At 41.7% G+C, this 140,728-nt stretch overlaps 1 protein-coding gene across 1 annotated transcript; it reads left to right on the top strand.

Moving 5' to 3' along the window:
- Nucleotides 1-36,484: 36,484 nt before the first annotated feature.
- Mbd2 (methyl-CpG binding domain protein 2) lies at nt 36,485-101,316 on the top strand. Its single transcript, XM_075968338.1, has 7 exons — nt 36,485-37,130; nt 46,809-46,968; nt 66,755-66,892; nt 88,863-88,953; nt 90,219-90,396; nt 94,996-95,134; nt 98,021-101,316. Exons 1-6 carry the CDS (start codon nt 36,586-36,588, stop codon nt 95,120-95,122), a joined length of 1,239 nt encoding a protein of 412 aa, XP_075824453.1. The 5' UTR covers nt 36,485-36,585; the 3' UTR covers nt 95,123-95,134; nt 98,021-101,316.
- The last annotated feature ends 39,412 nt before the right edge of the window (nt 101,317-140,728 follow it).

Here is a 140,728-nt window from a genome sequence, read left to right as displayed (position 1 = left end):
CACTTTTCCCCAGGGTATTTAAGTGATCTCCCAAAAGAGGAACACGAGGTCCCTTTTCCTTCCTGCCGGTTTCCTCTTCCGGGCCATCCGAAAGTGCAGAACTCCATTAAACCTGGATATTTCTTAATTTGGCTTGATTGGGAATTTTTGCGTCGGCAGGGAGCTCGCGTTAGGAAATATTCCTAACAGTAACCAGGTAAAGGACATGATTAACAAGGATGGATGTGAATGTTTGTTGAGGGTTTTTTTGTTTGTTTGTTTTATTTAAAGAGGCTCTGATGCATTGAACCCTTGAATGGTTTATGTATGAACAGGGTATGAACAGGTATGACTAGGGTTTTGACACACTTGCTTTGGGTTAAAGTCACCATTCCAGAGTCTGATTTTGCTGGCAGTGTAACAGTATATCGTGTAACTGCTTAGAAACTGCACTGTAAAACAAAACGGGTAAACACACTCTCGATTCCACAAATGGAGATAAAGCAACACAGTTTAATGCTCTGATGTCTCTAAAGCTCCTGGCACATTGGGAGCTCAGTGGTGCCTTCTCATGGGGCGCATATGTGCCTGTATGTTGATATTTGTGTATGTGTGCATCTTCCAATACATTTCTCCCTATTCTGGTCCAGTAGAACCTACTGGTTGTAGAGAGGAAATGCCACAGTTTGCTTCCTATTACATTGATAAACACCATGACCAAAAGCTACACAGGGAGGAAAGGGTTCATCTGACTTACACTCTGCCTGCTTTCTCAAACCACCCAGAACCACCTCCTCAGGGAGCACTGCCTCCACGCCTCCCCCCACGGGTCCTCCCACATCAATCATTAATCAAGGGAATGACACACAGACTTGCCTACTGGCAGGTCTGATGGAAGTTCCTTCTTCCCAGTTTGTGAAAACCTACTCAGCACCATCAAAAGACAAAAGAACCTCAGGCTGTTTGGGGATCCTAAATAGCCATTTGCCTTTAGTCTTTGTGTCTTAGCTTGAATACATATTAAATTTAGCAAACCATTAAACCTCTATCAAGGCTGTAAAATCTGAAAACTCCTGGAAAGATTTGCTGGACTCACTATCCTGGTCACCTGATACTAACATGAATGTGTTTTGTTAACTGTCTTGGTTATAACTGTCCCTTTCCTTCGGCTAAAAAAAGTTCAAACAACCACTTTTATTTTGCAATGGGTCATTTGGGCTAATTTAAAATCCATGTTCTTAGTGTTGTGTAATAGTTCCTGGGGAGACGGGGACACAAGGCTACTCACCCTGGACAGGAAACTGACCGAACAAAGCCGCTACACCGTCAAAGTTCACCTTGGTGAGCTAATGAGTTTATTGAGTTTTTCTTTCAGAACTGTGGGTGAGGAGTTACCTACAGGAGCACGGAAAGCTCAAAAACAACTACATCATCCGTATTCCACCCCAACAGGAGTGATGACTCAAGAGAGTTGTCAAGCTGCCTCAGGGATAGAATGTTCTAACTTGAAGGAAATTTCAACACAATGTGTGGTCACTTACATTTGGCTCAGAATAAGTTATTTTGTCTCTTTTACAGCAAAGTTGTTATGTGAATAATTAGTATATATGTGTAAACATGTATTTTTATATGATTCTTGTTCCTTCTACTCTCCTCCCACCTCTCTTCTCTATTACCTAGCTCAGATTGGCCTTGAACTCTCAATCCTCTTTCCTTCACCTGAGAACTTCTGAGATTACAGGCATGGGTCACCTTGCTCATCTGTGATTCTGTTTCTCATCAAATATGAAGTGAGGGTCGTGAAAAAAAAAAACCCATTTAAAAAGTGCTGATGTATCCATACAGGGTAGCAAACAACACTGTGTGTGTGTGTGTTTCTTCCAATATATTTCTTTCCAAATCACCTTTGCATATTTCTTAGACCTCTGGAGCAATTCTCAAAAAATCTACATACGATCAAAATCCCTTCTTAAGAAGCATAATGTTCCATGAAAGTTTCCAAGTGGAGGAACTATACAATAGTATTACCCAGCTCTACTGCCTTCAAAATAAAACAATACCCAAGCATTTATGATATCCCTAAGGGTATGGTAGCACACATACCAGAGCTATAACCAACAGCTCTCTAATTGGACTTAAGACCCACTCAACAAAATAGAAATTACACCTGGTATTGGAAACCTAGTCAACTACCCAAGAAGTCATGGATCTTGGAGGAAAACCTACAACTGACACTTTACTAAATCAGCATAATTCCTAACTATATTTACCCTTATATCCACAGATAAACATAGGTCTCATCCCTCATCAGAGACACATCTGATGCAAAAGATGTAAACCTTTACAGAAAACCACAACCGGTCCAAATGCTGAGAACACATGACCATGTGGTACCCAGCCTCAACTGATACATCCGCAATTAACTATTGCACCTAAGATTCAGGCTCAGAGATCATAGCAGAAATGAAGTTAGGAAGGTTGTAAGAACAAAAGAAACAGGAAGTTTGATGTGAGATACCATCTAGAAATGTCAGAGAATCAATACCCATGAAGTGTGATCAACTTGGCTGCCTAAGCAAGACCTGAAAAATGATGACACCAATAGACATACTAAGGTGGAACGGGGAAAGCCCATGGGACCTCAACTCCACACAAAGAACTACAGGCAGAAAAGGAATGCTGAGAGTAGAAGTACTCTTGCCAAGAAAGTAGTCAGCCCTGAAATCATACACATATGACTAACATACAGACTGGGAAGGTTGTATTTATATATTTAGGATACATAACCATGTAGACATGAGATGTGCGTGTGTGTGTGTGTGTGTGTGTGTGTGTGTGTGTGTGTGTAAAACAAAAGCAGAGGTATAAGCAGACAAATTTAAACATGAAAGTTTCCTGTCCCAACTCCTTGTTCTCAAATAACCGACTCAGAAGCTGAATATGAATTATAAATGCTCAGTTGATTGCTCAGGCTTGTTACTGGCTAACTCTTACACTTAAATTAATCCATTTCTATCCATCTATGTGTTGCCGCGTGACTCATGGCTTCATCTGTCATCTAGCATGTCTTGCTTCCTGGGCAGCTGGCTGACATCTCTCCTGACTCCGCCCTTCTTCCCATCATTTTCAGTTTGACTTTCCTGTCTCACTTCCTGCCCAGCTACTGACCTGTCAGCTTTTATTAACCAATGAGAGTAATACATATTCACAGCGTACATAGGATTATTCCACAGCCCAAAGGTCATGAATGTGAGAGAGAACATGGCAGGAATGTATGGGAAGAGTTGGAGGAAGGAAAGGGAAAGGAGGAAATGCTGTAATTAGATTTTAATTTCAAAAAGACAATAAAAAAAAACATGCTGCTTCTTCAGTGAATTCTATTTGGCAGATCTTAAAACAGAACCTTGGAATTAAGCTCCTCTTTGGCCATGAGTGTCTCTTGGACTAAAACTCAAGGCTCTAATTACTTGTAAACAACTAGTTTTTTTTTCCTTCCAATTATTCTAGATTGAGAATGATGCAAAGCCCTGAAATAGCCTGGCAGATGAACACGGCTTTTTCAAAGGAGTCCTAGGCTCACTACCATTCAACACGTTGCTTGAGTTAAATGAGCCAGCATTGAAAATCAGCACACACAGGTTATTAGTAAGCTGCATCCATTTCCCTGTCCATGGTCAGACTTGCTGAGTGGCTTTTAATTTAGTGGGAAGATGGACAAGTGGATCCTTGGAAATGCTAATAAGCAAGCATAACGAGCCCCATGAATCACATAGGGGCCCCATATAGTTAATGAATTTTTAAACAAGAATGCATATTCATTCTGTAACTGAACTCCACATATTAGTTAACCAGCGCTTGTGTGTGAGGGGGGATAGAAGTGGTATCTACAAAATGATATCGGTAACTCTCTTGAAGGTGAGAAGTAGCTGACAACTTAAAACAGGTTATTCCACAGCATAATATTATTAGCTCTTTAAAAAAATATTTTATGTGCATTGGTGTGAGGGTATTGGATCCCTTTGAATTGGAGTTACTGACAGTTGTGAGCTGGCGTGTGGGTGCTGGGGATTAAACCTGTGTCCTCTGTAAGAGCAGCTAGTGATCTTAACCACTAAAGCCATCTCTTCAGCTCAATATTAATAGCTCTTGAAAGTAAATACTATCATTCTCATTTTATCAAATATGAAAGAGGGGAGGAGAGGCCGTGTGTGATGTAGTCCCAGCATTTGGGAGGTGGAAGCAAGAGAATCCAGAGTTCAAGGTCGTCCTCAGCAGTAGAAGAGTTTTAAGTCAGACCGGGCTACATGAAATCCTCTCTATGCAAACAAGGGGGTGAGGGATGGGGAGGGGGAAGGGTCTTTGCTTGAGGATATAAATCTAGCAATGGAAGATCCACTTTTCAGAGTTCTCCCCAAGGAAAAAAAATAAGTTATTCTTCTTCATAGAAGACATCAATGTCCCCTGGCTATTTTCCATGGTGCATCACACAGCAAATTCTCTGGAGTGGGAAGAATAAATGTCCCTCAAACATATTAGCAAGCTGTGATGGATAGTTTAAAGCATCTTGACACAAGCTAGGGTCATTTGGGTAATTTCAAATGAGAAAATGGCCACACCACATTGGCCTGTGGGGCAAGCTTGGGGTGCGTTTCCTTGACTGATGATTGATATGAGAAATGCCCAGCATTGGACTTTTCTGTCTAGGCCACCGACCAGCTCTGTCCTGCCGCTCACTCACCAAGTAACCACACAGAGACTTAATATTAATTACACATGCTCTGACAATAGCTTAAGGTTGGTTTTAACTAGCTCTTACAACTTAAATTAACCCATTTCTATTCATCTGTGTGCTGCCCGAGGCTCATTTTACCTAATGTACATACCTTCCATCCTGCTCTCTCTGAGTCTCATGGCATCGCCTCTGCCTCTGCCCTTCTTCTTCCCAGCATTCTCTTAGTCCAATTCTTTTGCCTAACCTTATCCTGCCTAATCATTGGCCAATCAATTTTTTTCTTAACAATGAGAGTAATACATATTCAAAGATTGGCCCACAGCAGCTCAGCCCAGTGGAACTATCTCTTGGCTGAGGATCTCTCTAGGTGCTGTAAGAAAAGAAGTGGAACAAGCTAGAAGGAAAAAGTCAGCAGCATTCCTCCATTGCCCTACATCAGTTCCTGCCTCCAGGTTTCTGACTTGAGCTCCTTCCCTGACTTCCCCGAAGTGATGGGCTGTCACTAGGAAAGGTAAGCTGAAATAAACACCTTCCTCCACAGGCTGCTCCAGGCCATGTTTCTATGACAGCAACAAAAAGGTAACAAAGTAAAATAACATATGTTGCTTTGTTGAGAACTATTTTAGAGAAGAAACATTTTTATTCTGTAAGTCACTTAGTTTTAATTAATAGATTATTGTCTAGGATAATATTAAGGAATAAATACCTTGGGATTGGATTGTATGTATATTTGAGTATCAAGTGGGAAAACTGATGGGGGAGTGTCATATATCAATCTGTTGATTTCATTGGTTAAGCAATAAAGAAACTGCTAGGCCCATTTGATAGGCCCACCCTTAGGTGGGTGGAGTAAACAGAACGGAAGGCTGGGAGAAAGAAGCTGAGTCAGGGAGTCGCCATGATTTTCCCACTCCAGAGAGATGCAGGTTAAAATCATTCCTGGTAAGCCAGCTAGTGGGCTACAGCAGATTATTAGAAATGGGCTAGTCCAGGTGTGAGAGCTAGCCTAGAAGAGGCTAGATAAAAATGGGCCAAGCGGTGTTTAAAAGAATACAGTTTCCGTGTAATTATTTCGAGTAAAGCTAGCCGTGGGGTGCTGGGGACGCAGCCCGCCGCCCTTGTTTCAACAGAAAACAAAATTGTGATTGAAACAATATTCATGGAGGCTTGTGAGGTTAGAGGGCATTTCTAGTGGATCAGAAAAGAGAGCAGACAGCTGTGAGGACTTGCACCTGAGAGAACCAGCTGTTCCTGAGGCTGAGGCAAGAGGATCCCTCCACTTAGGACAACATAATAAGACCACATCTGTTCTTAAAAAAAAAAAATAGTGCTTAGGACATTTCTAAGCACCAAGAGTCAATGCTATAAATTTATCATTATTAAAAGCAATAAACATGTAAACATGAACATTTATTTTACCGAAGTATCGGGCATTTTACCTGTCAGTGACCGATTCACTCCTTGCTTATCAAGCTGGCCCCTCAGGACTGAGGAGGAAACCTAGACGACACTCAACGGCTTTGACACGGAGAACGGAAGAACATCTCTGTGTGTCCCTGCTTTATGCTGCTTGCTGGCTGAGTTGGTTAGAACAACACATTACGACGGGCTGCTCTGGTTTGCTTTTTATGGCTGTGATAAAATGCTGACCAAGAGCAACTTGGGGAGGAAAGGGTTTATCTGGCTTGTACTTCCACATCACCATGCATTCTCTGGGGAAACCAGGGCAGGAGTTCAAAGAAGAAACTGAAGAAGAAACCATGGAGGAGTGTTGATTTCTATCTTGCTTCCCATGGTGTCCTTAGCTTGCTTTCTTACACAACCAGGACCACCTGCCCCACAGCCATGGCCAGAGGCCAATCTGATGGAGTCAATTTCTAAATTAGGATTCCTCCTCCCAACAAGGCTCTACAGTCTGTGTCGAGTTGACACGAACTAACCAGCACGTTGACCACAGGGCCACATGATCAGTGTGAATTGGCACAGGCCCAAAGAACTTGATCTTGTAAGGTTTTTGCCAAGCACAGCGCTTATCAGATGAAAGTGATTCTATTTTCTATAGCTTATTTGATGTTGACGATGCAATTCTGGAATTCTGCCATGCCACTGGCATCTAATGGGTGCAAGTCATATCTTAGGGCTGAACTCCCTGAAACCCATTGCAGGCTGTACCACATAGAATTAATCCTTCCAAAGAGTCCACTGGGCTGAGACAAGGATTTTAGTAGTATCCACGCCACATTGCTTCCAGCCATCCACTTCAGATTAGCGTCCCTCTAGCTACATACATTTCAGTCCTGTGCTTTTAATTATAAACTGGATATATTTTCTATATTTACTCAATAGTTGTACATAGGACATTTTTAGAGACAAGGGGATATAAAGAGGGAACAAGTATTGCTTGTTTTTTCCTGTGGGAATTAATACACTTTAGCTAAAATAATTTTTCCCAGCTAAGAAAGACATTTAAGAAAAATAAACACTCATTCGCAGAGCTTGTTAGTTGCCCTGGGGGTGAAAGAATAACAAGTCTGGAACAATTGAAATCACAGAGAAGCCCAAAACACAAATCATAGAAGACTGAGTGACTGGAAGCAGGCTGTAATTGTGCTAAGGTAACTGCTGTACAATAGGCATTCCCTGCATTCTTCCTGGGCAGCTGCTATCCCAGGCTCTCCACCTGATGCAAGTTTGAGCTGTCCTAGAGAAAACCCCACCCGTGTCCCACTGCACTCTGCCTCTGTGGTTGGCAGTCTCGGGCTTTCAGTGGAATCTGAAAGCGTTCACTGAGGACCATGGGCTCCAGGCCAAGAAACAGCCTGAGACACTGGGTTCTTGCTTTTTGGTTTTGGTTTCCGCCTAGTCAAATGTTGCTCTGACCTTTCTCTGAGGTTCTGTCAGGATCTGGTGAAAAGCCTGCAGAATCATTTTGATGAGTTAGATGGTGCTCAGAAGGGTACGCGCTGGGCGGAGCTCGTGCTGGGAGGACCTGGTTTTGTCGTTTTGGTTGAGGAGGGAAGAAGTAGGATCATCACAGTACAGCTCCTTTGGTATTCGTTTTAAACAGTCTTCGAGGTTTAGTCCTTGAGGAAAGAGCTGGTGTGCTATCAAGTTGTCACAGGCCAGATACACGTTCTTATATGTTACATTTTATGTAACCTAACAGGTCTCTTCAAATGTCAGGCATAGTTACTTATTTGTATTGATTTATTTATTTTAGGCATGATTATTTTATAGGGACTAGAAAATATAAAGAAGCGCTAAGAAGAAAATGGAAATTATTTTAGGGTTTTGTTGCTGTGAAGAGACACTGTAACCATGACAACTCTTAAAAAGAAAAACATTTAATTGGGTGGCTTACAGTTCAGAGGTTTAGTCCATTATCATCATGGTGGGAGATGGTGGCTGCAGGCACACATGATGCTGGAGAAGGGGCTCAGAGTTCTACAGCTTGATCTACAGGCAGGAAAAGGAAACTGTGTGCCACACTGCACATAGCTTGGGCATATGAGACCTCAGGCCTGCCCCCACAGTGACACACTTTCTCCAACAAGGTCATACCTCCTAATAGTGCCACTCCGTATGGGCCAAGTATTCAAACACATGAGTCTTTGGGGGCCATTCCTATTCAATCCATCACAGAAATTATTTCTAATAGTCTATAGCTTGATGCCCAAAGATAATCATTATTTGATACTCTTTCCATAAAGCACAATTTTAAAGGAAAATTTTATTTCACAAAGCATATACATGCACACATTATATATGTACATGCACACACACATGTATGTATGTGTATATATGTGTGTGTGTGTATGTATAAATGTGTGTATATATGTATGTATGTATCCCAGTTGGGCCCTAAATTTATGATTTTTTATTTCCCATTTTCCCAAGTGTCATTGTGCCTGACACAGATTTTTATTAGCACTAATTTTTGTATTTGTAAAGTATATTTCCTAAAGTTTACTCAAACTGTTCTTGAGGGACTGAGGAGATGGCTGAGCGGGCAAAGTCCCTGCTGTGGGAGCCTCAGTTAGGATCCCCAGCATAAAATTTCTTACATTTTCTTAAAACTCCATAAAGTTATGATCTGTTTTTTAATTAGTAAAACCCACATATAAGCACACCAAGGTACATGAAGCCTGTCAGTTCTAACTCCATGATCTCTCAAATTTTCCTGCTTTGCTGCCTATGTGCTGAAATGTTCTGCACCAAAGCCACACTCATGCACTGGTTACCCTTCCAACGCCTGGTCTACTCCCAGAGCAACCACAGTGATATTTCAGTAATATCATTCATAATTATTAGTTTCCTGCTAAGGGGGCTTTAAGGGCTTTTTACAGCCTTTGGAATAGAAGTCAAATCCCTTCGTGGCACGGTCCTCAAACCTTGAAAGCCCTCCCCCCCACGCCACCCTGCTTCTTGTAATACTGATCTTCAGGATCATCTTCCTCTCTCTCTTGGCCACAGCAGCCCGGTATCTTTCCATTTGCTATCGCTATAACGAAATACACGATATAGGCTGCCTGAAGAGAAACAGACATTCCTGTAGATCACAGTTTGGGAACATGAACCTTAGAACCTATCCTGGTGGGCATTCCCTTGGCTGTACCACCTCATAGCAGATGGTGGGAAGCCAGAAGCCCTAGAGGAGCCAGGCTTTAACTTTTTGAAGAACCCATTCATTCACAAAGGCTAACCAGGCTCCAAAGACAAATACCTCAGTGTCTTCCAAGGCCAACTCCCCCAGAGTTATCATAATCTCTCACGTATTGCCGTTTGGTCTTTCTACTCATACGGATATGTAATTATCTTGACTATTTATTGTTGGCCTGTTTTAAACCTCTTTCTCCTACTAGAAAAGTAGGCACCTACTATGTGGGTGCCTCATATGTTCTGTACATTATCAGAACCCACCAAAAACATGTGCGGTAGAAAGTCCACACAAGGGCCCAATACTGCTACCCTAGGGACCAAGCCTCCGACACAGGCACATGGTTGAAAAGTAACCAGAGCGAACTCCCTTTGTGTTCTGAGCCCATGCATGCATACTAAGCGGACTATGGAAATAACAGAGCCTGTCGTGGTGATAATTTGTTTATGCTTTAACAAATAAAGTTTACCTGAAGATCAGAGAAGAAGAGCAGTCAGCCACTAGTTCTTACCTCTACAAAATCCTCAGACTGAATAAGGTATCCTCTACAAGTCCTCAGACTGAATCCTCCACTCCTGTCTCTCCCCACTTTATATTCCCCTCTCTGCCTTGTCATAACCCATCTTGTCTCCACCTCCCTAAGTGCTGGGACTAAAGGGGTGAGCCACCATCACTTGACTCTGTTTCTCTTTTAGACTGATTCAATCTCATGTAGCCCAGGGTGGCCTTGAACTCACAGAGATCCATCTGCCTCTGTTTGCTAAGTGCTGGGACTAAAGGTGTGTGCCACCATTGCCTGGCCTCTATGGCTAACTAGTATCTTAGTTCTGCACTCTGTTCTCCAAGCTTTATTTGTTAAAACAGAATATCACCACAGCCTGTATCTTTGTACTACTCTGAACCAGAAAGCCTGCAAACCAGGAGAGCTGGTGACGTAATGCGCATCCTCATCCGCAAAGGTAGAAGACCAATGCGCAGTTCAGAGGGACAGCAAGGTAGCAAACGGTCCACGCTCAGCCTTCTGGTTGCATGGAGGTCTTCAGTAGATTACCTTGTGTCCCTTGCTGGAGTGTGAACCCACAGGCTTGCATGTTTAAATCAATGGTTTTCAAGTGGTGACACTGTTCCAACAGTCGGGGAACCGTTAGGGAGTGGGGCCTGACTGGAGGAAGCGGGTGCCCGGTGAGGCGGACACTATGGGTTGTAGTTAGGACCTGGTTCTAGCTGGCGTCCTTCAGCCTCATTATTGTCCCTCAGGATATAGTCAGGGGCTGCACATCCTTATCACTATGTCTTCCCCTTCTCAATGGCCTAGCTCTCCTCAAGCGATGAAACAAAGTAAGTCACTTTAATAAGCAACTTCTAAAGTTACTTCTTGTCAGGTGTTCATGCCCAGTAAGGAGAATATAACCAAATCACCCATCGTCCCGGGAGGTAATCAGTGATTGCTTGGTCTACTGATTCTAACGTTAATCTCATCTAGAAATAAACCTAAGAATATGCCCAGAACAATGTTTAACCAAATATCTGGGTTCTGCATGGCCCTGTGGAGTTGACACCTCAAATAACCACATCAGGACCATTTCCTGCCTCTAGACCACCCTAGAGTTTCACACAGTCAGCTTGTTGTTTTTTTCTAAATTCTTTTAGAAATCAGCATCTCAGACTCACCTTGTGAAATTGGGATCTCTCAGATCTCCCCCAGAGTTATCATAATCTCTCATACACTGCAGTTTGATTTACTGTATTTATACTGACATATATATATATATATATATATATATATATATATATATATACCTTGACTTTTATTGTTGCCTTGTTTTTAACCTCTTTCTCCTACTAGAAAAGAAACTATTTTATGTGATGCCTCATACGTTTTGTACAATATCAGAACTCACCAAAAACATGTGCAATGGGTAGTTTTGTTTTTACAATAATGAAGGAATTAGACACCTGGATAATGTCATATCATCATTCATTCATAGGTTTGGGTTTTTTTGTTTCTTGGGTTTTTTTTTTTTGAGACAATGTCTCTCTATGTAGACCTGGATGTTCTGGAACTAACCTTTAAAAGGTCTCCTGAGACAAATCTTTCTTCCATAAGAATTCTAAGCAATAGATGTAGCTAAGTCCTGCTTCAGGAACTGACTCCTATCTGCCCTCTTTTGCTGACTATTTGTAGTGACTGTATGCCAGAAAATAAAGGCTAGGAAGAAAGGACAGTGAACCACCACATGGGAAAGCCCATGGGCACCATCATCACCAAATAACCATGTGGTCACCACACCATGAAAGGGAGCCCACAGACACCATCTTCAACGAGTGATCATGTGAACTCCTTACCATGAAAGGGGTACTCAGGAGAGCATAGCTCAGCATTGCTTCTGTGGAATTCTGAACAAAAATCCTAACTTCAATCAAATCATAAGAAGAGATCAAAGAAATTACCTAACATTCATTCCAAGGAGAATATTAAAAACAAATACATTCTAGGTTAGATTCTGGAGCAGACAGGGGGCATTAATGGAAAAATCCAAAAAAAATCTTAGGTTTATAGTTTTAAAAATGTTGTGTTTATGATGGCTTTTTAGTTTTAAGTATAGACTACAGTGCTATAAGATGCTAACAAACTGAAAAAGGATGATCAAGTTTTATGATAATTCTAGCATCTAGATAATTATAGCTCTTCTCTAAGCATACCCTAAAATAAAAGTTTTCTTTTGCTAGGTGTGGTAGTGCATATTTCTATCCCTAAGAGTTAGGATGCCACGACAGGGGGATAAGAGGTTTGGGGTTCCAAGTCAGACTGAGTTACAAAGCAAGACACTACAACAAAGCACTACCATAACCACCACCAAAAGCAGAGGGTGTTTGCTTTAACAGACGGTAATCACAAGACTCGGAACCTAAATAAACTACACTCTTTAACCTTTACAAAAACAACAACAACAAAAAAAACCCCAGAGGAACACACATATGCTGCTGGCAGTATTCAAAAGTACATAAAAATTTTTGCCTTTTTTTCTGTTAGTAAACATATACATAGAATGATGACCACACCATTTAAAAACAGTTAAGTTTCCCAGGTCTCAACACTTTATTCTCCCTGTCTCCCCACCCCCCTATATAGTGTGTGTGTGTGTGTGTGTGTGTGTGTGTGTGTGTGCAGGTGTGCTCACCCATGCATGCACATGCTGAGGCCCAAGGTAGACACGGCTGTCTTCCTCTACTGCTCTGGACCTTGTTTTCTGAAGGTCTCTCACTGAGCCTAAAGGGATTCCCACTCCCTCACACAGACACACATGTAGACAAAACACCAAGACACATACAAATTAAATAAATAAACAAATAATAAAAGGAGGAGCCAGGTGTAGTGGAGCACACCTTTGGTCCCAGCACTCAAAAGACAGATGCAGTCAGATCTCAAAGTTTCAGGTTCAAGACCAGCATTCTAGGACAGCCAAGGTGACATAGTGAGACTCTGTCTCAAAAAAAAAAAATTAATGTCATATGACCACTGTTATCCAACAGAGAGACAAACATACAGGGATTTTGCCAAATACCACATAACTTTCCTATTAGTTTCCTCTTAATATAACACTTAAACCATCTGTGGAAGATGAACAATGCTTGAGGTTGTCCTCTGACCTCTGCCTGAATGCTGTGGTTCATGTGTGCCTACATTCAAGATTTTATTTTTTAAATGATATATATGAGTGTGTATGTATGTGTGTATGTGTGTGTATATATGTGCATGTGTGTGTATGTGTATGTGTGTGTATATATGTGCATATGTGTGTATGTGTGTATGTATGTGTGTATATATGTGCATGTGTGTGTATGTATGTGTGTGTATATATGTGCATGTGTGTATATGTATGTGTGTATATATGTGCATATGTGTGTATGTGTGTGTATATATGTGTGTGTGTGTGCGTATATATGTGCATATGTGTGTATATATGTGCATGTGTTTGTATGTATGGGTGTATATATGTGCATATGTGTGTATATATGTGCATATGTGTGTATGTGTGTGTATATATGTGCATATGTGTGTATGTATGTGTGTATATATGTGGATGTGTGTGTGTATATGTGCATGTGTGTGTATGTATGTGTGTGTATATATGTGCATATGTGTGTGTGTAGGTATATGATGCAAATGCAAGTGTCCATGGAGGCCAGAGACTTCAGAAAGCTCCGGAACAGAGTGACAGTCACCGAAAGCACTCAGGCCTTTGTCAGAACAGTACACACTGGTACCCTCTGTGTTGTCTCTCCTAACTAGGCTGGTTTCTCTAAGCGTCTGTGTAGTTAGATTCTTTGTAGATTGACCTGGCTATAACAGGTCCCACCCTTTGTGAATTGTGTCATAGTGAGATCTCAGCATATATTTTTTTACAATACTTAACAACTTAATTTAAGTTATATATACAAATATATATATAAGTACAGATGAAAATCTGAGGCCTTTTAAACGTCAATTGAATTGTTGGGTTCTATTAATAAATGACAAAATATATTCAACCAGTTAATTAGTGATTTTACCAGAATTAAATATACTGATGTCCCAGAGACGTGTTTAACAGTGTATACTATTTCAGAACACCAAGTGTGCTTCTTCAAAGCCAGAAAAGACTTGGTGATCTAAAAGAAGTCACTCTTAACCGTGCCGGGCGGTGGTGGCACACCCTTCAATCCCAGCACTCGGGAGGCAGAGGTAGGTGGATCTCTGGGAGTTCGAGGCCAGCCTGGTCTACAATAGCTAGTTCCAGGACAGGCACCAAAGCTACAGAGAAACCCTGTCTCGAAAAAAAAAAAAAGTCACTCTTATTATTTTCTGGAAAATATCTGCTCCCATGGGCCTTTATTTACCACTCAAAACTACAGTGAGGAATTCACGGGTATACTCCTTGACTGGAAGGGGGAAAAAAAAGTAGGTAATTACCTTTACTGCAATCTCATGATGCATTCCTGTTAAAAAGTTTATTGACTTCAGATATGGGAAATATTTTGCCATTGAGCTCTCATTTTTTGTATGGATGCTGTATAATTGGATTCATGGATAAAGACCATTACCTGGTAAAAAGTGTGTTCGTGTGTGTGTGTATGTGTGTGTGTGTATGTGCGTGTGTTCGTGTGTGTGTGTTCGTGTTTGTGCGTGTGTGTGTTCGTGTGTGTGTGTGTGTTCGTGTGTGTGTGTTCGTGTGTGTGTGTATGTGCGTGTGTGTGTGTTCGTGTGTGTGTGTGTTCGTGTGTGTGTGTGTATGCGCGCGCGCGTGTGTGTTCGTGTGTGTGTGTGTATGTGTGTGTGTGTGTTCGTGTGTGTGTGTTCGTGTGTGTGTATGTGCGTGTGTGTGTGTTCGTGTATGTGCGTGTGTGTGTGCGTGTGTGTGCGTGTGTGTGTTCGTGTGTGTGTGTGTTCGTGTGTGTGTGTGTGTGTTCGTGTGTGTGTGTGTTTGTGTGTGTGTGTTCGTGTATGTGCGTGTGTGTGTGTGTGTGTGTGTGTATGCGCGCGCGCGTGTGTGGCGGGGGATACGGTGTTGTTGCTTTCCCCTCCCAGTTGAAAGTGCCGTAATTAGACACTGCAGCTCGGCACCCTGCTGTAAGCTGCAGGTTTAAACCTATCCCTGGCATTGAGAAACCAGAGCATTTCATCCCATGCGGCTCCAGCAACTCCACTTAGCGCGGCCGAACTGCATTAAAGGGTTCTAAGATCCTCTTTGCCTGAGAGGACAAACCTCTTTGATAAAACCACAAAACACATTGCCTACTTGAGTAGGCAAAACTACAGAATGATCCAAGCGGTTACTTTTTGAAAACGCTCAACCAATTACCAGTCAAAAATCCCATTTTGTAGGCACCTCAGCGAGAAATTCGTGCTTAGCTAAGAGGGGGAGACTGAGGAAAGTGAACTTTATAACATTTCTTTGCTTATTATTTATTTAGTAATAATTATTGCCGGGCTGGGAACCAATGCCAGCAGGTTGTATGCTTTCCATCTCCGAGATCCACACCCAGGCTGAGAATCTGAAGCTTAGATAGCCACGGAAGCGTACCTGACTCACCGGAGTCTTTGTGTGTGTCTGCGTGTCTGCGTGCGTATGTGTGGGAGTACAGGCACAAGTATGCTACAGTGTGCGGGTGAGGTCAGAGAACAACTTCCTGTGTCAGTGTTTGAGGCAGTTTCTTGTTGCTGGTGCTAACCCAGCAAGCCTAGGAGCCTCTGGGGATTCTCCGGTCTCCTCCCTCCATCTTGCTTTGCAAGCTTTGGGGCTACATACAAGTTTCCGTGTCCTGCTTATGTGGGTTCTGGGGGAGGGGTTCAAACTCAGATTCTTGCGCTTGCAATGGCACGTGCTTTTCCCCCTAAGCCACCTCCCTGACCTTGATCTCAAAGTTCAAAAATCAAATTAAAATGAAGTCTCTTCTGCGAGATGTTATTTGGGAATTGGGAAGAATATGAACTTTGCTGTTAGAAAATCTTCCCATTTCTCCACTGGACAATTATCTAGCCTCTCCGCTTTCTGTGTTTCGAAAGATGTTAACAGCAAACTTTCTGATTCCCTGCCACGATTACGTACGAAGCCTCTGGCTCCTGCCTCACAACATGTGACAGGAAGATCAAAAGACGGCACGCTCTGAAACACGGTAAAAACGCAGAGTCTCAGAACTCCTCCCAGACCCCATGAATTGGACTTTGTTCAGACCATTGCGCCCCCACCCCCACCCCAGATGAATCATTCTGAGGCGACTAAGGCCTTCCACGCAGCCGTCTGTCAGTACGTGCTCAGGAAATGCTAGGTTCTTTCCTCCTCGTCCTGATCACTCTGCTGGAATTCTAAGTCAGCTGGGCTCAGTGACTGTCGTAGCCACTAGTGGACTTAATTCCCGTGGGTGTACTGTGAGTGCTCACTCTGGGGATGGCGTTCACAATAAACAAACGCCTAGGTTAGTAACAGCAAAAGCCAAGGTGAAGACGTCGCTCTCAGATTGTCTCCTGTACACTGCTATAGGCGGGAAGCACACAACAAGCCGTTTTCCGTTTTCCCAGGCGGTTTTGAACCTCCTCTGACAGTTTCTCTTCTGAGAAGGTGTCCATTTATCATTTAGGAATTGTGATGAAGAAGGTCGACCTACGGCTAATAATTAAACAGGTCACTGCTTGAAAAAAACGGCAGGGGAGGTTTCTAAAAGTGGCCCTGAGTTTTTTCTTTCTTTTAATCTCCAGAGTTTATCCATGAGCCCCGAGGTGTCAGAAGCGAATTGGGTAGAACCTGTCTCACCGCATCAAAGAGACGTTCAGTACCTGGCCCCATTAACATGCACAGTGCAAGCTGGCACAAGACAAACGAAGATTGCATTTTAAACTCTGGGGGTGTATTTAGTGACAATGGAAAAAGCTTGCTACTACAATTAAAGTTTTGGCTACAATGTCTTTATTAAAATAGGAAATAAATCTAGTTTTTCATTTGTAAACCAGCAAATAGGACAATTCTTGGATGTATTAATAGGCTCACTTAAGAAGGGAGAATTCGACCAGGCCTGTGGTTCTTCATGCTCCCATCAGAACGGACTGAGACCCAGCACTGGTAAGTCTTCTATCGTAGATGCTTTCCTTACAGGAATATTCTCTAGGGGCTGAGGCAGGAGCTCTCAATTGGCAATGCACATACAATGTGAGCACAGAAACCTGAACAGGATCCCCAGAACCCATATTTTAAAAAGCTGTGTGCCGCAGCACCTGCTTATAGATTCAACGCTGGAGACACAGAAGCAGGCAGATCAAAGACTTAAACATAAAACCTAAAACGCTCAAAAAGAAGAAAACATAGGCAAAACTTCACAGAGTACAGGTGTAGGAAAGAACTTCCCTAATAGGCGTGCCAGTCAATCGTCCTTGGGCTCACACAGGCAAGCACGCGCACACACGCGTGCATCTGCACGATACTCATACACACAGACTCACATAGGTGCACCTGCACACTCATGAACACACACACACGACTGCACAAAACAGTAAAAAAAAACTAAAGAATATTATTTTTCCCTTTACTACTACTTAAAGAGGGATAAACATTCATCTTCAGAATCTCCTGCTTACACGGTACTCTGGAAGCTGGGTGGGGTGTGATGACACACACCTAAAATACCAGGCTTGGAAGGCAGAGGCAGGAGGAGAAAAGAAGAAAAAACAAGGGATGTTGGGATGTTGGGATGTAGTTCAGTGGGAGATGCAAATGGTTCAAAACCCAGCACCAGAAAGTTAACGTGTGTGTGTGTGTGTGTGTGTGTGTGTGTGTGTGTGTGTGTGTTGAAAGTAGAGTCTGCAGAACTCAGGGAGTGTATAGAATATGCTATGACGTCTTTCTCGGCTCTGCTGAGAACTGGAGGTACTGTCTACCTGGCCAATGACTCTGCTCCTATCCCAACAATTTTTTTTAAATTTTACATTCAACTTTCAAATAATTCAGATCTCTGGACAAGTTGTAAGACTCGCAAAAGAATCTATCTAATATTCTTCTCTCTCTCTCTCTCTCTCTCTCTCTCTCTCTCTCTCTCTCTCTCTCTCTCTCTCTTCACAGTTCTTTTCTGGAGTACTTAGGAATTGAGTTCATGCATTATATCTTTACCTGTCGGCATTTCCTATACCATGTCACTGTTTGGAGCATGCAGTTCTTTTATCGTGCTCCAGATACGGACAGGCTAGCCTTTCCTAGTCATATATTTTATAATATAATTTACAGTCATTTGCTTGCTGTGTGCTATTTCTCTAATGTTTTTAGCCCCTGCCTTTTCCCTTTTAGCCCCTACTCTTTGTGTCATCTCTTTTCCTCAGAGCTTTGCTCTTCCAGTTTTCCTGCACCTATCTCCACATTTCTGATTAAAAAAACCTCAAAAAACAAACAAACAAAAAACCTGTGGAGGTTTGAATGCGAATGACCCCAATTGGTGCACATGTTTCAATGCTTGGTCCCCAGGTGGTGGAACTATTTGGGAAAGATTAGGATGTATGGTCTTGTTGCAGGAGGTCTGTCACTGGGGGTAAGCTTTGATGTTCAAAAGCCCATGCCATTCCCAGGTAAAAGGCCAGGACATGGCTAATTATAACCCACCTCCTACCCCCCTCCCCGCCTTGTTGTTGTTGTCTCAACACGTAAGCTTTCGGCTTCTGTCCAGCACCATGCCTGCCTGCCTGCCTGCCTATATGCTCCTTCCCAGAGTGGTCATGGACTCACCCTCTGAAACTGGAAACCCAATAAAAATAAACGCTTCTATAAGTTGCAGTGACCATGGTGTCTTTTTACAGTAATAAAACAAACAAAAAAATACTAAAGTCAGGACCCATAACTGAATGACAGATTTTTGGCACAGTATGTCTTCAAACATACCCACAAGGGGTCGCGTGTTATTTTCAGTCCTGCTTGGTTACTCTCTTGCCAGAATTTAGCAGAAGACCTGAGGTCACTTTCCACTTCTGCTATAATGTTTGCCAATCACCTAACCTCCTCTGAGTCACCACATCAGAATGAAATACCCCAATTATCTCTCAGGCCGCTCAAGTCCTACCTTGTCTCCACGGGGGACTCTTGTGAAGCTAAAATGATATCTGTGTAAGGCTTTGTAAGAAACGTCAAAGTATTTCAAAACAGTAGAAGCCTGTTTCCACGGTGTATCCACGGTGAGGAAGGGATCATGGGATTATCCGGTCCTACTGGGTAATTCTACTGACAAGGTAACTAAAAACCAGGAAAGCTAAGTAACTTGCTCATGGTGGCTGAACCGTTTGGTTGGACAAAGTTTCCTGGTTCTTAGACCAGGGCTTTCTTAACCTCAGCAAACTGTCTTCCTAGACAGAGTGCGTAGCTCAGGTTACTCAAGGTTTCCTTCCCATATCATGGTTCACTGTTGTGAAAACACAGCCACAGAGCCAACCGTGCAGGCTTCAAGTAAATATGAAGCTTTAGAGAGAGGAGACAGTTCAAAGGACATGCACACAAATAAGAAAGCAGAGGACCGTAGTTGGTGCTATTTGAAAGGTACCAAGAAATCCCACTTATCTAATGAGATGCTTGAACTTTCAAACACTTTACCCTCCAGGATCTAAGGGTCTAAAGAGAAGCCCCTATTTTAAGTTCAAGAAATGGCCCACAAACTGCCAATAATTGTCTCATTTTTCAGCTGATTTAATTAAAAAATGTTTTTAAAGTGCAGCAAGTTATTAATGGAATTCTCCAACCTACAATCCAACTGAATGTTGATTTGAATCTGACTTGTAATTACCGGAAAGTGAGGTTTTCTGAGGAAATAGCACAGACGAACCTGTGAGCAGGAGGAGGCATTGGTCGTTGGGTTAAACCCACTCATTCAAACGCATCTCAGTAACAGGCTGTAAAAGGACCTGAAGTTTAATAAATTTCAAATTAAAAGAGGGAAAAATGTACCAAGGGGATTCATTATTGGTTAGGATCATTTTGTAGAAAAAAAAAAAAAAAGGACCAAAGGGTTTGTGAGTCTCAGAACCAACAAATGCAAACAGGGTTTTGAATTGTTCTGATATTCAGATCTCCACCGCGTACCTGTTGAATTAAAAGCTGTTATTCACGTGAATTATCTGAGGGTGAATTACTGAGTTTTCAGAAGAAAAGGCTATGATCAAAAAAAGGTAAGAGCAATCATCTTAGGACTCAAGAACTGAAGAGACCTCCCGAATCCCAGCTCAAACCTTCATAACCCAGTACCCCAGGGGTTATTCTGATGTCTTTTATAAATGTTGGGGGGGGGTTCCTCATTATCTCCCTTGGAATGGGAGATAATGAATTCTTCTCTGTGATTGTGATTTTTTTTTTTTTTTTTAGTTTTTTGAGACAGGGTTTCTCTGTAGCTTTGGAGCCTGTTCTGAAGCTAGCTCTTGTAGACCAGACTGGCCTCGAACTCACAGAGATCCGCCTGCCTCTGCCTCCCGAGTGCTGGGATTAAAGGCGTGCGCCATCACCGCCTGGCTGATTGTGAATGTTTGAACAGGAAGAGAATGTCTGTGTTAGTTTATAATGGAGCTTTTGATAGACACATGATGATAATGTAGGATAATGAATATGATGTGAAGGCATATTATTTTAAATGAGAATATTTAAATATTTTCATCTTGGTTAATGACATTTTCTCTCGATGTGAATGTAATATGAGAATCTTTCATTGAGTATGGCTGTTATATTTCCGGACAGTACTGTGGTTAGCAGGTCTACATAGTTAAGATTATATATCAGAGGAAAAATCCAAACTTGGGTGGAAAACCCATGTCAATGAACTACTGTATATTTTTAAAGATTCCCTCTTTTTATTTGTTTGTTTGTTTTTGGAATTTATGTGTTTGAATACCATGGATGCAGGTCCCCTTGGAAGCTGGAAGAAGTCAGATCCCCTTGTAACGGCAGTTACTGATAGCTGTGCTCCACTGACAAGGGTACTGGGGACTGGACTGGGTTCCTCTGCAAGAGCAACAATTGCTCTTAACCTTTGAGTCGTCTGTCCCACCCATGTTCCATTTTTTTATTTTTTAACTTCAAAATGAAAGTAGAGGCGTCTGCTCTTCCAACAATCCAGATCCATTCGTTTTGAACGCGTGCTGCGGTAAGTCCTCCTTGTCCTGAGCCTCTTTCATTAATCATTCAGAGAATATTTCTGAGGGAGCGATCCCGGTATTATCAGACTGTAACTCTCCTCGAAGCCTTCGAATCAGCGCTTTTTATCTTGAAATCCACTGTCCCGTTGACTTAACTTTCTCCTGCTTCTTGCAGGTCTCAGGTAAGGCTTGGAAAATGAAGCGTTTTACAAGGCCTCACAATACTCAAGCTTTGGAGAGGAGAGGGCGGAGTTCTGAACTGAAGCTATCTCTGGAGAGGGAAGGACAAAGCTCTGCCCTGCTTAGAGGGAGCAGAAACCAGCTATGTGGCCACGTGAGCCAGTCACTTTTTTTTCTTTTCCTTTCCAAGCTCAAAGTTCAAATCCTCCTCCAAATTCTACTAAGTCAGAAATAAGAAGAGGTTTCTGGACACAACTTTACAGGCATACAAAATCAGTTTGGAGGAAAGAGAAAATTTCTCCTAAGACTTCTTTTCCTTAACGTTCCTCACGGTTTTACCCTCTGTGATTGAGGAGAAAAAGTTCGGACTTTTCCACCCAAGAGCAAGCAAGAAGCTGGTTCTGAGAATATAGGGGCCTGTTGGGACCTGTGGGAGAGAGAGCACACCTGCCTTCAGTTCACTGATTAGAACCTGGAAGCACAGTCTCCCACTCTGCCCGTGAGGCAGTTCAGCACAGCCTGCTAAAAGCAATGCCCAATGCCATTAACCACATATAGTCTTTGATTGCAGGCTCTCCTCTTCTCACAATTTAAAAAAAAAAAAATGAGCGAAATGGAGAGACGGAAAAAGTGAATGCCTTGCCTTTGGAGTAGAACAGAATTCCTTTTAATTATTAAAATGCTAAGGAGCATGTCTGCAAAGTGCCTCGTCTCCTCTTGCAGCAGCTTGAAATGGAAATAACCATAATGCATTGGATGTGACTCCAATTTTCGTTTATTTTATCAAATAATGTTAAGTTTTAATAATCAATTATACTTATATCTCATTGAAAACCTAAAGTGAGGGGCTCTCCATCATCAAGACCAAAAACATACCCTGAAAATGACTGAGCCAAGAGTTTGATTGTTTTAAATTACCCTCTATTGCTTTTAAATCAAATATTCTAGACAGATTTTCATTGGATTTCCACTAGATATACCTTCACTTGTTGATACATTTAGAGAGATGTATTGCCGTTAAATAGGCAAAATAAGACACACAATAGCCCATTTTTCCTTTGCAGCAAGGCCTTCAGTAACTCCTGGTCCAGGTCTAGCACTCACAGACCCGCCTCAGGTATTAAACATAGGAACCATTCAACCTGGCATCAAATTGCAACTGAACCTTTTAACAACCAACACATGTCCTAAGAGGAAAGACACAAATGCAGAGGTGACATCTGTCATTTGGATCTAAAATGACCCCTGAAGGCTCATGTGCTGAAGACTTGGGTTCCATGTTTCCAGTGGCCCCTGATGCTCTCCGGAGGTAGAGGTAGGAGATGGGACCTTGTAGGAGGAAGTTGGTTCACTGGGAGCTGGCTATGAAGGAGACACTGGTGCTTAGACCAGCTGCCCCAGCTAGGTGAATTGTCTCCTCCAGCCTCTTGCCGTGCTGCATTGTGTTGTCACGGGTCCTGTGACCACAGACTGAACCCACACACCACCATAAATATTCCAATGGTAGATGTAGACAAACATTTTGCCACAGCCACAGAAGTTGGCTGGCTCAGAACATTTAACAAAAGAGGTGATGGGATCAAACTGCATGGAACGATTTCTTTTGGTGGCCTTGATTTGTTAGAGACCGAAGTCATTGGCTAGCTCCTTAGCCAAATTTTTAACAGGAGGAAATAGGTTTTCTGAGGACCAAGTCTTTCCAGATATTGATTTGAAATGAACTCTTCAACTTGGCAGGAACGTGGGTAAAATTTTAACAGATATTTAAATTAAAAAAATGGATATCTGGTGAGGTCCTGGGATCTCCTGTCTCTGTTTCCTTGATCCTGGGATTGCAGATGTGTGTTAACACATCTGGCTTTAAAAAGCCAGATGTGGGTGCTGGGAATCTGACCTCAAGTCCTCATGTTCATCTGACATTTTATGGAGTGAGCCATCTTCCCCCAGTTCCTTTTAGGTTACCTTTCACTAGTGAGATATGACAAAGTCAGTAGGTTGTCACTGTGATGATTGATTATACAAGCTAAAACAGTTCTATGCATTTTCACAGCTAGAGTTAAAGTCTACAGTTGGCTTTACAGTCATTAGAAGGTAGATTATTCTTAGGGTTCCTGACTTTATTATTTCTTTATGTTTGTATGTTTAAAAATGTTGATTCTTTTTCCTGTGCTGCAGACTGAAGCTAGGGCCATGTGTGTGCTAGGCAAGTGCTATTCCACAGATACATATCCCAGCCTTCTTTCTATCTCTGTCTGTGAGACGGACTTACTAAATGGCGCAGACTGTACTTGAGCTTGCCGCCTCCTCCTTCCGCTTCCTGAGTAGTTAGGTTCCCAGACTTGTGATGCCAGTCCCATCTTTTTATTTATCTTTTTGAAACCATGACTTACCTTATTCTTATTGTTATTTGATAGCCAAAAGTATATTCAAGGCAGGCAATGCGGAGGTGGGGGGGGCGCATGCTTTTAATCCTAGCACTCGGGAAGCAAAGGCAGGCTGCTCTCTGTGAGTTCGAGGCCAGCCTGGTTTACAGAGTAAATTCCAAAACAGCTAGGGCTACACAGAGAAACCCTTCTTCAGGAAAAAAAATATATTTTTTATACAGGTACTTTCCATAGAAAACTGCACGTTTAGATGTATTTTGGAAACACTTCTGCATATATGTGTCTGCAGAAGTATTTCCCATAAAAATGTGTGGTCATTAATCTTTTCACCTATTGTTATCCTCATGGTTTTCCCCTGTTGACATAGTTACTCCCAGGTGAGCTATGAAAAGGTGGCTTCAGGGAGGATGAGGGTCTGAATAAGCAAGCTTTGCCCCTTTAACTGTGATGGTTTTAATACCATTTCTTTTAACATGGAGCCTACAAGCATTGCTTTTTCTCCCCTAATCATCGTGCTATCCAACTTGCCCAACACCAGCAAAGAGCCAGTACTAAGAAAACAAACAAATGAACAACAACAACAACAAAGTCTGCAGTTCAGAGTTATGGCTGACCATTCTGAAACTACAATCCTTCAAAATGACACACCGGGGACTTTAAGGATGCTCTAAAGCCAAAAAACGCTGAAACCTAACAAGTTCATAAAACCCATACAGGGAATAAACTGTTAACGTGTGCAAAACATGAAATTACATAGCAACAAAGGAAGGCTGTATTTCGTGGGGATGTGTAATGCAAAGGGCTCAGGTTTCCAAACCAGATGGACCCATGCGGCTTCTCTCCAGCTTTGTCATTAGCAGTTGTGCGGTCTCTCAGCGGTGATTTAACATCTGGTTACCTTCGTGTCTTTATCTGTAACCTGAGAAAAATGACGTCTTCTATACAGTGAGGTGAGAATTAAAAACAATGCATGAAAAGCGTCCAGTCCAAGGACGGTCATATAATAGGCACTTGGGGAAAATGGCAATTATCTTTATGTCGTGAGGTTGTAAATAAGAGTACTCCAAGATAAGTCACATTATCCACCCCCTTCTCTTTCTCTCTCTCTTTTTGAGACAGATCATGTGTCTTTGTCCTCTTGGTCCTCCTGCCTTCCCTGCCTGTCTGCATTCTGGGATATTAGGCAGGTGTCTCCACACACACCACCCAATTATTGTACTTTTAGTAAAAATACTAGATGCTCAACTTTTAGCAAGTTACATCTTCACTAAGTCTAAGGAAAATATATGCTTCCTGGCCCAACCTTGTGCCCTCTCTCTAGGGGCAGCAACGACTGCTTCTTCAGCTGGGGTTTCTGTTGTTAAGTTTGCCTTCCTACTTTTTGGTTAAAACATTCAAATATTACCATGTATTGTAGAATACTCTAAAATTATAAGCATAATTATAGTTATTTTCCTTTCGCCTGAAGTTAATGATGCCCTTTATTTTGTTTCCTAGTGTTCTTTGTAATTATCACTGATTCCCCCCTCCAAAACCTCTAAGAGCTTTTTTATATCATTTCCTGCCGCATCATTGAAATAGACAGTCAAATTTCCTTACTTAACTAAGTCTTCCTAGAAGCAAATGTGCCATTTATCCTCTTTTTTCTTCCTCCAAATGTGGTCCATGATTTTCTAGTCCCGCTTCCCAGCTAAACACTAGTCTGATCGAAGGATTTAATATCATATAATCTAATTCAAATGTCTTCTTTTGTTACATTTGATTGGTATGCATGTCTCTCTGTGTGTATTGAGTGTGGTGTGTGTGTGTGTGTGTGTGTGTGTGTGTGTAGATCAGAAGACAACTTTTGGAAGTTGGTTCTGTTCTTCCACCATGTGGGACCTGGGGCTTGAACTCAGGTCATCAGACTTGTCTGCAGGCACCTTTATGTGCTAAACTATCTCACCAGCCCTAAAATATTGTTTGTTTATTTATTTATTTTGACAATGAACAATTTCACATTGTCATGATTTTGTTGTTGGACTTTTTGTTGTTGTCTTTTTGTTTTTTGACACAGGGTTCCTGTGTAGCCCTGACTGTCCTAGAGCTCTCTCTGTAGACCAAGCTGGCCTTGAACTCAGAGATCTGCCTTCCTTTACCTCCACCTAATTTGTCATGATGATCATAAGAGGTTCATGTTTCAAATTATATTTGGTTATTTTCAGTCTTACCCCATCTGAATATTTTCCAGACTTCTCACGCAAACATCCTTTAATACCAGATTTTGAAATGTAACTTCAAAGGGACACTTTTCAGCTCCCATAGGTGGCATGACTATCGTCGAAATGCCTTTCCACTCTTGCTCCGTGCTCTTTCTCTTCTTCATGCTCCTAGTGACTAGGAGCAATGAAGAGAGAGGGAATGGCGAATTCAGAAAAGAAAGTATCTTCGTACTTCGTTCCCTTCTTATCTTTCTTTCTGATGTGCTTCCCTAGCCCATTTTCTCTTTGATTATTCTAGACACTGTAACCACAGTTAAGAGGGAGAAAGAGATTTTACACAGTGTAGCCCTAATCAAGTAAATTATTCCATTAAGCTTTGCAATTCAGTGGCTACCCTGTAGCACAAATAATAAAATCCCAGAGTCAGATATTGGGGTTCAACCAGAAAACCAGAAGAGCAAAGCAGCCAAGGCACTAGAGAAGTCTAACCTCTTCCAAGTCTGAGCGACTGCACACTAAGCACACAGCCTCTCTCTCCTCTCATTTTATATTCCCACCAGTGCTGGGGTTAAGGGCGTATGACTCCCTAGGACTGGGATTAAAGGTGTAGGTCACCACCATCTAGATTTATTTCAGCATTGATCTATGGTGGCCTTAAACTCACAGAGATCCAGCTGATTCTGTCTTTGAAATCCTGGGATTAAAGGTGTGTGTGTGTGTCACCACTGCCTGACCTCTAGTGGCTTTAGCTTTGCCTCTGGTATTCAGGCAAGATTTATTTATCAAAATACAAAGAATATACCACTAACCCACCCTGTGGAATTCTCACACTGTGTCATGTTCTAACCTTCTGACTTAGTCTAAGAAAAGGAACATATTTTGGGTGTCATTTTCATCATTCTAAACATATTTCTGATTTGGGAGGGAGAGATGGGTGCTTGGAGTCCTAGCATCCTTGGAGACTTGGATGGTATTCATTGAGTGGGGGTGGGACCCGGCTATGGGGAACCTAGAACTGGACCATCTAATCAGTGCTGCCTAATCCTTGAGTTTATCAGAAGGCTCGAGTCAGTTCCTGCCAGGTTCAGTGAGGCGTTCTTTAGTTACGTTCCTATTGCTCTGCTAAAACACCATGACCAAAGGCCACTTACGGAAGAGTTTATTTGGGGCTTATGGTTTTAGCGATTAGTATCCATGATGGAGGAGTGGATGTAGGAGGCAGCTGGTGGCTGGAGCAGCACCTGAGAGCTCATATCTTGAACTGCAAGTGGGAGTAAAGGTTGATACGCTGGGACTAGAATGGTCTTTTAAAGGCCCCAGACCCACCCATTGTGGCATATCTCCAACAAGGCCATGCCTTATAATCCTTCCCAGGAAATTCTTCCGATTGGGCACCAAGCATTCAAACATGTGAGTTCACTGGAGTCCTGTCCATGCAAACCACCACAGAGTGACATGACCGAGGAAAATGTGTGGGATGGGCAGAGGCAGCTCCAGCATGACCCGAGCTTAGGAGTGAAAATACGGGCATACCTGGCACCTGTATTATGGAGACATGACAACAGTGAGGATGAGGAGAAGGCTGAGGTGGGTGGCCTACTCGCCACCCAGGGCGATGGTGCTGTTTAGGCCTGAGCTGCTGCCAAGGGCCACGTCTGCACCTGTGACCCTGTTGTAGTCATGGTCTGTGTTGATGTCCTTGGCTCCTGTTACTACTGAAGGCCAAGAGGATAGGGCTGCACAGAGGTGGATCTCTTCCTCACTGGCTCCAACCCAGGGAACTGGTCCCACCCCTCGCGGGCTGCATCACTGGAGAGAGTGAGCGGGTCCTGCACCTCACCTGGGCAGCACGGCAAAGCTGACCCAGTTGGCAGGGGCACAGGCCAATAGGCCCTGAGGGCATGAGAGTGGGAGGGCTCAAACCAGGCCAAGGGCTCTGTGCAAGGAACACTTGCAAGTAACAATATAAGGATGAAAGGACTGTGTGACTTATGGTGTTTTTCTACAGTTTCCACAATGAGATTTTTTCTTTTCTTTTAAATTTTATTATTTTATACCGGGGAAGGGGTATTGCAAGGGTAGAGGGTGGATGGAAAGGGATTGGGAGATGAGAATGCAATTGAGATGCATGATGTGAAATTACAAAGAATCAATAGAAAGTTAAATTTGAAAAAAAAAAAAGAATAAAAGGTCATGAACTTGAGAGAGAGCAAGGACCATATGGGAGGGAGGAAAGGGAAAGGGGAAATAATTTTATATTCTAATCTCAAAAGAAAAAAAGAAAAAAGAAAAAAATCAAAATATAGGGATCACAAGAGACAATTTCTTAGAACTCATTGAATGTGAAGGATTTGTAATTGTCTTTTTTCTCAAGTTTGAAAAAAAACATTACTTTTATAAGGAAAAATAACAAATTATTGAGGACCCCTTTCCTTAATTCTGTCAGATGATTATTCTCATGTTGTTTAAGTATGTGACATTATTTTTTAATTGTTTATGGCTCTTATTACTTATGTAAAATCTGAAAAAAAGTTATATAAAGTACAAGACAAATCACATAAATGTTAATCAAATTAAGGCAGTTTTCTGTTATGGAGGATTCCTCTCAGCAGAAGCCAAATCACTTACATGTCGATAACAGTTATCACCAGCATAGGTACTGTCTTACAGATGGCAGGGAGTTCCGGCTACCTGTGTCTGGGGGGAAAATAGCAGAGCTTATGTTCTGTGTACTCTGGCAAATCTTTATCATTGACATTTTATGTGGCATCTGTTCCTTCTGTCAACATCACTCAGAGTATCCTGGCTTCTTGACAATTAGATTAAACTTGGGCAGTGATGGTGTGGAGGTCCTTCTATACATGTGTTGCTTTTATTGGTTAATGAATAAAGAAGCTGCTTTTGGCCAATGGCTTAACAGAATATAGCCAGACTGGAAAAGCTATAGAGAAAGAATAGGCAAAGTCAGTGAGAAGCCATGTAACTGCCCACAGGAGGCAAATGCACCAGAACCTTGTTGGTAAGCCACAGCCACGTGGCAATACACAGGTTAATTGAAATGGGTTAATTAAGATATGAGTTAGCCAGAAATACACTTAAGCTATTGGTCAAACAATATTACAATTAATACAGATTTCTGTGTGATTATTTTGGGAGTCTGGGTGGCCAGGAAATGAACAAGTAGGCTTCCTCGACACAGTGAAACAGGGTGGTTACTGCTAAATAGGTCTATTGTGATTGTATATTATGGCTTTAAAAGGTGACATTATTATTGAAAAGAAAAATTCATGTTGAAAATATTTTCAGGGGCTGAAGAGATGGCTCAGCAAGTAGTTAAGAGCACTGATTGTTCTACCAGAGGACCTGGGTTCAGTTCCCAGCACCCACATTATGACTCATAGCTATCTGTAGCTCAGTCCCAGGGGACTCAACACCCTCACCCAGACATACATGCAGACCAGTGTGTGTGTGTGTGTATACTTAAAAATTTTTTTTTAAATGTTTTGATAGAGAGTTGGAAAACCAAGTCTACTGTGTATTTCATTTGTAAAAACAATGATCATGGAGCTGTCCTGGTAGGCAGAGAAGAGGACAGTTGCTGTGATGTAATCAAGTTCAAAGATCATTTTTAGTACCATAGTCTCTGAAGCTTGAGCTTTTTTAATGTACCAAACTGGAGATTAGAACCCAGACATAAATGGTCTATTGGAACAGTTTTTTGCTTCCACCAGGGGGTGACAGAAAATCCCTCCTGTAGACAGCGACTGCATGTTGGTTTCCCAGCCACTCAGACCCAAATAATCACACAGAAGCTATATTAATTACAACACTGTTTAATTTATTAGCTCAGGCTTCTTATTAACTCTTACATTTTTTAAATTAACCCACTTGAATTATTTTATATTTTAGCACAAGGCTCATGGCTTGCTACTTCTTGCTTCTTGGGCATCTGCCTAATTCCACCTTCTTTCTCTCTGCATTCAGTTTTGTTTTCCTGCTTAGCTCTATTCTGCCCTGTCATAGGCCAAAGCAGCTTCTTTATTAATTAGTGGTAATAAAGCATTCACAGCATTCGGAGGGGAATCCCACATCACCTTCCGGTTCTGCTAACACCTCTTAACCACCCTTCCCTCTCCTCCACCCACTCTTCCCTGGCTGTCTCCTCTAATCTAGTAGTTCTGAACCCAGGGGCTCACACTATGTTTGAGCACTGCCTCAATCATAGCATAGCTTGCATGTTAGCAAATAAGGTGTTTGGTTTCTTGTGCCCATGATCTTGGCTCCCAGGTAACAAGAAGTCTGGAGATAACAGTTGCCAGACGTCGTTCAGTAGCTTTATAATGTCACTGACTCTTCATCTTTGGTTCTGTTATTCTTCTATCACGGGTCTTTTATCTTTGTGTTCTTTGCTTCATAGTTGCAAAATGGCTGTCACACTTGTCAGAAATCATATCTATTACTTTAGTAACATACGGAAGAGGGCAATGCCATCGTGTCTTCTCTTATTTTAAACAAAGAGGGAAATGCTTCCCACTTCTCTTCTGAGGACCTCATCTGAGCTACAGTGAGAAAGCAATTCACATTTTCTAGTTATCCCAGTGGGGGTGGGCAAGGGAGCTAGAGTGTGATACTGAGTGCTCGGTGTTGCTCATTAATGTGTCTGCCACAGATAGGAACAGAAAAGGTGTTCTCTTCTTCCACCCTGGGGGTGCACAAGAAGATGCGACAACAAATGATGCCTGGAGGCAAGCAACTGTGACCAACAAGTCTCCCACCAAAGAAGCTCTTCCAATTAAGAAACCAGTAACTTCCCCTGGGGCTAGAAGAAGAGTCTAGAGTTACTGACAGTAAAGTTGCCCAATACCTAAAATACATTTACTGTTTTGTATTTAGAATATTTGGAAGCCAATGCACTTTTCATATTCCTAGGGAAATGCCTTCTACATCACTTATCAAAGAAGTCTATCACCATTGTGAGGCTGTGACCAAATTTTGAGATTTTTGCTTTTCTTTCAATGTCAAAGATCTTGCTGGTTTATATTGGGGGGAAAAACATAGACCCAAGATTATGTATGAATTTGGCCCATTCGTCAAACAATAGAGTTTTAACGACCTCTGCTTTCCACTCCCCAGGTGGACAGGCAAGAACTAAAACACCAGCTGTCACCCTGAAAGACTATCTGCTCTTTCAAAAATGTTCTCTTTGTTTACCAAGAGGAGGTTAAGCCAATAGCAAAAAAAACTAATTAAAAAATACGCTGTTGTTATATTTTATTATGAAAAAAATAGAGCGAATTCAGGGATCAAAACCTCACTGTTAGGAAGGGAGGCCTGGTTTGAGATCTGTGCTCTTCAGCGACTAGCAGACACTCTCGATGGGGTCTTCCAGAGTAATAAAATAACCAAAGAAGAACTAGAATATCGAAAGCAATCTTACTTTTGCCAACGAGTGTCTGTGTCAGTTGAGAACATCACCGCCCCTTTCCCCCTGCTGCCTCCTGAGCTCAGAGGCTAAGGACTAGAATCTGTAAGACATTGCATAAGAGGGGGAGAGCGACCAAAGAGACAGCCTCCAGCTCTAATTAGCAGCCTATGATTCATTGAGTTGGCACAACTACTGTTCACCTAATTTCCAACGAAAACAAAATGCTGCCGGCGAGGCCTGTCAAAGGCCTGATGACACTTTCAAGTACCCATGGCATAAATAAAGTTATCTTTTTTAAAAACACCCATCCACTTGGAATGACTACAGAGCAATTTCTCGCTGAACAATTCCAACTAACAAGAGTTAATTATCTGAGAAGCGAGTGAGAACAAGAAGGAGTGAATTTTGAACCGCAGAAAAATCATTTACGAAATGACTTAGATATCTAAAATTTCTGCTGCCTGTAACATTATCTGTAAGTGAGTGCTCGTGGCTAATGCACAAAAGTATAAAAGTACACACTGCCAGGAGACGAAAGTGGATCTTTAGGTGTAAGGACCACGAGGCAACACTTGATATACCAAACTGTGGTTTTGAACCATTATCTGGCCTGCAAAACACCAGAATGTTCTGACACATGATCCACCTGAAATCAGGTCTGGCAGAGACAAATGCTGAACACCTGTTGTCAATGCAAGATCTCTGAGGGCAGAAGCGCTTGAGCCCAGGGGTCCCAGTCAGTATAGTAAAAGTCTGTCTCAAACAACTAAAAAAGGAAACAGGGACTGAAGAGGGAACATTGGGTAGAGTGGTAACATTGCATCAGCGATTACATCTCAGCAAGACAGAGTTCCTGCCTGTAACTGGCTCTCCCAGGGTCTCAGCGTCTCCCACGAGAAAGCGCAGAAGCTGTTGCCGGATCCCTAGCTCAGAGCCTGGTTTGCTAGACTGTCTAAACCCTCCCTGCTTTCCCTGGTTTCCTCACCTGCACACCTCTGCCACTCAAAAGATGCACTTTTCATCTAGCAGAACTGGTCTGTGACACCCCCATCCCATTTCTCTATAACCCCCACTTTGTTTACAGAAACCGTCCTTACCACGCCAGGTCTCCACATCCGCATAAACTCCCCACTTTTATTCCTGGGGCCGCAACTGGGCCATAAGGTGCGGCCCTCAGCAACGTGCTGGGCTTTACTGGGATCATTTAACTTTTTCTCTCATCGGCTCACACATTTCAGCACCCTAGAGCTTGGTGCTGGGCCTTCCTGACACCTGCCAAGGGCTCGTCGGGTACCTGTTGCGTGCACTGGACGAATGCGCCTCGTTTTAAAGAGTATACTCTCAAGAGTGGGTAGCACGCCTGCCATGCCATGGACTAGGAATAATAAAAATAGTTAATTGCCCTGGGAAACATGCAACACATATTTTATTTCATTAAAAACAGACCTCAAATTCAGTTTATAAACATTTCGGTGTATGACAGTTACTTTTTTTAAAAAAAAATTTTTTTATGTAGTCCCTTCTCCAACAGCTTTGACTCAAACTGTCCATCTTTCCCTATAAATGGTACAGGATGAATGCCATAAAATAGGCTCGCAAAACTAGACTCTACTCCACAACTGTCCCTGGATTTAAATATCTGTATCTGTGTGTCTGCTCGTTTGACTTCTCCTAACAGTCTCTAAAATTATATGCACACACACTTTTATTTTTATTTGGAATCAGGTATAGATTTCTTCTTGGAGTACTTTGCTTTCTATTTGGCTAATTTATAATTTACGCCTAAACTGTGGCATTTTTTTTTTAGCATATCTTCTAAAAGCACCAGCCTGTGATTTGGACTGATGACCGTAGTACGGGAGCTAGCTCTCTGTATTGGGTGGTAAATGACAGTAGTAATGATGTTGGTGACACATGATAATGTCCTGTCATGAAAACTGCAGGTTCCTCACACTTGTTCTATGGAGAGCAGAGGCTGGGTTTAGAAGGAAGATTAAAGATTAACCTGGCGAAGGCTGAAACCCTGAGGAAGAAGTCTTAGAGTTGGATGTGAAACAACTAAACTAGACAGATAAGGGGGACAAGGGGCTCTAGGCCAGGGAAGGCCGACCAGCTGTCCCCTCCCACTTGGACCTGTCCTGCTAGTTTCTTGTCAACTTGATACAAGTTTGAGTCATTTGAGCAGAGGGAACCGCTACTGAGAAAATGTCGCCAACAGACTTTTCTGTATGTAAGCCCGTGGGCCGTTTTATTGATTAATAATTGATCAGGGAGGGCACAGTCCACTGGGGGGGGTAATGCCACCCCTGGGCAGGTGGTCCTAGGTGTTCTAAGAAAGCAGGCTGAGCAAGCCGTAAGAAGTAAGGCAGTAAACAGCTTCTTCCAAGGCCTTTGTTTCACTTCCTGCCTTAAGGTTCACACCTTGGGTTCCTGTCTCGGCTTCTGTCAATATTGTAACTCGGAATATGTGAGCCAAATAAACCTTTTTTCCTCCCCAACTTGCGTTTGGTCATGATCTTCTATCAGAGCACTAGAAACAGATTAAGACATCTCTCACACCCTCGAGAGGCATATGTATGCCACCATTGGTTTTTCTTATGTCCTGGCTTGTTATGCAGCTAACTGTAATAGACTACATTTTAAGGATTGCTTCTAACAAAAGACTTCCACCTCAGAAACTGCAGACTACCCTGTAGAGAAGGAACTGAACATGACACAGCCAAGAAAGACTGAAGCTACATCTTGGTGGCTGTGATAGAGCTAGCTCTCTGCCACAAGTAAACTATAGGCTGGCCATGTAGTTGTGGGGATAGAGGAAGCTTAGTTTAATTAACAGCACTGGCGAGACACCTGCAAGGTCAGGCGATAGTAACACTGTCCAAGTGACTAAGAGTTATCAGTCAGTAACTAACAAAGTTGGAGTAAGAAATGGACAGAGGAGAAGGTCAGCCACCTCTAACTGGGTAAGCACCACGTGAACAGCTCATGACCATCTTCCTGGCTGGGCAGGGGCGGCATGCATACAGCTTGTGATTCTTACATTTTCTCAGCCCATGATAGCACAGATTAACCAATTTCGGTAGAGATTCTCTCAGTCTTTGTCCAGATTCTGCCAATGCCCTATGAAAACCTCCCGACAAAGGAGTTCCATGGCTTTTTTCTTCTCTTGGAAGCTCCTCCTTCTCATGGAGATTTCTCTCACTTAATTGACCACTTTTCTATCAACCTTCTCCATAAAGTTGAAACTGCTTTGCACAGTCTTATGAGAGCCCACGTCTTTAAGTTTTATTCCTCCGAGATAAGGAAGTCTATTCAGTGTTTCAGAAAACTCTTGCCTTTGGTCACTACGTAAGTGAATGGCCAACATCTCGGGCTCTTGGTTCATACCAACTGGATTGTAAAAGGTTTCATAGCTCCCAACCCTGCATTAATCCAATTCTGAAACATTCCTAGATCTTATGTACCTTTATAGTTCTTCCAACTAGCTCAAGACCCCTCCCCCGAAAGTCTTAAGGGGACCTTTAAGACTTGATGGGATTATAGTAGATAAAGTCACATGTGACAATAAAGCTTCTGAAATTCCTAAATGCATTTTTCTTACTAGAGGAACATTAAATGGTATTTGCAGGAATTGAGTAAATTGATAATAGTAGTTAAAATAATGACCTTAAATTCATGTGACTTACTCCATTAAAATGCATTTATAGGCATGATATAGGCACAAAATGGAAATGTAAGTTTCCAGAAGTATATATTTTCCCATTTATGGTCTCACTACTGCTTCCAAAGAGATTTTGCTCATTTCTTTGTAGTGCTGGGGGTAAACCCAGGGCCTGATGTACACTTATTTAACACAGCGCTGAGCCATATTCCTAGCTTGGCTGTCTCCTTCAGTTTCTACCCTGACGAATGACTTCAAAAGCACATAGTTCCAGGACTGACCTCTCTGTGACAACCCAACTCTTTCCTGGCCATTTTTCTAGATAGTTTACCTACAAGGAGTTATTATTTAGTTTTTCTTTAATCAACTACATTAGAAGTTCATGATTGGGCTCAAAGTGAGGTTTGTGTGTATGAGTTACTGTTTGCATGCTAGACAAACCAGTTTTAATTTTCTATTACATTACATTAAACACTTGTTTCTATATGTTAAAATTGGTCTTCAGTATTAGGTTCTCTATGTTCAGAAACCCAACTTTATCCAGTCTGACATGGTATATTTCAGTCTTCCAAGTATTTCATAGCGTATCATCCTGGATTTCAATAGCACATCTCTGGAAAGAGTAGACAGTTATAAAAATCTAAAATTCTTTAAGCCTGGCTTGGAGTGGCATATGCCACTGCAGTTCTAACTACGTGGGAGGCTGAGGCTGGAGGATCATTTGATTCCAAGAATTTAAGGCCAGTCTGGACAACACAGCAAGATCCACCTCTCAAATATGAGTAAAACATAACTTTCTAAAACTTAAATCATTCTTTAAATAAAGTTCCATTATCCTTTAAAATTACTCCAGAATAATGAGTTGGCTGACTTAGATGAATTACACCCAGATTCCTGAAGGTGTAGTTTTGTGGGTTAAATTGGGCTTTCCACATAAAGATATATTTACCAAGTGAGAGGCCACTGATACTTTTATGTGAGACAAAGGGTTTAAACCAAGAAAAGACCCCCGCCATGAGATCAATTCTAGATGAACTCAGGGATTTTAGGCATTCTACTGAGAATCTAGAAGCCAAACCCTTACCACTGAACAGAGTATTCCAAATTTTTCCCCCTTCCTATACCCTGAAAACGTCCTAGGAGAAGTAGTGGTCCTGACCCCAAGCGCTGGAGGCACTGACAACCGTTTCGTGGGGGGAACGGCTTCATTCGTTCAATCTGAAGTCCTTGGGGAAACCACGGTGGACAGGAGGCTATGGCATTCTCAGAACAGCTGAGTTTGAAAATACAAAATGAGATGTTTTGTTTGTTTACGCCTTACTTGAGGGAGCAAACCCAGGTAAGCGCACACGACGGCTACAGTTTAACCCTACTTGAAACAAAGTACCCAGGTCACCCAGGACACTGGCCAGCGCGATTCCACCGGTCGAAGCTCCAGCACCCCGCGCGCGCGTCCAGTGGGGGTTGGGCCGGAAGGGCGCGGCGGGGGCGGAGCCGGTGGGCGCGGGAGGCGTGGCTCCGAGGAGGCGGAGACGACAACATGACCGGGCCTAGAGCTTGGAGGACCTAAGAGGCGCGGCCGGGGCCACGCCCCGGGCGGGAGGGCCGCTCTGTGCGCGCCCGCTCTATGATGCTTGCGCGCGTCCCCCGCGCGCCGCGCTGCGGGCGGGGCGGGTCTCCGGGATTCCAAGGGCTCGGTTACGGAAGAAGCGCAGAGCCGGCTGGGGAGGGGGCTGGATGCGCGCGCACCCGGGGGGAGGCCGCTGCTGCCCGGAGCAGGAGGAGGGGGAGAGCGCGGCGGGCGGCAGCGGCGCTGGCGGCGACTCCGCCATAGAGCAGGGGGGCCAGGGCAGCGCGCTCGCTCCGTCCCCGGTGAGCGGCGTGCGCAGGGAAGGCGCTCGGGGCGGCGGCCGTGGCCGGGGGCGGTGGAAGCAGGCGGCCCGGGGCGGCGGCGTCTGTGGCCGTGGCCGTGGCCGTGGCCGGGGTCGGGGCCGTGGCCGGGGCCGGGGCCGGGGCCGCGGCCGTCCCCAGAGTGGCGGCAGCGGCCTTGGCGGCGACGGCGGCGCGGGCGGCTGCGGCGTCGGCAGCGGTGGCGGCGTCGCCCCCCGGCGGGAACCTGTCCCTTTCCCGTCGGGGAGCGCCGGGCCGGGGCCCAGGGGACCCCGGGCCACGGAAAGCGGGAAGAGGATGGACTGCCCGGCCCTCCCCCCCGGATGGAAGAAGGAGGAAGTGATCCGAAAATCAGGGCTCAGTGCTGGCAAGAGCGATGTCTACTACTTCAGGTATCTCTCTGAGGGTGCGGGGGTGGGGTGGGGGTGCAGGGTCAGGTAGGGGTCAGGGGTCACGAGCTGGCCTGGGCAGGGGTTGCAGGATTAGAGCAGAGTCCTGAAGGTATATGACAAGGACCGGGTGAGCTGGTATGGGGAGGGGGTGCTGAGGCCCTTGGCAGAGGTTAGACCTCAGTGGAGTGAGGGGCACAAGTGTCTGAAAGGTGAGGAAGGCACGTTCTGCAGAAGACTTCCGGGAAAAATGGTTTGCGAACGAAGGGTTAATGGAAAGGATGGTTAGCTAGGCCACGAAAGGGTTAAAAGAAGGTGTAATTCATCGAAACTCTAAAACCCAGTCACTGTTGGCGCCTGTCCCAGCATGTCCCAGATTCATCATCAGAAGTGCGTTTAATCGTGCCCGTGTGGAAGAATTAGCCATCTACAGGAAGAAAGTTTCAGTTAACTTTGTAGGATCCAGGGAGGTCTCACGTAGAAGTCGGCATTTGTGACTCCAGGAGCCCTGTGGAATGCTTTGGCGTGGCAGTCCGACCTAGTCCTTTGACAACGGAAGTTGTCAGACTCCCAGACCAACATTTGTTCCCCCAGTGAACATGGGGCAGTGTCTGGAGACTTTTCTGGATCTCACCTGGGGAGAGGGTGCTGTTGGCATTGTGAGGGAAGGCCGGAGGTGCTGCGGTGCTGCAGTAATGAGCTTCCCCCAAGTGCGAGCCAGGAGTACAGCTGAGAAATAGAGCTGAAGTGCTTCAGGGTTTTTCACTTGAATGTCATTTTGCAGTACTATGGTTACACTGCTGACGCCCTTCATTTGTGATGGGTGGCAAGCTCAGGAAAGGGTCAGTGGCCACTGATACCAGTGGGATTATGAACAAACTAAATGTTCCTCCACACCTTCCCATTTATCATTTGAGTACAAACATGTTATATTCAGTAGCTTGGAGGACCCTGGGTGGAACGGTTTTCAGGCAGTGTAATATTTGAGTGTTTGGGAACTAGTTCTTAGTAGTTCAGAAGCTGGAATAACGTGAAAATTTTCCTACTGGTCATTCAACTGGCGCGGAGGAAATATGCTTGGGTATAGTAGTTCCAATTCATATATGTGAACAGCATTTAAGGGGTTAAAAAGTTGTGTACAAGCATGCATCAAAATACACGAGTGTAGTTACTGCTGATGTACACATAGATATGAGCATATTGTTTTCCCTTTCTCCTTGGTGGTGTTGGTCAAACCCAGGGCCTGGTCCATCGACAGACAAGTGTTCTGCCACCTCAGAGCATTGCCAGACCCTGAACACGTTCTTGCCGGATGCTCAGACGCAGGAATGATTTGCTTACTCTTTTCAGCACTAAAAAAAAAGTGTTGCGTTCCAATTCATTCACTTTGTTTGAGACAACTTATTTTTAGTGCTGGGGATTGAATCTATTCCTTGCACTCGCTGGGCGAATACTATAAACTGAGTTACATCCTGTTCCCCTGCCCCCTCTGAAAATTTTGTGGCAAGCGCCTCACTGAGTTTCCCAGCTGGACTTGAATTTGCCTGGAGCTGGTGATGCTCTTGCACAGCCCCCGGGGTCACTGGGATCACAGTTCTGTACCAGCAGCCCTGGCGTTTAGAAAGCTTCAAGTATGAAGGTGATTGTGTGGCTTTCAGTTTGTCCATCACTGCTCAGTGCAGTGCTATGATGTTGCTAAAAATAAAACAGTAGCTGCTAGCTGGATGTAGTGGCCCACGCCTTTCATTTCAGAACTCAGGAGGTGAGGCAGGCAGAGTTGCTAACCTGGTCTACAGAGCAAGTTCCCTGCCTAACAGCCAGGCTTACACAGAGAAACCCTGTCTTGAAAAACAAAACAAGAAATTAAAAGGCTGCTGCTGTTAGATACATTTGTTTCATTTAATGCTGCTTCCAGTTCTTCTTTGCTTAGGGTTTGTTTTACTGTTACCTTTTCTAGTAGGCAGGCTGCACAGGCTTTGTGAACTGCTGCTGATGTCTGAGAGACAGTTATATTTGACAGGAGTCTTTTATATCTGAGATTGAATCCATTCTCAGTTGAGCATTGTAGAATTTGTATTTCATCACTTATGGAGCTTGTCTTGCGATATGGTTTGTTTGGTTTTGGAATGATGTATTTATTCAAATGAACTTTGCATTATAGAAAAGCTTGTGTTTTCTTTTCTTTCTTTTTTTTTTTTTTGGATACATAGCTGGAAAAGAAATTCAAAAGTCAAACTGGGTGTGGTTGCGCATGCCTGTAGTGTCAGCTACTCAGGAAGTTGAGGGGACAGGATCACTTGAGCCCAGGAGATTTGATCCAGCTGGTTAATGTAATGAGACTCTTGTTTCTAGAAGCACAACATTAGAAGCTGGTGAGATGGTTTGGCAGGTACAGGTTCTTGCTGTCAAGCCTGATGACTGAGTTTGATCCCTGGAACCCACCTGGTGGAAGGAGACTGATCTTAGAGGGTGTCCTCTAGCCGCCGCCCCTCCTTGCCACCACTACACCCTGGCCACCACACATACACACACACGTTGCCTGCTGTGACACTCTTCAGAGGCTGTACTATGGACGCATGAAGTACAGCGTGAAGCTTGTACCGCATTAGTTTCTTTAGTTGTGTGACGGATCAGTGAAACTCAGTTCACACTACTTTTAGGCCTTAGTTTTACACATTGGTGTCCACGTGGTACCTGCCTTAAACCAGGAGCTCAGAATGTCTGCTAATGGTAGGTTGAGCGGGAACCCTCCTGCTGGTAATGTGAACACCGTCACCCAGCTGTTCACACAGACTCTAACATTACTGACCCCCGAATTAGCCTGCTCCTGGGGAGATTAATTTGAGCTAAGCCATGCCTATTTACTGAGGGTGTGCCCCACACTTATTAATGCACAGGGAAAGCCTCAGGTTTTGGTGGAATATGTTTTGGCTGCGTCTTGAAACTGTGTAATAGAAGCACCTCTGGTTGCCAGTTAAGCACTGTAATTACGCCTTCTGTCAGGATTACTGAGATAGTGCTGTGGCGGTTCATATATTATCATCCAAAGCATGTTTTCAAAAAGGGTGTGGTTTGTTAAACTACTGGGTCCCACTGGTACAGTTTCTGAAAAAAATTCATTGCCACATTTGAACCCATAAAGCAGTAATTTTCTTATTGGCCTTGTGATCCTTCATTTCTAGGATTTGGCTTTTTGTGCAACACATACTGGTTTGTGTTTCTGAAATCCTTTCCTCTTCATAGGGTTTCTTAGGACCTTGTTCTCTCTCGCCCTCTCCTTTCTCTCTGTGCAGCACTTGTTGGTCCTGGTACTAGGCGTATAATCCCAGGCTGGCTTTGAAGTCGTGGCAGTCCTATTTCCGTGCCTCCCAAATGCTAGAATTGCAGGCACACACTATCGTTCTTGGCTGGCTTCACTTTGTTGAACTAAAAAGAGCAGGACTCAGGTGTTGCTGAGGTCCATAAAAATCACAAATGATCTGAATAGAAGTCTCCAGAGGAGGCAGCTGGGTGTAAGATTAGATCTAGGCATGGTTCTCCACATCCTGGGCCCAACAGTGGTGCACTGGGAACAAGCCACAGTTTTCCCCATGCTCTTGTTTGTCCACTTATCAGTGGGTCTGCTTGTCACACGAACCTCAGAATATTTGACACAAGGATTAATACTGTCCTTGCTCAGGTAACCAAATAGGCAACACATTCAGTAAGGAGAGACCATGAAGTTTCTTTTTGCTCACAGTTGCAGAGGCTACAGTTCACTGTGGCTGGGAAGGCCCTATTCCTGGTTATTACCCCTGACCCAACTTTCAGTATTTGAAGCAAATTTAATGCAGTATAATTTCATTCATAAAGAACTTCTTCGGTGAGTTGCTTGTGGCCGTAGACTGAAACATGGAAATTTTATAACCACACATAGTTCAGTGTTGCAAAACGAGAAGAAAAGTCAGCAGTCACATCACGATTATTCCTGCTACAGTGGTGCTCTCTCCATGGGTTCAGAGGAGGGAAACACATTTACTGTGAGGGCTGTGGGGTCTTCATGGAAGACAGAGGATGTTAGGTTCATAAAAATAGGAGTCTTCAGAGGAGATCTTGGAGTTGGGAGTGTTGCATTATAGACCAGGTAAAAGATGGGTCATTCAGCTCAATCTTGACAAAATGAATTAACCAACATGGCTGGAGCAAAGGTCATGGGGTAAGAGAAGTGGAAAGTAGGGTTGAAAGGTTGAAGGAGCCAGGTTACAGAGCCTCAGATGCAGGGCTAATGGGGAAAATCCACTGAACACTATTAGTTTTATATTTTAAATTTATTTTAAACTTACATAAAATATAAAATTATGTACTTATGTATTCTAAAAACTAAGTTTACGTTGAAGGCTCTTAGAGAGTAGCTGTGGTTCAAGTGCCCTGCTTTAGGATGGACATTGGGATACTTTAGAATGCAGAAGCTAGCAAATAGTCTGCATGGTGACCTGAGGTGGTTAAGACCATGTTGACTGTAGCCATGTGCAGGATGGGTTCAAAGGTGATTAGTAACCGATCAGACATGGAGAATAATATGAAAGTCGATAGCAGTCTACTGGGGCATGTTGTGCAGGGGCTTCTGAGTGTTCATTTTAGGGACGAGTGCGTGTGCAGGGGTGCGGAGGAGCTGTGAGGAATAGCTGAGTCAGTCTTCCTGTCACTGCACACTGTTTTTGGAAGCGGGAGTATGCATTTAAAAAAAATTATTTGGCAATTTTCTGACAATTAGGGTTTATACTTAAGTACAAAAGATAATTCGAGGTTTACATTTTAGCTTCCGATAAAATTTGGTTTCTTGGGGAGTTGTTTTTAATGTTACAGAAATCTTTTGCTTTGAATGTTTACTCAAGTTTGAACAAATTAAAGGGGTGGGGTAAAGAAACAACTTAGAAAGTTTAAGGGTTGGAGAGATGCTCAGTGGTTAAGAGCACTGGCTGCTCCTCTAGAGCCCAGCGTTTCCTTCCCAGCTCCCACATGGTGACGCCCAGCTGTCTGTAGCTACAGTAACAGGAGCGACAAGGGCTGCAGACATGTGGTACTCGTCTGCAGTACATGCAGGCAAAATGCCATACATTTAAAAACATGAAAGTATTCTTTTAAAAGCTTGAGGTTTCGGTTAATCTTTTCCAGTGTTCAAGTATATAAAAGTTTCGTGTGTGTGAGGGTTTTCCTTAATTCCTTAGAAAGTTCTTGATCGTGGTGGGTAGTCCTGTGGTTCTGAGCGTGTTCTTCATCAGTATACTAGCCCTCTGCCTTCGGAGAGGCCCTGTCCCTTACAGACTGCTGTGTGTCATTCCACTGGAGTGACTCCATGCCCGCAGCTCATCTGTCAGAAACGGCCTTGAAGATAGGGTTGTGTGGTCTTTGTAACAGCTACTAACGCCGTAGCTCACTTGTCATCAGCATGTGTCCTGCAGTTAGCAGAGGGGCTTCGGAGGATGGGTTCAGTTGCACACTGCAGGTCTGTGGAGACAGGGTGGCACAGGAGAATGCCGTTGTCTGCTCAGGAGATGGCGGTTCCAGATGGGTTCACAATGTGACAGAAATGTAGATGGCACTAAGCATTCCGGTATCTCAGGCACAGTTTCTAGATTTTCTTTTACATAAAATTTCTTCTGGGTAGTTATATTTAAGAATCTCTAACATGGAGTTATGTTTAACAGTCACTTTAAGCAGTTTGACAGAAATTAAAGAAGGCTGGGTTCAAGTGATGGAATGTCTTCATATGAACTGAGATTTGACTCATAGTTTGATTTTTAATTAAATAGTGGATAACATAAATTAAGTGCATGATTGCAAGTTAGTTCAGGAATGGGGTAGGTTAACAGGGAAATTTTCTCTGTGGTTGAAACTGAGATAGTATTCATTACTTTGGTCAGAGCAAACTGAAAATGACTAATCTATTCACCAATCTACTAGTGTTAAAAAATACTGTAAACTTAAGTTATGAATTGATATTTCTAGAATAAGTAATTGACAGCTTAGAATAAAAGCTTAGTCACTTTGCAAGTCCTAGTATTTCTGTGATGCGGACGGGGAGCAGTCATCTTAGAGGGTGATGGGAATGTAGTCCCTGTCTGTGCTCAGCCGGGCACTCAGGCTCAGTGCTGCTGTGCAGCTGGTGTGAATCTCATGAACACATTTCCTACTTAACTGTTCTCTTGGGCCTTGTCCTCCTATTGTGTGTCCCTGTCTCCTACAGCAAGGTCCCTGGTGTTCAAATTCCCTGGGGCAGGCAGGTTTACTTTCTTGAAGCTTGTTACTGAAAGGACAGTGGCTTGTCCGGAGTTTCTGCATCGCACAATCTGCCAGATGCCTTGCAGAGTCCTGTCTGTATGACAGGAGTGAAGCAGAACTTGGGAGGCACCACTTGATATTGCTAATCTTGGAAATTTCTGCATTTTTACCCTTCTTGGATTATAAGTATGTGAGAGTTTCATCCTGGGCCTTGTGCTTGCTGGGCCAGCTCTGTACCCCTGAACTGTGTTTGCAACCCAGAATAGTCTTGATAGTAAGTCCCGTCCTTGGGTATTTACATCTCGAGCCTTAGGAGAAGTGTCCAGAGTAACCTCCTTAGTGAGTTTTGCTCTGTGGAAGCCTTGACACTGAGGTTTACTGGCATATTTTTAGAGTGACTTTTAACACACAAGGAAACACCTCTTGCAGATTCAACTTTGAAATTCATTGGTTCTTCCCAAAATGACTTTCTGTTTGTCTCAGCCACATGCTAAGCAGTGTGGTGCTTATCTTTTTGGTAAAAGTTATACTGCCTGAATATTTTCAAGTTCTGAAAATAAGTCAGCTGAAAGAAGATCCACACTGGAGCTCAAGTTTTTATTGCATTAAGAGGATCTTTAGGCGGATATTCGATTAAGGATTGTCATTTTATTTTGTGGAAAGATATTTTCTTGTTCTTTTTTATATACTGGAGATACTGAACCTAGGGCCTTGTAGATGCTAGGTGAGCATCCTGTTACTGAGCTATATCCCTCTTTCCTTCTTAAAGCCACCAGGCTGGGCTTGGACTCTCTCTTGCTTCAGCCTCTAGGTAGCTGAGATCACAGCGTGCATTACTGGCTTAGCTTCCTTCTCTCTCTCCCCGCTTCATTCTCTTATTCACTATGTGTTAAAGGTAGTTTATCAGGATGTTCTTTATCAGTCACATGACTATTTGATAACAAGGGCTTCATGGGTATTCAAGCTTAATTAAAACCATAATCATATAAATGGCTGATAAATACAATAATTGTAATTTTTTCAGATTAATTTGAGTGATTTAGTAAGATTTATGTAGTAAAACTGACTAAAGGTGAGATTTTTATTTTTAATTTTAAGTATATGATTCATCCCAGCATGCCTGCAAAAGAAAACTACATTCTTTGTTACTCAATTGATAGGTTTCTTGCTCTGAGTTACTTTGTTCAATGGTTGCCTTTGTATAATGACTTTTGAGAGTTTATCAAAAGGGGTTTATAATATTTGATTGTTGGAAATATAATGGAATCAAGGAAACATACAGGAATTGTAATGAAATAAAATTTCAGAGGACTGCAATTGTTTTTCGTTTGAACTGGAGAATAACAAGGCACATGACGATTTAGGTGGGCTTGAAGGACATAATATCTCATTGACAGGTTCAATCCATCTGGAAAGATAGATTATACCTTTGGAATCAAAGGTACATGGCATACTTCAGTGACATTAGGATACCAATGTCGACAGGATAAAGTCTGCAAACAGTAAATTTGATTGAGTTCTTTTGATGATGTACTAAGGAGGGGAAGGCATTTTGTCACTGCTGGGGAATCTGAGAATTTGAATTTGGTGCTGGATGGGTGGCGGAGGAATATGGGAGATGAGGGTTGTTAGTGTTCATCCAGCTTGGAGGAGTAGATGCTACATGGGCAGTGAGCCACTGGCAAAGATTGGAAGCATGTGGTTGATAGTGATGATCGAGCTTGAGGCAGTGTTGAAAGTACCCTGATGGCTTTGCTTGTGGTGCTATGCCTGTTTTCCAGTGTAAAATGCATTTGGATTTGAGATAGTCTGTGTGTGATCATATCTTCTTTCCCAGACTGGATTTTGGTTTTGGCTACTTTACTTACTCTTATGGTCTGGTTGGTGTTGGTTGTAATCTTCATCTTTAGTTGAATTTTGTAAACTTTGAATTGTGTTTCAAGAATACTTAAGTCATGGGATTGTGAACAACAAAGGTTAATAGGTCTTCCAGCCATCCGGAGTCTGTGTTGACAGAATACCATGCAATGTGACAGATGACATGCTTTTTTTCTTAGACCTGAGCCTGAAGTAAGTTCAGTCTAGCGTAATGTTGTATTGTTTTGTTCCCCAGTGTTTTAAAGTTCTTTGTTTGTTGAATTATGTTTTACTTATTTTGACTAGTTAGTGCAAGGTTAAATTCTAGGTGTGGCATGCCAGCCTCTGTGAAATGCTTTCTGAAGTTCTAAGGGGTTTCTTTTGCAGAAACAGTCACAGTTTGTTCTAGCGATTTGGTTTATAAAAGTTTTTAGATAAGACTTTAGGGATATTGTCCCTAAAAAGCAATTTCTTACAGATTAATGACACAGAACTCCTTTTTAGGGAGTCTGTTCTCTGCAGTTCTGGCACTTTTACAGTTTTCCATCTTTGGCGGTTCTTGTTTATAAGAAGTAAATTACTTATTTATTGGTTTTTTTGAGGCAGGGTCTCATAGCCCTGGCTAGACTAGAAGTACCCTTGTAGTTGAAGCTGACATTTTGCCTCCATCTTAAGTGCTGGGATTACAGGCCAGACCTGTGCCATCATACCTGGCTAAAAAGAAATAATTTTTATAGGCTTATTTTACTTAATTTTTTTTCTCTTTAGATCTCTGTGCTTTTTAAAGTTTTACTTTTGAGATTATATTATAACTGCAACATATCTCCCCTTTCCTCCTTCCAAATCCCATATATTCTTCTCAGCTCTCCTTCAAATCCATGGCCTCTTTTTTCTTTAGTTATTATTGCATGCATATATACATTTATATCCCTAAATATAACCTGCTCACTTGATGTGCTTATTTTAGACAGTTTGTTAAACAAAAGTCATGTCAGAATTGTATACATAGGTTCACAGATGTTCTTGTTTTTCTTTTTAGTTGTAGTTTTAGTAGAAGCATTTACACATCATAATTTCTTTTTTTCTATTATAGATACTATAAGTTTATGCCAGATTATGTGGAGTCCAAATTCATGTTTTAAACTAGCTACTGACTTTAACAGTTTCTGAGCTCTTGACATTGTGCATAAACCAGTGTTTTCAAAAGACAGTTTGGAAAGAAGTTGGTGGGAATGCAGACTCTTGTAGGGAGTGTGCTGCATGGACTGTGCTCAGCTCTCAGGCAGTTAGCTGTGTAATCTGTAGCAGCATGTGCAGTGTGCTCCAGTGTGCACCAGAGAGAACTGTATTGAATGATACGCTTTCTCTTTCTGCAGAAAGTTAAGAAGTTTCTTCAAGACTTGTAGTAATTCCAAAATGAAACCCAACACATGTACTTGTAATTTGTAACAATCAGGAACAGAAATTACTGTTAAAAAAGATTATGTAGGAATGCATTTTAAAAGGGCTATATAGAGGCTATTAATATTTCCTTTTGTACAAATAAACTTTTTTTTCTTCTAGTCCGAGTGGTAAGAAGTTCAGAAGTAAACCTCAGCTGGCAAGGTATCTGGGAAATGCCGTTGACCTCAGCAGTTTTGACTTCAGAACTGGCAAGATGATGCCTAGTAAATTACAGAAGAACAAGCAGAGACTACGGAATGATCCTCTGAATCAGAACAAGGTTGGTGACTACTCTAGCATAGACGTGCACTTCCCAAGCTCTCCAGACGCGTTTCCTGTGCCATGGAGATCTCCGTTGTCTGAGTTTCTCTCCCCACTACAGAGTATTTTAAAACTTACAAGTGGGATGTATTTTTCTGTATTTGGAAGTGCTTGAACAGAGAAAGTGTGATTGTACACAGTAGAAAACAATGTTTCAGTGTGTCTATAGACTACCAGCCTGTACTATATACATTGTGGTTTTTTAAAAGCATATTTCTTCTGTTTCCTGAAAAGAGGCAACATTACTGCATCATGTGTAACTGCATAGTAATTTGGAAGTTCAGAGTCTCAGGAGGGCAGTGTGACTCGGACTTTGATGTTGACGATGTCGACTCAGACATTACTGTTTTCATCCTCAGAGATTGTTTCCCTAGCCCTTAATTCTCTGGAACTGCTTGGTTGATTATTATATAGCAGTATAAACAAGTCATATTTGGATATATTAATTTAATTTGATTAAAACTTTAGTGTCTTAAAAAAAAAGGTTCTATTCTTCCAAGAACAACTGGCTGTGTATGACCCACAGGCAACTCATTACATGGTTCCTCTAAGTAGTGACCACCCTTAGTGCTGAGTCGGGAGTTGAGGAGGACATCACCACTACCGATGCCTAAACCAGTGGTTTTAATGACTTTGTTATCAGTAGTTAAAGGTGTTCATTCTATGTATTTTAGGAGCCTGTGTCTGTGCGTCACCATCTCCACTTTCTCAGGACAGTCTTATAAAACAGAGTGAAAGCAGAGTCATTTCATTCATAGGATTTGACTGACTTCACCCTGCCGGACCCCCAGGAGTGCAGCATTCAGACAGGAACCAGACATTGCACTCTGGCAGGCATGGGCTTGGTGAGCTGATACAATCTATCATAGTGTAGTATCTGATACAGATAAACAACTTTCTGAGGTTGAAGCCTCTGAAGGCCTGAGACCTTTTGGAGAGGGTAATGAAACTTCTCCCATAGCGTTATTGTGAAAATGAAGTGGGGTTTACATAAAAACATTTAGCAAAATATTGACCTCTGCTATTTCCTTTTTCCCCCCTCCTAAATTGTCCTTTCCTTCCCTAAACTGCAGCCAGCTTTCTGAGCAGCACGCTACCCTGCTTAGCATAGTGTTCAGTTTAGGAAGCTTTCTGACGCAAGCCCTTTTCCTTTTCTCAAGCATATACACACACTAGTGTACGTGTGTATACATGACAGTTAAGATTTTCTTAAAACTACCCCTTTAAACTCTAGCACAGTATTTAAACTCTAGCTTGTGTACCTACAGAAGGACCTAACTGTTTATGAAATGACGAGAATGCTTATAAATTTTCCTCTTGTTCCCAGAGTCACATTTTAGCCTCATTTAATTCAGTTTAAAGCTTTACCCTCTGACAGTTGTGGTTCATTAAAAACCAAATGCTAATTCGTCTCTAGTTTGTGTGCATCTCTCTGCTCTAGTTGCTCTGGACGCTCATCACCGCAGCATGGCATGCGCTTTCAGGACCTGCTTGCTTCTGTGCAGCTCCCTCTGCTTGGAATGTGCTTCCCCTCCCCCTCCATCTGGCGAACTCCTCAGCTGAGGCTCTGCTCCATTGCCTGCATCTCTGGGAATCCTGTCCCTTCCTCCCTGGTGACTGCTGTGCTTGGCCCTTGCATTTGTGCCTGTGCTTCAGCTAGACTGTGAGCTCTTTGGGAGCAGGGACTCTGGTTGGTTTTGTTTGTACAGTAGCCCCAAACCTTGCACATAATAGCCTGTTAAATAAACACTTGATGTTTGATTCGCTAGCCACCTGATTCTAGAAGTTTATAGTGGTAATAAATGTTATTTAATAAATTCATGTAACACAAGTTTGAGGTGCCTTTCATTTTCATTGTTTTCTGACATTCTGTGTGAAGTTTGTGGTGCCTGGTCTTGCCTTGATCTGAGTTTTAGGTAACTACAGTGGGAGTTGTTACAATTTGAAAAGCAGACTCCCTTTGGGAGTAGCACTATTATTATAGTCAGAAAACATATTTGTGGTGTAGTTAGCTGAATGCTGTTGTTTTTAGTGATAGTACCGTATAAAGAAAGCTACTGGGAAATGTAGCTAACAGGAGTCTCTATATGAGATTTAGCTTCGCTAAAGTATATTTAAAAAAATTAAAACTGGGGATATAGTCAGTGAAGTAAGGTTTTAAACAGGATTGACCAACCATAAACTGTGATCTTGACATATGTCTTCTATATTAAAGAGCTTGTTGCTAATGGGTATTTTCAAGTGTGATTGGAAAGACTGCTTGGAGGACTTTTGCAGAGTGGGTTTAATTACGTTCCAGCGGGCAAGTAGGATGGAATGGGCATTGACTCTGGGTTCACACGCACTGCAGCTCTTGTACTTGTCTCTGCTTTTCTCAAATTTTTTTCCTTAACCAACACCCCCCACCCCCAAATTGATTGCATTCTTGGTTTCTTGTTCTTTATTGATTTTTCTTGCCACTGCTATAACTATTTGTAGGCATCCCCATCTCTCAAGGTGATAAAATAATTGAAATACCAAGTAGATTACTGAAGATGTCTCTGGAGCTAATGGGGGCAGGTAGCTCACAGTGTGAAAGTGACCAACTGGCGTGTGGTGAAATGATGGCAGTGTTTTCACAGTGGAGCATGCTGGGGTGTAATTGTTAGCTATAGCCACACAAGTGTGCTTCGTGCTTACCCTGTTGGACAACAGTGTAGAATGAAAAGACGAAATCTTAGCTTTACATGTAAAATATTTTGTGCGCGTGCGAGCGCGCACACACACATACACACACTTTCAAAGATACCTCAAGGTTTCAGAGTTGGCTTTGAACATTTTAAGGAGACAATGGTGACAAGGTGGTAATTTTGGGTGAGTGAGATGGCTGAGCAGGTAAAAACCCTGCTACCAAGTCTGACGTTCTGAGTTCCATTTCCAGGACCCACATAGAGGTGGGAGAAGAGGGTGTGTGTGTGTGTGTGTGTGTGTGTGTGTGTGTGTGTGCACGCACATGCTCAGCAAGGAGAGGGAAGATAGAGAAAATAAATATTAAAAATTTAAGACAAGATTATTTCTAAAATTTAGTTGGATTTATCCTGGGATGCGCTATATTAGGTTGTGAATGCAAAGCATATTGAGGGAACTTAGGGAGCTTGCTTCTGTTCAGTTCTACATTAGATTAAATTCTTTATGTTTCATTGTTTAATGCTGTAATATAAATGTTTTAGAAATGAAGTGCAAATGACCCGGTGTTAATATGACCTATGATAAATTTTGCATATTCCTTACAATAATTACTGTCTGGGACAAGTCCATTTACGAGTTTAACTTAACAGCATGGCACTACCTTGGAAAGACACAGTTCTTTCACTGCCTTCTTCTGCTTTCTCAGACTTGGTACTTTGAAAAATAGAAATAGAAGCTTCCTATTTATTTACTTATTTATTTATTTATTTTTGGAGCAGTCAATTCTGTGTCAGATCCACCGTCTTGAATTCCTCATAAATTATCTTGGGTAGTAAGAGTAGTTAGTAAGTTATTGTGATTTATAGGCATAGGCTTGGGACTGTATGACCGTACCCTAGATCCCCAGACACACAGAGAAGACACTTGCTTCAGTTATTCTCACAAAGTTATTAGACATATAGTTTATAGCTCAGTAGTGTAGCTCAGTGTTGCGGGAGGTCCTCCCACTCCTCCAGCCTATCGCCGCTGAGATACCAGCCCCTTGGGGCGTGGTCTCTCTCCCTTTAAAAAAGCGGCCACTTCCCTCTCCTCTCTCTCTTCACTTCCTGCTCCGCCGGTGACTTGACTTCCTTCCTGGTTACGCAGAGGGCTGAAAGTGATCTGTAAGTTTTTCCCCTTTAAATAAATATCACCCTATTAATCATAATCCCAAATTGGCATTGTTTGTGACTTACGCCATCATTTGGCGCCCAACGTTTGGTTTTAGAACCTCTCCCGGCTCGCAGCCGCGAGTTCGGCTTGGCGGCCGGAAGTTCGGCTTGGCGACCGCAAGTTCGGCTTGGCGGGCGCTTGTTCAGCTTGGCGGGAGCAGTTGCTTCCTCAGCCGCCGCCTGTGGATTTAAACTCCACAGGCCCGCGAAGTCTCTGCCCGCGTGATTTGCTCTTTTCTGAGTCGTTTTCAGATCTCCCTTGCAAGCACAGCTCTTAAGTGGCGCAAACCAGAGCACGTGGTTGCTGAAAGCTGCAACCCCTCAGGGTGACTCTGTCACGTGGAGGCATAAGCGGCTTCCAGGTTGCTCTTCCCTACCCCTGGATTCTGGTTTCTGGTTCCATCTCTGGAATTGATTTAATTACATTTACTTTGTTGAGCAACTTACATTTTCCAGTTTTTAACAAATACTAGGCGGACTCTGAAACAGGACCGTGTTTTCGTCGAGACTTGGCAACAGCGCCACCTGCTGGATAATAGGTAATATGGCAGTTCTCGTTTCCAACGCGAATTTTACTGTTCTGGTTACCAATACAATGGGTTATATCATGCAAGGTTTATATGACTATGGGGATAACTTAATTTACTGGTTACTAGGTTTCAGTATTTTTTTGCATATTCTATCATTTAGGAAGATCATGGCACTCCTAAGAACCATACAATCTTTACTAGAAACTCATGCAGGTCAGGAGATTAAGGATTCAAAAGAGACAATAATAAAAAGACTTGAAATGATTGAAGAAATGATTGGAGCTGGTGAACAGAGTAATAAGGCACAAGGACAGAATACAATGCCAATACCAGCTATTAGAACTGGCTTACCAAAGGTTTTAGCAGCATACCCTATACTTAATTCTGACAAAGCGTCAACTTCTAAAGGCTCAAAGGGAATCAGAGAAGCTAGATGGACGCCAATAGCAATGAATGATCTAAAAGAAATTAAGCAAGCTATTGTTAATTTTGGCTTGCACTCTGCATACGTAAAGGAAATGATAAGGACTTGGGCTTCTAATGCTAGAGCTACCCCCCATGATTTCCATCAGTTAGTGTCTGCAGTTTTAGATAATGGACCTTCCTTGATGTTTGGAATTTATTTCAGAGAAGAATCCAAACATATGGAACAGCAAGGAAGAGCAAAAGGTATTGAGGTTTCCCAAGATCAAATTCTTGGTGCAGGAGAATATGCTGATCCACAGGTCCAAGCTCTTTATGATGATGAAGTACTGTGTCTATGTCACCAAGCAGCTTTAAATGCTTGGAATAGGATACAAGATCCAGCAAAAAGGGTTGAATCATATACCAGAATTAGGCAGGGACAGAGAGAACCCTTTATTGACTTTTTGCAAAGATTAATTAAGGCTCTGGACATAGGGGTAACAGACCCAGAAGCTAGACGAATACTTCTTGAATCTCTAGCTTTTGAGAATGCAAACATAGAATGCAAAAAGATAATTGGGCCTTTAAAGTCTAGATCAGCACCTATGGATGAATGGATTCAGCATACGATGAATGTTGAGACGTTTAGCTATAACGATGAATCTTGGGTAGGAGAAGCGATTTCCACAGCAATGAGGAGACATCAAACTGCCAGGTGTTTTAATTGTGGTAAATTAGGACATCTGAAAAGGGATTGCAGGCACAGAATTTCTAGGAATATTATCTCCTCTGGGAATGACAAAGATAGGAGACCTAGGCCTTCAGGTATATGTAGGAGATGCGGTAAAGGCCGACATTGGTCCAATGAATGCAGGTCAACAACAGACAAACAAGGCAACCCGATACCGTCGGGAAACTCCTTGAGGGGCCTCTCGCAGGCCCCCAAGCCAACAGTGGCCCAGTCATTCCCAGTCACAGTGGAGAACGTGCCTCACCAAGAAAATTAAAAGCTCCAATTTCTGCTGTAAAAAGTAATACTGGTCTAAATGATGAAATCCATGTGGAGGATGAGTCAAAAAACCCAGTTGGACAGAGTAAACGTATATTTTGGCAGACTTCTATTAATGATCAAAGACCAAAGCTAAGAGTCTGTATAAATGGCACTTTTATTGAAGGCTTATTAGACACAGGTGCGGATGTAAGTATCATTACCCCAGAATCTTGGCATCCGAATTGGCCTCTTCAAGAGGTAGATGTTCAGTTCCTGGGAATTGGAACCCTATCTCGTGTAAAACAAAGCACAAGATGGGTTGAATGCATAGGGCCCGAAGGGCAAATAGGAAGACTAAGGCCATATATAGCCAATATTGCCATAAATTTATGGGGCCGTGACCTGCTACAGCAATGGAATACCCAGATTAACATTCCTGTAGTTCCAGGAACTCATAATTCTGGGAAGTATATGATGAGGTATTATGGAAAAAGGTCACTAGCCATTCAGGCTGTACAAGAACATACAGCAAATACCAAACCTTTAGAGGTACCAACAGCCCTACCTTTAAAATGGCTAACTGAGAAGCCAATATGGATCAAACAGTGGCCTCTAGCTGAAGATAAACTACAGGCATTGGAACAGCTGGTGCAGGAGCAACTAGATGCTCACCACATTGAAGAATCAACCAGCCCTTGGAATTCTCCTGTGTTTGTTGTAAAAAAGAAATCTGGTAAATGGAGAATGGTGACAGATCTAAGAGCTGTCAACAAAGTAATTCAACCTATGGGCTCACTACAATCTGGAATTCCTTTGCCTTCTCTGTTACCAAAAGGATGGCCTCTTATAGTTATTGATTTGAAAGATTGTTTTTTCACTATACCGTTACAAGAAAAGGATAGAGAAAAATTTGCCTTTACAGTGCCTACTTATAATAATTCTCAGCCCAATAGGAGATATCAATGGACTGTCCTCCCACAGGGTATGCTCAATAGTCCTACACTGTGCCAATATTTTGTAAGTAAGCCATTGGAAATAATTCGTAAACAATTCCCCAAGTCCATTATTTATCATTACATGGATGACATCTTGTTATCTGATTCAAATAAAGATACTTTAGAAAGGATGTTTGAAGAAGTAAAGAAAGTCTTGCCTAGGTGGGGATTACAAATTGCCCCTGAAAAGATTCAAAGAGGAAACTCTATTAATTACCTAGGTTACAGAATAGGGTTAGAGAAAATTAAAACGCAAAAGGCACAAATTAGGAGAGACCGCTTAAAGACTCTTAATGACTTCCAAAGATTGTTAGGAGACATTTCCAGTCTACGACCAGCTGTTGGGATAACACCTGATCTAATAGTTCATTTAAACAAAACCTTAGATGGTGATAAAGATTTGAATAGTCCAAGAGAACTGACAGCTGAAGCAGAAAAGGAACTGACAATGATTGAGGAAAAATTACAGGAGGCACATGTGGATAGGGTGAACCCAAATCTTAGCTGCATCCTAGTCATATTGCCTTCCAGAATTTCTCCTACAGGGATTCTAATGCAGAGGGAAGATATTATTTTAGAGTGGATATTTATACCTAATAAACCAAGTAAAAAATTAAAAACTTATGTGGAAAAAGTCTCTGAATTAATTATAAAAGGTAAGCTGAGACTTCGTCAACTAGCAGGTATAGACCCAGCAGAAATTATAGTGCCTTTTACTACTGAAGAAATAAAAAAGTTATGGGAAGACAATGAACCGTGGCAAAGAGCTTGTGCTAATTTTTTGGGAGAAATTAATAGCAACTATCCCAAAAGTGGTAGACTTAACCTCATAAAAAGAACTTCTTGGATTCTTCCTAGAATTGTACGTGATGCTCCAATAACTGGAGCCCGTACGTTCTATACTGATGCAAATAAATCAGGGAAAGCAGGTTACAAGTCAGATGAATTGAGTAAGGTGGAACAAAGCCCTTATAATTCTGTCCAGAAGGCAGAATTATATGCCATTCTTATGGTGCTAAGGGATTTTAAAGAACCTCTTAATATAGTTACAGATTCACAATATGCAGAAAGAGTTATCTTGCATATTGAAACCGCTGAATTTATACCAGATGGCACAGAGTTGACTTCATTGTTTATCCAGGTACAAGACATAATCAGGAACAGGCTTTGTCCGATGTACATAACACACATCCGTTCCCATACAGGTCTGCCTGGTCCTCTAGCCCAAGGCAATGCTGAGATTGATCAATTATTGATTGGAAGTGTGTTGCAGGCCTCAGAATTTCATAAGAAGCATCATGTCAATAGTAAAGGCCTAAAGAAAGAATTTTCCATTACTTGGCAACAAGCTAAGGACATTATAAAGAGATGTCCTACTTGTTCTTTCTATAATCAAACACCGTTGCCTGCAGGGAGTAACCCAAAGGGCACTAAGAGAAATGAAATCTGGCAGATGGATGTGTTCCACTTTATGGAATTTGGTAAATTAAAATATGTACACCACACCATAGACACGTATTCAGGTTTTCAATGGGCTACTGCCCTGAGCTCAGAAAAGGCTGATTCAGTAATCACACATTTATTGGAAGTTATGGCCATCATGGGTATACCTGCACAAATAAAGACAGACAATGGTCCAGCATATGTATCTAAGAAAATGAAACGCTTTTTTGATTATTATAATATAAAACACATTACAGGTATACCAAATAATCCTACAGGTCAGGCAGTTATAGAAAGATCAAATCGTACTATAAAGGATATGCTGAACAAACAGAAAGGGACCGAAAATACCCCCAGAAATAGATTACATAATGCTTTATTAACCTTGAATTTTCTTAACGCTAATGAGAAAGGAACGACAGCAGCAGAAAGACATTGGATAATGGAAAAGTCTGCTGAACTAAATCAACCGATTTATTTCAAAGATGTGCTGACCTCTCAGTGGAAGCCAGGAGATGTGCTACGTTGGGGAAGGGGTTTTGCTCTTGTTTCCACAGGAGAAGAAAAATTGTGGATACCATCAAAATTAATAAAGTTTCGATTTGAAGAGGAGAAACCTCTTGGAAAGGAGAAATGACAACTTATCCACAATGATGATATTCATACAGGTGGTAAGAAAAACATATAGAATGGGGGCAGGGTTCTGTTCTTATCTCCACAGGAAAACACTCATCTTTGAGAAATTCAAGGGACCCTGGATGTTTGGATACTGACAGATGGAAAAATACCTGCCCGATAGGAAATATCAAGAAAACTGAATGGGTTGTGTAAGTAATATTAAACCATATTTCTAAATTTATAAAGCTGGTTTTGAAGTTGGACTCTGGCTCAGTCCCTCTCCAATTCCAAGCCTGTTAGTAAGAGAAAAACCCAGAGTTTCTGGAGTTTCTGTCTCATGTCAAGAGCCATGATGTGGGACAGAAAGAAATATGAGTTTAGAAAACATCTTTGCTTTTCTTCATATCTATCATACTTTTCATTGAATATATCTATCATGTCTTTCATTGAATATATATATATATATATATATGTCTATATGATTAATGCTTAAGTTTTTCATAATGAACAATGAGTTTTTCCTGAAGTGACATTTGAAGTTTCCAGGAAGAAGATGGGGCCCCATAACAACAACTCCACCTGGTTGATATGACGTCAGATACTGATAGCGCTACAACAAGACCTGCTTTGGGTACCAGCTGCACAAGACAGTTCCAACTTGGTTAGCTGAAATGGTGCACATCTTGTACAACATTCTGGCCAGACCTCCACAAAATACTCAGAGACTATTTGCAATTTTAAAAGACATTGATCTTGAAATTTAACCATCATTTTACTTTCACAGGATCCCCCAGAAAGAACGTCGCCCCTATGACAGCTGGAAGTAATTTTAGAGGACGACGTCCCCTCTCCCAGTAAAGTTTGCCCTTGGGTTTAGGGACATCATTTAGGGGTTGATTATAATTAGTATACGATTGAGGGTTGGGGGAGGAATTTTATAAGCTCAGGGATCATTTTGAAAAAAAAAAAAAGAGGGATGATGGGATAATAGATTTGTAATTGTGAGTTACTGTTGTTAGACAAATATATTGATATAGATTCTTGTATATTGATACAAAGTTAAATTGTATTTATTTATGTATGCATAAATACATAAATATTATGTATGCATAATATTTCTATTATTATTGTATGCATTCATGTTTCTACCTCTGTTTAAAACATTTTTTATGTATTGACATATATATATTGTATATATTTACCATATTGCAGTGTACATTTCTACCTCTGATTAAGATACTTATATAATGTTCGTGTATTGGTATATGTTTACCCACTGCAATGTATATTTGTACATTGTTTATATTTGGAGGTCATTGTCCTCATTTGTTTCACAGTCGTTTATTGTCTTAGTCTTTAAGTTAGATAGATATTGAGAATTATATAGACTAATAGTCATCTAAGTTTGTCATTTATAATTAGACTAATCAGGTTCTTTAGATATATAGAGATTATACTCAGTATAGATAGATAATCTTCAACTTCTTCAAAGAGCTGTAGAAAATGGCCTTTAATCTAACTCAGAGTTTTGTGGTAGTGAGACACAATTGCTCCTGGCAACACCACTCTATTCCCGAGAGAATGTTGAGCACCAAAGACACTCCACCTGGAGCATTTCTTTTTGGCAGAACTGGCCTTGGGGCAAAGAAATGCCCATACCTCAACCACTGACAAAGATACAGAGCGTGCATCAATGGATAAAACAGGGCTGTCTTATCCTGCCAAGACAGGGTAAGATAGTTTTGAAAGTTGCTTGCCTTTGAAAATGGTGTGTCAGTTATGTTAGGCCTTAGCCAAAGTTGGTTGCTTCAACGCTGCTAATGTGACTTTGGGTGATTGCCTAGGTAGCTAGTTGTCTCTGTGATTTGTTGCATGTTTTGGAAGTTGTTTTACTGAACTTCCTAATTACCCAGGTAACATTATTTCCCTTCTCAGATCTTTGATGGGGTTGAAGACTATATAAATGTAGTTACTTTCTCTCATGACTTGGCCAAGTTATTTATTATACAAGACCTAAGCTAGTTAGAATAGCATATTTGTACTTATTGTATATAATTTCATAGTAGGTTTAGAACTCTCTTATTTAAACAGAAGGGGGAGGTGTTGCGGGAGGTCCTCCCACTCCTCCAGCCTATCGCCGCTGAGATACCAGCCCCTTGGGGCGTGGTCTCTCTCCCTTTAAAAAAGCGGCCACTTCCCTCTCCTCTCTCTCTTCACTTCCTGCTCCGCCGGTGACTTGACTTCCTTCCTGGTTACGCAGAGGGCTGAAAGTGATCTGTAAGTTTTTCCCCTTTAAATAAATATCACCCTATTAATCATAATCCCAAATTGGCATTGTTTGTGACTTACGCCATCAGCTCAGGGCAACATCTGTAAGGTTTAAAAAAGCTTATAAGTTAGTGGGTAGTTGCACTGCAGTTTAGACTTGTGTGCAGTCTGGAGGATCGATTGGAAAGGCCTGAAGCTGGACTTAGGCAAGCTAATTGGGCCGTTTTAGTCCAAAAAATTAATGGACCTAAGTTAATGCCTTGACCTCAGGTATAGAAAGAGGAGAATCAAGAAATCAGTAGGTTGAGGTGCCTGCTGGTCACAGGGAGAGAGAATCAACACTTTCTAAAGTTGTGGCTTTGGTCACTGCTGTATTCTGATCATAGTTTGTCTCCTAGAGGTTCTTGTCTGGAGACTTGGCCTTTGGTACTGTGATTCTGAGGGTGGAAAGTTTAAGTAATAGGGTTCCACTTTTATAATGGATTAATGCCAGGGTTCTGGAACATTGTAGATTTTGTAGGCATTCGTATTGCAGTGGGTTGTTCCCAAGCCTAGCCCTTCCCTGTCCGCTTGCTTCTGTTTGTACAAGCTCCTTATGCTTGTGGACCGCTACTTTGACCTGTTGTGATGGCCAGAGGCCCACACCGGGGTGCTGGCACCGTGCTTCAGGTTCTCCAGTAAATAAGACTGTGAGCTAAATTAACCCTTTTTAAGTTGCCTTAGCCCAGGGTATGAGAAGTTATCCATGGGATGGTTGGTGACAGGGGAGAACCTGTGGGTTGGGATGAAGCTGATGGAGTTACAGTAGCTGTGTTTCTTGGGCTCTCATAAATTCATCATGTGAAGATTCCTACCCTAGTTTGTCATTTATTGTGCCCAGTGTTTAGACAAATAGGAAAGGTATTTTTCATATTGCAGAATGCAAATGAGATGAATAAAAATCCTGTGGAAAAGTGACAAGAACTTTCCCAAAGGTAAGAACAAAGTCAGGAAAGTGTAGTATTACAGAAGCATGGAGAAATCAAGGAGGGTAGAGACTGCATCAGAATTGGAATGGACCTGGTGACCTTTATAGAGCTAATTTCCAGGGACTGGAAGGGTTAGAAAGCAGGTTTTATGCCAGGTCTTTGAAAGTTTTATACTTTGGATTTATTGTTAGCTGAAATAGCGTGGGTAAATAGTGAAAGGCCAGTGCAGAGTGTTGCCCTCCTGCTAATGTGTTTCAGCTCCTGGCTCTAGTTTGTTTTTGTTGTTCTTCCTTTTTGTGTGTTCTTTTAGGTCATATGCAAATATAAGCATACTATATTTGTATGTTATTATATGTGCATGTTTTAACATCCCTATAAAATGGTTAGAATGGCTTTTTCTAAATATTGAAAGACAGCTTGGAAGGAAGCAGAAGAGGATGGAGGATTGTAGCTTGAGGATGCATGCCTTAGAAACTTCCAGGATCCTTTGGATTGAATGCCATAACTTTTTGGGGGGAGGGGAGTGTTTCTCCTACAGAAATTTTATCTCCATCAGAATTTCAAAAGGATCTGTACCTGAAAAACTTATCCATTGGTTTGTTTGTGTTAAAGAAGGAAGGAGAGCAAGGTGTTAAGGGGAAAAGAGGGGCCAGGCCTTTTGATGTGGTTCAGAATAACCATTTGCTTGATGACTTCTCAGTTATTGAGTAAATCTCTGAGGGTTCTATGGTCAATTCATCATCATAACCGTACTTTGTATCACCATACAAATATTGTGGTAAGAACTACCCTTTAGCTTCAATATTCCTAGGATTTCCACTCTAGTTGAATACAAAGAGAATATGTCTCCTGACCTGTAAAACTCCACCAGTTCTGTTCCGCGCTCTACTCGTTATGCGCTATGGGAACTAGGCTGAAAATTTAAAAACATACACAGACAGACGGGGACACGGGTCATCCTTGATATAAGAATGCCCAATTTATTGTACTCGGGGGCAGCTTATATAGGGCACACTGCTAGAACAAAGATAAGCTGGAAAGTCACTGGCACATGTAATATTCCCAGTAATGAGACTGGTGAGTCCCAGACACAGGCAGGGATCCAGCCCTGAGAAGCTCTGGAGTTTGGCTAAGGTTGATGGAATCAGCATAAATGGGTTGTGAAAAAGATTACTAGTTAGTAAGGTGGGGCAAGAGAAAGTAGGGAGAGCAGAAACCTGCTTCCTGGTCCTTAACACACTGTTTGGAGGGACCCGGGAAGGCTAGAGATGGCTCAGAGGGTGAGTACTTGCTATCTCTGTAAGCCCAATGACCTGAGCTAGATCTCTGTAACTTATATAAGCATGAAAGCAGAGAACTGGTTCTCTTCTGACCTCCACTCATGTAACTTGGCACAAGCACCCCCCCACAATAATAATGCAAATGATTTAAAAAATTAATAAGAGGTTAACATGTTGCTCAGTGATAGAGTGAGTCTAGGGATTGTTTCTTTTATATTTTAAATTGGAACAGACAGTGCTCCTTTTCATAACAATTTTGCAGCAGATCTTATAGGTTACATTTAATTATCATATTTTCCTTTAGTACTTCCAGGTTCAAGACAGAAAACGACTACTTAGACTGGAGCTGTGCAGTAAGACCAAACGTGTGGTGGCATTTTGCCTCTAATTAGCTTATTGTATGCAATTTTCAAAGTCTGGGCAAGCATGAGTCTCAGTTTGGAAATACTGTAGAGGAAGTCTCAGGTGGTTATATTTGAGTGGGATGGTAAGTCACTCGTAAAATACTAACTCGATGCAGTGAGCTAAGTAATGCAAAGGTGACTGGGTGATATTTTAGGTTGAATGATGAGAACAGGTTTCTCTGCTGGTAATTTTCAGACTGAGCGCTGGGTGACAAGTGACCATTCTTCGGAAGTTGAGAGGAAAGTATTCTGTACAGAGGAAAGAGCCAGTGCTAAATTGTTAAGAAAAGATGCCCCAGTATGTAAGGGCAGAAAGAAGGTCAAAATGCTGGAGTTGAGTGAGTGGAGAGGTACCCAGCTGAGGGTGTGAACCAGACGAGTCTGGGGCTTTATGCCGGCACAGGAATGGCGCAGAGTGCCGGGCGGAGGTCCTGGTGGAAGCCGATGGTGTTAGAGACTGCATTGGTGACATCACATACCGTTCTATTTGATCTGTATATGAATCTTTTGTAATAATTATCCTCATTAACCGATAAGGAAATTGCCCTTAGTGGTACTGAATCTTTGTTTCCCAACTGGGATATAAATATCTCTCTGGAACGTGTATTAACAGCTACAGGATTAAAATGGTACGTGAATGATACTTTGCAATGTCAGTTGTATATGTGTATTGGGTAAGCAGAGCAAAAGTTTTCACCCTACAATAAGGTGAATTTTTAAAAGTGAAAAATTAACAATTGGAAAGTAAAATCTCAATGCTTTGGTTATAGAATCTGCAGTGTCTTTTATATAGCTTTTCTCAAAAAACGGACAAGGCTGGAGTTGGCGCCAGGTTTACGAGAACCTCTTGCTCTTGCAGTGGACCAGGGTTCAGTTCCCAGCACCAACAAGGAGACCTTATCTCTCTTTAGGCCTTTTTGGACACTATACCGATGCAATGCATGTATATACATTCAGGCAAATACACTCACACACACGAAACAAATCTTTAATAATAATAAATCTAGCCAAGAAAGGTGATATTTAGAGTTCAGTCACTGTGCTATATGATATATAAGTTTTACATGATATCTGTCTGAAGACGTGGTGTTGGAGGTCAAACCCAGGGCAGCTCCCTTGTTTGCGGTGTTACAGTGGCTCTAAATGGTGCACTTTCCACAGAGGGGCAGTTGGAAATACTGAGTTGAGAAATGAATATTTGAAATGGATATTGAGAAGTGAATGTCTTGATAGCTTCTTCCACAAATAAAATCCTGTTCTTTTAATAAAATGCAGGAAACTTTGTGTATCTGTCTACTGATTATTAAAGGTTTTTTTTTTTTTTTGTTCACTGATATTGTAGCACAAAGTCTTTTAAAAGTAGTTTCAGGAAGGTCTGAGTCAATAAGATGACTTTTCCCTTCCACCTCATCTATTGAAAAGGGAATAAGAATAGAAGTGATGCTCGCAGTTAGTAAGACTTACCGAAGAGCATGAAGCTATTTTGTAATACGTATAGTCAGGCATGGTTGTGTGCGCCTATAATCCAGTCGCTGGGGAAGGTGGGGCAGGAGTTGGGAGGCCAGCTTAGGCAATATAGCAAGAATCTATTTCCATAGCAGGAGGAACAGAAGAACCCCCGCCCCTTTCTTTTGAGCTGTATTTCATACTGAAGTTATCATTTATGTTTAGTAATTATGTTAAAATTAATAAGACACCATCTTTGGTAAACCAGAGAGTTTATTTTTTAAACATCATTGAGAACTTTATGTGATAATGGGAAGTGGAAAAAACCCACTAAATATCTGTATTAATATGGATAAAACACTGATTGTTTATTAATATTAATACTGATAAAATAGCAGTAAAGTTCAAGTATGAAATTGGAAATAACTTTAAAATGGAAGATTTGATTGAAAAGGAGTATATGAAATGTAGGCGGCTGAAGTGTTGGCTCATGTATGGGTTGCTAGCAGTCGATCAGTTACAATGTAACTAAGGATAACTTCTGATAGTTGCATTTGTAATTATCTACATTAGGTAAAATAGAAACTGATGTCATCCTCACAGTGCAGTGAGCTGTGTGTATTCTTACAGTCCTAAGGGGGTCAGGATGCAAACAGTAGGAGATACTGGTTTATGAAGTCCTCTTCCATCACTCATGCTCTGTAACCAGGGTGGCTCACTAAAGTGTTCCATGGTATTGAGACCCCATTGTTCCATCCCCTCCACAGTCACCTTTATTGTATACTTCTCTTTTTGTTGTTTTTGTTTTCAAGACTGTTTCTCTGTGTAACAACACTGGTTGTCCTGAAACTCTCTTTGTAGACCAGGCTGGCCTCCAACTGACAGAGAACCACCTGCCTCTGCCTCCTAAGTGCTGGGATTAAAGGCGTGCACCACCACTGCCTAGCTATTGCCTAAGTCTTGCATTACAGGCTTTTGTGGAAGGTCATTGAATGTAAAAGAAAAAAGAAATCTGCTTGTAGATTGTGTTATTTAGTACCACAGTTACTTCTAGATTGAAATGGGACATCTTTTTAGAATTTTAAAGTTTGTGAGCTAGGCTGCTTACAATGTTGCAGTGAATTTGCTGGTTTAGTTTGTAATGTAAACGAATTTCACTTTTTTATATTTAAAGAAATGATTTTGATTTTGTGAACAGCTATAATCATGCTTCAAGCCAAGGTGATTGTTCTTAATGCCGAAGTTTATGGCAGAGTGTCAGTGGTTTAGGGCAACTTGGGTAACAGGTGGTCATGAATGAAGTGACTGGCAGTCCTTAGGGGAGACTGGTAATGCAGTTTACTGGGAAGCTGGTCAGTCTACTTTGCAGATTTCTCAAGAGAATGTTTTAAATACAAAATTGTCAAAAATGTTAGCCAGTCAAAAGTAAAAGAAGTGCTTAAAAATGTTTGAGAAGTCAAGAGAAGAATGATGACGTACATTCTTAGTGCCTTACTCTATGCAGTTGTCTTCCTTAGGAGTTAGGCTAGGGTTCTTTAAGATAGAACAGAGTGAACCATCTCAATTAGACAGTAGAACCTAACAATGTATCTTATATTTTTTAGCAGGTTCTTCTAATTTTTCTTTATTGGTCCAATAGCATACACACACACACACACTCACTTACTCACTTACTCACCAACCTTAGCGTTTGTTTCGTTTGTTTGGTTGTTAGGTTTTTTTTTTTAATTTATTTTATTTATTTATTTTGGTAACGGTGTCCTGGAACTCACTCTGTAGATCAGGCTGGTCTCATACTCAGAGAGATCCGACTGCCCCTGCCTCTTGAGTGCTTGGTTTAAATGTGTGTGCCACCTCTATCCTGCCAACTTTAGCATTTTTAACACTGCTAATTTCAAATGTTCCATACTTTCAGTCTTTGTGGATTTAAGACTCATAGTTCGTTATAGTGAAGAGTAGGCCCACTTTATCCTTTCTAGAATGAGTCTCGACTTGGATACGCTTGTGTATACAAACAGTCGCAGTTACTTCTGTATCTGCTCATGCCGTATTTGATCTAGTACCAGCATTAGTACATATTAAAGAACATGTTAACCAAACATGATACTGTTTAGTGATGTATTTGATAATCTTAATGACAGCAGGTTGTCATCCTTAAGAATTAGGTTAGGATTCATGAAGACTGAACATTGGCCTTAGGTTGGATGACTTTGTTGTTTAGGACCTTGGTGTTCTAAATGTTGTTGGCTAGAAATGCTTGAATCCCTGTATGTACCCCAGAATTAACTTCAGAAGTTTTAAAAAACGCACACCCCTAGACCCCACAAAAGTGCACCAAGCCTGTTCCCCACCTGTAACTCCAGTGCTAGAGAGGCAGGCAGGAGGATCCCTGGCTCTTTCTGGCCAGTCGGTCTAGTCAAATTGGTAAGCGTCAGGTTCAGTGAGACATCTTGTCTATAAAAGTAAGGTAAAAAGAGGATGACTCTTGACATCAACTTTTTACATCTTTTGTCAGTATCAAAATAGCAATAATTTTTGTCCCGTCCTTTTTGTTATCATTCCATTGGGTTTTGCAAATAAAGTTAAGAGCAGTTCTGTTTTACAGTTTGACCTTACGAAAACATGTCTGACATTTTATTTACTGGATGATCCAAATTTGAATAACCTGTCATATAGCTTTCCAAAGCTTTGATTTTAAGTCTTCCCAAAAGCAAGAAGTCTGGCTGTCAGGCTGGCTGCGTGCTTGTCACAGGCAGCCTGAACTCCCTAATGAGTTTCTGTTCAAGCCTGGGATACGTAGTGAGAGATTGCTTCAATAAACTAAACAGGAATACAGGACAATTATTCCTTATGCAGAATACTTCCGCCAGACTTTTTTTAGACTTTGGGATATTTCCACATATGTAAGTGGGTAGGCCTCACATTATGGTCAGACCCAAGTTGGTAATGCAGTCTGTTGGTTTTCAAATACATGCACCAATTGTGTGTACAGAGGGCAAGCTAATGCACTTTCTGGGAACCTTTGCTTGTTTGCACCCAGTTGTATGAGATCACATGTGAAATTTCCATTTTTATTAGCAGTGCTCAAATTTTGATATTTTAATTTGGCCATGTCTTATTTTATCAACATTTTCTAGAATGAATTCTGTTTACCAGAATCAGTAATTTAATGTTATTTATTTTTTTTTTTTTTGGTTTTTTCGAGACAAGGTTTCTCTGTGGTTTTGGAGCCTGTCCTGGAACTAGCTCTTGTAGACCAGGCTGGTCTCGAACTCACAGAGATCCGCCTGCCTCTGCCTCCCGAGTGCTGGGATTACAGGCGTGCGCCACCACCACCCGGCCTTAATGTTATTTTTTTATGTTAAGTCTGGGTCTCATTGCTAGTCAATCAAGTTAGGTTTTAATGCTTAAATATTTAAGGCTAGGATTTGTCCTCGTCTTAGACTATAGAAATAACCGTTATCCTGAGTGCTACTTTAAAGTTCTTATTCTTTCTCAGATATATTAATGTCCTTAGTATTCTGCTAATTAGATAATTAATATTATACAAAGAATTGAAAGTATACCTTAGTTATGAAAAAATACATAATAAAGTGCTTAAAACGAACTTTTAGAGGAACTGGAGGGATGACTCAGCAGTTAAGAACCCATATTGCTCTTTCAGAGGACCCGAGTTGAGTTCTCAGCACCCACACAGGGTCTCATAACTGTTTGTGACTCCAATTCCAGAGCATTTTAACATTGTTTCTGACCTTTTCATGCTCTTGCATGCACATGGTTCACATACATACACACAGGCTCATACACATACACAATTGTTGGCGGAGGCTGCTTGTTTGTTTCCTGGCCATCCAGACCCAAAATAACCACACAGAAACTGTATTAGTTAAAACACTGCTTGGCCTGTTATCTTAGGCATATTTCTGGCTAACTCTTATATCTTGAATTAACCCATTTCTATTAATCTGTATATCACCACATGGTGGTGGAAGGTAAGTTTCCATCCGGCGTCTGGCATCTGTCTTCTGCAGCGGCTACATGGCCTCTCTCTGACTCCGCCTACTCTCTCCTCTATCTGGTTGGAATTCTACTTTGCCTTATTCTGTGCTGCAATAGGCCCAAAGCAGCATCTTTATTAACCAGTGGTATTCACAGCATTTAAAGGGGAATCTACATCATAAAATAAGTATTTTTCTTTTAAATGTACCTTTAAAATATTCAAAGTGCTGCCAGGCAGTAGTGGTGCATGCCTTTAATCCCAGCACTCCGGAGATAGAGGCAGGTGGATCTCTGTGAGTTCAAGGCCAGCCTGGTCTACAAGATCTAGTTCCAGAACAGGCTCCAAAGCTATAGAGAAACCCTGTCTCGAAAATTAATCAATCAAACAAAAAAGTACTGACACAGACCAAGAGTTGGAATAATGGTTATATATTCTTTTAAAATTATGGATGTTGAGTTTAAAAAGGTATTGATCCAATTTTCTTTACATATTGTATTAATGAAAACATTTCTATTACAGGGTAAACCAGACTTGAACACAACATTGCCAATTAGACAAACTGCATCAATTTTCAAGCAACCAGTCACCAAAGTCACAAACCACCCCAACAATAAAGTGAAGTCAGACCCACAACGGATGAATGAACAACCACGTCAGGTAAGGGGCTAATTTGTCCTCTAATCATATTTTCCAGAAAATTCTGGTATTTTTATCAAGCATAATTCAAATAAATTCTGATTATATTAGAATACATTTGAAAAAGCTTTATGTCTATAGAGAATAGCCATAATAATACAAGATTTAATAAAATACGCTAGAAGTTAATTAAAGTGAATCTAACCAATATTATTGGCAACAGTTTTAATGCTCTCTGTGTTATAATATTCCTGAGATTTGGTTGTACTAATCTTAGCTTTTTAAAGATGATTTTTCTAGGAATAGTGTTTCCTAGAAAGATGAATCATGCAGCTCGTGTTGTGTTTGGCTTGAAAACATTTTCTGTTATTTGGAAATTGCTTCTTTTCCCCTTTGTTTCTGGTTTCTAATTTCAAGGAATCTGTCCCAAATCTTTTGAAAAACAGAATCAGATATAATTTGCCGGTATGGGTATATCACCGTGATTTTCGTTTTTATATAAGTTCAGTGCATTTTTCTCTTTCATTATTTCTTCAACTTATATCCACCAGAAACTTTTCTTAGACAAGGGTATTATCTGAAAGGCCTCCCTGCTGCTTAACAAGGTCACACAGCCAGGGATGAGACTGGACCAAGTGCTCAGCCTCCCTCATGTGGTCAGAAGTTAGGTGCTCCATGAATTTCAGTCACAACTGGGGGAGGAGGTGGAGGAGAAACACTGCATTTTCTCTTTTTTCTATTTCCTCCCACTTAGTGGGTTAGAAACACTGATTGGCCTACAATGAATAGCTTTTGCTCAAATATTCTCGACGCCATCTTTTCATTTGAAATTATTTTTCACTAGTCCTTCAAGTGTTTCATCTCCAGACTTCACAAAGAACAGGGCCAAATCTCTCAGACAGTTGCTCTAGAAGAAACTACAGAAAGAAATTCAGTTCCCACATCCTCTGTAGTGTTTTTTCCTCTTCAGGTGAGCCAGGAAAACAGAAGATGTTTGGAGCCACATTGGATCAGCATCTTGCTGTAGATGTCTCAAGATTTGAAGTTCTAAACTTGCTTTACTGTTGGTCCCCAAGAGATTCAGCAGGGGCCATGTAAGTGTATCACATCAAGTATAAAAGATGCGTACCTGCATGTGCCATTAGGTTCTTGTCAACACATAGGTTTTCTTTGGGCCATTCAGCTTTTTGTGTGAGGCTTTCCCCTCTGTTTTACTACCATGTGCAGGATAAAAACAAAATGGATGGTGGTTTTAGTGTTTTCAGTTCAGTTCAACAAGAAAGGGATTCTGCCATCTTGAACTCTGCCTGTCTTATCAAGCTATTCTCTGGTTGTATTCTTTTGTAGATAAGGTATGCAGTCTTGAATATCTGTCCTTTGGCTTTTTTGGTAACTTAAAATTGTTTCCTTACTAAATTTTTATTATTTGAAAGTTTTGATGTTTATAACTGTTCGAAATGCTTCCCAAATCCCAAAAGACAGAGGTAGAATGTAACCTTTAATGATATAGTGGAAATTTGAGTTGTCCTATGAGAACAGGTATTATTTAATAGATTTTTATCCCTTTGTTCTTTCTTTCTCTCTCTCTCTCTTTTCTCTTTTTGGTTTTTCAAGACTGGAGTTTCTTTGTAGCTTTTGAGCCTGTCCTGGCACTAGTTCCCGTAGACCAGGCTCGCCTTGAACTCACAGAGATCTACCAGCCTCTGTCTCCCAAGTGCTGGGATTAAAGGTGTGTGCCACCACTGCCTGGCTTATCCTTATTTTTTCTTTGCCAGACCTCACACTATAAACCTGTGTGCTTTATTTAAAGATCAGTTGATTGACAAATTCTGGTCATTTTAGCAGTGATTTGACTGGACCTGAGCCCAGCTTTACACTGTAAAAGTTGTGGTGCCTGTGTTGTGTGGGATGGTTAGCTGTCTATGGAGATCAGTAATGGAGAAACTTAAAGCTGAAATGAACAGAATGGTATCTCTCCTTCTTTGCTTTGTTGAATAGCTTTGAGTTTTCTCTTTTTTATTATGGTTTATAGAATTACTCTCATGACAAGTGTGTGTTTCTTTCCCCCCATCTCTTGTCAGAGAATTTTAGCATCGTTCTAACAGAGATCTTTTGAAGGTTCTTTCTTTGAGCCAGTGTAGGCAGATGGTATTGTAATAATTTAGCAGGTTACTTCTGTATACCTGGATGTTTTGCTTGGTTATTCTCATGTAACTTGAGAATAACCTAATCTTTAGGATTTTTTGGTTACACCAAGACAGTTATCTTTTCTTCTTCATTTCTTCAATGTAGTAGTTGAAGTGACATTTGAGTGTAGTGTCACCAATGTGAAGATAGTAAAGAGGGAATTTTAAAGTTGTGTCATCTTAAAAGTCTAGTTTAGAAACAGGTTTGTTAATAAAACAATGCTGGTTTTAATTATATTTTGGTATCTGTATGACTACTTCACCATTGTTGGGTAGATAGTTGACAAAAATGTATGAAGATAAAAGTAATTCTATTTTTTTTAATAATTCTAATTTTGCTGCTCATTTGGATCCAGCAAAATAGGTCAGCAGTATAAATTACCCATTACTCAACTTGACAAAGTTATTTTTATTAGACAGTAGATGAATGAGATTTGTATTTCTTAAGTTCCCATAGGGAACATATATTTTTTTTCTTTAAATATATCATTCTCTTTTAAGGTATTTAAGTTAGTGATATGAGCACTGAATTTTAGGCCTGGAATAATAAGGTTTGTGTATGTTAATTCAGGCTTTACTCTCAGGAGGTGTGAAGTAATAGGTGAGAAGAAAAATCAGCAGAAGTATTTTATGCTGAGGTCATTATATAATTGTCCATATAAACTATGAATTTATATGCATTGACTCTTTAAATGCTTTGTCTTTAAATATGCAAACTAGTGTATTTAAAGAATGCATTAAAACAGAATTTAATAGAAAACAAAGTAGTTATTTGTGCATAAATTAAGATCATAAAGTAGAAATGGGAGGTATTGACCCTGGTTATAATGGGGTAAGTGTCAGTCATTATTGTATGTAGTAGCTGCACATTTATCATTTCATAGGTGGAGAAGATGGACGGAAGGGTTCTCTCAGACGTCTAGATATATAAGACACATTCATGTTTTTTAAAAAATTTAATTGAATTGCAATTTTATTAAGGTTGTCTTTTCTGTTTACTTCTTTGAATATGTGGGCAACTCACTGTTTTGAGTCTTTTTTTTTCTTTAATACTCTTACCTTTGATGCTTTCTGGTCTCATGTGTTTCTTTTATCTTCAAATTGAAGTTTCGTTTTTGAGTTTTTATTTCCTTTTGAAATAATTGTGAAATTATCAGGGCTGACCCACCTTTAGTGTTATTGACTGTCTCTGAACATTGTTTTTCTTAAAGAGTAATCATGGTTTTCTTTAGGAGTTAATATTTGAAGCAAGTGAAGATGTACACTTGAGTATCCTACTGAGTCTCTTTTGTCTTTTGTTCTTCTAGTCCTTCTTTGAAATGATACGTAGCTTTCCCTTCCTCTCTCCTGGGAGTCTGCCCACCTCTTCTGTTAGAATAAGGGGTTAAATTATATTAGACAAAACTCCCAGATGAAAGAAATTTAAAACCAAGTACATGTACAGTTGTATATGAAAGGTTTATGAGGCGATCCAGTGTGTGTTTAGTTGTTATAATCCAGAAATGACCCTTCATTGCGGGCATTCAAGCCGTCTTCTCCTCTGTAGCGTCAACAGTTCCTTCTAGAATGGCTTTATGACTGAGCCCTTTAAGTATATTATATTCCTTTTGTCTCCTCCAGATAGGAAAGTTGGTTGCTTGGGCAGATAATATGAGTTTCAAGTGTTCCTCTAAGGAATTCTGGGAAGATGTCTTGTACAGAGTGCTAGATAAATAAGTAGACTGGTGCTGTGGGTGTCAGGAAGAGCAGGGCTACTGTGGCTGGGAAGTTTGGGGTGAGCTTTGAAAATGCTAGAGGGCTGAAGATTTAGAAGAACAGCCAGCAGAGCAAGGGGATGCTGCATTGGGGAGAGCAGCTTTTGTAAAACTGCTTTGGGAAATAGGCAAAGACCAAGTCGAAAAGTTAGAAATGAGGGTTTTAATTGGGAATAATAGAAACTGAAAGCAGTTCATGTTGCTGAGGATTCCTTAAATGCTGACCTTTAGAAGTTTAAACTACATTGTTGCTTGTTTTCTGTAAGAAAAAGAAATTTGGAGTAGACAAAGAAAAAATTACTCATATTTTCTTTTTCCTAGCCAAAACATTTTTAAAGATTTAAAATACTTTCTTTTAGTGCATTTTGAAAAGCATAATGGTGATAGATGTCTTTGCGTTTTAAAGAGTTCCATGTAACCCTACACACATAATTGTTTCATTTGATATGTTCCTGTCATTTGTTAACTAGACTGTACGCTGTGCTAACAATTGTAAGTCACACTTGCCTGTGACTTCCCTAGCTACTCATCAGTGTAAGATAGTGTCTGGAGAATTTTTGGTTACATATTAAGTCTCTTCTATATGTTACAATGATTCCCTGGGCTAAGTTCTCAGAAATGTAATTAGCATGAGTTTATGATTTTGATACCTTCCATCAAATTGATCTTCACTCAGTTGTAACAAGTTAAAAGACTATCCATTAGTAAGTTAAGGAGCTCAGTTTCATTTTATCTTCTGTGACATGCTACTTACAAATGTGTTCCGTTTCAGACTCCTGTCTTTTCTACTATATAAACTGGCTTCTATTCCAAAGCATTTAAATGTATTCAAGTTGTTCAGGAAAAACGTTCACTTTACCGCGTATGCACTTTTATTATTTATTCTCCTTCTTCTCTTTGGCCAAATTTCTGTGTGTTGTCTGTATATTTGCATGATACCTACTTAGTTTTTGCAACTCTAAAACAAAGCTTTTATTCTTGCTCTGCCACTAAGACTGCTCTTACTATGCTTACTGAAGTTGTTTGTTAAAAGGATAAAATATTCTCCTTAAATTGCCTCCTGTTCTGCTCTAGTATTAGGCACTGTTACTGTTTCTGTCTTTGCCTTCTCCCCCGTTACCCTGTGTGTGTGTGCATGCATTGGTATTTGTCTGTTTTCATTCCCTCCCCTCCTTTCTCCAGTTTTGACTGTTGAACTCCCAGGCATTTGGTGCGTCCTCCCATGTGAGTAACCACCATGGATTTCCCCACAGTTCCCACCTTCCGTGCTAAGGATTTCCAGATCTGTCTTTTTCCAGAGCTTCAGTTGTTTGGCTCTGTCCATATCGAAGTGTCATAAGCCCCTCTGAGTCAACTTGTTTAACTCTGTCCTGTCAAACCAGCTAGTTCCTGTTTGTGCAGGATTTTATTAAAACACCACTGTTCATCTTGTCCTGGGAAGCCAGAGGCCTGCGTGTGTCCTGCTACTCTTAGATCTCCCCCAACCATCCAGTTAGCCTCGCTGGCCTCACCCTAACACTCCCCTTTAAAAAAATTCTTTGTAAGTTTTATATTATCACTCTTATCGGCAAACACCAGGAAGCTTCAGTGGTTCATTGCTTGGTGAGTCAGTTTACGACAAAACTGAACACACCAGTTGTGTTTGCAGAGACATTTCAGTAGACATTCACAGCACAGCTGAAGGCATGGCCTACTTTACCACTGGAAGACAGAGTCTTCTGTTTCTCAGCAAGAAAATGGAAGTTTGAAAGGCTGAGATGGAAATCAAGAATTTAGGGATTTGGAAAAAGAACCTCTTGGCTAAGCTTGGTGACACACTCCTTTAAGGCAGAGGCAGGTGGATCTCTGAGTTTAAAGCCAGCTTGGTCTACATGTGAGTTCCAGGACAGCCAGGACTACATAGTCTCAAAGAACTAAAACTAGAGGCACAAAACAGCAGCAAACAAAAAGAGAACTTTTTAGTACTAAAGTACATCTGTCCACTTTCATTGTCTCACTTAAAAGAAACCAGCAAACAAACCCAAACACCAAGGTGTCATGGAAAACAGAGACCAACGGTTATTGAGACATGGAGTAGGAATGTCACAGGCCATTACTTGCTGTGCGCTGTGGTTCTGCGGTGATGGTAAACCAACAGGAAATGATCCCTTCTTTATTCCTATACTACATAGTTACTGTTTATCTCGCCTCTGCTTTCTGTCTTCTTCTTTCAGTTTATTCCTCATACTTAGTTTTTTTTCCTGTGTTATAATACCATGACCTTAATGACCAAAAGTAATTTGGGGAGGAAAGGGTTTGTATATTTCAGCTTGTACTTCCACATAACAGTTGATCATGAAGGAAGTCAGGGCAGGAAATCAAGGCAGGAGGCAGGAGCTGATGCAGAGGCCATGGAGGATGGTGCTTACTGGCTTGTTTCTCATGGTTTGTTCCTCATGGCTTGCTCAGGCTGCTTTCTTGTATAACTCAAGATCACCTGCCCAGGGATGGCACCATTCACAGGGAGCTGGACCTTCCTACATTAATCATTAAACAAGAAAATGCTTGACAGACTTGCTCATAGCCCAATCTTATGGTGGCACTTTCTCAATAGAGAGTCCTGCTTCCCAAATGCCCCTAGCTTGGTCATTTCTTGAGACATTAATTTGTGCTAGGCTTTTTTTCTAAACAACAAGGATATTGCAGTGGACAAGACAGGTCCCTGCTGTCCTGGGGCTGACTATCTGGTGTGATAGAGTTAGGTAGATGAATACTTACATAGTTTATCATGTTGTGAGTAAATGGGATGAGCAACAGGAGCGAGAGAGTGCATGGTCTTTAAAAGTAAGGCTGAAGAGATGGGTTAGTGCTTAGGAGCACTTGCTGCCCCTTCAGAGGAACAACATTCGATTCCCAGTACCCACTCAGCAGCTTGTAACCACCAGTAACTAGTCCCAGGGGATCCAGTGCTCTCTTCGGTACTCAGAGGGCACTAGGCATAGAAGTGGTGCATAAACATGCATGCAGGCATATACCCGTGCACATTCAATTACAAAAATTAAAGTAGAGTATATTGGGAAAACATTCTAGACAGAGCCTGTGTTTTCAGTTCCCATCCTTCCCTTTAGAGCTACCTCTGTGTTTAGAATTAAAGCACTTACAGGTGGTGCTTTTACAGTTAATTCTTGGTGCTTTTGTTTGAGTTCCTCTGGTGGCAGATGATGCAGTTCCCCCTCTCTGCTGTATCACAGCTTTAGGAACTGGTTGAATAGTCCTGGTTTACCTTCTAGGACCAAAAACATTCATAGGTGGGGCAAGCCATGTAATTCATGTTTTGTAACCTTCACAGTAGTAGGCTAGACTTTCTACATAATGGTAATCTTCAGAACTTCTGCCACATGCCTGTCAGTAACTCTGTTTCTTGTTGGATTTTTCGGAGTTGTCTTTGTTCTGCTGCAGCTGGGTTAGTCCCTGGAATTTGCTGTGCAGCTGGAGCCTTGGGCTGTCTTCTGCTGAGCTTTGCTGCCCAAGTTTGTTTCTGCATTTCTATCTTTATCCTAGGATGCTTCTCAAGTTTGTAATCAAGCCTAAGAAAGTTGCTAAGGAAGCGAGTAGTGGTGGTGCACGCCTTTAATCCCAGCACTCGAAAGGCAGAGTCAGGCAGATTTCTGTTAATTTGAGGCCAGACTGGTCTACAAGAGCTAGTTCCAGGACAGGCGCCAAAGTTACAGAGAAACCTTGTCTCAAAAACAAACAAACAAACAAAACAAAACAAAAGGTTGCTAGGGAAAAATGATGGGAGATAAAGTCTTTGAAAACTTGCATATTAGAAATGACTTTATTCGGATACACTCATTTTTCTGCTGATGAGAGCTTAGATTGGAAAAAAATTATTTTCTCAGCTTTCTAAGGGCTTTGCCTCATAATCCTCCAACTTCAAGATTTTTGGTGGAGAGATTTGCACTTGCTTTTATAGCTTGTGTGCTCTTCTAACTTTTTATATGCGGATTTTAAGGGATTCACTCAAAAAGTAAGTATACGTACACACACACACACACACACACACACACACACACACACACACACGTGTTTTATTTAAAAGGTGGAGAGATGGAGATAGGCAAGCATGGGCTGCATGCCTGTAATCTCAGCACTCAGGAGACTAATGCAGGAATATAGAAACTCCAAGGCCAGTTTGGGCTGTGTGAAAAGACTCTATCTTCAAAAGCAGAACAAAGGAAAATATCCCTGTGTGTTTCTAAGGTTTTTTCATTCAATCTGGGCCTGAGTAGGAGACAGGTGATTCCTGCCGTTTGTTGGGGACATTTCTTCTATCTTATCTTTCAGAATTTCCTTCTCTCTTGAATCTCCCAAGTTCTTATCTTTCTATGTGAAAGTTGGCTTCTCAGAGTTTTCCTCTAATTTGCCTGTGTTTTTGCTTTTATATTCTTTATTTTGTTGTTTATTTTGTGAACTATTCTCTTGATTTTTAATTTCTAGGCCTTCACAGCTTATATTTTGATGATCATATTTTTTATTTTGCATGACTTTTTTGTTGCCATTTGCTCTTCTTTTTCCTTGGATCAAATCTTTACTCCTAACTTTCTTAGCATTTTAGTTATTAAGGATGCTTTCATTTGATTGATGCTGTTTTTTTTTCTGTATTGGCTATTGGCTTGTTTTATTTGTTCATCTTAGACTCTATCTTTTTCCTTTTCCTTTTTTTTTTTTTATAAAAACTGCTGTTTCTTAATACTGCTTCAAGTGAATACTCTGCTGTGGTTTTTAATTGTGGGTTTAGACCCAGAGTAGAGCTGTTGGGTCATAGAGTATATGTTCAGTTTGCTCAGTGGTTGTACATACCTACATGTCCATCAGAAATATAACTTGCACTTCAAGTCTTTGTTGGCACTCAGTGTCGTTAGTTCTAGGAATTGTAAATGTTTCAGTGTGTACTCAGTGGTCTCTTATGGATCTTACATGCGTGCATTTTTTTGATAAGTAGTGGCTAATAACCAGTTTATGGTTTGATCATGTAGATAATCTCTTCTGATGTAGTACCTCTTCAAGGCTTCTCATTTGTTTATTACTTTATTCTTTGTGTGTGTGAGGGTCATGCCATCTGATTGCTGTGGGGGTCAAAGGGCAGTGCCAGACTTAGAGCTCTCCTTCCATTGTGTGAGTGTGGGGATTGAACTAAGGTCACTATTAGCTTGGCAGAACATTCCTTTACCCACTGAGACGTCTCATTGATACCTTTGCAAGTTTTTATTTGTTAGTATTATGGATTATGTTTTCCCATTGGTTAAAAGAGTTCTTATATATGTTTTGATATAAATCCTAATGTTTACTTGTATTTCTAGGTTACTGCTTTACTCTTCTTCTTCTTCTTCTTCTTTTTTTTTTTTGGTTTTTCAAGACAGGGTTTCTCTGTAGCTTTGGAGCCTGTCCTAGAACTAGCTAGCTCTAGTAGACCAGACTGGCCTTGAACTCACGGAAATCCACCTGCCTCTGCCTCTCGAGTGCTGGGATTAAAAGTGTGTGCCACTACTGCCCGGCTTACTGCTTTACTCTTCATTTATTTATTTATTTATTTATTTATTTATTTATTTATTTATTTTTATTGAGAAAAAAAATTTCCGTCTCCTCCCAGCCTCCCACTCCTCCCCCCCTCCCCCCACTTCTCCCCTCCCCCCACTCCTCTCCCCCTCCCTCTCCAGTCTGAAGAGCAGTCAGGGTTCCCTGCCCTGTGGAAAGTCCAAAGTCCTCCCCCCTCCATCCTGGTCTAGGAAGGAGAACATCCAAACTGGCTAGGCTCCCACAAAGCCAGGACATGAGGTAGGATCAAAACCCAGTGCCATTGCCCTTGGCTTCTCAGCAGCCCTCATTGTCCGCCATATTCAGAGAGTCCGGTTTTATCCCATGCTTTTTCAGTCACAGTCCAGCTGGCCTTGGTGAGCTCCAATAGATCAGACCCACTGTCTCCGTGGGTGGGTGCACCCCTTGTGATCCTGACTTCTTTGCTCATGTTCTCCCTCCTTCTGTTCCTCATTGGGACTTTGGGAGCTCAGTCCAGTGCTCCAGTGTGGGTCTCTGTCTCTATCTCCATCCATCGCCAGATGAAGGTTCTATGGTGATATGCAAAATATTCATCAGTATGGCTACAGGATAGGATCATTTCAGGTTCCCTATCCTCAGCTGCCCCAGGATGGAAATAGAAAATAGTATCCTGAGTGAGGTAACCCAGACCCAAAAAGATGAACAAGGGATATACTCACTCATAATTGGGTTCTAGCCATAAATAAAGGTCAGTGAGTCTATAATTTGTTATCCTAAAGAAGCTAGATAAGAAGGTGAACCCAAAGAAAAACATATAGCTATCCTCCTGGGTTTGGGAAGTAGACAAGATTGCCAGGCAAAAATCGGGATCTTAAGGGTGGGGTGGGAGGGAGGTAAGGGGAGATGGGAAGAGAAAAGTGAGAAGGGTAGGATGGGGAGAACTTGGGGCAACGGAATGATTGGGATAAAGGAAGGTTGGTTAGGGGAGCAGGGAAGCACATATCTTAATTAAGGGAGCCATCTTAGGGTTGGCAAGAGACTTAAACCTAGAGGGGCTTCCAGGTGCCCAAGGCGAGGTCCCCAGTTAGTTCCTGCTTTACTCTTCTAATATCGTCTTTTGAGAAATATGTGCTCATAGCTTTAAGGACCTTGAGAGGTGGCTGAGGCTAGGAGGGCACAGAGACCTGGGTGCTAATGATGCCCTTTCTTTTGACCTGGTAGCAGTTACACAGTGTGTGTTTGTTAAACCTCAATCACTTCTTTCTCTTCTTAACTATTGGTTCACTTGAAGGCTATCGGCGTGACCCTGTGGGTTATCTTCTGAGAGCTTGCTTTACATTTAGTTCTCTGTTCACCAATCTTGACCTTGTCTTTGACTTAAGGTGGATTTGCTTCTTACTTTAAGGACATCCAACTGACACAGCACTTTTTTTTTTAATATTTTTCCATTGCTCTGCTTTGTCATTTTTGTTGTAGATGAAATGCTGACGTAGATGAAAGGCAGCATTTGAACTTTCTTGTTTATTCATCATGCCTAGGATTTTTGCATGGGGATCTAAATCAAGTCATTGCTTTCCCGGCAAGCATTTACTGACTGAGCCATCTCCCAGCCCTTGGATTGCTTTCTTCTGTTTGATATGTTTGTACAGATGGATCTATTTCGGGCTATCTGCTCTATTCTCTTCTTTGTTTGTTCCTTCCTGAGGCTGCAGTACCATAATTACTAGCGTCACAAACCTCTTGATATATGGCAGTGCAAGTTTTGGAGTTCTACTATTTTGGTTCAAGATGATCTTTACGTATCTTTCTTTCTTCCGCTCTTCTTCTCTTTCCTCCCACGTTGTGGATTAAACTTAGTGGGAGTAGCACCTGAAATGTTAGCACTGTGGATGGTGGTCTCATTTCATAGGCATCTTAGGATGATCTTAGTCTTTCAGATATTTGGTGAATATATCGTGCTATGTGTAGATTAGAGAGTAGTCAGCAAATTGTAAAGAAACCACTATAGCAGGTAGTTTCTGTTCCTTCATTTTTCATCAGCCGTGCATTTTCCTTTCTGTTTGTTCTTGATCTTTCTTTAGACCAAAATTGTTATTTTTTATTTAGCCTTAACATGAGATCACATTATGGTTTTTTTTTTTTTGCAGCCACATAAATCAAGCTTTACCTTGTTTGTGTGATAAGTTTCTCACCATTATCTAGTCCCTTCTTCCTAGACACACCTTGAGAAAATACAGAGTGGCTTATGTTTGTCCTTTGATTTCTGCATGTCATGGTATTTAAGTTGCCTTTGCTGGCTATAACCAGGCAGCTCAGATGTTAAATGGAACTGACTTTAAATAGAGCAGTTCAAACATTGAACAATGAATTCCTTCTAGGCAGAAACATCATTGCCTGTATAATTGTAACCTAGTATCTTATGTGTTTAACTTTTCAAAAGTTGGTGGATGTAGAGTGCACATTTTCTGGGTTTTGCTTTAGTTTATAATTATGTGACAAGGCCTTTTTTTTCCCCCCTCCCTCCTTTATTTTCTTGGGTGGAATTCAGACTCAAACACAGAGTTTTGTAAATTCAAATTCACATTCTACCACCAAACTACATGTGTACTCCTAGAGAGTACTCTACCACTGAGCGTGAAAACTTATGGTAGAAGTCACAATTACTAGTGTTTGTAGTGAACTAGTGAAAATACATCTAAGAGAGACTCTCCCTAAGATAATGCATGTGTTTAGTGCTGGACCAGGATTAAACATTTAGCTGCCAAGCTAGCATTCTTTCTGTCATCCACCATGCTTTGATTGGACATCCACTGGTGTTTGTATGCCAGCTTTGCTATCTTGCTACTCTTGACCAAGTTAAAGACTGCGGCTTAGAGCTATTCAAAAATGAGATTCTAAAGCATCTCATTTTTTTTGTGTGATAAAGGGTTAGCACTTTTCTTCCTGCATGCTTTGAAAGTTACACCATTTCCTATGCATTTGAGTATTTTGTTGGAAGGCTACTTACAGTCTTTTTTTTTTGGTACTGACTTTTAGGTGTTTTAATATTACTTAATCATAGTAGAGCATGCTGGGGCCAACAGAGAACCATCCTAAAGGTAGACTCCCCTGACAGCGGGTATAGGTGACAGTGGAGTTGGGCAGAGAGGTCTTGAGACAAAATTGGAATTAGAAAATTGTGTGATCTTAAGCAGTGCTAATATGATAGCAGGTAGGGGGGCAGAGTCTCGGAGAAGGAAACGAAGGAATGGCAGGTCAGGAAGTAAGACGGCCTTCTCTTCTGCGAGTAAAGAGGTGCTTTGAGAGAGGAGCAGCATGAACCAGGATGTGCTTTAGGTGGTCAGAGTTCAAGTGAGCCTGTTCTTTTAAAGAAAGAAACCCCAAGCAGAGGAAGGGAGAGGAGAGCAAATGTGGGAACTGGGTAAGGCAGCCTAGGAGGAGACAGGAGAGACCAGGAGCCTGGGTGTGGAGCTAGCTCAGCAAGGCAGCTGGACTGTTTGCTCTGGAGGGGACACCTGAGGGGCAAGGACTTTGCAGAGGCTCAGTGTCTGGCGCTTCTAGTCGGCCATGGGATCAAGTCTCATGGACCCATTGGCTGAGGTGTAAATATGGAGCTCATGGTGTTGAAAATAAACAGAAAGAGGTAGAGTTTCAAGGTAGTTTTAAAAACTTCTGTGTAGTTTCACTCCTGAACTTCAACACCCTTCTGAATGTTGAGTTTATTCTTTTTCCAATAGAGACTATATTACAAAAGGGAAACTGCATTCCATGATGATTTGTGAGGGTCAAATACATTTTTTCTCCTGCATTGCTGAGTTTGAGGAGATGCTTTTGCTGTGGGTGTTTAGCAAGCTCGAGGCTGCTGATGGCTGCACTAGGATTTACGTGAAGCGTCGTGTCCACCAGTGGCTCTGCTGCTCTGCTCTGTTGCTGTCTGTCCTTGAGCACCGGAAGTCACTCTGGAAGGAGTCTCGCCTTTCCAGTTGTCTGTGTCAGACTGCTGCATGCTCCTTCTAAATTCTGTGCATGTATTTACATTCCGATGTATGTCATGTCTGTAGATGGTTCGGACATTTGGAACTCCACATCTTCCAAAGTCAACAATCTTGGAATGGTTCTAGTACCACAGAATAGCCCACAGAACATGATTTATCCAATATGTTTGAGTTATTAATAAGTGGTAATAATTAATAATTGCTGTGTATAGCAATTGTTTTAGTTAGAATTTAACTGAATTTCAACTTTAAAAAATATTTTTATTAATGTTTTTCATGCACTATATTTTGATCATGTCTTTCCCTCCTCAAATTCCCCTCAGATCCTTACCATCTCCCTACCAGTCTAACATTATGTCCTTCCTTGCTCTCTCTCCAAACAAACAAACAAACAAACAAACAAACCAGGAAACAAAAACAAATACAAAAAGTCCACAAGAAACACAAAAACAAAATCTAAACAAATGGACAAAAGACTAATAGGAGAAAAGCTGTCAAAGCAAAATAAAACAGAAGTCCACAAAATACCATCAAGCTTGTCACTTGTTGTTGTCTTACTCGTGCCGCTGGCTTCCTGATCATTGCTTAGTTGTTTGGCAGTGCACAAAGATGCAGCCTGCTCAGTTGGTTAGGTGGGTATGACAGGCCCAGAAAGGGCGAGATGGAGCCGGAATCCCCTCAGAGTAGAGGGTTTTGCTTCTCTAGCTCTCAGTTCTGAGATCTGGGTCCCCTAGTGGTAAATGTCCAGCCTCTCTGTCTCTCTCTGTTGATCAGAACTTTGCATCCTAAGCCAATTTGTTTCTTTCTCTTCCTCTCTGGCACCCTGGATGCCTGGAAAGGTTCTGACATTTTTTGGGTTGTTGGAAATGGCATGGTGTGTCAGACACCCAAAGGCTGCTAAAGATGCTCTGGAATTGTCAGAAAGCCAGGCTGGGAAGCCCTCCTGCTTTAGACCCTTGTGGCTAGGGAGGGCTTTGCTTTCCAAACTTGTTGATGACTTCAGCACAGAAACTGTCTGCTCCCTGCTTCTCTCTTGGCTGCTGTTCTGGACACAAGCTCAGCTCTCCTGAGGTTTCTCTGAGAGTTTACCATCATCACAGTGTAGAAATAGACAGACTAAATATAATAAGAAATTACAGTTTGGGGATCTCTTAATTAAAAGCTGCCCATGCCGTCCACTGGACTTGAAGTAGAACAGGATTTTGAGTTTCTTGTAGGCTTCATTTTGTTCAGAAAATTGATAGGCTGCTTGGTGGGTCTTAGAAGGTCACAGTGACAACCAGCACCTGTGCTGCAGTAGCAAGAAGTTTGCAAAGCCAAGCTACCACCAGCCACAGTGTCTGAAGCAGGGCTTGTCAAGTCCGGGTGCTGAGACAGTTCCCGTGGAGCTTTAGCTTCTTGGTGGTCTACACCCTTCAGGACCCATGGCACCATCCCATTCCCAACAACCTAAATATGTCTCTGCTCAACACATGTGTCCTAGGCTTTCCCTTTCGTGCTCACGTGGCTCCGCTGTGCAGAGCCTTGACAGCGGCCCCTTTGCACTGTTCCTTCCAACATGACGCTACAGCGAGAAAAACTCCTTGGGTTATTTTCATCAGGAACTTGGAGGTGGGGAACTTTTACTGTATAGTTCAGGCAGAATGATTTTCTGTTGTTCTTTTGAAAATTTTACAGGATGAAATTATGTTACAGCATGTCCCCAAATACTGCCGCCCTGCATAGATTTCTCCTTTCTCTTCCATCCTGTGCCCTGCTGCCCCATACCACTAACCTACCAGCTCCGAGTGCAGCTGTTGAGGGCCCTGGATTGGGAAGAGCTCCTTATTAGATGAAAGAGCCCTGTGCCTGGTTTGAGGTTGTGCTCTTGGTGCCTTGGAAGTCTTAACCCTTTTTAAGTAAGGAGTTTTGTGTTTCCATTTTGTAGTAGCTTTGCATATTAGGTAGTAGGTACTGCTTCTCAAGTATTCCCAAGAACACCGAGCCCAATTGGGAGGAAGTCTGCATGAATGAGAGGGAGAGGGAGAAGAATCTAAAGATACTTGAAGTAGCAGAAATCCCCAGCAGGAAAGTTGGGAGAGAAGGACAGATTCTCATGCATGTGCTCAGGCTCAATTTTTAATGCCCTTCAAGATTGATTCTTTTGTCTCTTTTCTTTCTACTTTTTATTAAATTAGTAAACTTAATTTTTGATCCACATTTTCTAGCAGGCGTACTAGTGACCTGGTAGTTGCTGTGTCCTGGATTTGCTCAGGTGTTTAGAAAACCACATTCAGTAGCTATAACCATTTGAGATTGTTTTTATTGTTACATTTTTTTTTTCGAGACAGGGTTTCTCTGTGGTTTTGGAGCCTGTCCTGGAACTAGCTCTTGTAGACCAGGCTGGTCTCGAACTCACAGAGATCCGCCTGCCTCTGCCTCCCGAGTGCTGGGATTAAAGGCGTGCGCCACCTCCGCCCGGCTTATTGTTACATTTTATAGGGAATGAAATTGATACTCATAGAAGGATGGTTGCCAAATTTATAAAGGAATTGACAAACCAAGTCTTAAAATATAGGTTAGTCTTCGAGTTTAGATATTTGTATCTTCCCAGCTGACTGTCAAGATGAGGTCCTAAGTTTTTATGCCAAGTGAATTTTTAAAGACTATACAGATAGACACTGATGCTTTTCAAATTGTAGACGTAAATAATGATGGTATATTTGGTACACATTCTTTCCCTTATGGTTATGACAAACAGGCATTGGTATTGTTCTGTATAATCTAGAACAGTATTCTTACAGAATAAAATGGAAGCCCTCGGATACATGTTCGTAGTGAGCCACCCTTTTTCTCTCATGAAATACTTATTCATATACCTCGTCAGCGCTGTGTTCCTGGGGCTGTTTTCCTAGAGGGAACATCTTATTTTAAAATTTCCATCCTTTGAAAATTTTGTTGACTTAGATGATTGGTATTTGTAACTGGGCATAAGAAAGTTTATTCGCAGAGACTGTAAATAATACTTAAGAAAATCATGTGACCTAGCCAAAGAACAGTTTTCTGTCTCCCCAAGACTCTACACCAGTTTTAGCAAAGGCCTTACCTGTGCCTCTTTATTCTCTATAAGGAGAAGGCGGACGTCAGACACGACTTGCAGAGTGTTTGCATGTAGTTTCCTTAGATGGATGTTGTACTTTAAGTGGTTTCAGACTAACTCAGTAGCTTTCTTAACAGGTATAAACCTGTTGTTCATCTTTGAAGTCACATAGAGCAGTCCAAGGCCTTGCTGTGTGGTCCTGTGGAGAGCAGACACAGTGCTGTTCCTGCTCTTGATTCTGGAACAGGATGTTTAGTTATCGGAACCTGGGGTGATTCTAGATGCATTGTTCACTTCGTGTTCAGCCCCTCCAAGCCTCAGTTTCTTTGTCTATAAATGTGAATTTATATTTTCCAAAATGATACAGCAAAGAGGGACTAAATTCCTGTAATAAAGCATTTACCATAGGGCTGGGCTTGTGGGTCGCTAAGTGGTGGTTGTCAGCTGTAGCTGCTCCCAGCATGCCACTGAGGTCCTGTGGCTGAGGATAGTTGTACTGCACAGCTGAACTTTGGGCGAGCCCTTTCCTTATACAATCAGTAAAATTTGACTACGTTAACATATCTTCCTACAGTGAAATAAACTGGGAGGAGACCACTGTTGTCATGTAGACTCTGAGGTATAGAGGGTAGTCCACACTTTCTATCTTCAGGCAGAGTTGGAGCTAAAATGTGCAGTTGTGGTGTTGGCAGGATACCACCACTCTCTGGATAATGCCATTCTCTCGCCACAGCTTAAACTAGGCTTCTTATGCCCACATCAGAATCACCTAACAGTCTTAGAAAAAAAACCAAAACCAACAATTGATTGCTGAAACACAGTCCTGTAGAGTTTCTGCGAGTCAGGCTTCAGTATATACAGTTCAGATAACCCGCTTTGGCTACTCTGTGTAAAACTAAGGAATGCTGGTTACTGCTTAAGCTACTTCTTTGGGTAGGCATTATTTTCCATTTCTGTGTACTTATAGAATATTCCTGTACATTTTCTAGAGCTACCTCTTCTTCCCCAGTTCTCTAATGTTGAGGTTAGTATGTTGGCCCTGTTCATGGCAGCAACACTCATCCACTCAGGACTCACCGCCTTACCATGCACCTGACTTTCTCAGTATAGATCTGTTCACAGAGTGAGTTAATGCTCTCAGGGTGGTGACAGGTATAATGATGCTTTTCAAAAGACAAATTAATATATTCCCAAAGTCCAAATTAAACCTCAGCAGTTAAAAAACAAAGATGCTATGTTTGGGATTAGTTTTACTTACAGTTGACATATTTGGTGGTTTGTCTCATAAAAGAAATGGCTTTGGTGACATACCATCCTATTTGCCTCTTTGGGAGGCCAGGGTAGATAAAGTGTAGGCAGTTGTGCCAGATAATGCTCTGATGTGCGTACTAAACCAAGACCCTAGAGAAGGAGCAGTGAGGCGCCAGCCTCGTACTGACCAGAGTGCTCTTCCAGCATTGTCCATTGCCAACGTTTTATGTGCGTGGTGCTTATACACAAGTAATGTTTAATCCCACCTGATATTTTTCCCATAGTCAGGTAGTTTACTTGACAGGCCATTGCTGAGACCATGGCAATAAAAAGTGATGTTTACTTGGGAGCTATCTGATTTTTCTAGTGTTCTGGAGTGTGACAAAAAGAATTTAGAGGCACATAGGGATTTTGTTGGTAAGGATTAGAAAGGTTCTTAATAACCCAAGGTGATGGTGTATTGATTTTGGGACTTGATCCAATTATTAAATCAATGTTTCTCTTAAGTATTATATTTATTGAGCATTAGGTATCAGAGCAGGCAGCAACATTAAGTTGAGAAAATCATTGAATTAGGCGGGTAAAATCAGATTTTCATGTTAGAATTAGTTACAATGTTAGTGTTTACAAAATGTACTGAGAGAGTCTAGGCAGTTATGGTGAAATGGGAACTCTGTGATAGATAGTTTTGTGAACTTGAAACAGTCTAGAATCCCTGGGGAAGAGAGTTTCCAAGAATGTTATCTAATGTCTGGTTGTCCAGATTATCTTTGTGTACGTATCTGTGGAGGATCGTCCTGATCACAATAATTGACGTGTGTGTAGCTCACTGTGGGCAGTACCATTCCTTTGGCTTGAGGGTTCTGAACTATAGTAAGAGTGGAGAAGGCAGCTGTGCAATAGTAGCGCACTCCTTTAATTCCAGCACTTGGGAGGCAGAGGCAGGCAGATCTCAGTGAATTCGAGGCCAGAATTCTACCAAGCAAGTTCCAGGGCAGCCAGCGCTGTATATGAGAAACCCTGTCTTAAAAAGCAGAAGCAAAACCAGATCAAACCAAAAACCAAGCAAGTAAGTGGAACCCTAGAGGTCCGCATGCATGCACTCTCTGTTCTTCATTGAATGAGTAATGGCTCAAGTTTCTGCCTTGCCTGCCTTGACTTCCCGTAAAATGAAGAATGGTAACCTGGAATTGTAGGCTGAATAAACCCTCTCTCTCTTCAAATTTCTTTTGTCGGGGTATTTTCTCACAGCCCAGAAAGGAAACTAGGCCACCTCGCAGATGTGGAAAGACTTCCAGTTTGAATATTACTGTTGTTGGATGTGGACTGACTGAGGAATACTTCAGAGGAACATAATCTATTCCTAGTAAACATCTCAAGTTCATGAAGACCTTGAGAAACATTTAGGCCAGCTGTTCTCAACCTGTGGGTCATGACCCCTTTTGAGGTTGAACAGCCCTTTCACTGGGGTCACATCAGATGTCCTGCTTAGCAGATATTTTCATTATGATTACTGAAAGTAGAAAAATTATAGTTATGAAGTAGCAACAGAAATTTTCCTGGTTGGAGGTCACCACAACATGAGAGGCTGTATGTATTACAGTGTTGCAGTGTTAGGAAGGCTGAGAACCACTGATTTAGGCAGAAGACGACTTTCCCTCCCTATCTCCCCAAGGATTAAGAGTTATAAACTGACTGAGGATGGTGAAAATAGATCATCCAGTTTGCTGAGCTGCTGCAGCACTCTTACAATCTGATAAAAACTAGACACATGTACCCATGTTCCAGTCCAATACTTTATTTTCTTCTAGCTTTTTGTATAATTTTCTTTATGATTGACAAGAAGTTTAAAATTAAGATTGATAAATTCAAAAATTATCTTTTAATATCTGGAATTAGAATTTTAGGTGTAAAATACTAGGAATCATAACCACCTATAGTCCCTATACTTTTTTTTTTGGTACTGCTATTTTATTTTTACAAATTACGTTATAGAGTCATTTCTTCCACAGGAGATTAGTCCTAGGACCACCTTCTAATATCTGAATCCACAGGATGCCCAAGTCTTCTGTGTATGTGGCAGTGTAAGACAGTATAATACCAACACATTAGCCTTGCACAGCCTCCTCTATGCCTTAGCTTATACCTAGGTTACTATGATGTGAATGTGAGTTGATCGTTATTATACTGTAGTGTTTAGAAAGTCATTGCAAGGGAAAGAGTTTGCACATGTCTAGTACATAGGCAGTTTTCTGTAGTGAGTTGACCAGTGAATATGAACTGGCAAAATAGTGTGTACATAATACACACGTATGTATCTTTGGGTTCTACACACATATTTGTGTGTGTGTGTGTGTGTGTGTATGAGACACACACACAGAGAAGGCAACTTCAGCTCTTATGCTCATGAATGCCATCCACCTCCTTTGAGACATATTCTCTTAATGGCCTGTCTCTTCATTTGGCCTACGCTGACTGATGGGGCAGCGATCCCCAGGATCTGCCTCTCTCCCTCCCCAGTGCTAGGATTACAGTCCTATGCCAGTATGCTTGGATTTTTCACTTGGATTCTGGGGATTGAACTCAGGTCCTCATAATTACAAGACAAACACTTATTGACAATGATCTTCCAGTTCTAAATTCAGCATATATTAATTAGAAATTTAACTAGATTTTATTTAATTATTAAAAAGAATAACTGGTATTAAAAACTGTGGTATTAAAAACTGTGTTATTAAAAACATTTTCATACCAAGGTGTAAATAGAATGGGGAAAGGATTTCTTGGGACATTTATGATAATCATCATACTTTCACTGAATTCTTGATTAATATACTTACATCTCCCAAGTATTGACTGACTGCTTAATTGGCTAAGTTTTCTACTATGACTATTACTTGCGGGAAGATGTAAGACATATGACTATATAAGTGTACATGAAAGGTCTTTAGGACTGTCTGTTGGAGTCTACTCTTGCTGCTAGTTTTGAGGTTATTATAAATAGAGCATATTATTATTCTGCCATAAGGAGAATTATACTATCATATCTTCTGGTTTATCTGACTTTATTTATTAAGTTTCCCAAGGCCCTCAAAGTAGCTAAATCTTGTTCAAAGTAAATATAGTAAGTTTTATGACTGCTGTATTATAGGTGCTTGACATATATTACCTCACTGACTCTCCACAGTAATCTTGTGTGATAGCCATCGCTTCCACGTCTGTAAAAGGGAATGAAAGCTTTTGAAGAAGTAAAACATGGCCAGCGCTGTCCACCTCGCAGGTGGTGGATCTGGAATTTCCACATGGGCTCCTATGCCTTTCACAACCTTAATTCTGTTGCCTCCATTGTTTCTCATTACAGAAATTGTTTTTCAGTAGCAACTATGCAATATGTGCTGCTATCTATGATTAAAGGAAGGGAGGCCTATAGAATTCTTTGTTTCTCCTTGTCTGCAGTAAATATGATATAGATTTTAAAAGAAGGAGGATAAGAGCCATTGCTGATTATGCATCTGAAGACAAGCATAGTATGTGATAGGAACTTAGAGACTATGCTACGTGGATGGACACATTCAGTGAGACATAAGAATAAAATCTGGAAAGTATGTCGACTCCCTGGGGCAGGGAGTGCTCACTAAGGGCAGAACAGTCTTCTGGGACCACTGAGTGGTTTGGTGACTCAGGTACCTGTGCGACAGGGTGAAAGTGATTCATGACTGGTATTAAGATATTTGGGAAAAATTTATATTAATAATAAGTATAGTATTTTTCCCCTTAAGTGTATTAAGTCTACATTTAAATGCTTTAGAAAAATCATGTTTCCATAAAGATGTTGGATATTCTTATTTGTTTTCTTTTTCTGGTAAATTTTAACATTGACATTTTATGATAAATTAATTTTCAAAAATTCAAATTATGACATTCTTTTGAAGATAACTTATGAGAATTATGTATAGCTTATAATGTACAACAACCTGTAATATTGTAACATTTGAGTTTGCATAATCAAAACAACTCTTTTTGAGTAATTTCATCAGAAGGAGTTAGGATGTGCTGAAAGAGTTCTTGTTTGAAGTTTCATTTAGCATGCTGTAAGGAAAAAAATCAGAAAACTGGAATGACTTACACTGTGCTGTTGAGCAGCATCAATGTCTCCGTGTCTACTAATGGTGGAATTTTGCCTTACAGCTTTTCTGGGAGAAGAGACTGCAAGGACTTAGTGCATCAGATGTAACAGAACAAATTATAAAAACCATGGAGCTACCCAAAGGCCTTCAAGGTATCATCTAAGTTTAGTTGAATAGATATTTATTAGGTGGCTACTGTGTACCAGGCACTGTAATTAGGTAGTGTGCATCTATAATTGGCCTGAACCAGTAGGCCTTCACTTTGGGGGACATGTGCTTTGCTGGATGACATTCCTCTTGTGCTAGAAACCAAGGGAAAGCATAGATGACTAACGTGTCATAGGGATGCTTCTGTATACTATGTCACCTGGGATTTCTTTTTCTTCTGTGTGAAATGTTTGGCTCCAGGTTGGCCATGTCATCTCCCTTAACTCGTGTGCTGCTTTTAGCCTTAACTACAGATGAACAAAGGGTTCCCCAAGTTTCCTGCTTCCCAAATAGCAGCATTCCACCCCAACACTTTCTTTTTCTTATCTTCTTACACTAAAAGAACTACTGCAAGACCTCCTACGTCTCTACAAACTGCTGCTGTAAGTTGCAGTAGGAATATACACTTTGGTCCTTGATGTTGCCTAGTGGATTCTGGGGTAGAGGCCTCAGTGGCCAGTCTACTTGTCATTTCGTATGGTTATGCCTCATTTAAGAGTTGCGTTATTTTTCTAGGACTAGAATTTCAGTCCTCAGTCTTGACTTAGTGTAGATATCTCAAAAGACTTCCAAATGTATAGTTGTGCTATTATCTCATTCTTGTATTTTGTAAGAATTATTGCTTTAAATTATTTACTTAAATTTTGCTGTGGAGAGAGGTTCCTAAAAGCATGAAGGTATGCAGTTATTTCTAGGAATCTGAACTTTTTTTGGTCATCTGAAAAAACTGATTAAGTTTGGGTATGCCATGCTTGCATTGACATTTCCTGAAGTCTCAGGATAACAATAAGAATAGAGATCCTTTTGGAAATTGATATTAAAGCTAGAGGAAGAAATTGATCTAGGCTATGTTAATAGGGATGCTTGAATATAGCATAGTGCTTTTATAGGGGTTTTAAGGTATTTAAATAGTTGACCCTTCTTGAGAAAATGCACAGAACTTTTCCGAAGTTTAGGGCCTTCGGAAATGTGTTTTAAAGTTGAAGTTTTGTTTAAAGTACTTAACTGTTTTGTCGTTGTTTAATGTCAATCATTTGGTGCATAGTAGCTGTTAAGTGGGTAAGTATTGTTCTTTGTGGCACTGTCGGGTGTCAGGTTTACCTGTGTGACCGTACATGAGCATAAGAATACTGATTCTGAGAGGCAGTGGCCGGCCCACGGCACAGGGGTGCTTTCCTTTCCTTTCAGCAGTGTTGCTTTCGCATTGCAGGAGTCGGTCCGGGTAGCAATGACGAGACCCTTCTGTCTGCTGTGGCCAGTGCTTTGCACACAAGCTCTGCACCAATCACAGGACAAGTCTCTGCGGCCGTGGAAAAGAACCCTGCTGTATGGCTTAACACATCCCAACCCCTCTGCAAAGCTTTCATTGTCACAGATGAAGACATTAGGTAAGGCACTGTAACTTAACTTTAAATACCTCAGTTTTGCCGCCAGATAAATTTTAGCAAAGCCTTACGCTCAGTGTCACAGTGGGTACAGCTGATCATCCTGTATTCAAAACTTAAAACTAAGTTCAACATCTCAGACTTTTGAGTTGTATAAACTCTATGTGAAGTATAAGTGAATTTTGTGTTCAGGCTTAGGTCCCATACCCAAGATATCTCTCTGTGTATGCAAATCCCTCCCCCCAAAAAGGGGGGGGGAGAAATCTCTTTTGGTTCCAAGCCTTTTAGATTGAAAAAAGAATAAGGGATGAATCTATTAGAAATCATACTTTGGGTTTCACAGAGTGTGTTGGCTAGCTTTATGCTGACTTAACACAAGCTAGAGTCATCTGGAAGGAAGGTATCTCAGTTCAGAAAATGCCTTTGTAAGACCACGCTATGGGCAGCCCTGTAGGGCAGCTACTGATGTGAGAGGGCTCAGCTCACTGTGGGCGGTGCCATCCCTGGGCTGGAGGTCCTAGGTTCTATAAGAAATCAGGCTGAGTAAGCCATGAGAAACAAGCCCATAAGCAGCACCCTCCATGGCCTCCTCATCAGCTCCTGACTTCCCTCAGGGATGAACTGTGATATGGAAGTGTATAAACAAACTCTTTTCTCCCCAAGTTGCTTTTGGTCATGTTGTTTCATCACAGCAATAGAAATCCTGACTAAGACAGAGCTTCTCGGAAATGAATGGAATGTGATAAAGATCTTTGTAAGAAAAATATTCTTGAAAATAGGCTTTGAATGAGAGTGACCATCACAAGGATGTGTGTCATCACCAGATGAGTCACAATCTCAAGGCAGCGGCTTGACAGCCTTGCCTCTGGAACTCTGCCCTAACGAGCCCTTTCATTCATCGGGCCTTTTATGCCAGTTCTTTTTAGTTCTGATTTGCCTCTTATAGTGCTTGAAATTGAAACCCAGGCCTCTAGCATTCAAGGCAGGTGTTCTATTCCCAAACCACACCATTTACTTTTTCCGCCATACCTTTATGATTCTTTGTGCATTGGTTTGTCTGCAAACCGGCCTTTCTTTAAAGCAGGTGGGAGCCTGCTGCCTTACGACATTTTAAAGTTCAATTTAGTTATCATGAGTATATTTATTTCATTCAAGCTCAGTTTAGAGGTTTATTTATAACTGCTTTATTGTTACATGTGAAGATTCAAATTGTTCCTGAGACATACACCATCCATGCACACACACACACATAAATACACAAGCCCCTCCCCCACACAAGCACACACACATACACATGCATATACACATATACATACTCATATAGTAGAGCAGGATGGGAAGCAAATGATAAAGACACAGCAAAGAGGTAAACAGAGTCGGAATGAAGAGAGGACATAGTTACTGCTATAAATATCTTTCAGTCTTTTTAGGACTGGGCCACAAAGCAGGTGTTTAGCAACAACAGTAAAAGAAAACCTGATTTGGACTGGCAGCACCCTGAAGTATAAGCCAGCTATTATTTCAGAGAAGTAACATACTGAATAGTGAGATCATGAGGAAGTTACTTTCTGAGACTTTGGGGTTTTGTACCATCACTTTATAGTGATGATAGTGATGCCTCAGTATATTGTGTTGTACAGTGTGTACGTGTGCTTCACTGTTTCTATGTGAAGTCAGTTTTCCTGGACTGTCATTCCTCAACGAAACCAGCAGATGGCAGTTTGGAATCATCCAATTTGAAATAGTTTTCTGTTTGTATTTGTTTCCATCTAAATCTATAAAGGTTGATATGGAAATGTTCCTAAATGTATGAGCCTATAATTGGAAAACGATCCTTTGACTTTAAAATAATCTTTTTTGAAAAGAAAGAAAAAAATTCAAGTTTGTATTCATATTCTTCGGTTTCCTGAAATTGCAATCAACTTTACTTTTGAAAATTTTTAAAAAAGAAAATATAAAAAAGCAAGAGATGAGGTTGCTCTATGGATCATTGTGACTTTGAGGAAGATAATTATCTGGGAAACAAAGTTTTTTTTTTCCTTTTTTGTATGAACACAGAGATAATGATCAGGATTTTTACCGAGTTGTTATGGGTTTGGACTGGGGTACTGGGAATACGAATGGCTTCAAGATTAGACCTTTTCATAGTAGAGGAATCTTAAAACCAGGCTTGGATTTGGGTTAATTGTCTAACAAATCATTTGCTATAACTGGTGGAACAGGAATTATTAAGCAGCTTTCCTTGTTGAATTGGCACAGCTTCAGAAGAGACCATGAGCAGAATTGCTGCTCTTTTTCTCACTGCATCCGGTGGGCGTTTGTACATCTGGCAGACATTTGTTCTGCGAAGTTCTAACTAAAGAGCTCACTCTTGCACGGGAGCCTGCTAATCCTCTCTGTTATTTTAGTTGTAGTGTCTGCTTTCTGTGTGAGCACTTGGTTAAGAGTCTCAGCATTGAGTATACCTCTTCAGCATATTTGACTATATTTTCAGTCGTAGGTATAATTGTTTTCGATACTTAGTAACATTCTTGTGAGTCACAGCTTCAGTCTTTTACAAGCTTGCACTTTTGTAGTTGCACAGCTGTGCTCTGCTCAGCCCCACTAGGCTGAAATCAGGGATGTCTGGACCGTCTTCCCTTCTGGAGCATGGGGTCTTTTGTTAAGTTCCGACACTTGATATGAAATTCACAGTGTGCTCCGGGGCTGAGACTTCTGTTTGCTTGTTGACTGCTGGAAAGGGCTGCTCTGTGCTGTTGAAGGTGCCTGCAGTTCCCCACTATGTGGCTTCTCTATACCCTCACAGTTTTCTTTCAGGACACTTTGTATTGGGTTAGGCTCACTAGATTCAGCTTTCTCATGATTAATTAATGATTCTGTGATTAGTAACCAACTATAGAGTGATATCTCACCATGTCAACAAACATCCCCCACCTGTACTGGGAGAAATTGCCCAAGGAGTACATATGGGATGTGGGAGATTCCTAGAGAACGTCATAGGATTCTGCCTACCCCGACAGCAAGCCTGTTTGTTGTCATGGTTAAAGTAAAAGAAACTCAGCGACAGACATTAGAGCTCGAGATAGCCTTCTTTACAAGATGCAGTGTGCCCCACCCCGTCTTCCTTGATGCATCATTCTGGCATCTCTCCTGTTCCGGCTTTAGGGATGAGACTGCCGATGTGACTTATATGTCATTTGGCATAAATTACAAGTTACTGGGCCAGAGAGGAGACAAACTATGTTAAGAAATGAACAATTTTTTTTTCTTCTGGAGCCTGCTCCATTACACGAGCATTTGCTGAACTCCAGTTTCATTTGATGTGAAGAAACTACAGAGGTCAGATAGACCCGTACTGCCTTCCTCCTGCCTGCCCAATCTAAAGCTTCACTCAGGAACTGGAAGTCTGTTCTTAGGAATCCTTTGTGCTAGTTGTTTTAATAAAGAAATGTAAAGCATTTTCATTGCTGGAAGGTGCTTATTACTCCTTACCTTGGATGCAGTGTCATTCAATCCTGGGCGTTAGAACCGAAGGGATTGCACAGCTGGCTAATCTCAGAGATTTGATGGAGTCCTCAAAACATGTTTCCTCTCTCTGTTGGCTCTCCCAGGTTTGCACACTGCTGCCATCTGTCTGCCTTAGTGGAGGAAATCACTTGGTTCCCCCCACCCCCAGTATAGTCCCTGGTTTTCCTTGTTACTGCAGCTTCTTCTCCTGTTCTGCATCCATCCGACCATTCCTGGTCTCCTCACACAGGAGGGCACGACCTGCTGTCCCTGGAGCGAGCCCACTCACTGCTTCCTCTGCCTCCTTATTTTTCACTCCGGCTTCCTTGCTTGCTTCTGGATTTCTGTTTCCTTACTTTCCCAGGAAACTGCATCATTCCCTGCCCCCTGTACTTCACAGAGCCACAGAGCATTCTAATAGCCTCTTATCCTGGGTTTTGTTTTTCTTCTAATGGTTTAGGACCTTCTTTATGATGTGCAGGTATTGTCACTTTGAGATCACCTTGCTATCACCAGGCTAGGGAAGGTCATGATAATAGTCTTGGCCTACTAGGCTCATCTCAGAAGCGATTGTCTCTGTCCCCAGTCATAGCCTTCAGTGGGCCTGACTCTTCTGTGTGGACCTGGCTTCCCAGTACTGCTCTCTCCTGACTCAGCCATAGAGTGCCAGAGCAAGCCTGGCCTGCTGTGTCTTTGGCACGTCTCTGTTGATGCTTCGCCTAAGAAGTTGTTCTCCCTTTCTTTTCTGTGTTATTGTCTTCTCATATCTTTGCTTCCAAGTTATTTCTACTTATTTTTAACTCATCATTCCAAATCTTCACACACTTGAAATTCGTGAGGTTGAGGAAAAGGCCACTGAAGTTCACCTGTTCCTTCCAGACTCTCTTGAGACAAGAGATCACCACCCTTGGACAGCTAGCTGTTCTTTAATTTTTTTTTTTCTGGAGAAACTTGCAGTGTTTGGTTTGTATGTGTAGAGGTAGACTTGGGAGTCTAAGCAAGTGTGCTTTTCTAAGTGATTTCGGGGGTGCTCAGGGTAGTTTCATTTTATTACTTTCCAAATTTTCAGTTTCATTTCCTTCTGATTTTGAAAAGGAAACAGGAAGAGCGAGTCCAACAAGTACGCAAGAAATTGGAAGAAGCACTGATGGCGGACATCCTGTCCCGGGCTGCTGACACGGAGGAGGTAGACATCGATATGGACAGTGGAGATGACGCTTAAGAATATGATCAGGTCAGCAAACACAGGCGCAGAGACCGGCAGCCGTTTCCCTTCGTAGCTTGCTCAACACCCTAATGTAGTTTGTTTCCCTCATGGGTCCTTCATGTGTCCCCTCTGTATTTAAGGACCCATAAGTTATTACATCTGTCCTGATTCTCTGAGGACATTCTTGCCACAGTAGCTACCTACAAGGGATCTTTGGTGTACTTCATATGGTTTTGATCAGTGGTGAAAAAATGCCAATGATGTTCTGAGAGAAAGCAGAGGAAAGAAGAAGGGACTCTTGGGTTCAGAGGAATGGCTGGCCCCACTCGTCCACAGAGGGATGGCATGCTCTCCTTAGAATTATAGCAATAAGATGAGCAAAATCTTTCCCGTTAGGCAGATGCTTCATACCACACGTTAGGTACAGAACAGGCAGAACGGTGACAAGTATAACATGAATTTTCCTTAAAGATGCAAATGTAGGCTCTGTTTATGTGTGTGCTCTGTTTTGTTGAATGCTCACACTCTGTGGCTTTGATCTTGCTTTCCAGCCCCCACTTGTGTTTTGGCAAGATCTGTTTCTTGCCATCCTTATGCCAATGACTTGTTCCCTCTGAACCCAAATCTCAGAGGGAGAGACAGCAGAGCAGAACATGATACCAAGGCTCAGCAAAGTTACTCTGAGGAAGGATCTTTTACCTTGGTCATAAAGGTCGAGTAGAATTGAGTCTTGAGGAACATAGGTGGAAAGTGGCTTGCTTAGAGGGTTAACAGAGAGAAGGTTTGTTTCTTCAGAGAGAAGATGAGAGGTTGGAATGTAGAGAGTGGGGGAGGGCGATGTGTGGGCAGCAGGTCTAATCAGGAAGGCCTGTGAGTCAGTCAGGACTTCTTGCAGAAGGTATGATCATATTTGCTTATTTGGCTTGGAGTAGAGAAAACTTGGAGGCAAGGAGACCAGTTGAGATGTTGCTATGGTAGTCCAGTGAGCAACAGTGGTAGCTTTCTGAAGGTGATAGGAGACGCAAGCAGGGAAGGGTAGATTTGAGATACGTATTTGGTGGTAGAATCTGCCTGATTGGTGCTGATTGGAAGTGAGCTTGAGACAGCAGTGGAGAGAATCAGGCTTCCACTGGAGCAGCTGCCTGGGAGTCCTGTTCTCCAGGGGAGCACAGATAGGGAGGTGAGGGAAGATGGGTGTAGTTGTTAGTGTCCCCTCCCTTTCCTTGAGTGCCCCTCCCTATTTTAATAGTGTCCAGTACTGTGATGACACTGCAGCCAATATATAATATAATGTCTGCTGTTTACATGTCCAGGACAGCAAACATCAGTCACATCATTGCCTGACCAGAAGTTTAGTTTAGATCCAGTTCAGTCCAGTTTTAAATGTTTTATGTCCTTACTAGGAGAATCTGGTTCAGTCGTGTTTTATACTGTTTATTTACTCGCTGAGGCTAGGAAGACACTGTGGAGACAGTTCACACTTTGTTTTCCAGGCTGAAAGGTCACACTGTAGGAATCCGATGTGTTCATTCAGTGTGTATTATATCTCTCAGAGAGGGAAATCTAGAGCAGGCTCCTGTGCTCTGAGGCCCTAGCCACAATGTCCCTGAAGCCAGTGAGGGAATCTGCGTGAGTGCTGTTCCCCATGATATAGTTTATGCCATCATGGCAAGATGTAATCTGGGGTGGCACATCTCTTCTGTCTGTTTGGCTTTTGTTTGTTTGTTTTGTTTTCCTCTCTTTTGTAATTTACTCCTGAAATCAACACGGACAGGCAGAGCCCTGTAGCTGAGACATAACTAGACCTCTGCTTCCTTGGTGATTGTCTTCTAGATTGCTCATCAGGCAGGTGTTAAGGCGCCCTCCGTGGACAGGAGCTGGCACCCGTTCATTGCCTCATACAGTGTGCATCTCTCATTAGTACTGCAGAATGATTGAATTTTAATTAAGCCTTAAAAATGACCATTATTTTATATGTTCAATAACCATGGACTTATGTATATTATATTCTGACCTCAAGAAGACATTGTTAGACCAGACCATTAGACTTGTAGCTTGTGGAAAACTTAGAATACTTCTTAAACATTAAAATTACATTCACATGACCTACTTGTTTAGTCTATATGCATACAAAGTTCTTAAGAACCTGGATTATACAGCCTGTTTAGATGTTCATCCTTATGTGTAAAAGAGGTGGGGCTCTAGCTTATAGCTAGATAACAGGCAAGGCTGGCTAGCTTCACTTGGCTCATAACAGATGAAGTCTTCTAAGATTTGGTTTCCTGGCATGCTAGCCTTCTCATGTTGGTGCTCTCCCTAATATTCTATATATGCAAGAATGACACACATTTGTTTACTTAGGTTATTTATTTAGTTAAGCAACATGCCAGGATCTTCTGTATTACTTACATTGTGTACTTATAGATAGGTCCCCAGGTTATCAGACGTTTTAGGAGCGATTGTGGAAAGGAGACAGTGACAAGCATGGCTGAAACATGCGGCTGTGAGTTTGCAGCTGCACAGTCATCTCAGGTATGGCCACAAATGCTGTAAAGTCAAGTCAACCACTGGGAAGCACAAGAAATCATTATTAGGTAGAATTTTCTCAGAAATATGTTTGGGTTTGGCTGATATCTGCTAGGATGTTTTATTTATGTGCCCTGTAAGTTTCCTTTCTATGCTGGTTTTGCTAATTGTAGATCAGAAATATTGTATAAGCAGTAATATGTATGGCAGTGAACTGGGTATAAAGTCACCAGGATGACATAGTGGAGTATAAAGGATCCGGTGACTTCCAGTCTCCAGCCATCCCCATCCAGTCCTGGAGCTCAGTCTCAGGACTGTACAGATGGGATTCTCAGTGAGTCTTACTGACCTTTAGCCTAAGAAATCTTTGTTCTTCTGTCTCCACAGGTAACTTTCAACTGACCGTCCCCAAGAGCAAATTGCTAGAAACGGATTGAAAACATTTCCACCGGTTTCCGCCTGTAAGAAAACAGTGTACCTGAGCACATAGAGCTTTTTAATAGCACTAACCAATGCCTTTCTAGATGTATTTTTGATGTATATATCTATTATTCCAAATGATGTTTATTTTGAGTCCTAGGACTTAAAATTAGTCTTTTATAATAGCACGCAGGACCCTTAAAATGAAGTGGAGCTTCTGATGCCAGGTGCGGTCTACTGGAAATGTAGCACTTACGTGAGATATTTGTTCCCCACAGTTTTAATATAAACAGAACAGGAGTACCAAATAAGTTTCCCAATTAAAGATTATTATGACTTCACTGTATATAAGCAGATTTTTATACTTTATTGAAAGAAGATACCTGTACATTCTTCCATCATCACTGTAAAGACAAATAAATGATTATATTCACAGACTGATTGGAACTTTTTCTGTTAAAGAATACACACTATAATAGCCCCGGATAGCACTCCTGATCCATGCTCAACTTAGACCTTCGCCTTAGCTTGGAAATGGAGCTGGTGTATTGCAGTGCGCCTACAGGCTTCTTTCTGTAGGGATTGTCTTGCCAGAAGCTTCACATTGTCTCCTGCCATCCAGTTTTCTTCTTTTCTTCTCTTGCCTGTGACTAGGACCTTGAATAGTGCTACAAAAGTAAGGCTCGTTCTTCCTGTGACACAGTTAGCGATACAAGGCCCCTATGGGTGCTGCCCGACAGCTTCCTGAGTCTGCAGAGCACTTCAGATCCTTTGCGCAATGAGCCGGAGTGTGAAGCTTTACTAATCAGTATCTGACCAAAGTATTAATTATTTTCTTTTGTTTGAAGCCTGACTTTATTACCACTGAAATAGCTTGATATTTATTTATTAAAACTGGCATTAAATTATTCAGTGAGTTTTTAAATTAAAACATACCTAAATTGATCTGAGCCAAAGACAAGAGGGAGTGGCTATAAGGAAATTGTGAAGAATGGAGGCACAATAATGTTGCTTTATAGGGATAGTTGATGTATTTGTGTATTTATGTTCACTTTAACCGAGCACTCATGTTAAGCATGCATGAGTCCCTACGTTCAGATCCCAGCACCAAAAAACCACCATCACCAAAACACAATAAAATTAGACCTGAAGTAATGTAGTCAAGGTGTTCCCACCTGTGCACCTGTGTCACCTGCACCCTTTCATCCCCAGGGGAGAATGGGGCAGCAGGATTGCCAAAGCTTTCCAACTGGGTGTTTGGGCTGCTCTGGTTTTGGAACTTTATTGCCAAACTGTAACAATACTTCTTGGAATTTCTGGTTACTAAATTTATATGTCTGAGCCTTAGGCCCCCATTTTCTGGAAACATCCCTGCTGGTAGATGAATGGCAGCTCTGGGAGGATTGTAGCCAGAGGATCCCGGCTAGCGGCCATCAGAGTGACTCAGGCTAAGAATGTTGGAGTTAACACTGATATTTCTTAAAGAGCTAGTGTTACTATTGGAATGGCTTTCCAAAAGCTGTTCTTCTCCTACCCAAAACCCCAACTCTTTACATACAGCTATGTCTTGAGATCACGTTTTGGCAATCATATATTCTTTTTACAACAGAATCTAACCCACCATGCAAACTTCTGTAAAGAGACTTTTGAAGCAAACTGACAATGACCATACCACAAAGCTTCAGTAGTTATTCCCTGTGTCCTTCGCTCAGGTAGACACAAGGTGTAAAAGCCATTATAAAGCGGTGTCTTAGTGACCATCGCATGAGCCTGAGATGTTTCCAGTATACCCACAGGACTTGTCTGAAATTAAATTCATCATTTTATCACAAACCGCCATCATCTTGGATTCTTCAACTTGGCTCAAAATCAACTTCAGCTGGATAAGACAGAGATACAGGGACGATGTTGGATGTTGCTCATTCCCCTGCTTGCAGCATCTTAATCCTGTTACAAGTGTTGAGGTAGCTACACTCCTCACATCCTTCCCTCCACAACCACTAAGTTCACAGGAACCTTCTTCCCTCCCTTTGGACTTTTGAATAGCTTTCCCCTTTTCCAGCTGTTCCCTGTCCCTTCTCTCTATTCCCCCGCTTTTGTCTCCAGAGAAGCAGAGGTGATCCCTGCTTAGAGTTCCTCATGCCTTTAAATGCAGGTTCAAGAGTCAGAGCAGGAACTTTGCAGTTAGAGAGCCTGTCAGGGCCCTCAGTCTCCTTGAGTTCTTCCCTCCTCGGTGATACAGGAATAACAACAATACCTACCTCAGAGAGTTGTGAGGATTCCGCCAGATGCTGTTGGCCAGGTGCTTGGTACAGTGCCTGGCACTTAGCGGGCACGCTCGGGAGAATGCTGTCACCGCCCTCCCTGTTACTTTCAAGAGGCATTTGTCGGTAACCCCGACTGTCTTCGTAGCTCTGCTTTCAGTACCCCATTTCTCTGTAGAGAATTCTAAAACCTGTTTGATTGGTTGATTCTGTGTCTCTTTAGTAGAATGTAAGCTCCAGGAGAGCAAGGCTGTTTCCTGGTACAGCCCCAGCCCTTAGCCTATTGCACGTAGTCAGCCTCGCCCTGCTGCTCCCCATTGCCTTTCCCTTCAAGAAAAGCCACATCATTTCTCCCTTGAAGTTCTGCTGGGCCTCAGTGTCTGTACCCCTGTTACCCCTGCCTACCTGTCTAACTTGGCAAGTTCCTGCTCACGGATAAGTGTCAGCTCAGTGGCGACCTCGTCCTGCTGGTGCCCCAATTTCTCCAGGCAGATGCTCTTCTTCTTGTCTGAGTTCTCACTGTATTTTGTAAATACCTCCGCGGAGGCACTTTATTGTATTGTAAAAAATGTTATGCATGTCCGTCTCTAGTATGATCTGTAATCAAAGTAAAAGCAGAGCTGGTGTCTTTCCATCTTAAGCCCCCCAGGGCCTTGGACAATGCCTGGAATGTGCTTGTCAGTAAGGATTTGTTGACTGAGTTTGTGTGTGAATAAAAGACTCATGCAGGTAGAAAACAAGTTTTATCAAGACAGAGTGCCCAATGGCTTCCAGAATTTTTTTTCCTTTACAAAGCATTATATAATCTCTTTGAATGTTATAATGTTTAAATTTTAAAAATAATACAAGTTTAATATAGATCTTCATAAATGATTGCAAAAGATATCAAAAGCTTTGTGATCTTTCAGATGCTATAGAGTTCAAAATAAATATTTGCACTATTTCCATAGTGAATGCTATGAGGAAATGTACAGCAATAAATTTTGAAGCTTTAAAAAAACATTTGTGTAAATCATCGTCAATAACTTAATCCATGAAGGACAGCTGTGGCTCCTGGACACGAGGGATTTTAGACTGGGTTGAGGGCCCGAGAGCTTTCAGAGTGTAACTCTTACACCCTTCACCACCGCTGAAGCAACTAGTTGCTCAGAACTTCTGCTGTGCCTGGGAGCTCAAAGGACTGTCTGGGGCCCCCTAGAGGCAGAAGAGAATACTGTGCTCTCAGGAGACCCCTGCCTCCTAACTTCAGCAGGGCTGTCCAGTTCACTTCCACCTCTGGGATGGGTGTGTGTGTATGTGTGTGTGTGTGTGTGTACGTGCATGCGTGTGTGTGTACATATGTGTATACAAATATGGATACCTATAATAATCTATCCACCCCATACCACCCCCCTCCCAAGTACATTTCAGTTGCTAAGGAGTCCACAGGAGGGAACAGGTGTCAGTTAATCCAGGGTGTGCCCTGCAGAGTTGGGACTTGGAATCGAGGTGATTAACCTGCATGTTGCACAGTCTGAAACATGAAAAACATTTTAAATTGTACAGAGTATATGTTCTTTTGTAATAATTATCTTTTAGTTTACTTTTTAAAGAGGTGATAAGTAGAAACTATTTTATTTCTTACATTTATATAACTTTTTACAACTTAACACTTTCACCACCATCTTTGAAGTTTTAACTGTATATTTTTATTTTCTTTTAAGAGTTAAGCAATCTAAGACCCAGACTCATAGATGGTTTATGGAAATTAACATGGGGGAGGCAGTGGATTTGAATAGAACAGTCTGTTTCTAGAAGCATCCAGCCTCGACATTGTCTCTGCTCAGGCCTCCAGCTCCCTGACAAGAGCAATGCATTGTGGGTACTGTACGCCTGAAAGCTGGTGCCAGGTAGAGGGATTCTGCAGCTCCTGGATGAGACTAACCTCTCGTTGATAAATCTTTACAAGGATGATTTCTCACCTAAGCATAGTTGTTCCCGCACAGAACGTTGGCAGTTATTTTTATGTGGGGTTTAGAGTACTATTGCTGAGATTTTCAGGTTTTGACAATTCTCTGAGTTCCATGGCAGTGTGTAAGTGAGCCATAAACCCCAACGAAAGAGTGATGGAAGAATATTTAGGTTGGGTATGCGTATAGGACGTGCACTGACTCATTTATGGAGAGCAGGAATACTGTACTCCATATTTATTTTCATCTCATCTGTTGGGGATTTTCTATGTGTGTTTTCCTATGCACATGTCAGCAGAGATGCTCACAGGGACAAGTTGTGAATAAACCTAAGCTTGGGGTATATGCTTTTATCTTGAACAGATATTAAAGGGATTTGAGGGCACTGCTTTTATGGAGAGCTTCATTTTGTTTCTGGAGTCAAGGCGGCTGCCAGTGTGTTGCCATAGCGTGTACTTTTATGATCGTCCTTCGAGGGCCATTTCTGTCCCCTGGGAAATTCTCAGCAGGGAATAAAACACAAAGAACCGTCAAGGGTTGGGCCTGGGAACCATCAAAGTTGGGCTGGGGATTTCACTCTGTCTCATAGGCAAGCGCATTTGTATCTTAATTTCTGCCTTCATTCAGTGGAGGAATACTGCAAGCTTATCTCATGTCCCACACATGCGAAAATATTTTATGAATGCTACCAACTTCTTCCTTATAAACAAAACAAAACAAAGCCATGTAAATTAAAGCCAAAGACCAAACAGCCCCAAGAGATTTTCAAGGGCTGGGACTGCTTTTGGGGAGAGATTGCTTTTTTTACTTTGATTTTTATCGACTGGGTGTATAGTCCTTTCACTGAGAGAGAACCTGAAGTCGGGGTTTGTGTATGATTTAAGGAGCTGTGTCAAAGTGATAGTAAGGCGCAGTGTGACATAAAAAAAGATCGCAGTCCCAACAAGTTGTATGAAGTGGAGTCGTTAGAAAGTTGTGAGAAACCCGACAGCTGACCCATGGTGAAATGTGCAATTGGTTATGGGGATGACACATTTTAAAGAATCTAATGTGTGTGTGGGGGGTATGTGCGCCCGTGGGCTCCGACCTCTAACCAAAAATCTTGGTTATCCTTGATACCTAATTAGTTTTCTTCAATAGAGTCTTGCTGGGTATGTTAGCTGTACTTCAGTGTGGGCCCCATGCCAAGCAGTAGGACCACTAAATAAAATCGCTGATGTTTTTGTATTTTGTACACATTGTGTCTCAGATTGCTTTGGTTAGGCATATTTTGTTTTTCTGGCTTTTTGTTTCTATATTTTGGTTTCGTTTTTTTTTTGGGGGGGGGTATGTGTCCTGTTTCTCTTTATCTGTTTGGGTCTTTTGTTTGAAAAAGGGTGTGGCCAAGTGGTGACGGTCCCCATCTTTAATCCCAGCATTCGGCAGGCAGAGGCAGGTGGATCTCCATGAGTTCAAGGTCAGCCTTGCGTACAGAGTGAGTTCGAGGACAGCCAACACAGAAAAAACCTGTCTTGAAAAACCAAGAGAGAGAGAAAAAAGGTGTGGAAGTGGGTGAATGAGGAGGTAGGCAGGATCTGGGAAGACCTGGGGGAGGAGAAAAAGCATGATCAGAATATATTGGATGAAAAAAATTTTTTTCAATAAAAAAGTCAAATTTGTGTGTGTTTCTGTATCTCTGTGTGTTTGTGTGTTCAGGTACCTATGCTTCTGCATGCATATCATGGTATATGTGAAGATGTCAGAGGACAACTCTTAGGATTTGGTTCTCTGCTTCCATGATGGCATCTGGAAATTGAATTCAGATCATTAGCCTTGTTTGGTTGAAGCTGTTCCTTGCTGGTCTTCCCTCCCCACCTCTTACAGCTCCTTTCTTTCCCCCTCTGCCCTCCCCAATTATAGGGTGACTTAATATAATGTTGACCATGAGGAACCAGTATTGTGGCTGTGATTGTAAGGGGGAAAAAAAAACCAACCCACGAATGTGACTTTATGGTACAAACTAGAAGGTTGCCACTGCTGTGAGAAGGGGATAAATTAGTCACCTAACACCAAGATGCAAACTCCTGAGAAACAGTATTACTCAGTGAGTTAAAAACAAACTCAGCCCTCCTGAGAGTCACTCAGTGAAGTGTCACTGGGTCACCTTCCCACCAGGGTGACAGAATACCTGAGGTAATCAGTTTTGCAAACGGTGGTGGTGGGGGCTGTGCTTGGACTTGTCCTTGTCTTGCAGGTCTTAGCTCTTGGGCCTTTCTTGTTGGTACATGTTTGTATGATGGGGGACAAGTGGTAAGGAGACTGTCCATTTCATAATGGCTGGGAGACAGAAGGGGGGTCAGGATTCAGGGGTCCCCTTCAAGGGTGACATCCCCAGTGACTGGCTTCTAGGCCTCTAAAGATACTGCCTGCCCCAGCAGCTCTGTGGGCTGGTGAGCGAGATTTGGGGAGGACACATAATCAAACTGTAGCAGTAACAATCTTTGATTTCTTAGAAAATTAATCTCCTAATAATTTGTTACTATAGTCTTAACATCAACACACAAGAAGAAACAAGCCAGTTTTGAAGAAGGAAGATAATTCTAGCTACTCGGAGAGTTTCCCTGATTCAAAATCTCAGAGATTTAGGGAAGAAAAATGTACACTAAGGGTTTTAAAAACACAACATGATTATTTGGTATTCTTTGATTCACACGCGCAGACTAAACTTAGCTTCTATCCCCAAATAAAAACAAAAACTTCTTATCTTTTCTGTGTGACCAAAACCAAGAAAAGAGTATAAAAGGCCAGCAGGAGCCCATGTTCTCAATGATCCTTTTAAGTCCTCGCTCCAATCCTAACAATATTTCGCATACTGCTTGTTAAATAACTGTTGCACGGGTCCTTGCCTTTAGGCTTAAGAAAACAAGTGCTAACTGTCACGTGAATTTAAGGTGCAGTTTCAAACTCTAATCAGCATAGGAAATCTAATTGTCATGACTTCACAGCTGTCCACAGCTGCTGCTCACATGCAGGGCCTTGTTAACCCTTCCTGACTGTACTGCAGTGATGACATTATCTGTACTCTGCCTCCAGCTTTTCTTCTGTCTCTCTGTCTCTCTCTGTCTCTGTCTCTCTCTTCTCTATGTAGCTCTGGCTGTTTTAGAACTCACTCTGTAGATCAGGCTAGCCTCGAACTCAAACAGAGGTCTGCCTGTTTCTGCCCCGGTCCCCCTTCCCCCCGCGCTGGGATTAAAGGTGTGTCCACCACTGCTGGACTAGCCTCCCCATTTTCTAGCCTTCATTCCAGTCTATGTTTTATCACCAGATCTTTCTCATATACTCTTTATGTTGTCTACTCTCCTGGCTCATACTTACAGCTTTTATCCTTTTGTGGCAGCACCGAATTCCTCAAACACTTTGCCTATCCCCACACCTTTATATCTCATTGGCTAGAATTGGGTAACATGCCCACTGCTAAGTGAGTCACTGAGAAAGGGGTTTGGAATTACCCTGATGGCTGAGATTAATCACGGGTGTGATATGGCGGTTGGGGAGGCAACCACAGCACCTGTTTCCACCTTCTCTTTTGAGCTGCCTAACTGTTCTCCTGGGCCACATTTTCCTCACCACGGTGCTGCTATGGTTCATCATTTATTGGTAGAAGTACCTCTCTTTTCTTCAGTCTGCCCCAGCCCTACATTTTCTTTAAGCCCAAGGGCACTGCCTTTCTTTCTCAAACAGCTTATAAAGGCCTCTCCCCCCCTCTTCTGTCCCTTCTCAGCAGTGTGGGTCTTCCCGTCACATTTTATGTGACTGCACTTGCCAGATCTCCAAGTGTTTCTCATATGAGCAACACTGTAAATTCCTATAGGACTTGCCGTTTGAAAACTTGAAGGTACAGGCCTGCAGAAGACCGTCTTCCCCTTGCCACCAATTTTAAGTCTAACTCGCTCTGACAATTTGCTGCATGGATTGAGAATATTCCACTAAGAGCTGTAATGTTTCTTGTTGCACATCGGGGAGCATCTGTAAGGGTTTGGGCATCCTCCACTAGCCTCTGTGAGAATTGCTCCTCACCTGGTCCTGGAGAGATCCACGTGGGACAGTGTGAACCAGTACTGGTCACTTGATCTGTGGTCTGTAGTGTTTTCTCACTGCAGCTTCACGATGTGGGCATCGTTAAGTGTGGGGCCGATGTGTCATGTGGTTGAGTTTTGTCTCCAGATTGACTGTTATTGTGTAGCTCAGAGCCTCACCATAAGCTGGGTAGTTTGTTTTTCTCAAGTGGCTGATGACTACATGGTTACTCTGACGTATGGTTGGCTAATTGTAAAATTCACTGTGATCAGGCCCTACCCAAAAAAATGGTGTCATTAGACAGGCGCTAGGAGCATTGCTCCTTCCCGCCAAAATGCCAACCATGAAAGCCAGTCCTGTCTTTGAGCAAGGCATGTTTTTAGATTGAGTATTTTGTGATATAGTTTTGGGTAGCAGATGCTAACTTGGCTATTCCTAGGGGCTTCAACAAGACACTGTTGATAATCAAGCTACTATTTAAATATTATGGCAAAGCCATACTTAAAGAAGAATTGGCGTCTAGTACTATTCCACCAAAGCTTTCACTGTCAGTTCCTCTCTTCCCATGCAGGAATGTATCTTCTTAGGGATTCCTAACCAAAAAAAAAAAAGGATTTTTTTTTGCTCTTTCATGAATTATAACAAATAAGATGCAATCATTTTATTTTTTTCTTAATCTGGAACAAAGGAATGGTTTGATACTAAGTATCAAGGGCAGAGTATCTTATACACTCTTCACCCCCTGGTAAAGAGCAGCAAAAATCCCCATTTAACTTCAGCACTAATACTTCATAATCACAGCAATTCAAGACACAGGTATTTACTTTTCCTCACCTTTTAAATCCAACCAACTTCCATATTGCATTAGCATCTTCTTGATTCTAGTCTTGTGACTACTTAACGAGACAAGGGCTTCAGAATAGGAGGACAGATGTTCACATACATTATTTCTACAGTGGCGCCATTATATCTGGGAAGGCCCGGGGTTCCAAAGTCAGCATAAACGTCAGAATCAATCTCTTAACCCTCTCTCTTTCCTACGTACTGTCCTAGAAAAATCCTCTAATTTCCTTTAAAGCATACAGTACAGTTTGGCACCTCTAAGTACAAAATACTCCCAAATTTGAGTCTAAAATAGTGATTCTTAATCTAGGGCACTTGCTCCCTCCCTCTGAGGGGAGGTTGGGCAACACCCAAACATTTTTGGTTATTACAGTTGGGGAGGAAGGGTGAGGCTGTTTATTACCCCATCGAGCAGACCGAGGCCAGGCATGTTGCTAAGAATTCTACAATGCCTGATAAATGTCAATTAAGATGAACCCCATCTCAGAGTGTTTCTTTTAAAGGCTACATGGAAATGTCTGAGCGTCTGTATAAATGTTAACCTCTGGAGGTATATAGGGGTACAATGGGTGCAGAGTTCTAAAGTCCTCTTGGATACCTGAGGGGGCAAAATGCCATTCTGGCTTGAAAAATGCATACTTACTTTTAAAACGACAGACGAAGATTTGGGGGGATTGCTGCTCAGTTCTGAGTGCTGCTGAGTCGTCATTTCTTGTCTGCAGTGCCTACACACCACTGCTCAGCTCCCCAGCATCTCCTCATGCTATTTTATCTACCTACTTCCTGCCTCAGGGACTTGTCCAGCTTCCTGTTGTACTCCCCCGGAATGTCATTTGAATAGAAACAGGCTGTGTAAATATATACGTATTCTTCTACTCACCACGATGTATTGGAGAATGGTGTGATCTATGGAAAGTCATTATTATATTCTGCTCTCACCATAGCTAATATCAATACATTCTAGAAGATTTATTTATTGCTAAGAGGATCAAACAAAGGAAGAGCTTGGTGCTCTGTGCATATCAAAGCCCCAGATTCACTCCAAGTCAAATTCACACAGAGGTAACTTAGCCATTCCACATTTGGCTTTTCTAGAGACAGTCATGAAAACAGGAAGTGACTATAAACAAAAGCTACTTCCCAACATCATGGCCAGGGACCATCAGGAAACTGTCACCCAGCTACTGAGTGAAAGGACTTAGTGATAGGGCCATTTCTCAGAGACGTAGACAGTGTCTGAACCAAATTCTGGTTAGACATCCAGAGGTCAGGGACTCCAGGCCACGGGGCAAGCATGATTGGTACGTCCAGGGGATGGGGCATAGTGTGTGGTTGGGGGGGAGGAGACAGGCATGCTAGGTGCCCCACAACTTGGAGAGCTCCTCTTTCCTCTTCCAATCCTTTCCATCTGCTCTGACCTCCTTTCCTTGTCTCAGATTCTTCCTCGTTCTGTTTTCCTGAAATACAATACTCCAAGAGATGCTGTACAACTGTTTCTCCACTAAAGTCTGATCCCCTCTGACCTTTGCATCTCATGTCGCTAATGCCCTGTAACTTAGATCTGGGCATTAAATTACAATAATTTTGAGGCAGGTATTTGCTCCAGGTTGCTTTCGATGGCTCTGATAGATGCCATGACCAGATGCAACTTGGGGAGGAGATGCTTTCTTTAAATTTACAGGTCCATTGTCAAAGGAAGCCAAGGCAGGAACTCAAATCATGAACCCAGAGCCAAAACCACAGAGGAGTGGGGCTCGCTTGTTTGCTTGTTTACTGCTCAGTTAAGCTTAGCACATCTCAGGATTATCTGCTCAGGGATGGCGCTGCCCGTACTGGGATGGGACCTGTGATATCTAAATGAAGACAGTTCCTTGGAGACAAGGCCACAGGTCAATTCAATCTGGGCAGTCTCCCAACTGAGACACTCCCCACTCCTCCAAAGCTTTGGGCTCTGTTAAGTTGATTGTGATAACTAATTAGAGCAAAGTTCTGTGTAATTTTATTTCTATGCAGTCCCACCCTGTCTCATTTTCACATGAGCCAACAAATATTTATTCTCTGGAGTTCCTTTTATGGGTCAGGATCATGGTTATGTAGTGGAGGCTACCCTTGAACTCACAGGCAATCTGTCCCTCTGTTTCACCTCCACAGTGCTAAGACTGCAGTTATAGTGTATACCATGCCTAAATCAACCCCAAGTTTTCAACCCAGAGAAGGCAGAAATGTACAGTAAGTAGCTATTTGAATTTTCGTGTGAGTGGCAGGCAAGCAAGTATTATCAAAAAGTCTTATCTCCTCCTTTTTGAATGATATTTTAAAAGTTGTGTTGGATAAAATAAGCAAGTCATAAAAGTACAACTATCTCATGAATACCTTGACCTGTTAAATGATAGAAGGAACGTTGGATGGTGACTGTTAGGGGTGGCGGGAAAGGGGTACTAGGGAGTTACTGCTTAATAAATATCAAGTATTAGCTTGGGAAAATAGAAGCGTCTGGGGTAGAGAATAGTGATTGTTGGTTGTCTTCTACAGTTGGGATGTAGTGTATCCTCCCCAGGCCAAATGTTAGTGTTAGAGGTTTAGTCCCCTGAGGGTGATATGGAGAACTGGCAGGAGCTTCAGTCTGTGGGGCCTAGGAGAAGGCTGTACGTCATGGGGCGGGGCTGTACTTAAAGGGGATAGTGGGAGCCAGCCTCCTCTCTGTTTCTCAGCCGTCATAATGTGCCAGCTTGCTTCAGCATCCCTGTCTTGCTATGCTACCCTGCCGTAAGTACAAAAGCAACGGAGCCAGTACCTAAAATAAAGCCGTTCTCCCCATCAGTTGAGTTATCTCTGGCATTTGTTAGCAACACAGTCGCACAGCACCGCGAATGTTCCTAGGCCTGGTGACGTGCGTGTGCACCACAGTGATGAAAACAGTGACCTTTATTTATACATGCTTCCCCATGATCATAAAAACGAAAAGAGCTGGGCCAGAGAAGTAGGAGCATTGTCCCTAGACTAATTTAGCATAACACGAGAATACTGTTTCCTAATTAGTCAGGACCTCTGTGGGCCAGAGAGGAGGGTAATAAAACGTCTCAGTGGAGATATAACTTGATCCTGGTATTTGATTTCACATTTCCTTATTGAGCGTCTTCAAATGATGTTTTCTTTTTTTTTTTTAACATATTTGTTTATTTTACATCCTGCCTCAGTTTCCCCTTCTCCCATCCCCCCTCTGTTCCCACCTTCCAATTTATATTTCCGGTGTTTCAGTTTAGGAAAGGGCAGGTCAGCCATGAGTGTCAACAAAACATGGCATATCAAGTTGCAATAAGATTCACTACCTCCCCATGTGTTAAGGCCGGGCAAGGTGACCCGGACTGAGCAGAAAGGTCCCAAAAGCCTTTAAAAAAATTGGAAACAGTCCCTGTTTCCACTGTTAGGAGTTCCACAAGAGGGCCAAGCTACACAACTGTTAACATATGTGCAGAGGGCCTAGGTCAGTCCCATGCAGGCTCCCTGGTTGTCAGTTCAGCCTCTGGGAGCCCCTATGAGCCCAGGTTTGTTGATTCTGTGAGTCTGCTTGTGGTGTCCTTGACTGCTCTGGCTCTTATAAGCCTCTCTCCTTCTTTTTTTTTTTTTTTTTTTTTTAGAGGAACAACAACTTTTTTATTTATTTCTCAAATAATATAAAATATCTTGGGGATAATTTTAACCAAGGAAGTAAATAATTTGTATGACAAAAAAAGCTTCAAACCTCTGAGGAAAGAATATGAAGAAGGTATTGGAACATGAAAAATTCTCCCATGTTCTTTTATTTTTTTTAAATTTATTTATTTATTTAAGATTTCTGTCTCTTCCCCGCCACCGCCTCCCATTTCCCTCCCCCTCCCCCAATTAAGTCTTCCCCCCAGCCCGAAAAGCAATCAGGGTTCCCTGTCCTGTGCCTCTCTCCTTCTTAAGCAGGGTTCTCTGAACTCTGCCTGATGTCTGGCTGTGGGTCTGCGTCTGTTTCCGTCAGTTTCTGGATGAAGTCTCTCTGATGACAACTGGGGCTAGGCACCAACATGATCACAGGAGAGGGCCAGTTCAGGTGACGTAGTTGCTATTGCTGGGGGAGGGGGCTAAGCTAGCCTCTTCCTAGTAGGTTTCTGGAAGATTCCCTGCAAGAGGTTATTACCTGACCCCCAAATAAGCCCCCTTTCCAGCAGTCTTTTTTAGTACTCTCCCTGTCTGTCCCCACCCCTCAAAGGGAACTTTTCCTTATCGAGGGGCTTCATAGGTTGTGTTTAGCATTTCTTGGTGATTGAGAATTAAATAGGGGCAGGAAGGCCCAATGCTTAGCCATCTGCTGTACCACAGACAGCTGATCTGACATTTTCTAAATGAATTGAGAAAGGGTGTGTGGCCTTTCTCATTTTACGTTCACCCTCCAGAGAGATCTGGCTTACGGCTGTCAAATGTGGAACTTACAAGTCCTGAGAGAACATTCCTTACTACACACATTTCAGTCATAATTTTCTAATTCTTTTGTGACAACCAACCAGTTTCTTTGCCTGCTGGGATGGTTTGGGGTGTGGTTTGTGGTTAACGCATAAGGAAAAAACAATGCTGAAGTTTGATTGTTTTCTCTATGGTGATCCTAAATAATGGAAAATTGGCAATTTGGTCTAAAAAATATAACTAAATTTAATGCAGGTTTTTTTTTTTAAAGAGATGGCTAATTTGAGAACTTCGTATGAAGCTACAGATGAAAGAAAGGGGCATAAATAGTAAAGGGTCGCCACTGTGATATCATTAAAACATGTACTGATAAGGGCAGTGACTTCTGCAGTGACGGGGCCTTTCTGTCTGGAAAGTGACGCAGATCAAATGCATCCAGGCTGGACATCACTCTCTTTCCTGTTTCTGCTCCAGTGAGTGTCTGTTTCCATGGTTAAGGCACCTCAGCCATGGCTGAGCCCGGCGGGAAGTTCCAGAGACTTGCTCATGATACGCTAGCAGTGCCAAACATCTGTATAATCTCAGCATAAACTCACAGCGACCGAACAGAGTTACTGCTTTCTGGTTTTCCCAGAGGAAGACACCGAGCCCTGGCGCCCTGGAATCACACAGCTGGCAGGCAGAGCGGCAAGGGTTTGAACAGTGTGGTGCCAGGAGCCATTTCCATTTTCCTGTTCGCTCTCTCGGAGTCAGAGAAACCTCGTCCCAAAGCAACCACCGGGGAGTCGCTATAGTCTTAGAGAAAAATGGGTTGTGTTCAAGTGATAGAGTAAGTAGCCTTCGTGGCAACATTCTCGTGGAAGTCCATAACACAGAGAGAGGATGTGACCTTTAGTCAGTGGGAATGGAGACAGAGAACAGGACTAGGCATGGGAGAAGGCCTCTAACAGTGAGAAAATGGACTTGGCATGGAAATATTTTTTTTTAAGATGGGTCTTTTTTTATTTTTTAAATTTATTTATTAAAGATTTCTGCCTCCTCCCTGCCACCGCCTCCCATTTCCCTCCCCCTCCCCCGATCAAGTCCCCCTCCCTCATCAGCTCGAAGAGCAATCAGGGTTCCCTGACCTGTGGGAAGTCCAAGGACCGCCCACCTCTATCCAGGTCTAGTAAAGTGAGCTTCCAAACTGCCTAGACTCCCCCAAAATCAGTACATGCAGTAGGATCAAAAACCCATTGCCATTGTTCTTGAGTTCTCAGTAGTCCTCGTTGTCCGCTATGGTCAGTGAGTCCGGTTTTATCCCAGGCTTTTTCAGACCCAGGCCAGCTGGCCTTAGTGGGTTCCCGATAGAACATCCCCATTGTCTCAGTGTGTGGGTGCACCCCTCGCGGTCCTGAGTTCCATGCTCGTGCTCTCTCTCCTTCTGTTCCTGATTTGGAACTTGAGATTTCAGTCCGGTGCTCCAATGTGGGTCTCTGTCTCTGTCTCCTTTCATCGCCTGATGAAGGTTAATATTCAGGAGGATGCGTATATGTTTGTCTTTGGATTCACCTTCTTATTTAGCTTCTCTAGGATCGCGAATTATAGGCTCAATGTCCTTTATTTATGGCTAGAAACCAAATATGAGTGAGTACATCCCATGTTCCTCTTTTTGGGTCTGGCTTACCTCACTCAGGATAGTGTTTTCTATTTCCATCCATTTGTATGCAAAATTCAAGAAGTCCTTGTTTTTTACTGCTATATTCTTTTGGTTTCATATGATGTAGTGTATTGTGACCATACCCACCCTGACTTCCCCTACTCCATCCAACTCCTTTAGGAAAACCCAGCTCATCTTTATCCTAACTTATTCTCTGTCTCTCTCTCTCTTAAACACACACACACACACACACACACACACACACACACACACACACACACACACCCTCACTGTGTCCATTTAGCCTGGATGCACTTGAGTGTGGCGCCATCTACTGGAGCCTGGGCACCCTGGCGACAAGCTCACAGAATGACTCTCCCTCTCCTAGCTGCCATCAATAGGCAATGGCTTCTCAGCTTTTATCTGGTTATTTAAAAAATAATGAAATGATACAAAAACTTGTGTCCAAGCTTGAAAGAAAACAGGGGCAACAGTTTCACGATGCAATGCACTGTGTTTAGGTAACTTGGGAAATAGGATGTTCTTTGCGTGTGTCTTTGCTACAGTGCCTCTTTTTATTTCTTTGGTGCTTCACTTTTTCTGGTCTGGTCAGAGAAAAAAAAACATTATCTTTTCTTTCTGTCTCCCTCCCTTCCTTCCTCCCTTCTTCTTCCCTCCCTCCCTCCCTCCCCTCCTCCTCCTCCTCCTCCTTCTTCTCTGTCTCTCTGTCCCTCTGTCTCTGTCTCTCTGTCTCTCTCTGTCTCTCTCTCTCTCTCTCTCTGTCTCTCTCTCTCTGTCTCTCTCTCTCTCTCTCTCTCTCTCTCTCTCTCTCTCTCTCTCTCCCTCCCTCCCTCTCCAGCTGTCAGATAAGTCAGGTTTAGATGGTCTAAGCTGAGGTAATGACCCAGGCAGGACAAATGGGAAACTTCCCAGACTCTTGAGAATAAGTCATTAATTTCATATCTTCCCTGGATGCTGGATGTTGTATTCTTTCTAAGAATAATATTAAAAAGTAAAAGCAAGCTAGTTTCTGAATTGGTTTTTTATGGAGGAGAATTTAAGGTGAGCACTGCAAGCTCATCCGTCAACGTCCACTAACTACTTAAAATGAAATATGTTTCATGAATCAGGGGGAATGTCGCCGCTCACTTTCTAACACAAGCATTTTGTGGATCTGTTGAATTGTAGCACTCGTTCAGACAGCTGCGCTGGATCTCTAGTCTTCACAGGAGGCTCTTGCGTATAATGGGGCATCAGGGGCCACTCTTTCTCCATTCCCCTCTCGTCTTCTTCCTCTTTTTCCCTGTTAGCTCTGCAACGCGAAAGGCTTACTTTCAAGATGTGCTCTCAGACAGGAAAAACAACAAGGCTTACTCAGAGAACTGAGCTCAATGCCCTGAATCAATGTCCTGTTAACATTGGTATTTCGTCTATACTACCCCTGCCTTCCCTTATGTATGGCGACTGCACAAACATTGTGTAGGGAACACACAGCTTCTGCTTCTTGCCCACCGTGACTAGTATTTTGACATAGGCCAGCTGCAGTTTCTCCCATACATAAGTACCTACATCTATGTTACTCATGCTTGTGAACTCTGGCCTATAAAAAATTTCCCTTATACAGTTGTATGACATCTGGTTACAAAAGGTCTGTATTTATTACTAGCTCACTGGGGTACTCATAAGTATCATGCTATGATATTTTCGGTACTTCAAAGGATGTAGCATTTTAAAAGAAAGTTTTGAAGTAGAATTCATGATAGCATTTGGTAGAATTCACTGTTTTCTGATAGCCTGACATCAAGTACAAGGCAAAGGTCTTCATCTCATTTGCTGCTATTCCAAAAATGCAGCGGCTGTGCCCATTGTCTCTGCTACTCTATGTACTAATTGCCTGGACCTGCTGGGAGAGAGGTTCGCACCACAGGCACTTTGTCTTCGCATGGTTTCGAGTGCTGGAGGCTCAAGTTTCCTGGGTCAGTGGGATAGCTCTGAGACCTTGCCCTGGACTGCAGGTGGTCTTCTCTTTTGAAAGAAAATGGCCCCAAAGGGAGTGGCATTGTTAGGAGGTGTGGCTTTGTTGGAGTAGATATGGCTTCATGGGAGGCAGTGTGTCACTGTGGGGGTAGGCTTTGAGGTCTCATATATGCTCAAGCCATGCCCAGTGTCTCAGTTTATTTCCTGTTGCCTTGTATCAAGATTTAAGGACTCTCTGCTCCAGCACCATGTGTGCGTAGCATGCTGCCTTGCATCCTGTTGTGATGATAATGGACTGAACCTCTGAACTAGAAGCAAGCCCAGCCCCAATTAAATGTTTTCTTTTATAAGAGTTACTGTGGTCATGGTGTGCCTTCATACCCTAAAACATCCTGAGTATGCTTTCTTGCGTGGTCTTTGCTCATGCTATCTGTGTTTTAAGTGCTTTTCTGCTAAGGACATAGGTCAGGTTAATGCTCCTCAGTGACTTCATTTGTACTTCTTTGAAATTTCTATCTCTGAATTCAGACGGAGGTTTAGAACCTCAGAGCTTTCAGCTGTGGCAGTCTACCCTAGCTTTTAATATCCTAATACGCAATACCGTAACTTAGTTGGTGACATTGTTGGAATTTGCATTCCAGTCCATGGTGTTACCATATTTTGACTGTACCTATAATTTCAATTTAATGAAAGGACTTTTTATCTAGAGTCAATGAATTATTTGAGTTCCATGAATGTACTAAAAGAATGTGTTAGGACTTACTGGGTTCTACATTGTGCCCACATTTCTACCACACTCTTTCAGTGTGCTTAATGGTTGCTTGCCAGGGCTTGAATATGGTTTGGCTCCTCAGAAATTTCAGTGAAGTTAATCCTCATTGTGAGGCATTAACAGGGTATAAAGAGAAATTAATTATGGTGAGATCCTTGGAGTCCATTGAGATTGGACAAAGTCATCAGGATGGAGGCCCTTTTATGGAAAGAAAGAAATAAGATGATACACACACATACACATTACCATCTCCCCTCAAGCACAGATCTCTTTCATGAGGCCATGATGTAATGAATCCAAAGTATCTTTACAAGAGTCAGTGACATACATTTTAGCTTTCACAATGTGAAACACTTTTCTTTGTAAATTGTCAGCCTAAGGTATTTCGTTTTAGCAACAGAAGGTTTAATAATACATTTATATATTTTTGTTGTTGTTCATGTCACCATGTCTTCCATATAGAAGAATGTACTTGCTGTACATGCACGAGGAAAAGTCAGTCCTCAGAACCACGTAAAAATCAAGGTGTAGTGGTCCGTGTTTATAATCTCAACCCCAGGTTGTTAGAGAGAGGAAGATGGCCAGGGTCCTGTGGCCACTGAGCAGAGCTCCCTCTATGAGCTTCAGGTCAGTGAGGAACCCTATTTTAAAAAACAAAGTGGATGGTTCCTAAGGAACAATACCTGGAGTCATCCTTTAACTTCAACATGCATGTACAGACATGTGCATACATGTCCATACACATAAGTTAGCATTCACTGTCTCTGATTTCAATACACTTATATAAAGCACTGTACAGACCTTCCAATGCATCAGCTACTACTTTACATATTTTTCCTGTATGAGCTTACTGCTCAGAGGGTGGCTGTGGAGAAGTGGTATTTATAGAGAGGAATGCGTGCACACAAGGCTTAAATAACTTAGCAAAGTTTGTAAATGACAGAGACAGACCCCAACTTACAATATCCACCGACGCTTCCTTTCTCATCTCACGTATGAGAACTTATGAGAACTTAGCCATGTTGTTTGCATCCATGAAATCAATGATCTTCGTGGCTGTTGATATACCATGTTACACACATGAAAAGCAATGTGCAAGCTTTGGCAGTAGAGGCTCTTAGTGTGACTACTGCCCACCTCCACTCCGTCAGTAACATTGTTTTGTATAATCACACTCCTTAAATTAAACCTTTCTGTCTGACTAGAGAGTATGGAAAATGGTAATTGCCTCTGAACTGAATACAAATCATTAATACTTCAGCAATACAGATAACAATCTTTTACACTTTGTCATTTTTTCCACTATGCCAGTACCATTTTATATTGACCCAATATTTTGAAAGGGATGAAAAAAAAAACCCATTCATGGGCAATTTACTTTCTCTCAAGCTTTGGAAGATCATTGCCTCTCTGTATCTGTACTTTTGTGTCTGTGGGTTTACCAAAGAATCATGTCTTTGCTACAGCTATTTTTCCTGTCATGATTCCATAAATAATATATTAAGACACTATCTATGTTATGTTTGCATTGCACTGGGTTGGGTATTATAAGTAATCTAGAGATAATGGCTCCCCGGGAATGTATGCAGACTTTTGGAAATATTTAGCCCTATGGAAGGGGCTCCTTAAAGTTTGGTGTCTTTGGGGCTCTTGGATCCAAACTCCCTTGGATGCTGACAGATTGCAGAACTGTCGCAAGCCTTCTTTAAGCACAACCTTCTGTCATTTCTAGATCAAAGGACCACATGAAAGGAGTATTCACCTGCAGCGAGCTGGGGTGGGGACACTTGCTCATGTACCCTCCTTTGTGCCTTCTCTCTATTTGCTCTTGCTTTTACCTGCTAATGCCAGGCGGAGCAAGCAGTGTCTTCATCCCTGGAACAAAGGGTGCTTAGCTAATGACACACAAGCCAAAAGCAAGTCCAAATGGGTTATTTCTGGAATTGTAAAGTTTGTTTTCTACAAGTTTTTTCAAAAATTTATACATGTTGCCATGAAGTCTTACAGTTTTGTAATCAGTGTTTAATCTGATGTTTAAAAAGTCTATATATGTGGGTGAAGCAGATGTCTTTTAAGGCATAAGTATTACATTTCTGTCTACCTAGAGACTGTAGCAAGGCTCCTTAAGTCAGCGGGAACGGGAGTGCCTTCAAGGGAAGGTTGCCAACAGTGAGGTGGAGCGTTCAATGGGGCTTATATATTTATGGATTTCTTTTGGTTGGGTTCTTGACATGCTTTCTGAATGACAACTGCAGATGGAAATTGGAATATTTTGTAAATAATTACGATGTTCTTTGAACCTGACGTCCTAATGGGCACAAGATGGTGTGTGAGTGAACTTACCTGTGGAAATTGTCAATCCAATTATTTCAGCTAACTCATCCATTAAGTCAGATCGCTCCCTCAATCAATGCTTAGATCATTAGTGGTAAGGATGGCCTGAAGTTTCCGATAAGTAATGCTCGGGCCAATGTCAAAGACACAGCTGTGATTCCCACGAAGTAGGCAACAACTGGCTAAACACAGTTCTCTAATTATATCTTATGTTTTAATTTTTTTGGTATCAAATCAAATGTCTACATTATATATAACGCTTTCTCTTTGCGGGCACGTATTTAGGAAAAGAAGAATATTTGGCCATTGCAGATACAGCTTTAAAAGTGCTTCATACAGAGTTCACAGGGATAAAGAGATTTGCCTGAGATTTATTTCTCAGGTTCAAAAATTTTCAATAAATTCAGTGTCTTCCTCTGCAGAGTCTAGCTGCAGCTGAGATGCTAACGATTACCACTGTGGAGGAGAACACTTCAGAGCAGCTCTCCTCCAGGGGAGACTATTGCTAACTACTCAGAGAGAAATTGATTAGGAGTCTCATTGGCCCTCTTTCATGATCAGACAGACAGTCTGGGAGGGAAGAACTCAGACACCATCTGCTTCTCCCATTGACCTATGAACTCTTCATAGCACCTTGGCCTCTCTTTGAGGAGTACCATCTACCTCACTCCAAGTAGATATCCTTAAGTCAAGGGCCAGGGGCACAAGCAAAGCCACTTTAAAGCTAGATGTGTCTTGAAAGAACAGGATTTTCTTAGGGAGGTTGGGGGTGCTTAGGACTAAAAGTGCCTGTGACTGATATCTGGGGAGTATGGCACTCTTGTCTTTGAGATATTTATTTCCTCCAAAGACTCGATATGCATCCACATCGTTCTTTATCCAGACAGCAAGACTGTAGCTTCTCTGCAACAGATGTGGATAGTTGGAATTTGAGACCCTATGCACCAAACCTTTTTGGATCCTTTATTGCTCTACACGAGGCTCAAACTCTCAGAGTAACCTTGAAAAAGTAATCCCACTATATAGGATTGTTCCCACGTCTCTGCAGTCCAGTGGGAGTTTCACCGAACCCAGTGCTGCATATGTGTGGTTTCCTCTCTGTTCTCTTGGCATGGGTGGCCTGTGAGTTCAAAATTAAGGGTTTACTTGTTCCATTAAGATTCTAGGGAAGTCTTGGTGTGACCCCTCCCCACGCAAGACCCTCAGTAGCAATGATACAGTTTGATTGCCTGTACAGTGGTATGTTTAAACTGTGATACCTGGGCATTTTGGTGACTATGTGTCCCCTTGTCCAAAAAAATTCAGTCAAGGTGACAGATGACAAGGCAAATGTGCTTCAGATAGGACTGTAGCTTCCCACTACCTTCTCAATATTGGGAAGGGTCTGAGTGCCTGGCAGCTGGCCAGAGGTCTCAGCTGTCACAGAGGGCTGGAAATCAAAGAAACACATTTAAAATGCAGGTGCTCGTTTCAATCTGTCTGATTAATAGTGCAGTAGGCTTAACTGCTGGTGTTCAGGGCATGAGAAATTCACAAAATTTACTTCTGTTAACTTGCTTTTAATTGCTAACCCTCAGTGAGATAGGGTTTTGCTCCATTTTCTACTCTTCACACTCACTTTGATTGCAGGAGAGCAAAGCAACCCTATTCATTATTCTCGTTTCTCTTCTCCCGATTTGTCATAGCACACTGTAAATCAAAGAAAGGCCTCTAGGGGTCAGTGCAGTGTAAAAAATGGCAACCCTGGGGCGTTAAGGCCTGGATCCTTAAGGTACCCATCGAAGCTTTGTCCCTGTTTCATTCTAATGAGGGAACTGTCCTATCGCTGCATGCTGAGTCTGGCTTCAGAAGCAATCCCCTTGATGCCCATTTCCCTTTAATATAAGTTTAAACATTTGCAATCAAAGGCAGCTCTAATTTGAAACTTAGGACCTGCAGTGATGTTTTCAAATCCGATGCTTCCCCCTTTTCTGTCTGAACCTAGAAGGTTGTCCCCTCCCACGATTCTTTCAAAGCTTCACGGTTGGGTGAGGGGGAGAGGCCTGGGGTCAATTCACCTCCCTTTATCTGCCTTCCCCCTTCTATTTCTTTTAGAGAATAAAATCCTTGGTTTGAGGCTGCACCCATCCTTTTGATTGCATTATGCCCTTCAGCCTTTGTCTTTCAATTTTGAAATTTCCCTAACTTCTTTCATGATGCTATCAAAGATCAATTAAGATTGAAGCCTGGTGGGGCCAGTGTGGAGAACGTATGAAAGAGGGAGAAAAAGTCCAGCACACACTAAGAAGGCAGGATGTCAAGATCCCTGGGCGACTATGACAACATGTTGGATAACACACTGGGACTCTCTGGAGGGCACTCTCCGCCCTCATTGTGCCCATTTTAACTGCTCCCCTCGACCCCATTTCCCCTCAGAGGTGCTCATGCCTACCAGTGGGACAACCCTCAGTAATATCACAGATACTCCAGGGCCGGCATCCCGTTTCCGATCTCCTGGGAGTCTGGCACCAGTGCGGTATTTCTTTGTGAGCTGCTGCTACATTGCTGCCTCTTATTGCCCTGTTTTCTGGGCCACCCTATGCCTCTGGGAGGTCACATCTTCCATCCTCCTGGCTAACAGCCTCGTGACCTAGTCTGACATCTCAGAAGTAGTCCTGGAATCTTGCTTTGGGGTTTTGAGCAGACACATCAATTGATGAGAGTTGACAAGATGCCTCATGCCTCCTTTTTAGCCTAGTGCTGATTAGTTTTTTGTACTCTTGACACAAGCTAGAGTCGTCTGGGAAAAGGAATTATATCGGAGTCTTTTGGCACACCTTTTTCAGGGATGTCAACTTGTTTTTATGATTTTATATATCACTGCATATAAAACAATATATCATATGCATATTTTATATATCACCTTACATATAAAATGTATGTATGTATCTGTCTATCTATCTATCTATCTGTCTGTCTGTCTGTCTGTCTGTCTGTCTGTCTGTCTGTCTGTCTATCTGTCTATCATCTATCATATTCGGGCTATTTCCTGCCTAACATCTTTGACATCTCAGTAGTCAAATATGTTCAGGGCTCCATACCAGCCAGACAAGACATTCTCATTTCACTTTCTTTGAGAACATATCCTGACACATCCCGTCAGATATTGTGATGGTGTCTTACTGCTGCTGTTGCCCATGACGATTGCTACCAATATTTGTCCTTGCCATCCTAGCTCTTTAGCACCCTGAAGCTATTGCCCTGCTCTAAAACAATAAGACTGCCAGAACTACTTCCTGTCTGGGTTCCTGGATGCGACACTACCATGTTGTATTGGAAAATGATATAAAGGCCGTCATTCCCCGAGCTGTAGGTCACATCTCCTTGGTTCCAGAGCAGTTTCTTTTGCTCCTAAAGCAACATTGAAAATAAATCATCCAGTTTTCATAGGTAGCCCTCAGCTTTGTAGGTCCTTAAGACTACCTGGGATGGAGAGCACTCTGGATGAATTAAGCCCTCATTCCTTGAAATGACTTGATTAAGACCAGCAGTTCTCAACCCGTGCTTCACAACCCATGGCACTCACTGTGTATTCCGTGTATCAGAATGATGTGTGAGGTCCTTCTGTATATGGGTTGCTTTTATTGGTTAATGAACAAAGCTGCTTTAGCCTATGGCAGGGCAGAATATAGCCAGGCTGGAAGATATATTTATAGAGAGAGTGGGCCAAGTCAGAGATGCCATGTAGCTGCCAAAGGAGAAAGACACTCACTGGAACTTTACCAGTAGGCCAGAGCCTCATGGTGATACATAGATGAATAGAAATGGGTTAATTTAAGGTGTAAGAGTTAGTTAGAAATATGCCTGAGTCATTGGCCAAACAGTTTTGTAATTAATAAAGTTTTTGTGTGATTATTTGGGTCTGGGCAACTGAAAAATGAGAAAGCACTCTCTGCTTACTTCAGATATCTACATTATGATTTATAACAGGAGCAAAATTACAATTATGAAAAAGCAGCAAAAATAATTTAATGCTTGGGGACTATCACAACATGAGAAACTGTATTAAACAGTTGTAGTATTAGGAAGGCTGAGAACCACTGATCTAGACTATTCTAAGACACTGTTGTGAGACAAGTTGGGCCCAAGGATTTTGCATTTCTTCCGTCTTTCCTTTCTTCCGACTGCCCACCTGCCCCGAAAGACAGACCTAGATGCGACTTTCCAGAATGAACATAGCATCAAGTAAAATAGGATCATAATCCTTTTCTAGTTCCATAAAGATGGGCCTCAAGTTGAGGGCACATTTCTGTTATGAGAAGTAGATAAGGAAACCTGAAATGCCAATCCCTTCCTTCCACCAAAGAGTGGATACTCATATTGTTCATAACATTTGTAGATTATGTATTATACAAAGGGAATGATAATAAAATGTATCTGAAAACTATTATCCCTGTGTCTTTCTCTAGTATTTGGAAGCATGTAGAGCATATTAATACATAGTGCCAGTATTTAACTTAAACACATAGAGTATTATTATAGTAAACTTACTTGCATTTCCTTTAAAGAGGTTATATGGATTCAAAGAAAGTATTTCGGACTAAGAACTGTTTTAGAGAGAGGAGGAACAGCCTAATATGAGAGACCCATACTGACTCCTGAAGCCATGGTGATATTCGGACTTGTGCTGCCTCCGAGGACAGTGTCTGGGTCCATGGCCCTTCTGCAGCAGGAGTCTGTGATGATGTCAGTGGATGGTGTCACAACCAAAGACCATGTGGACCTCCTTGGTCTGAGCTGCCCTTTGAGGCCATGTGTATGCCTGAATTCTGTGCTGAGCTAGATCAATCCCTTATCAGCTGTCACATGATGGTTCTGGTGGTGATATGGGAGCAGGACAGAGGGTCTCACCACCTTGCTGGATGCACCACTTAGGATTCTTCCCCTTGAGTTTGTTGATCAACTCAGCTACCATCCAAACCCAGCTTTGAGCTGGCTCACCCAAACACCTACTCAATCTATAAACTGCTGGAACACACAACTGCTTCCAGAGGGAGATTTTATTTTATTTTTTTAATTTTCTACTTTCTTGAGTGGGGAGGTTACAAGGTTGGAGGACAGATACAGAAGGACTGGGGAATGAGTGGGATTGGAGAACATGATGAGAAATTTACAGACTCGATTAAAAAAACGTGGTTTTTTTAGAGAATGGTTGTAGGTGCTTTAGTTTTATGTGTAAAATGGTTATCATAAGAAAAAAATTAAGAAGAAATACAGACAGGATTATTCTACAGGAATATCACACTTTGGTGTGATGTATCTCTGGAACAAGAATTCTGATACATAGACTCTTTTTCCACCTCAGGAGTTTTTTTTTTTTCTAGCTTGCAGAAGAGCTCTCTGCATTTGCAAGCAGCAATATTTTGATGCCGAGTTTCCTTTTGCTGACTGATTTCTATTGATTGGAGGCTAAATCCTGGTGAACATGGGTGATTTGTGGTTTTAAAGGAGTTCTCTGAATCACCCGAGAGGGAAACCTTAAAATAGCAACGTGAGGTACCAATATTACAGACTACTCTTTACCTATTGAGAAACTCAAGGTATAGCGCTTTATCCTACAGCCCAGATAAAAAGAAGTTCTTTTTTATGCTTTTGTTTGTGCTGTGGCTTTAAATAAATTGTTCCACTGGCATTTCTAAAATTTTCTAGTAAGCATGTGTTTCTAAAAATATAGAACTAGGTCTCAGAGTTTCAAAGTCACCAGCGGGCTTAGAGCTTGGGTCTCCTGGGGCTTATGTACTCCCCTAGCCTCAGTTCAAAGGGGAACTTTATATTTCTAGCACCTCAGCATTGTTTCAGGTCCATCTCAAAAGAAGGGGAGTCGGAGTCCTGCATTAATGTTGTTGAAAGTGGGAGCATGTTGCGGCTCAGTGCAGGAATGTTCCTGGACGAGATCAAAGCTAAAACCTTTGACCATTTCCCACATGGAAATATAAAGTCTAAGCCAGAAATGGCATGGTAAGTGATTTTTTTTTTTTGCTCTGAACAGAGCCTCCTCAGAAAAGAGCAGAATGAGAAACCCAGCAAAGCTCCCATTCTTTATCCGTCTTTCCTTTTCATTGGTAAGGTTTGGCTATTTACCACTATGTGCCTGGCTGCTCAAGTTGCTGCTAAGCTACACAGTGCACACGTTCGAATCTATTTCAGCAACTTACCTTAGGTATTTGATGCTCACAGTATGATTCATGGGCCAGATTCTTATGCTTCAATTACTGGGAACTTCTAGGTACATGGAACTCCATGCTTCCCTGACCACTCAAATCAAGATGTGCAGTTTAACGAAATTCATGTGTTGTTTAACATGATCTAGAAAAACTAGGCTTTTCTAGAGCAGACTTGGCCCTTTTCCTTATCTAGCTATTTCTGAAGTACTATTTTATTCACTATAAGTTTACCCAAAACTAGAACTATGGCTCTCTTGAGTTTACTGCATAGAAAACATGCCAGGATACTGTGGTTTCGCAACTACTACTCTGGCTTTTAAAACATAAAATATGATGTGTAGTTTGCCTTTTATTGGTCAAACATGATAAAACCCTAACTTACAAGCTATAAAGTGAGGACATTATTATTCACATTATGAAAGAATGTCTGCTTTACAGGAAAATTTTCTAAATAATTTCTTTAAATTGCCTTGGGCTACATTTGAAATAGAATTTGACTCACATGTTGATTCACAATCCAATTTTTGAGATGGCATATAATACATAAATTGAGACATGATTGCACAGATAGTAGTTTTGGGCCCATTATTAATACATTCCTGAAAGAGCTCTTGACCATCCTCATTTATTTCTCCTATTTTATTCTAATTTCTCTAAGCCTACAATCTGGAATCACCTCTTTCTATTCATCCATCAACATATATAACTCTATAGTTTCACATCACCATGAAACTAAAGACTTCATGGAGATTGGATTAACGGAGGAGATGCCTAAGGACAAAAAAAAATCAAGAAAAATTACCCTTCGGCCTACAGTAACAATGGTGCTATTATGCTTGGTTTGAGCTATAACCATCGTTGTAGATAGCGGAACTCTGTTAAAGAAAGTGGATCTATTCCTGCAGAACTCTAGGCAACAAAAGCACATAAGTGGTTCTGGAGTCCCCAGACAGCAGCTAGGACTGATGAACCACAGCAGAAGATCCACTTGGTTCACCGGCTTCTCTGAACTCTTAGGCTTCTGTTCATATGTCTATTTGGTACATGTATTTCTTTAGTGTACACTGCCTTTTTATTGCTCCCCTATGGGTCATGGAAGGCAAGGCATTTTACGCACTTCGTGCCTAGCTAGTGCCTCATAGGATTTTACATAAGCTTGCTGAAAGCCCGTTTAGAAAGGCCCCGGAAACTTATGTTTGAGCAAACCAGCTACAGAAGCCCAGCCAGACATGAACCTATGACCTCGTTTCACAGATGGAGCAGTTTATCTACACTGTCGTATAATCAAAAGTGTTATACGTTTTACCTGTGAGAGTGTGGCTGCGTGGGAACATTAACAACGGAAGCACTGCAAGTGCAGAGAGGAGAGGAGGGAGAAAAGGGAGGTCAGGGGCGAGAAGATCGAACTATGGCTGATCCATGAGAAGGCTTTGTCACCAAGGCTGACTCTGTTTATGAAGCAAATCACTTCTTGGGCCAGTAGAAAGAAACTTGCTCTTACGACAGATACGGTTTGAAAAGTTGGCCTCCCCCCATATGTTTTGTTCTGAAACAAGAATCAAGAGCACATCTTTGTCATTAAACTACTGAAGTCCATGTGGAGTTCTCTCGGATGGTTGAAAACCTGCCAGCACAATATTAGGAGGTGGGTGAACTTCTAGAGTCCCATTTGCTGTGTAGCTAGCGGGTCGCTTCCCTTGAGGCTGTGGCTTCCTGAGGATGGAGTGCTTTGTGCTGAGCATATCTGGAGACAGCCTTTAATTCAGAAACTCATGGAGATAGTATTAGCGCATAACGTCTGAACTCATGTAATTAGGATGAAAACCACACGTGTTTGTTCTAACCAGTGGTGATAAGGTAGGTCCTGTCTAAAACCTGTAATTCTTTCTCACTAAGAAAATGGGGAGTAAAAATGAAGAGAAAGGTCCACGGTCCATATTTCTGTCCAGTCAGGACACATTTTCTTCCATGACATAAAGTATGGCCATCCTTTTCGGAACTTAAACCCTTAACCCTTAGTTGTATCTAGAGGAGTGGTTCTCAACCTGTGGGTGGCGGCCCACTTGGCAAACCTCTAGCTCCATAATAGTCACGTTATGATTCATAACAGTAGCAAAATTATAGCTATGGAGTAGCAACAAAACTCATTTCATGGTTTGGGGTCACCACAACATGAGGAACTGTATTAAAGGGTCGCACATTAGGAAGGTTGAGAACCACTGCAGTAGAGATTTGCTTCTGTCATATGCTCAGCAGACAGAAAGACTAATTTTTATTTTTGTAAAGAAGACACATTTTCTTTTCCATATAGCTTTTATCCAGCACATTCTCGATGGGCTCAGTACCTCCACAGACTCTGAGAATTGTCTGCTCATGATCATTAGCCCAAGAGTGGGACGCCAGCTGTTTGTTCTTAGCTCTTCCACGCCTACACCAATTGTTCTCAAAGCTTTGGACTACTGCCTTTCTTTGTTCCCATAATGCACCATTTATTTCTTCTACTGTTGACATAAATGTAGCTTTCTGATTAGCATTAGGCTGAGATGAATCCCCTGTAAGAAGGAGCCATGGACGCCTGAATGCCTCCGTTGTAATATCATTATAAAGCTCCCACCTACAGCAGCTAACTTAGTTATAAGAAGTTATAACTTCTTTTTTAAAAAGGCCACACCTCACACTCTGGGGCTTTAAAAGTAACGTTGGTGACAAAAAGAATTTGAAAAGACATAATACAGAAGAAAATAAAGTATCATGCATTGAGCTAGCGTAGGCAATGGCCAATGAGTGCCAGATTCCTTATGAATGGGACAGAACGTGAATGGAATTTTATAACAAGCACCCCCCTCTTCCACCTTAGAAGTGTCTGGGTGTATAAAACTTGCTTGAACTATTCAATTTATTCTAGCTTCTAATTTTTTTAATTTTAAGAATTTACATCCATATATACATAATTCAGCACTTGAGAGGTAAAATACAAACTGGGTTGATTCCCCAGAGGCCCTTTGTGCTTAGGAGAAGACATATGGGTAGTTTATGATTGGATACATTTTAATCTGAAATTGGAAAGGGAAAGGGAGCTTTTGACACAGACAGCTGGGTCCTTGGCCTACTTCATTCACTGTAAGGCTTTCTAGGCTTCGGGATGATGCCTTGGACACCCGATGCCTTGCCAACGGTGGTACCCCAGGGTACCTTGATGTGTAGCTATTGCAGGTGTGACTAAAATAAGTATGAAATGTAGCTGAAGCAGCTGACATGGAATAAAGCTGCGGATCTCCAATCATTTATTGGCTGTTTTAATGCTATAAGCACACTCTTGAAGGGCATAGGAAGCAAAGGTATTGATTTTTGCTCCATTTGGGGTAGGTTAGACGTTAGTTGTATTGACAACTGCTTGTCCCCAGGGAGCTTGTTTGAAGGAATAAACACATCTCTTTTCTGGGTTAGACAGGCCTTCCTCCAGAGGGTTGCCTGTTAGAGCGAACATGGGAGGATTTCCCAGGCTCATGCTTTCCGCTGGAAAAGGTTACTACTAGTCATCCGAGGATATTACTATGATTTCTTCTGTACTACAGCACTGAGGGTCATTGGATGACCCAGTAACTGAGGCTTATCAGTCCACATCATCTACAGATTGGAGTCTCTTGGATAAAGAGATAGGAAGAAACTGTTACCGTTGGTCCTTCAGCGACTACCAGCTGGTATAAAATTATTGCATCAGCCTATAATTGTTAGATTATACGTTCAGATTGTTTCCAGCCAGGATGCTGATTAGCAGACAGAGGGACGGTCTTAGAAATATTGGTTGGAGGAAAATCATGATAGAATATTGGAGGACATATAGATAGGTTTGATTTGTGGAAAAGTAGAGAAGGAGGCAAAATTCAGTGTTGGTCCATTGGATGTTAATCTCTCTTACTTGTGTTCCCCATCTGGGGTGGGGATTTCTGGACTTATTTTAAGATTTATAGCAAATTATCATTATTTTTTCATAGAATTAAAATTACATGTTTAATGATGGTTTAAATGGCGGCTTAGTGTTCTATTGTCCATCTTCATTGGATTCCAATCAAATCCATTCTATCCACACTCTCCTTACACTTTAGATGACATCTGTTACATTTTATTATTACATAGATGTGGAATGCCTCAGGGGAGAGAAATCTCCTAAGAAATATAATGGCTCACAGACTTGCCTAGGGAATAAACCAAAACAAAAATAAACATGTCTGTCTTTGAAACGCCTGCCAACATGCATTTTCCTATGTGCTGGCTTCTGTTGTAGAGGATTTATCTTCAGAAATATGAGCTTAAATATTTTCTTGCAGGTTCAGAGTTAAGTTTAAGTATTGTTGGAGTAAGGCTGCTAGTTAGTTCCTGGCTGCTTAGCCCTAAAATAATCTCACAGAAACTGTATTAATTAAAACACTGCTTGGCCCATTAGCTCTAGCTTCTTATTGGCTAACTCTTACACATTAATTTAATCCATTTCTAGTAATCTGTGTATAGTCATGTGACTGTGGCTTATCGGCTAAAGTTCCAGTGTCTGTCTGGAGTGGAGGGGCGGCTCTATGCTTCTCCCTGACTTTGTCTCTCTTTCTCCCAGCATTCTGTTTATTTTTCCCCGCGTACCTAAGTTCTGCCTTGCTATAGGTCCAAAGCAGTTTCTTTATTAATCAGTGGTAATCACAGCACACAGAGGGGACTTTCACATCAAAGTATTTTGAAGCTCCCTGTACAATTACTTGTTAAATATTTAGGGAAGAAGGAGGTGGGGGAGGTAAAGAAAACCATCATTTTTTTCCCTCCTCTTTGGCAACTTTTTCTAGCACACAGATTAATTGAAAATATTAGATTCTTTAGTTTGTTTATCTTCCCCCCTTTGACTCAAATCTCTTGAAAGAATTCTATACAATTTAAAATCAATTTGAACCGTGAGGATCATACTGCTGTTATTTAGGATAGATCTCATCATTTGTGGGTACGGTCATCATCATAGTTGAAGTAAGGATTTTCTTAAGAAGCTCTGCCTACAGGAGAATTAGATCATAAAGCAGCAAATGGGACCACGTGTGTGGTTTATCAGCAATGCCTTCTTAAGACGCACCTTCTTTAATAAACATTCACAGCTTCCGGCTATATTCCCTTCTGTCATATTTAGTGAGGAAATTTACAAGACAAACAGCCAAGCACCTTGGTGTTTTGCCTCAGGCTCCCCATCTGTCTGACCCAGAGCTCGACAATGGTCAGCATTACTATTTAGCTTAAAATTTTGTTTAAGATTATGAATGGAGTGACTGAAACACATCTTCAAAGGAGCCCTAGGCAGGAGCGCGCTGCTTGCGAAGGTGGGAAGCCGGTGTAAGTTTGGTTCTGGAGAACTGTTTAAGTACAGAGAAATCGATAATGAGCCGGGAACTGCACTGTAATGGCAACACTGCCGCTAACTATGCTACTTTGCTATTTGGACTTCAGTGTCCTCCATACGATGTGAGGGCATTGGCTGCACCGATGACCTTTATTTTTAATGGCTGTAACTCATAGTAAGACATTTCGTATTATAACCCACTGTGCATATTCATACACATCGTATGCATATATAGGCATATTCATGCAGAAATAGATCTCAAAGCCATGAATAAATATTTCAGGAGATAATTATTCTCTCTGTATCCAATGCTCTGATATTTTCTAGTTCTATCTGTCTCATTTAGAGGGAAATGTTGGCTGAGTGATACTGATTTGATTTCATTCATAGGTTGCAAACTATAGTTGTGAGGTCCTTTATTAGGCACAGAATTCCTTGTGTAGATTAGTGAAACATTTCTCCTTTGCTATTGAAAGAATACCCCATGCTTTATGAGACTTGTCAATGTACTTGTGAACCCAGCCCCATTGTCCCCAATGAGGACACAATCTTCGGCACCTGAGCAGGCTGAGAGCTCCGCTAACTCCTGGGCTCCAGGGCCTTCTGGCTGTTTCATTGGCAACCAGGCTAGCTTTAGTGAAACCAGAAAAGAGGGTATTTCTGTCCGTATACCCCCACCTCTCTGCCAAGGCTTCCACATCCAGGCACTGTACCATTGTACGGACTATAGTGCAGATTGGTGTGGGCTACGCATGTGCTTGGGGGAGCCAGCAGTGTTCCCAGCTTGCTTTTATTAATGATTTTTGCATAAACGAAAGGGAAAAGTCATGTTTAATGTTTGTCTTTTCTCTTTTTCTATGACTATGACCAAGGCAACTTATCAAAGAAGGCAAGCACTTAATTTTGTTTACAGTCTCAGATGGTGAGTTCATGGACACACCTCATTCAACAAGACCACACCTCTCAATCCTATCAAAATAGTTCCACTATCTGGACCAAGCATGGAAGTAGATGAGCCGTTGGTGGCCATTCTTTCAAACCACCATAATGCTTGAGGACAAAGACTATACTGACTAGTTTTGTATGTCAAAACTGGGCACAAGAAAGAGTCATCAGTTGAGGCAGTCCTCAATTGAAGAATTGCCTCCATGAGATCCAGCTGTAAGACATTTCTTAATTAGTAATCAATGGGGGAGGGCTCAGTCCATGGTGGGTGGTGCCATCCCTGGGCTGGCAGTCCTGGTTTCTATAAGAAAGCAGGCTGAGCAAGTCGGGGGAGCAAGCCAGTAAGCAGCACCCCTCCATGGCCTCTGCATCAGCTCTTGCTTCCAGGATCCTACCCTGTTTGAGTTCCTGTCCTGATTGCCTTCAACAATGAATAGCAATATGGAAGTGTAAGCCAAATAGTCCCTTCCCTTTCCGACTTGGCATTTGGTCATGGTGTTTTGATGGAGAAGCAATAGAAGTCCTAATCCAGACAAACAGCGTCAGTTCACATAGGAGAGCACCAATCCCTTTATCCCAGCCTTTCTGAACACTCCTACTTCTTCCCTGCTCTTCCCCTCTGAATTCTCTGGAGCTGTCTTTTTGGTCCTCATGTAGTTTCAGCCACTTAACTTGGGGTTCAAGCATTCCTAGTGTGTGAGTAAGGGTCCCTTGAGGATTGCTGTTCCTAAAGCACCACGGGGCCTCTGTGACCAATATGTGAAAACTTGCCTTGAAGGCTCAAGGAGCTGTTTGAAAGTGTATCATTGCTCGTCAGAGTCTTAGAGTCAGTAGTGTGCTTTGATGCAAGCAGCCAAGGAGGTCGAGACATTGCAGAGGAAAGGTCTCAACACTGCTAAAACTGTGACTCCTCACTGAAGAGTTTGTATGCAGAGTCTTCCATACTCACCCGCTAACAAAGGCTTTCACTGTCACCAGCCAGGAAGCCCAGTGAGGACAGGAAACTTTGGCTTTGCTTTGAGTATTGCTGAGTCATGTAAAATATTTAACTAGAATACGTGATCATTAGAATAAATAAGTTGGAAGGTAGTTGGGTGTGAAAATGATCCACACGCTAAAAAGAAAAGAAGAATCTATGTATTCAATAGTCAACTGTGGGGCATATGGTCCAGAGGTGAAACCTCCTCTTTCTGTTTTCCTTCATCTGTTGTCTTACTTTCTGGAAAGTGGAAGGAAAATTCACTAATTTCAGAAAATTTATTAGTGATTCACTCCTCAGTTGATGGAGGAATCCAGGCTGATTCCACTCACTAGCTATTGTGAATAGAACAGAATAATCATGCGAAATGGGTATCTCTTGTAGTAGGATGCAGAGTAATTAGGGAATATGCTCAGAAGTGGTAGAGATGGGTGATGTGGTAACTCTACTAGATTTCTGAGGATGCTCCACACTGGTTTCCATAGTAGCAGAGCCAGTTCACATCCCACCAGCAGCGAATAAGGGTTCCCTTTTTCCCATACTCGCGCCAGCATTTGGTATCATTTATTCTACCGATATTGGCCATTCTGATTGGGGCAAATCTCAAAGTAGTTCTCATTTGAACTTCCCTGATGAATAAGGATGTTGAACAACCTTTAAATATTTTATAACCATTCTATCTCTTCTTTTGAGAACATCCTTTTCAGTGCCATCACCATTTTTAGGTAGGGATGCTTGTTTTCTTGTGTATGTGTGTGTGTTTTAAAGGTCTTTGAGTTCTTTGTATATTCCAGACACTAATTTTGCATCAGACATATATCTGGAAAAGATTCTTTTTCATTCTTTGTGCTGCCTCTTCACGGGGTTGATTGTTCCTTTTGTTGTACAGAATCATTTTCGTTTCATGAGATCTCGTTTGCAGATGTTTGATCTGATTTTCCTGCGTGACTGGAGTCTATTCAGAAACTCCTTACCTGTGCCTGTGTGTGGAAGAGTGCGCCCAAGGTTTTCCTTTAACAGTCTCAGAATGGATAAAATATGGAGCATTCACACAATGGAGTTTTATAAAGAAAAAAATAAAATTATAAAATTTGCAAGAAAATGAATTTGAAACAGATCATGCTGGGTAAGACATGTAACCAAGACTCAAGACGAATAGAAGGCTCATGTTCTTGTGCATGCATGGGTCCTAGCTTTAAATCTTTAAATTTGTGGGCTTAATTTGGAGTGCCTATAGAAGCCAGAAAACTACTTTAGGAGAAAAGAATGATTTCTCAGGGAGGAACGGTGGCTGGTAGACAGGTGGTATGAAGGAACAAAAGTTTAAGTGAGGAGAGGAATGGGAAGATAGGACTGAAGAGATTTACACACTAAGGGTGTTTAAAAATGCAGTATAGAAACCTGCCATTTATAAGCTTCCATATATATGCATATATATGGAACAGAATGACCCTACATTAGGGGATTATGCTTCTCTCACATACTATAACTTATCAAACAAAAAGTCCAGTGAAAGGTGTGGGCTACTTTTTTTTTTTTGAGTTATTTGATCAGGGGATCCAACAGAATCCCAAAACAACACAGCCTATCAACATAGCTCCTGATTGACCACCAGAACTTAATGCTAAACTCTATTGCTCAAACAGCACAAACTTGGACCACAAGGCCTAATGAAGTGGGCACTAACCGGAATGTATAGCTTTTGCTGTACCAGAAAATGCCGTGCACAATGCTGGGAAAGAAAACACACTAATAGTCATACAGAACTGTGAATTCTTTGAGCTTTAATAACAATCAGCCTGGTAAGCTATGCCCATTGTTGAAATAGCAGGCATGAATGTTGTGAAGATACCCAGCTGTTTTCTGATTCTACAGGATGGAATTTGTGCCTGGCATTGAAAATCTGGCCAAGAATCTGTGGCTGAGGAAGTCATAAGAACCTATTACTACTATCTACTAAATGGGCACAGTATCAAACTATCTTCTAAATATTTACCTTGATACCCATCCCATAGGTAGTTAAACCCTCAATTTAATATAATTTAATGAATTCTTTGAGAACTTCAGACAATACATTTTGAGTGTATTCATGCTCTTCAACGTTTCTCCTTACCATCCTCTCAACATTTTCATCCCTTTCTAACCAACTTTGAGATTGCTTCTTCCTTATTTTCTTTCTTTCTCTATGGAGTTCAATTTGTGTTGCTCAGTAAGTCTTGGGATTGGGGCCTGCTCTTGCAAATGGTCAGTCTACCAGAGATCATATCTCTTGGAAAATATTGCTGGTTAGTCAATATCTAGAGGTTGCAGCCTCCCCATGACCTGGTAGCTTATTCCAAGAAGCTCAAAATGGAGATCCCTCCAGACAGCATAGCTTCCTTCCCTCTCCCTGCCCTTATCTGGAGAATGTCCCTGGGAATGGAGGACTGACCTTATCTGAAAAACATCTCTAAATCAGATGCCCGATTCATCTTTAGCTTGACCCTTGGCACAGATCCTTGCTAAGGAGACTTCTAGGAGCTCTGCTATAGGACCTTACCGCTACATACTTAGCCTTGTGATAGGAGCATGATACTTAACACAAACTAAGGTTTGTCCCCAGACTCCCCAATCCTTTATATTCCTTATACTTGGAAATATAATTGAACCAAGTCACCAAAATCTGTCTCCCAGAGGGTGTCTCTGTTTGTGCCCATGGGCCACCAAAACTTCCTGCTGCCCCCATCTGCCAACAGGCCAGAGGGAAAGAAGACACCCCCTACATATCATTAAAACAAACAATCAAACAAACAGCAAGAACAAACCCAGCAGCCATCAAAGGCTAATACTTCCTCAGACAGTAGTGGAATTACTTATTTACCCTCCACCTCCATGTTATGATTTTTGTTTGACTACAGCTTGCTGTTACAATCACCATCAATTCAAAACTGCTTCTGCCCTGTTGTGCCTGAAAAACACTTTGCTTAAAGGAACCCATCATCTCTGGTTGTCTTCAATTTTTAGCATCCTCTTCTAAGAAGGTTCCTGGCCCTCGGGATGAGATATAGAATCCGGATTCAGGACTGAGCCCTCTCTAGTCTTTTGTTCTTTGCATGTTGACCATATTTTTTGGGGGTGGTCTCTGTGTTAATTGCGTTCTATTACAAGAAGAAGCTAGAGAATCTTTTGCTTTACAGTGGATGTCAGTTAATACAGAGACTCACAGCTGGTCAAAGTATGGAGAATAGTGGCGTGGTGGTCAGCTTTAAATGGAACATCTTTTTTGTCACTTTATCTTTTTTTTTTTTTTAAAGATTTTTCTATGTACGCAGTGTTCTGCTTGTATGTGTACCTACACATCAGAAGAGGGCACCAGATCTTGTTATAGATGGCTGTGGGCCACCATGTTGTTGCTGGGAACTGAACTCAGGACCTCTGGAAGAGCAACCAGTGCTCTTAACCTCTGAGCCATCTTTCTAGCACCCTAAGTGGAATGTCTGAATCACACACTTTCTTCACAAGGCTCAGGGAACACAAAAGAATAGGGAATGGAAGATTTTATAGACCAGAGGTGGAGGACTTCTGCCAAATAGTGTCTTATGAACACGACAATGCTCCTGCACTGATGACTTCACAGAAGCTTGAACATGACCTGGAAAAGATTACAGCAGCCAAAATTAAAACGTGGACCTCCAGGCACTCATGAAAATCTACACTTAGCTAAAGGATTATTGGTAGCTGAAGGTTGTTGGGTAGGGAAGGTCAATTTCCTTTGGGAGTATGGCCCCTGACAGGTTATTCAAGCTGTAGTGGGTGAAACTACACCCATATTATAAGGACATTACTAAGTGGACTCTGTCATATAAAAAATTATGAAGAAGTTATGAGGGAAACATGGTGTTGGGTTAGGAGTTGGATGGGGAATGGAGGACACATGCAATCAAAATACAATGCATATGTGCATAACATTATCAAGGAATAAACAAAAGTATATTAAAAAAGAAGAGTTGAATGACATACAATGTCTCAGGTTCTCTCTTCCAAATTGGGAAGAGCAGTCCTTTCTATTGTCATCCAGAGGGATTCTTCCATTTAGAGTAACAGGTTGATTAGACCAGAAGAGTCTTGTGCAAGACTGCTAACTTATCCTGGAAAAAAGGGCTCCTCTGCCAGGACTGGCACAAAGATTTAATGTTCAGGTTCCATAGAGAGCAGTGAAACTGTGGCTGCTAGTCAGTGTAACCCATTTGCTATCACAGGGACCACAGTAGGGATTACTTTTAAATTAATATTTTAAGTTTTGGTACCAATCTCCTCAAATAAGAGTGGTCTGTACCAATGTTGAAAGCAAGAATATAAGATAATTATAATAATAGTACAATTTGTAAGTTACAAGGCAACAATTGTATTTGTGTACACACACACACATTTACACGCACAGACATATCCTGTATATACAATCCTGTACCTTATAAAGATGTTTTAGTTAGTGATGGGTTATATATAGGATGGTCGCCTACATGGTAACATTGCATAGTGCTGCCATAACAGGACTAGTTTGTGTAGGTATATCCATTATGTTTTTACAATAACGAACTGACCTAACAATGAACTCTTCAGAACGTATCCCTCTTGTTATATGATGCTCAGTGCATGTATATTTCCATTTATGTATGCATACATGCATGCACATAGGAGCACAGTACCTTTTATAGAGTCATATTTAGTTTGTATATGAAATAGATATGATTCTTATTTTAGAAGTAAGTCTACTGAGTCTTGTTTAATACGGCTTGCCCATTCATTAGACCCTGGGATTTGGAATTGTTAGAATAGTGTCATCTTTAGCTAAATCTCTGGTTGATGCTGTAGTTGAGTCTGAGCTATCCGTTTTCTATATCTTTTCACATTTGATAATTTTAATTGGCATATTACATGTATAATGTGTAGGGGAAAGTGTGCATAATATGAAATTTCACAAAGAGAACACAGTTAAGACACTAACACCCTGAACACACACACGGTGCCTTAGAGACACATTCTTGTTCCTTTCCAGGCACTGGCTGCTCTAGTCTCTACCTGCAGGGACAGCCACTGGGGACAAGTGAGGAAGTTCTGCCACCACGGATTATACTCCAGTGATTTTGAACATATGCGACTGAGACGGTAAAGTTTGTAAGATTGTTCAGTTTTTTTTAAAAATGAAATATTAATAGATCATCAGCATTCCTTGAGTGGATGCAATGTCAACATCTGATCATTTGAATTGACTTTCTCAGACGGGGTGGTTTGTTTCTCTTTGATGGGTCGCGAAGGGTGGCTTTGAGATTAAGATGAATACAGCCGTGTCACCTGATCTGGAGCTCAGTTTGAACAGGTTAATTAATCAGCTTGTAGTGACAAAATACTGCTACTTTCAGGAATCATTGCAGGTGGTGCTAAATTATAGTCTTGTCCTGATGTTTATGAATAACTCATAATAAATAAATAGGCTTAGCGTTTTTACAGAGTGACTAATAGAGTTTGGCTTATTCCTGTGGGCTGATTTAATGTATTCCATCAGCTGCCAGGAAGCAGTGCCAGGGGAAGTGCTCCAAGCAAGCAGTGCGGAAGAGGTGTTTCTGTTGGGGGGAAGTGGGGTTTTGTTCCTAAAACATAAAACCCCTCAGACCTTGTGGATAATACACTCATAGACTTCATTGACCTGAGAAAGTCACCTTGTCTTCTCACCCATTTGCTTAGCCACTGGCAACTTGACTTTTTAATGATCCCATCATCAAGAGGAAGACTTGAAAGACTGTGTTAGGTCTATAATTTTTGTGAAATGGGGACATTGGTAAGAACTCATAGGACTATTGCGATGTTTAATCAAAATAACCCATCTAAAGTATTCAGACTAGAACTTGGCACATATTAAGGTCTAAATGTTTGTGCATGTTGAGCACCTATTGATAAAGGGATGTACAGGTAGTACAGTTGACTGGCTGTGCCTGATGCCAAGCCCACCACAGGCAATGCAGGAATCTTTTATGTGATGCGGTAGCACTGTGAAGCAGGGCTCTGAAGATAGGTAGGTCACAAGGTTGGAGTCCTCCTAAATGGGATTAGTGCCTGTATAAAGGAATCACAAGGACAATTCTCATCTTTTTGGCATGTGAGCTTACATGAGACAATGGTCATCTGTGACCCAGGCAAAGGATCTTACCAGAACCTAAGCATGTAGACTCTAGTTTCAATTACAGCCTCTAGAACTCCATGGAATACATTTCCTTCATGTATTAGCACTCAATCTACAGTGCTTGCTACAGCAGTCCAAACTGACTAAGCCATCTAGTGTAATTGGCTGCCACTGTGTGTTCTTTGGAAGATCTGAGTTATATCTTAAAAAAAAATTCAGAAAGATCTGTAACATTTTTATTTATTTCCTTATTTATTTTTAAATACAGGGTCTCAGTTCAGAAGGCAAAGACCTCGTTATATCAACCTGCTGTGTCTCCTGCCATCTCTTCTATTCTTTCTGTCTTCCTGTATCTTTTCATTTTTGTCTCACCTTAGAAAGGCTGTTAATGATGACAGTTTGCAGTATTAGTATATTTTTTGGCTCTCCATAAACATGTTTACAATTCCCTATGAAGGAACTACAGTGGAATATTCTATAGACACGCCAATTTGGAAATGTCCCTATCTTACCATCCTCTGTCTTCTATCTAGAATAGTACTCATGCAAGCATCATAAATACAAAGTGCCACCCAGTACCAACACCGGGATAAATACTGAATGAATGAATGAACAAAAGAGTCCAAGGTTCTCCCTAATCTTCAGGAGGGAAAGCAGAGGTGTTACAGGGTAAAGTAACTGTGTCTATGTTTATCTGAAAAGTAAAGGACAGAGGCGGATTCACTTTGCGCATCCGCCCAGCTCTCCCAACCATCCTGCGATGCGTACCCACTGCAGCTCACTCCTTCTCACTCCATTGCTGTTGCCACGCAGCTTGCCTCACTCCTGCCTGCCTTTCCAGTCATACCAGCAGCCCCTGGGCCTTCCAAACAGTCTCCTCCCAACTCTAGGATAAGATTTCTACAAAACGGCTTTAACTGTCTAACCCGTTCTCCTGTGCACAGGTTCAAGCTCAGCCATCTCTGACCTGTCATTGCTTCATGGTCTGTGAGCCTCTGAGTACCATTCTTGTAGCTTTGTCCATCATCCCCTAGTTCCATCTCAAGGATCCTCCAAATTCACCATGGTTCTTTTGCATTTCTGGATCTGCAAAGAGTTTCTTTCTTTATGTCTAAATTCTCTCTTCTCTCTCTCTCTCTCTTCTCTCTCTCTCTCTCTCTCTCTCTCTCTCTCTCTCTCTCTCTCTCTCTCTTTGCATTTACTTCTGCTTTTCTACTCCCCACCCTTCCAAGTCTGTGTGAAGGGCTTTGTCCCATGCTCTCCCAGCAGACTCTACACAGACCCCCGACAGTCTCTACCTATCAAGTCATCGCCTGCACCCTAATGAACGTTCTTTTCTTTCTGCTTCACTAGACAGTGAATTCTCAGTGGGCAAGAATGGTCCCTATTTATTTTTTGCCTCTTGAGTTCATTGCCTGGCTCCAGAGCTGTTCTCTGGAAATGATTGATGAAAGAATAAATGAAATGATGTCCTATATAGAGAGGAAAACTTTGAGGCAATGAGACTGAAAATAGCTAGGGCATGCTGATGGAGGGAGAGGGTGTGTGAGTGGCAGAACAGAAAAACCTTTGCTAGAAGTAGGAAGGATTTAGCCCAGGGGAGGACATAGCTATATATCATCAAGTGGAGTGACCTGGGGCTCTAGACACCCCATCAGCTGTGTTTTGAATTTCAGAGTCTTTATCAGGTATGAACATAACCCCCTGAGACCATCTATGGTGGTTTATAATAAAAATACCAGTTATTAAGTTTTCTTTCCTTCTCTTAGCTTTTAAAATTAAAAGAGTGTTCTAAATACACAAAATGTAGTCTTATTAAAATTAACAACCAACTAACCCAAGTCTGGAAAGTATTGTTGTATTTGTTTGCCTAGATGTGCTGACAAAGATACCACAAAGTTGATGATGTAAACCCACGGGCATTGGCTTTCTCACAGCCAATGGGGACCACTAGCTTAAAATCAGGAGATCCCATGGGAGCCTGCAGGGGAGAATGCTTTGCTTCGTTTCACCAGGTGTTAATAGTCTTCCACAGCTCTCGTCTTTCTGCTGCATCACTCCAGCCTCTGCCTCTGTCACCACCATCTTTGCCCTGAATGTCTGTGTCTTCCCATGGCAATTTCTCTTCATGTTTTTCTCTTCTTCCCATGAGAAGGACAGTTGTCACATCAGAGTCAGGCCCACTGCATGCCAGCATCTTAACGAATCCAATCTGAGGCAATCTGGCTTCCTTTCTGAGGTACTGGGCTTTAGGATTTTAATATCTTTTATCTTTGGGGGGGGGGACACATTTATAAACAAAAAATGTTTTTTTTCTACTACTCAGAAATAAGCACTGGTTTACCCTCATAAAGGAAAAGCTTCCACTGTCTATTTTTCCAGCTTTCAGCTCTGTTTTTAATAATATGTGCATAGTTATGCATTTTTAAATAAATATGTCGCCACTGTGTGCTGTTATGAATGGCTGCTGTTCTTTAGTTCATGCTCTAAAATTATTAACTTTTGCTTTCTTTTGTTACATTTTCCATTCTTGTTTTCTTCCTTTTTTACTGTCATCTTAGCTATTATATTTTAAATGTGATCTGGTAATGCTATTTCGAATTGCAGAGCATATTTTCTGATTATTAAGGGAACTTACTTTGTTCCCCGTGGAGACAGAAAGTAGGAAATAAAAGAGATCTAAAAACCCCATTTCATTATGCATAATCCGTGTAAGCATGTCTTATGGACGTTTCTGCTCTAATTGATATTCAGACACCAG

This window comes from Microtus pennsylvanicus, chromosome 4 (assembly GCF_037038515.1).
Source record: "Microtus pennsylvanicus isolate mMicPen1 chromosome 4, mMicPen1.hap1, whole genome shotgun sequence".
Taxonomy (NCBI): domain Eukaryota; kingdom Metazoa; phylum Chordata; class Mammalia; order Rodentia; family Cricetidae; genus Microtus; species Microtus pennsylvanicus.
This window is presented reverse-complemented; position numbering and strand designations above follow the sequence as displayed.

Coding starts and splice junctions, on each gene's coding strand:
- Mbd2 (XM_075968338.1), top strand. CDS start 36,586: ATGCGCGCGCACCCGGGGGGAGGCCGCTGCTGCCCGGAGCAGGAGGAG. Junction 37,131..46,808: donor AGCGATGTCTACTACTTCAG/GTATCTCTCTGA, acceptor TTTTTCTTCTAG/TCCGAGTGGTAAGAAGTTCA. Junction 46,969..66,754: donor ATCCTCTGAATCAGAACAAG/GTTGGTGACTAC, acceptor TTTCTATTACAG/GGTAAACCAGACTTGAACAC.